Source organism: Haliotis rufescens, unplaced genomic scaffold, assembly GCF_023055435.1.
Source record: "Haliotis rufescens isolate VD_foot unplaced genomic scaffold, xgHalRufe1.0.p SCAF_12, whole genome shotgun sequence".
Lineage (NCBI taxonomy): Eukaryota > Metazoa > Mollusca > Gastropoda > Lepetellida > Haliotidae > Haliotis > Haliotis rufescens.
In genome coordinates this window covers 30,228,873-30,373,051 of record NW_025963802.1, presented here as the reverse complement: position 1 = coordinate 30,373,051, position 144,179 = coordinate 30,228,873, and the positions used below count along the sequence as shown (strand labels likewise).

Sequence of the window (144,179 nt, the reverse complement as noted above, 5' to 3'; positions counted from 1 at the left end):
ATATCATCAAGATTAGTATTTTTTATGCATAGGTCCACTGAAGTAGTTACAAGACGTATCTCTGGTAACAGTATAAAACGCATCTCGGAATACATCACGAATCACATAGCTCTCAAACGCACCATGGCTTTTCCCACAACGAATAACAGCATGCATGTTACCTTAAATACCTCGTGTTTATTATGTCCTATGCATAGTTCCACTGACGTTACTATATGACGAACCTCTGGTAACAGTACAAAAACGCATCGCGGTAAAATAGCTCTCAAACGCACCTTGGGTTTTCCCAAAACGGGTAACACCTGATTACTGTCATCAAAGTTCCGCATATATATGACGTCGGTCCGTAAATAATTCAATCTGCGCGCACTCCACAGATATGAATGTCACGAACAAGCATTAAGTGTTCCTTACAACAGGATCTGTTGCTAGTTGCTAGGCAGTGTGTCATTGTGTTGAGAGGTAGTGCTGTGGACTATTAGATATGATAATATTCATTCTACAGGTCAATATTAGAATACACATACAAGTACCATCAATGTACTATCAAACACACATACATGTATTTATGGAGTGCGAAAGTGAACATCAGTCGCTAGTGTATTAGAAATTAATTCATCTAGTAACATTGTCATTTCATAATGTAATCACATTATTTAGTGATTTGGTAATATTACTTGATAAAATATGAACAATTTGTTATATTGCTACTTCAGTTAGTAATATTAATAACGAATCAATTAACTTGTATTATTAAATCGTTTCGATTCAGTAAACTTACAAAATGAATGAATGATAACGTCACTACATCAATTAAAATAATTATTAAATGAATTACCAGTATAATTAAATGAACTAGTAATAGTATAAAATCGTATCGATGTTACTAAATTATTTAACAGCATTAATAATAATATGAGTAATATTCATAAAAAACAATTACAGTCCACTTCCGCACCATACATACGTACACGGTATTCACATCTTAGTGAACAGCATTAACCTGGGACCGTCTTATCTGTCATCTATTCATAGGTACACATGTCCTGAATGCGTCATAGGCAATATTAACACATCAGATCTATTATTATAACATGACCATGTACAGAGGTTTCCTGTTACGCATAGACTAGTCTGCTATGGACGTCCGTGGTGCTGTGGGTGTTTCTCCTAACTTTTCAGGAAACCCACGTTCGCTTCAAACCGGTGTAAACTACAATAAAGTCAAGAACACGAAACAACCAGGCGATGCTACAACGGAAAGGGAGAACACACGGGAACGACTGGCCACATATCAACACTGGACTGGAGTTCCATCGCCTACTCAGTTGGCAGTGGCTGGTTTTACATTCACGGGAGAAAACGATAGAGTTGTGTGTACCTTCTGTGGATTAAAACTGTACAACTGGACAAGGAAGGAAATACCTCTTGAGGTCCACAAAAAATATTCTCCTGACTGTACTTTCTTGAACAAATGGTTCCCATTAGCCGGAGAAGCCAGTAGAGGATCGTCACCACCAACAGGAGGACGATCAGGATACGACGCAACTATAGCTAAACACAAGGTGTATATTTCCATTGCCCAGCGAGTGTCTTCATTCGTTGGATGGCCTCTTAAAGGTGAGGTCCATTCTGCACAAAACATGTCAATGGCTGGGTTTTTCTATATTGGATCTGCGGACAGAGTGAGATGTTTCTACTGTTCTCTTTCCCTCAGAGATTGGGACGAGAATGATGATCCTTTTTCTGCTCATAAACAATGGTCTCCTCGTTGTGACTACATCAACCATATTGCCAGCAATGCCGTCAATACAAGGCTAAGGTCATTGCGCACTTCTGAAAGTTCGGTCCAAGCATCACCTAATATAGTGCCAGCAGCATCAGCAGGGGATCCTGGAAAGATGGACTCGGTGGAACCTTCACTGAGTACAGGAGGGAGAGGGAGTTGGGAACATTCACCCTCTGTTCAAGCGTTGTTGGATTTTGGGTACACGATTGATGTTGTTCAGAAGGCAATGACGAGGCACAAAGAAAAACATGGATATGATTTCAAGACTTCTACAGATTTGTTCCGTCTCATTGAAGAAATGGATGATTGAAGTCCGAGGTATATAACTGAATTGTAATATCAAAGCTGCAACTTCCAGCCATGTCGAATCCAGATTGCTACACAAACATGCTGTGTTCTAGTATTATAGCGATCCCGTATATGCATAAACCTTTATTAATCAGTCGCGCGTCGTATCAATCAGCTAAATGTACAATATGTTTATCTTAGCTCTGTCGTTGCATTGATCATGCTAGTATGTGTTACTACATTTAAACTAAATATAATATTTATACTTTTGTTAGCCTACCTACGTTTTGAAATAGAGCTTTCATTTATACTTTAAACCACAATTATACACGCCCTTTGTGTCTAGTTTCCAAAAAAGCATAATATGTTAGGGCGCTCTTTTATGTATACTTCAGTGTAAAGGTGTTTGTTAAGAATGTATATGTTTTCATAGCTATAACTCTCCTTCATTATTCACTCACATTCTGTGATCTATGATTGGTAATCTACACACTGATGTATACCCTCAAAGATTATACATGCTCGAAATCAGTGTTTAGATCGTGTATAAAGGTGGACAAATGGTATGATATCGGCACTTGTCACACGGTCATGAATTGATGCAACAGCATATATTATGATCGTTATTGATATGATTTATTGACCATATATCTTATGTGGTTGCCCAAATACACATGCTCAAAATGGGGATCTGGTGGTCATAGCCCAAGTGTCCGGATAGTGGCTCATGCTATTAGCCACAAGTTGTTTGACGAAAATCTATTTATATGTACAGGCCTCCGTGAGTTGGCCGCTGTATTGATGACTGTGGCGTAAAACATTACTCAATCAAACATTTACAACACGTTTTCAGGAAATACACTGTATCTTGGTGTATGGTCACGTTACGTTCAACACTTATTCAAATGGAATAGGTCGCTATATAAGTGCAATAATCTTGAACGCGACGTTAAACCCAATTTCACCTCACCTCAAATGGAATAGACCGCCTCCGTTGTCTAGTGGTAGAGCGTCCGTCCGGAGAGCGGAAGGTCAGGGGTTCGATCCTGGACATACCATTTGACGTTGAAAAATGGTACTTGGTGTTACCCTGCCTGGAGCTCGGCATTAGGGGGCTAAAACAAGATCTGGTCGGCTCGGAGTCAGTACACTGTGTCTGAGTCGGGTAATCATGTTAAACTGCGGAATAGTATCTCAGTTGGCTTGCACTATAAAATCGGCATTAGTCCTGACTGGAACAAGCAGGTACACACACACGTGCATGCGCGTCGCTATATAAGTGCAATAATCTTCGACGCGACGTTAAACCCCATTTCACCTCACCTCAAATGGAATAGTTGCCACAAAGTAATACAGATAAATTTTGAAGAGGCTATTAGCCTCCTCAGATGCACAACATGGTCCTCTAGATCTGTCCTTTCTTTCTTCTCCATTTAACAAATCATCACACAAGGCTTTATGTTTATTTATTTCATCAACCGATACACAATCTATTTAACATGAATTTGGTTTTCGTGACACATATTGCTGAGTGGACGTATTTATACCACCCAAGGCACTGACGTAACCGTTAATACGGGACAGATGCACATTTCACTTCAGAACTCATGCTGCACCCAACTCTTACAGACGTATCGTTTGTGTGAATTGATCACGGTATTCAAGTTTGAGCACTACGCTTTAGACAGGTCAGGTCGGTACACTGTGTCCCGGTTATAAATAGAACCAGCACATGTTTATAATGATGACAAACAAATTGATAAAATATCATATCATGTGGCATATATATATATATCTGAACAAATCATTATCATCATAATCATGATTATGATTATGAATATTATATAATAATTATTATAAGTAGTAGTAATAGTAGTAGTAGTAGTAGAAGTAGTAGTAGTAGTAGTAAAACCCCTGCCAATGGATCAGTTTGTCTTGTCAGGCACCCATTCACTGTTGAGTTTTTGTTTGTTGTTCAGCACCGCAATCAGCAATATTCCAGTTATATGACGGTGGTCTCAAAATAATCGAGTCTGGACCAGACAACCCAGTGATTGACATCATGAGCATCAATCCACGCTATATGGATACGATGACATGTATCAACCAAGTCAGCGAGCCTGCCCACCCGATCCCGTTAGTCGCCTCTTACGACCAGCATAGTTGTTTTCATGCTACATGTAGTGTCACTATTACGAGACTCAAGACTGCGTCAGTCGTGTAACTGGCTTCGACCTCAGTGTTGACGTTGTGACCTATAGTACATACAGTTCAGTGCAACACTTGCTTATGTTTACGTTTTCTATAATCCAAACGTTTAGGATTGTATCATTGTTTCTTATGAAGTCAGGTAAAGCGCATAAGATATAATGTTACAAGGTGACTTCGCAATTGAAACGTAAAGGTTTCGGACAGAAATAGTTTTGTACAGAGCTAAATTCGCGGATTAACAACTTTTTTGTGTTAGTTTCGACTTTTCGCAAATTACATAATAGTGCATGCACACATATAGAATACTACATTTGCTTGTATGGCAATGTAAAAAATGACAAAAGTAATTTAACTTGCTGTGATGACGACAAAACTAAGCTCGGATAGATACAATGACTTTCTATTCATTTCTACATGTGCATGTCCACAGTTTCCATTATCATGAACATGCACTATGTAAAGCATAACCCGTGTTTCGTCGTCCCGTTTGGTCGAGCACACTGCCCATGTATATGCACACGTAAGTTAAAGTAACTACAACTGATTTAGCTCAATTACGTTAAACACCCTTTAGTTAATGAAAATGCACGAGAAAACTCCAAGAGAGACTAGGTGACTCAAGCTTTTGTTTGTTTGCTGTTTAAAGCCGCAATATTCCAGCTATATGACGACAGTCTGTACTAGACAGTCCAATGATTAATACTACAAGCAAGATATTCTTAAGATGACACGCAGGACAGCCAAGCCGGGAATACCTACTGGCTTGAACGGCTTAAACAGAGTATACACGAAAATAGTGAACATATTTTTGTCAACAGGGGAAGGTCATTTGGACAGAAATTGATTATAATGAATGTTCCGATAAAAATGCGTTAGGTCATGAATTGAAATGCTACAGGCTGATATCAATCACTAGTCAATCACATGTCAGTAACATGTCTAGATATGATATGCTTAAAGCGTTCTCTATATATGTATAAGTTCAATTAGGGCGCAGGAGATTAACCTACATGTATGTGTAAATATATTACATGGTAACCATCAAACTCTCCTGTTATCTTCAAATTTATAAAAAGAAAATACACTAAAAGTATTAAAATATATTCTCCATTCGCGACAACATCGCTTTAATATTACTACACATGTACATGTGCTCCATACACAGAATTAGAAACAGGTGTTTCTTGATCTTAGAAAAGATTTATACACGACGTATGAACTGGTCACACAGAAAGAATATTTTACAGCATTATAATTTCCCCACAATATTGTATACTGATTTAGACCTAGCTTTCACTGATTCAAGCATAAACATAATATGTAATAATATGTTCCATGTCATTAATAACACTTTGGAACATGTTCCAAATTATCAACCGTGTCACCTCCATGTACTTACATCAAACGTGTGACCCTTATCCACTATCCGACTATAAATGGAATTTTGTACAAGGAATACTAAACCACTAAATGAATAAATTATTTAAGAAATGTAAAACAAAACCATGCAAAATAGATTAGTGGATACTTTCAAATACTGAAACTCATGCATGAACGGAAATATTAAAGGTTAAATTGGTTTAACGACTTTATGCAAATTCACTTTCTAAAATGTTTTTCTCTAACGGGATGTTAAATATACCCATAGGATAATATGGATTACCGCCTACTAAAGCTTTCAGTACTAATCATTTTAGCATATTATTTTGAAATATTTCTTCGAAATGTATTTTTCCCTTTTATCAAAAGCGAGAAAAGGCTTACTTTAATCATAAATAATCACAAGGAATTGTACGATTCCGACAGTATCTTAAGCATGTGGTTATGACTCACTATGAAATCGTGATGATATCAGGTCTTACAAGAAGCACGAATCACTGTTCTAACTAACTACAGTTGTTAAATAAACCCTAGATCCCAATTTGCTTTCCCAAATTTATTTCCGAAAATACTCTAAGTAAGCTATATATTTGGAATAGTCAAATCCAATTTGCACTTTTGTTGGTTGCAATATCTATTATCATTGAATATTTTAAGAAAAAGGTTTTATCAGCATACATAAGCAGTTATTAAATATCTATAGTTTATATATGTTTAGAAGTACGGCTGTGACAATGAATCCATGTGACAAGCGATATGAGGTTGGATTCACCAAGGCAGGACAAAAGTGTTTTTTAGTTCAATGCTAATATAAAATATCCAACAATATTTAAAGCAGAAATTATTGAGTTGGGTTTAATGAACGCGACAAAACCCTTTCTATAATCGTAATAAATCTCTTCTAAAAGCGGCTTAATTGTACAATTCCGAGCATGTGTTTATGAATCAAATAGCGATGATACCAGGTGTTCGCAAAAAAGATTGAACGCATCGTGTCCATTGGTGGCACCCGTCACAAACACACATAAAGGCAAGTCATAAGTGTTCAGCTGAAAAAACACACGAATATCTGACATCAGTTTGGTAATTGATGCGTCCTTCAAATGTCTATTGACCTGAATGCTCATCGATCCCTTGAAGATCCGGGTTATAATTGAGCTTCAGCAACCCATTCTTGTCGTCAAAGGCTACTAACGGGATCGGGTGTTATGTGTGATATGTACATTAACAATGGGATTGTCTCCTTTGGGTTCATAGCTGTGAGATATGTACATTAACGATGGGATTGTCTCCTTTGGGTTCATAGCAGTAAGATATGTACATTAACAATGGGGTTTTGTGCTTTGGTTTATGTGCATTAAGACATGTACATTAACAATGGGATTGTCTCCTTTTGTTTCATAGCTGTGAGATATGTACATTAACAATGGGATTGTCTCCTTTGGGTTCATAGCAGTGAGATATGTACACTAACAATGGGGTTTTGTGCTTTGGTTTATGTGCATTAAGACATGTACATTAACAATGGGGTTTTCTCCTTTGGTTTCATAGCTGTGAGATATGTACATAAACAATGTGATTGTCTCCTTTAGGTTCATAGCTGTGAAATATGTACAATAACAATGGGATTGTCTCCTTTTGTTTCATAGCTGTGAGATATGTACATTAACAATGGGATTGTCTCCTTTGGGTTCATAGCAGTGAGATATGTACATTAACAATGGGATTTTCTCCGTTGGGTTCATAGCTTTGAGATATGTACATTAAGAATGGGATTGTCTCCTTTGGTTTCATAGCTGTGAGATATGTACATGAACAATGCGATTGTCTCCTTTGGGTTCATAGCTGTGAGATATGTACAATAACAATGGGATTGTCTCCTTTTGTTTCATAGCTGTGAGATATGTACATTAACAATGGGCTTTTCTCCTTTGGGTCCATAGCTTAGAGATATGTACATTAACAATGTGATTGTCTCCTTTTGCTTCATAGCTGTGAGATATGTACATTAACAATGGGATTGTCTCATTTGGGTTCAAAGCTGTGATATATATACATTAACAATGGGTTTTTCTCCTTTGGGTCCATAGCTGTGATATATATACATTAACAACGGGGTTTTCGCCTTTGGTTTCAAAGCTGTGAGAAATGTCATTAACAGTGGGTTTCCTCCTTTGGGTTCATAGCTGTGAGATATGTATATTAACAATGGGATTTTCTCCTTTGGGTTCATAGCTGTGAAATATGTACATTAACAATGGGATTGTCTCCTTTGGGTTCATGGAAGTGAGATATGTACATTAACAATGGGGTTTTCACCTTTGGGCTCATGGCTGTGAGATATGTAACTTAAAAATGTGATTGTCTCGTTTGGGCTCATAGCTGTGAGATATGTACATTAACAATGGGATTGTCTCGTGTGGGCTCATGGCTGTGACATGTGTACGTTAACAGAGGGATTTTCTTCCTTTGGGTTTCCAGCTGTGACATCTGTACATTAATAATGGGATTGTCTCATTTGGGTACCCAGCTGTGATATATGTACATTAAAAATGGGGCTTTGTCCTTTGGGTTCATAGCTGTGAGATATATACATTAATAATGGGATTGTCACATTAGGGTTTATAGCTGTGAGATATGTACATTAACAATGGGATTGTCTCGTTTGGGCTCATGAGTGTTAGATATGTACATTAACAATGGGGTTGTCTCGTTTGGGCTCATGGCTATGACATTTGTACGTTAACAATGGGATTGTCTCGTTTGGGCTCATGACTGTGACATTTGTACGTTAACAGAGGGATTTTCTTCCTTTGGGTTCATAGCTGTGAAATATATACATTAATAATGGGACTTTCTCATTTGGGTTTCCAGCTTTTCTAGTTTGGTGTCCTCCGGCAACCTATGAGCATGGATTCGAATCTCGGACTCGCCCTTGATATGAATCCTTGTTTGTCAGCACCGCCTACGTACCCCTGCTCATGCTGGGGATCATTTCACCAAATCGTCTGAGGCCTGACTCACACTGGGCGTTCCTCCCACATGAAGCTGACATGCCGTCATGTAAATGAAATATTCTTCAGAGCCGCGTTTACAGAAAGTATTTTAAGGATTTATACCTTGTGAATTCTGAAAATTCAAAGGATTTGCTTGATTTTTTTGCATTGATTGTTTTACTTTGTACATAGATTCAGAGTGACAAGAAACTACCCAAAAAGCACCGTGGCCGAAGGAATGACTTTAACGTTTCCAATGGTCACCTTCCCTGTATATGGAGCTATAGTCAAGCAGCTCCACCCTGTGGTGCCTCCATTTCACAACTTTTGAGGTACAATCGAAGATTGTAAGAGCGTCATAATCACGTCAGAGGTTGTCTGATCAGGGTTACAGCATTCGGGTACTTCGTAAAGCTTCCAAATTTTATTCAATAGACATTTGAAGGACGCATCAGTCACCAAACCGATATACCATACTGATTACCATATATTCGTGTGTTATTTCAGCTGAACACTTTTGACTTGCCTTTATGTGTGTTTGTGACGGGTGCCACCAGTGGGCACGATGCGTTCAACCTTTTTGCGAACATTTGGTATCATCACTATTTGATTCATAAACACATGCTCGGAATTGTACAATTAAGCCGCTTTTAGAAGAGATTTATTACGATTATAGAAAGGGTTTTGTCGCGTTAATTAAACCCAACTCAATAATTTCTGCTTTAAATATAGATAGTTTATAACATTGACGGAAAAAATCTTTTGTCCTGCCTTGGTGAATCCAACCTCATATCGCTTGTCACATGGATTCATCGACACAGCCGTAAAGTAAAAACATAAACTATAGATATTTAATTATTGCTTATGTATGCTAATATAACCTTTTTCTTAAAATATTCAATGATAATAGATATTGCAACCAACAAAAGTGCAAATTAGATTTGACTTTTCCAAACATATAGCTTACTTAGAATTTTTTCGGAAATAAATTTGGGAAAGCAAATTGGGATCTAGGGTTTATTTAACAACTGTAGTTAGTGAGAACAGTGATTCGTGCTTCTTGTAAGACCTGATATCATCACGATTTCATAGTGAGTCATAAACACATGCTTAAGATACTGTCGGAATCGTACAATTCCTTATGATTATTTATGACTAAAGTAAGCCTTTTCTCGCGTTTGATAAAGAGGAAATATTTCAAAATAATATGCTAAAATTATTAGTACTGAAAGCTTTAGTAGGCGGTAATCCATATTATCCTATGGGTTTATTTAACATCCCGTTAGAGAAAAACATTTTAGAAAGTGAATTTGCATAAAGTCGTTAAACCAATTTAACCTTTAATATTTCCGTTCATGCATGAGTTTCAGTATTTGAAAGTATCCACTAATCTATTTTGCAAGGTTTTGTTTTACATTTCTTAAATAATTTATTCATTTAGTGGTTCAGTAATCCTTGTACAAAATTCCATTTATAGTCGGATAGTGGATAAGGGTCACATTTATTTAACAACTGTAGTTAGTGAGAACAGTGATTCGTGCTTCTTGTGAGACCTGATATCATCACGACTTCATAGTGAGTCATAACCACATGCTGATGATACTGTCGGAATCGTACAATTCCTTATGATTATAAAAAGGGTTTTCTCGCTTTTGATAAAAGGAAAAAAAAACATTTCGAAGAATGTTTCAAGATAATAATGCTATAATTAATTATTACTGAAAGCTTTAGTAGGCGGTAATCCATATCCTATGGGGTTTATTTAACATCCCGTTAGAGAAAAACATTTTAGAAAGTGAATTTGCATAAAGTCGTTAAACCAATTTAACCTTTAATATTTCCGTTCATGCATGAGTTTCAGTATTTGAAAGTATCCACTAATCTATTTTGCAAGGTTTTGTTTTACATTTCTTAAATAATTTATTCATTTAGTGGTTCAGTAATCCTTGTACAAAATTCCATTTATAGTCGGATAGTGGATAAGGGTCACATTTATTTAACAACTGTAGTTAGTGAGAACAGTGATTCGTGCTTCTTGTGAGACCTGATATCATCACGATTTCATAGTGAGTCATAACCACATGCTAATGATACTGTCGGAATCGTACAATTCCTTATGATTATAAAAAGGGTTTTCTCGCTTTTGATAAAATATATAATAATGCTATAATTAATAATTACTGAAAGCTTTAGTAGGCGGTAATCCATATCCTATGGGGTTTATTTAACATCCCGTTAGAGAAAAACATTTTAGAAAGTGAATTTGCATAAAGTCGTATAACCAATTCAACCTTTAATATTTCCGTTTATGCATGAGTTCCAGTATTTGAAAGTATCTACTAATCAATCGGAAATCATGACGATAATGGCCTTCGTTTTCAGATGCCTTGGGATACACAATGTTGACTGTGACGGAGGGAGGCATCGGGCGGGGTGCCAAAGAGCAAGAAAGTGATTGATCTATTCAGTATGGGCGATCACACCATGTCCCGCAATGGAATAATAAAGGAAGCGGTCATCAATCATCAGAATTTTCACTTTTTTTCAATGTGTATAAATATAAGATATTTCTTTCATAGTCACTTCACACCTCATTCTTCCTGAGACCGTCAAGTGTAAGTATACTTCTTTTATATTATATTTTCTTTAAACGTTTAGTAGCAGTGTCACAAACACAAGAAAACATGGTATTCCTTTTGCAATGAACAGGGTCGCATTTTGTTCTGTTGACGTTTCACGTTCCTCTGCTACACAGGCTTTGGTATTTCAATGGCTACTCAAATCCCATGAGTGTATGTTTATTACAAACCTTATTGTTTGTTGTTAAACGTCGCAGTCAGAACTATTCCAGCCATATCACGGCGACCTGTCTCATGTAGGAGGCCAATAAACATAGCCTGATGACTCAATTAATGTTTTTGCCTCTTACGACAAGCATGTATTGCTGGGAACCCATTCTAAACTGGTACCCCAACACAGTTATGGGTCAAGGTACGTAAGTAAAACCGTCATGTACATACATACAACCTTGGAAAGGGTGAATAGTTGATTAAATGTGATGCATTCGTTATTCTCAAGACCGCCTCCATGGTCTCGTGGTAGAGGGTCGGCCCGGAGAGCGGAATGTCCGGGGTTCGATCCCCGGCCGCGTCATACCAAAAGACGTTAAAAGATGGTACATTTTGTTACCCTGTCCGGCGCTAGGTATTAAGGGGCTAAAACAAGGACTGGTCGTCTCGGAGTCAGTATGCTGTGCCTTAGTAGGGTATTCATGTTAAAATGCGGCATGGTATCGCCGTGAGCAAGCACTATACATCAGCATCAGTCCTGACTAATACAAGCAGGTACACACACAAACACGTGCATGCACGTCGCTACATAAGTGCAATAATCATGGACGCGACGGTAAACCCCATTTCACCTCACCTCTCCGTTATTCTCAATAAAATACAAATTAAATTTGTGTAGGGTTGACTCAGATTTTGCTGGAAAAGTGGCTATAACTTTAACTCAAATTTAAAGAAATGACTAAAGTCTAACTTTTCACAGGAATACATGTATGGACAAACTTCAAACACATAACGTGACAATAACTTAAGTTGGGATAAAGATATTAACCAATGCTAGAATCTCTAGAACGTATGTAAGTGTTTGCATGTCAGATATGTACTTACATATTACACAGTAAAAAAATGTCATCTATTAGGGCACATATTTTCATGAAGCTTACTCAGATTTGAACCCTCCTGAAAACCTGTGAATAATTACCTTGTCATGATAATGTGTTACATGGTGAAGAAAATGGCTAACTACCATGATTGGAACAAATTTATACCCGTTGCCCACTATTGTGACAATTATGCTCACCCAATCATATATGGTTGGACCTTAGGTTACATTAGCGAAGACCCGTGAAGATTCCGGGGTAGAATAGGTCTTCAGCAACCCATACTTGCCGTAAAAGGCGACTATGCTTTTCGTAAAAGGCGACTAACGGGATCGGGTGGTCAGGCTCGCTGACTTGGTTGATACATATCATCGATCCCAATTGCGTGGATCGCTGTTCATGATATTAATCACTGGATTTTCTGGTCCAGACTTGATTATTTACGGCCCGCCGTCATATAGCTGGAATATTGCTGAGTGCGGCGTTAAACAACAAACCAACCAACCAACATTAGCGAAACTGGAACAAAATAGGAACATCTAGGTTCTCTGTAAGGGCCAACATGTCTTTAGTTAGAAAATAAAGGCAGTATAATGTCATAGTGATGTGGAATGATAAGAACCTTTGTAGCTCGTTAAATCAACATAATTTAAGAAATTAGCTACCTTTTTGAAATTATCATGTTTGTCACCAAAATGTTTTGGTATTGATGAGAATTACAATCTGTATTTTTTCGGCTGAAAACTTATTTTTCTATATTTGGGAATTTTTATGTTCATGTGTACACATATTTCGTCCCCAGATTCCAGTCATCATGATGAATCTTATCACCATCGCTATCTTTGCCAGCCTAATGGTTGCTACTTTGGGTAAGCCAGCCTATGGTGGTATCGGTATTGGAGGATTTGGAGGCGGTCTGCATGGAGGCCTAGGAGGTCTTGGAGGCTTTGGGGGACTTGGAGGCGGTCTGTATGGAGGTCTTGGAGGCGGTCTGTATGGAGGCCTAGGAGGTCTTGGAGGCGGTCTGTATGGAGGCCTAAGAGGTCTTGGAGGTCTTGGAGGCGGTCTGTATGGAGGTCTAGGAGGTCTCGGAGGCGGTCTGTATGGAGGCCTAGGAGGTTTTGGACGCGGTCTGTATGGAGGCCTAGGAGGTCTTGGAGGTCTTGGAGGTCTTGGAGGTCTTGGAGGCGGTCTGTATGGTGGCTATGGAGGCTTTGGAGGGCATGGTTTCGGAGGCTTCGGTCGTAGTAAGAAATATTAAATACGTCGACTTAACAAAACACATTGAATAAAAAGGCGGAGATTGCACGGACAGCTAAGCTTCTCGGGAGCGCTTTAAGCCGCCTGCTTGTTCGAATCACTGTCGTACATTTCTAGAAAGTGGAAAACGCCTACGAGTTACTTGACCTTGGACCATTTTTACACATGACACATAACTCATAAACTGTTTGACTGAATGTTCCTAATTATCAAAAAAACTTTCATTCATTTTCTTACAAAAGCCACATATATTTGCCACTTTCATCAAGTGTTTTATCCTTTTCTTTGCAGGATATTAATCGGGGAGAAGAGATTTTATCTTGAGAAATCCGACCAACATTTTACAGAATTAAAATTTGCAAACTGCTCCTTTGTTATTTTCTGTTGTTTTAATTTTGGACCCCATGGACATTACGGGTTACAATAGGCCCCCACCAACCTAAGCTGGTCGTAAGATTGTTTGTTTGTATTCTCACGACGCACTCAGCAACATACACGCAATCAACCAAATCATCGAACCTCACAACCCGATAAAGTCGACCCTTACGTCCACCATAGGTTGCAGTTGACCTTTTCTAACCCGGAGTCCCCATGGGGTAACAGGCGACCAAATTGACCGGATGGTCGCCACTGACTATACCTGAGAGAGTGAATGTTAATTTACGCCGCAGTGACAATGACACACGATCTCATGTTAGTCGGTTCTGACGCATGCATGGACAGCTGGAACCTACTCTGCCTCGTGAAGGGGACCAGGGTCAGAAAACATCAATGTCTGGTTTATTGTCGGTAATATATACGTTTGTCAGCACCACACTCGTGCACGTTGGTTTTACGAAAGTAAAATGCGTCTGAGATCTACACCACTTCAGGTTTCCTCCCACCTCAATCTGACACGCCATGTACCGCAACGCACTTGTTTATATTCATAATTATTTGCAAGGTCTGTTTTGACAAGATCAAGTCGCCACAGAGACAAAACCCCTAAAAGAATAATGATATTTCTTCTGGGAGACAAAACGGAAACACGCAACCTGTAGGCATATTATATGGATACCCAAAATATAGTTATGTCAGTATCTCTTATCCAAAAGAGTAGAATGAGTCGTGTTCTACGCCGCTTTTCGTAATATTCCAGACATATCACGTTAAGAGACATGAGAAGGAGCTTCACAATTGTACCCATGTCGGGAAGCAAATGCGGGCTTTTGGTGTGACGAGCGAGTGAAAATATCTCCGTTCCCCCCCCCCCCCCCGTCACGAGATGAAAGGAACATGATATTTTCATTATATACTTCTTGTGTGGTTGTTTGCCGGAAAATTAAATTATTTCATTACAAATGTAAAACCTTGAAATGTAAATTCTCCCTACCTAACACACAGGACGGTTCACCACGCCTTGCACATGTGACTAAAAAAGTAGTTTCGTGTTTGCAAAATCTTAAAAGATATGAACAAAATTAACAAAAAATATTAAGGATCACGAAAAGTTCTGTATCATACATATAGATAATTATGATTATATATGCAATCAACTTAAACAAAAAATATTCTTGAAAACTACGAGACCGCTGTTGGAAGTGAAAGAATACACGCTGGTCAAGTAACCAAAATGGCGCTTTGCGAAACGAACACTCTCGATTGACGAGTTAAATGAGAAATTTACAGTTTATAATGAAACATTTTCAAGAGAATAACGAACATCATCAAGCGATATTAACTCCATAAATGATATAAATCAAGTGTTATGTTCACTGCAGTTAAATAAATATTAAGTGTTATGTTCACAATGAAAATATCACTTTTCTACATTTCGGAAAACTCAGACTTTCACACTGAAGTATATAATAAAAGATAGCTTAAGCGATAAATCGCAAAGAATAATGAAGAACGAAGCATTGTTTTTTTCACGATAAAACATTGTTCTATCATGATATGACATCATGCCTGGAGATTCTAACATGCGCTCGTCACTTAATGACGTCCTTAATTGGACGACGTTAATTTTGAGAGGGAAGTGTCTAGAGTGAGTTGTTCCCCAGAGATGTAGTCGAACAACGCAGATGAACGCAATGGCCGAACGATCGCACAAATATTAGGAGAGATATGACAATCGATAATGGGAGAAAATATACAGATAATCGACGTGAAAATTGTGAGAATACAAGACTTAACCCCCCTATACAAAAATGGAGTTGTCCGACATTGACGAGGTCGGATTGTATTCAGGGAGTCATCATTATTTAAATACGGGTAAATGTTTAATGTTTTACGATTTCTTGACATCCTCAAAAAGGCTGAACAAAATATTGATTTATCGTCTAAAACTGGCTCTCACAGGAGATAATGCTTGGGTGAGATCAAGCGATATCTATATTGTAGATATCACTGAAATGAGATTACATCATAATGCTTTGCAGACCATTGTAACGTCATTGTTACCATGACGTCACAATTAAATGACATCACTAATGATTCTGCTACTGAAGCTGTTAGCAGTACTCTTTACACTTGGACACTGCTTATTACTGTCTACAATTTGAAAAAGTTGGACGAATGATGTTGGGTGATAAATAAAACCTCACCCTTGCGTCTTTTCATATCAACACTTGTATAGATTCTCTATTTATTACTTGCCCGTGAAGAGATCACCCGTTTAATAAACATACAGCTGTATTACACATTGTGTAATACCAAAACGCGTGCTTGTGTACTCTCGGAACACGTTTCACGAACAAATATTGAAAGCTCTCAACATCTCTTGGCTTATTCAAAGACATTGCGTGTGGAGTTGATAGATCACTGAGAGGAGCTTATGCACACTCAATGACCCCAGCTACCTTGTTGCTAGGCTGACGTCAGATGTCATTGTTTCGCCGATGGGTCTTGCAACAAAATTCCACAAATTACGTCACCGGGTATTGTGACGTTATTGTAAAGTTTGAGGTACAAGGCCCGTTCCACAAGGCGATCGTATTGACCTTTTTCACACTTTGCTACTTCCGGTTTGAAAGCGAGGCTTGGAGAGCAGAAGGAGAAGGCTGGATAGCACCCGAAACACATGGAGATGTCAACAAGGCATGCAATCGGGACAAACTGTGACAATTTAACCACCCCGGTACATTTATCGTAAGTATTGAACATTATTCTTATTGACAAAGTATTCTACTGTTATCTGGTCTCCTTACCGATATAAATTTGAGTCTGGCCGTTTTGTTGTGATTTCAATTTAAAATATCCATGACCACCTGGTAACTCCCAGTGCAGTTTATGGTAGCTGGACAGACTTAATACAAATTCTACTGAAATCTTGTAAAAAATAATTCATTGTTTACACACCATTAAGCCAAACTATTTATTGTGAGTTTAAATAACTTTGCGGGTTGTATTTGAAGTCGAAATATTGACCTTTTGACCATATCTAGATATATGTCAGAAACTAACTAAATTGATATGTTGATATAATGTATCAAATTGTAACCTACTGAGAATTTACAATCGTAACAAATCAGAAGTTTGCATCAGTTGTGTATTTGATGTAAATTGTAATGGACTCAAATGCATTCCAATAAAATATTAGACCTCTAGATCTACTTGTGCTGTTGGGATTGTGAACAGTTGTAATTTTGATTGTCAATGTTGACAGATTAGATAAGCATGAGGTGTAATATTTCGACTGAATTATTACATAAAGGGTGTGTAAATATTTAAAGTAAAGTACAGTTTGATCTGCAATTTTGGTAACAATTAATATTTCTACCAAAATGATATTTACTTTACTGTACCAATTTAATCATGTCATGAAATGAACAAAAACCCAACTAATAATGTCCAGTAAATGTTCAATCTACATGTGATCTTTATATAATTTACAGAAACAGATAACTCTTTAACAGTTTGTATTCAAATATTTCAAATGCATAAATTGATATTAACATTACTAAAAACTTAAAGTATAAAAAGAATTATTTTTAATTCCCATGCGTATTGCAATCATAACTAATTTATTCCCTTTGTTTAATTGTGAAACCCATCTGGTTTTATGTCCACAAACATGTTTTGAAACTTTTAAAACAAAAAGATATTTTTGGGTGCAAGCAATTGCCATGTATTATCGTTTATTAATCATATCAATTTATATATAAGAATATAGTTGTGCTTACTGTGTCATTTTGCAATGATTATATTGTTATGATGTAATATTTTACTGTTGTTAACAATCTTTAGAACTTTAGTTTATTTCAATCACGTCAAGTGGTGTGATTATTTTGATATTTTTTTTATAATTCAATCAAAACGAGAATAATAAAAAAATATAAATGCATAGAAGAAATTTGTTTTCCTTGTCAAATAACGATGATAGCATGAATTTATCTCATGCTCCTTGTATAGCATGCTCCTTGTGAAAATTCATTCCATTTCTTCTTCGAATGTACCTTATATGATGATTTTAGGGAGACATTACTGACAGCTATCGATAATCTTGGAGGACAAAATACTCTACATAGTATTCTTTTTGGTGATTCAAACTTAGATGTTTTCCTGAATACAAAAATATTCTTGTCTGTACACAAATATATAGAAACGACTAACATATTCAGTAGCTAGCATATTATTGTTTCCAAACTGTTAATCATTAATATTGTTAAATCTATATTCAACACTAAAATGTATAATATAAGATATGTATGAGATGCACACTGTCTTCACTTTCCAGCACATTGTACAGATCCTTCATATGAGCACTGTATATATATTGCACACTATGTTTCCACAATGTGAAGCTTCAACTGTAAATTGTTCATTTTCATTATGCAATATTATGTATAACTGTATATAGGGAGAAGGTGGTAATAAGTGCTGCCCTTTATCTTTTTGGACAATAAAATATGTTTAATAATATTTCATCTTGTGATCTGACAAAGTTAATATTTTCAAGTCAAAATATCAACTTTAGTAGAAGAGATAAATATTGCATTTGACAAAATAAATTCAAGTCTTATATTTTCTTTGTGATCTTCATGACCTTACTCAGAAAACCATAGTGTCAATGAGGCAGACTGACTGTAGGTGTGACAAAACGTGATAATTCACCTGATTTTAATAAAAATCTTATTTTTTTCACTCTAGCGAAAGTATGTTTTCAGCATGGTCATGATTAAATACATACCGGTGTCAAAACGTGTTTTATTAAAACAAGAGTGAATTTCTGTGTGATATTGATATAAAGAGCTGTAGTACACTGTCATTAAATTGATGCATCTGTTGATTTTACCCTTTACACAGAATATACTGTTTGAGTTTTCGACATATCAGATGAATTGATGCCTTCAAGATTGTTCTAAAGTACATGTAGCATGTAATGTTACACACTGTGATTAATTTTCCTTAAACTTCTCTATTTCAGAAGAATGTTGTTTTCTAAATAAGCAATATTTTGAGAGAAGGTGAATATGCATTGTTTATAAAAAATGTTATTGAAGTAGGAATATTATTACAATATAATAGAATTATTCATTTCAGGCCAGCGAGTCAACACAATGAAGTACAAGTATCCGGTGACGGATGTCTGGAGGAGCTTTCCGTGACAGTAACACAATGGTTACAATGTGGTTCCTGTCACATTTCTCTTAAATAGGATGAGGAACTGAAAAGCCTTATTCACTCACAAATCAACATGGCCAATATTTATCGGACACTGAAAAAGCACATTGTACCATTTGTTTACAAGCAAGAAAATTATCTGGAATTTAATTAGGTGCTTTTGACTGACAAAGACACCCAGTCCATGTTAAGTTTTGAAAACTTATATTGTGAGAAATAAATATCTGAAAATTTTGGTTTGTTTTTCTTTGTCAAATATGAGAAATCCAGATTGTTCCATCAACATAATTTGTACCGATACATATATTTTATCTTGGCTTGATTACCAATTGAAGTTGATTCCTTTTTATCTTTTGTTATTTTATCTGTACTCATATCTGATTAAGACATTTTCAAACTATTCAGGATAAATGTATTAGTAGCTTCCTTTTGATATACAATTACCTTTCATCATACAGGATTAGGTGAGGGTGTTCAAGAAGTTTGTAGTTGTATCAATTCTTATATTTCTTCAATTTCATGCATTATATATATTTATCAATTTTTAGTTTCCTTTTAACTTATTTTAAACAGTTCACACATTATTACTTTTGTAGTGCACGGTGCAATCTCAATCGGCAATAATCAGTTAAGTAAGTGATGTTTGAAGAACAAGTAAAGTATCATCTGTCATTGTACACACTGAATAGGGTTATCGCCCCTTCTGAATATTTATTTTGACACACGAATTATTTTCATAATTAACATTGTAATATGTTAAAATGAAAATCATAGCAGAAAAAGTGTCTTTTGTCAACTGGACTCATGGCAAAACGATAGTGCGTTGTGCAGCAAACACCACGATAGTCTTAGCCCTACGATAATTTTGTGAATTCTAAAGGTGGACCGTTGTATTGTATTAAATTCATACCTTTCAACTTTTGACATGTTTGAAGTATTATTCTGTCAAACTCAATTGGACTATGCCGTGGATCGTGTAGGTGTCAGCTAGCCTATTCATACTCAACAGTATAATTCTAAAAATGTTGTAAATGGCAAGTAATAAATAAAATACATAACTCGCTCCCGTGTATAACCAATTTTATGAAATTCGTGAATAGTTGTGGTATCTGACTCGCTTTCGCTCGTCAGATACCAGAACTATTCACTCGTTTCATAAAATTGGTATTACACGGGAGCTCGTTTAGTATTCTATATATATCATTTAAGGATTCTCACAAAAGTTTGCACATCGGTTTTTCGATTCATACCTCAATGAACCGAAAAAAATACACAGTCAATGCTTATAATTAAATTCGACAGCGAAAACATGTTTTAATCTACAAAAGTTTAACCAAAAACAGTTGTATATATAAAAGCAGACAAAAATGACGAGATTGATAAACATTCCAGGTGTAGGAATGCATACTGTGACGTGACTTGAATCAGGTGATCGTTTAATTTATGCACATAACTTGACACGCTCACAAAGTCAGCAGCCAATTAACGGGGAATAAGATCAAAACAATGTTCAACAGTCAGACTGTAACGAACCGAAACAAATATGTCCAGGAGAAAGCGGTTCTTTCAAATGACATGGTCAGTTACCGCCAGATTCAAACATTAGTACCCTGAGAACGGGAAATCACAGTTGGAAAAATGCTAGTTAGAAATGAAACCCGAAGACATATAATTTGTGGAACCGAGGCGAGTGGGAAAAAAACAGGCGAGCGAGCCTGCACGTTTGCTGTAAGCAGTTTCATTCCTTCTCGGCCCTCGGTCTCAAAGGATTGTTTCGACAATTAATTTGCATGAGTTTCGCTAAATGTCCTGTGCATGACGATACATGCGAGAAGAAAGGGATTTCCCTCGACTGTAATACTTGGATTCCCCGACATTCCGTAGTAATAAAAGTAGTCCGCCTCGGTGGGCGCGGCTTAATTTTTTTACATTCATTGGGAAATGAATGCAATAACACGTGACCAATTCAGCTAATCAGAGTGCAGGAATTTCAATGAACACAACGAAAATTGAATTATATAAGAAATAAACGACGAGTGGGTGTTGTTTATTGTACCATAAAAGACTGCTGGGAGAATAAACCATGAGGGGCGCAACGACCATATAACAACGAGTCCTTTATTTTTTAAATACATAATTACTATAACTTACTTGAAACTCTGTCCCTCATGAATGAAAGTGTAAGTCCATTTCTAAAGGTTCCTGGCTTGTAACATTCACTGACGTTGGACATATTACCGTAAGTGTAGTGGATCTTTTTGTTCGAAGAATGAGTTTTATCAGAAACAGTGCTCTCTCTGGCTCGACAGTTTCATGTAGAAAATAGTGAAATGAAAAAAACAACATCCACTGTGACACTGAAACGTATATAAAAGTTCCGAAAGTGTTAGCTTTTGTACATTATGGTCATGCTGGTATTTGAACCCACAATTTTTGGTAATACCAGCGAAAACACAAATGCAACCTTTACATTCCAAGCAAACAGAGTTGTCCCCCTTGGGATGTCGACACGACAAGCTTCTTCCAAGTGTGACACCTTTGTTACACTGTCGGTAACATCGCTGCTTTCCCTCAGACTCTAAATGTAGTGACATTTATATTTTGTGTATGTCTTTGGAAAGCTATCATAGTGAATTTTGAAAAGGTGTACGACTGATTTATTATTTCACAGATGAATTTACGTTTTGTTTGTTTAATCAGATTGGTTCGAGATTGCAGGCTAACGGATAAGGACCCAATGTACCTATTATGTTCTTAGTATACCAATTACATAAAAGATGAAATGAAATTGAAATTGGCAAACGAAAAAACATAATTAAGCAGGAGCGTTTGGGGAAGTATTCGGCGTCACGACTGTCATCACTTGTTTGTAAACATAAGGGTAAGTCGGTTGCGAGTTAAACTCCAAGCATGGTGGTTGGTTGGTTGGTTGGTTGGTTGTTTAACGCCGCACTCAGCAATATTCAAGCTATATGACGGCGGTCTGTAAAAAATCGAGTCTGGACCAGACAATCCAGTGATTAATATCATGAACATCGATCCACCCAATTGGGATCGATGATATGTATCAACCAAGTCAGCGAGCCTGACCACCCGATCCCGTTAGTCGCCTTTTACGACAAGCATAGTCGCCTTTTACGGCATGCATGGGTTGCTGAAGACCTATTCTTCATGAATACCCTACTCAGACACAGTATACTGACTCCGAGACGACCAGTCCTTGTTTTAGCCCCTTAATACTGAGCGCCAGACAGGGTTACAACATGTACCATCTTTTAACGTCTTTTGGTATGACGCGGCCGGGGATCGAACCCCGGACATTCCGCTCTCCGGGCTGACCCTCTACCACGAGACCATGGAGGCGGTCTTGAGAATAACGAATGCATCACATTTAATCAACTATTCACCCTTTCCAAGGTTGTATGTATGTACATGACGGTTTTACTTACGTACCTTGACCCATAACTGTGTTGGGGTACCAGTTTAGAATAGGTTCCCAGCAATAAATGCTTGTCGTAAGAGGCGAAAACATTAATTGAGTCATCAGGCTATGTTTATTGGCCTCCTGCATGAGACAGGTCGCCGTGATATGGCTGGAATAGTTCGGACTGCGACGTTTAACAACAAACAATAAGGTTTGTAATAAACATACACTCATGGGATTTGAGTATCCATTGAAATACCAAAGCCTGTGTAGCAGAGGAACGTGAAACGTCAACAGAACAAAATGCGACCCTGTTCATTGAAAAAGGAATACCATGTTTTCTTGTGTTTGTGACACTGCTACTAAACGTTTAAAGAAAATATAATATAAAAGAAGTATACTTACACTTGACGGTCTCAGGAAGAATGAGGAGTGAAGTGACTATGTTCAGGAAAAGGGAAAAACTGTACTGTTTTACCGGCGGTCTGTAAATAATCGAGTCTGGACCAGACAATCCAGTGATTGACATCTTGAGAATCAGTCGACGCATTCGGGATCCGATGAATTGCATCAACCAAGTCAGTGAGCCTGACCAGCCGATCCCGTTAGTCGCCTCTTACGACAAGCATAGTCGCCTTTTACGACAAGCATTGGTTGTTGAAGACCTGTTCTACCCCGGTGTAGTAGGCTCAAACTACTCCCCCTAAACTTGACTCCAGAGTCATATGGGCCTAGGCTCACATGACTCCCTTAACCAGGCTCAAAACACTCCCTCTAGGCTCAGCTAACTCCCCAACTGAGTCCAAATGACTCCCCTCGTTTATAATTAAAATGATTACAGAAAAGATCAAACATGTCTTGTATTATATAGGTTTTCAACCCCTCTTCCTAATTTCTGTTCTGAAATGTTAGGTTAAGAACAATCCCTAATATTGTGTATCAGATGTTTTAGTACCAGTTATTATATTACAGTTTTATATTTAACTTTACTTGGAAAAACTCCAGGTGCCGCTCTTAAATCACTATACTTTTCTTAACCTATAATTTATTGTCCTGCATCCAATTCTTGAGTATCAGGCTCAAACTACTCCCCCTATTCTATATCCGATTCTTGAGTATCAGGCTCAAACTACTCCCCCTATTCTGTATCCGATTCTTGAGTATCAGGCTCAAACTACTCCCCATATTCTATATCCGATTCTTGAGTATCAGGCTCAAACTACTTCCCCTATTCTATATCCGATTTTTGAATACCAGGCTCAAACTACTCCCCCTGTTCTATATCCGATTCTTGAGGATCAGTCTCAAACTACTTCCCTTATTCTATATCAGATTCTTGAGGATCAGTCTCAAACTACTCCCCGTATTCGGTATCCGATTCTTTAATATCTCCCTCAAACTACTCCCCCAAGTCTATATCAGATTCTTGAGGATCAGGCTCAACTACTTCCCTTATTCTATATCAGATTCTTGAGGATCAGTCTCAAACTACTCCCCGTATTCGGTATCCGATTCTTTAATATCTCCCTCAAACTACTCCCCCAAGTCTATATCAGATTCTTGAGGATCAGTCTCAAACTACTCCCCCAAGTCTATATCAGATTCTTGAGGATCAGGCTCAACTACTCCCCCTTTCCTACATCCAAATGTTTTATTTGAAGGCTAAGACTACTACGCCTAAACAATATCCCATTAATTAGTGTCAGGCTCAGATTTCTCCCCCTACTTATATCCAGTGCTATACTTAAAACCTCAGACTACTTCACCTATCTTATATCTTATTCCTGATATCTTGATATAGCTTGATTTTCTGTCTATCAGTTGACCTGCAAACAAACCCGACAACAAAATTGCCCCTCCAGGTCAAAATTAGCAGGTTGTTTTAAGTTTGGGATCAGTAAATGCTCTCTCGTGTAGCTTGATGTTCTGTCTATCACTTGGCCTGTAAACAATCCGACAGACAAATTGCCTCTCCAGGTCAAAATTAGCATGTCGTTTTAAGTTTGGGATCAGTAAATGCTTTCTCGTGTAGCTTGATTTTCTGTCTATTTCTTAGCCTGTAAACAAACCCGACAACAAAATTGCCACTCCAGGTCAAAATTAGCATGTCGTTTTAAGTTTGGGATCAGTAAAGGCTCTCTCGAGTAGCTTGATGTTCTGTCTATCACTTGGCCTGTAAACAAACCCGACAGTCAATTGATGGACAGAAAATTGAGCTACACGAGAGCGCATTTACTCATCCTTATCTGAAAACGATATGCTAATTTTGAATTGGAGTGGCAATTTTACTATCTCTGACTAAACATTTCTTCAGTATTTTCTTCAGACTCAGTATAATAGTTAAATGGAACTCGGAGACTTCAGTACATCAACAGAAACATCGACACAGTTCAAGTAAATATAAAACGTCAATGCCAGATAATATCTAGCCCCCATTATCCGCCGATCCAGTTGGGCGTAACTGGCACGACAGGATTATATTCCCCACAGACACTTCATAAGTAAAGGTTTGAAGTAGATTCTAAAATAGCGGCATTTGCAAGTATGTAAACACTGAGTATAGCCTATCAAGTGTACAAACAAATATAATTTTCATCTTTTGTATCATATTCTTATTTTACTCGGGGTCCCGTCGTCTAAGGCAACTTGACTCGCCCTGGATATGATTCCTACTTTGAAAACACCTTCTACGTACCCGAGCTCATGATGGTGGCCGTTTCGCCAAATCGTCTGAGGCCTGACTCACATAAGGCTGATGTGCAGTGATGTAAATGAAATTTTTTTCAGAGCCGCGTTCCCAGAAAGTTTTTGAAAGACGTTGGAGTTATACCAAGTATATTCTAATAAATAAAAGTATTTGCTTGAATATTAATACTCTCACGGTGAAAGGACAAGTTCGATTATGTCAAAACATTTGATTTTTTAACTTTGTGCAGCATCCAGGTCCTTAGTAACGCTTCCAAAAGTTGTATAGTAGCCATGTAATGACATTTCTAAAGTTGTATAGTAGCCATGTAATGACATTTCTAAAGTTGTATAGTAGCCATGTAATGACATTTCTAAAGTTGTATAGGAGCCATGTAATGACATTTCTAAAGTTGTATAGTAGCCATGTAATGACATTTCTAAAGTTGTATAGTAGCGATGTAATGACATTTCTAAAGTCGACACATAAATGTCCGATGCGATATGTTCACTTTATCCCCAACAACTGGTATCACAATAACTTGATATCGACTCACAATCATGGACTTCGGAATATATAGTCGGAATCGTATAATGAACTCTGCATTTATCAGACATTTCTTATTTCGCGGATCGATGTTAATGATGTCAATCACTGGATTGTCTGGTCCAGACTCGATTATTTACAGACCGACACCATATAGCTGGAATATTGCTGAGTGCGGCGTTAAACAACATGAAAGTGAAACTGAAACAGACATCTCTTATGATTATGGCAAGGGATTTACCCCTTGTAATTACACGAGAAGACATTTCGGACAAATATTCCAGCGCAATACGCTAAATCTTAAAAGTAACGAAAGCTTAAAGTAATAATCTTATCCTATTTATTTTTTATCAACCCGTTAGAGAAAATGTTTCAGGAAGTAAAATTGCATAAATTCGTTAAACCTATTAATATGTCCGTGCATGGCTTTCAGTTATTAAAAGTAATCATTGGGAATTAGCTTGATCATAATCGTTTTGAGGTGCCTTGGGTGATTCGATGCTGACTCAGCCCACTTTGTGACGGAGGCAGGCATCGGGCGGGGTTCCAATGAGCAAAAAGTGATTGATCTATTCATTAAGGGCTATCACACCATATCGCGCAATGGAATACGAACGGAAGCAGTCATCAATCATCAGAATGACCACTTTTCCTCAATGTACATAAATACAGGATAGGGTTTTCGATTGCCACTTCACACCTCCTTCTTGTTGAAACCGTCAAGTGTAAGTATTTCTTCTTATATTTTCTTTAGTGTGTTTGCTTGTTTGTTTCACGCCGCACTCAGCAATATTCCAGCTATATGACGGCGGTCTGTAAATAATCGAGTCTGGATCAGGCAATCCAGTGATTGACAGCATGAGCATTGATCAACGCAATTGGGATCGATGACATGCATGAACCAAGTCAGCGAGCCTGACAACCCGATCCCGTTAGTTGCCTCTTAGGACAAGTATAGTCGTCTTTTACGGGAAGCATGGCCGCATGGGTTGCTGAAGACCTATTCTACCCCGGATTTCCACGGGTCTTTATTTCCTTTAAACATTGAGGCGCAGGATAAAGTGTCTCCAACAACCTTTTGCACAAATTTAGTATTTATGGAGCGATGCCTCTGGTTTTAGGGGAAAGCGACAATGACTTTAACACAATTTGAAAGAAATGACTACATCAAACATGTCGCAGGAATGGTGACAAACTCCAATCACATAACGTGACACAATAACACAATGTGGATAAAGAGCTTCACCAATGCTAGCTATAGACTCCAAAGACGTCAAATGTTTGCATGGCAGCTATGTACCAACATAGTACACATTAGACTAAACACTTTTCTATTACCTATTTATAACTTTTGCACATTTTAATTTCCCCGACTGTGAACCTTAAGTCGGGGTAGCCTTGAGGTTAGAGGGCTCGATTCCCGCAAAGGTACAATGTGTCCATTTCTCTTGGTCCCCGTCATGAAACTGCTTAAATGCGTACAATTATGCTCACTCGCTAATATATCACGCATGTGGTAGGGCATTAGGTTTCATCAGTGAAACTAGACAGGAACATGTAGGTTCTTTGTAAAGCTCAACATGTCTGCAGTCAGAAGAAAAAGAAACTATCTGGACATAAAAGTACGTGGAATGATAAGAACTCTTTTAGTTCGTTAAATGAACAATTAAAGAAATTAACTACCTTTTAGAAATTATATCTTTTGTCACCACCTCACCTTGATACGAATGAGAATTACACTCTGCATGTTTTTGGCCTATTACATTTTTATGAACGAATATTTCGTCCCCAGATTCCAGTCATCATGATGAATCTTATCACCATCGCTTTTTTTGCCAGCCTAATGGTTGCTACTTTGGGTAAGCCAGCCTATGGTGGTATCGGCGGCATTGGACATGGTATTGGAGGCCTAGGAGGTCTTGGAGGCGGTCTGCATGGAGGCGGTCTGCATGGAGGCCTAGGAGGAATTGGAGGTTATGGCGGCTACGGAGGCTTTGGAGGTCTGCATGGAGGCCTAGGAGGAATTGGAGGTTATGGCGGCTACGGAGGCTTGGGAGGTCTTGGGGGTTTGGGTGGATATGGTGGCCTAGGAGGTCTTGGAGGCCTTGGGGGTCTAGGGGGTTATGGCGGCTACGGAGGACTAGGAGGCGGCCTGTATGGAGGCCTTGGAGGTCACGGCGGCTATGGAGGTCTTGGGGGTTATGGAGGCTTTGGAGGTCTGCATGGAGGTCTTGGAGGCTTCGGCCGTGGTAAGAAATTATAAATACACTGATATAAAAAACAAACATACTGAATACAAAGGCGGTGAATGTACTCGAAGATCAGCTTCTAAGGCGCGTTTTAATCAGCTGGCCGCTGGTTCGAATTACTCTACCATACCACTGTCGTAAATTTCTACAAACTCGTAACTCATAAACTCTTTAACTGGAACTTCCTCATTATTGAGAACAATGATCGATTCATTCATTTTTATACAAAAGCCACATATATTTGCCAATTTCATCAAATGTTTTATCCTTTTCTTTGCAGGATATTAATCGGGGAGAAGCGGTTTTATCTTGAGAAATCCGACCAACATTTTATAGAAAATGTTATTATACAGAATTAAAATTTGCAAACTGTTCCTTTGTTATTTTCTGTTGTTTTAATGTTGAATCCCATGGACATTCGGGGTTTACAATAGGCCCCCAGCAACCTAAGCTGGTCGTAAGATTGTTTGTTTGTTTTCTCACGACGCACTCAGCAACATACACGCAATCAACCAAATCACTGAACCTGACAACCCGATAAAGTCGACCCTTACGTCCACCATAGGTTGCAGTTGACCTTTTCTAACCCGGAGTCCCCGTGGGGTAACAGGCGACTAAATGGATCGGGTGGTCGTCACTGACAATGCGTGAGTAAGTGAATGTTGATTGACGCTATAGTCACAATGACACACGATCTCATTTTAGTCGACTCTTACGCCAAACATGGGATACTAGAGACCTTCTGCTCCTGAAGGGGACCAGGGTAAAACAGAACCAAAGTTTATTGTCGGATATGTGTGTGTCGGTAATATACAGAACACGTCCCATTTTAATTCTGGAAACCCAATAGTCTAGAAACTCTAGGTCTTTGCACAGTGTCGGTCAAAGGTATTTACAAAATTAAACATGCTGTTTTCATGGGAACATACTAAGGAAGTAAAAATGAAAAGAAAAATTGTTCAAAAACTTAATATTTACACTATATGGCCCATGGGCGAGAATATGTTCCTTTACTCAAAACTCTTGGTTTTGTTTCGCAAAAGGTTTGTCACCGTAGTTCGTGTAGTTCGTGGGTTTGCCGCAAGTGGAAACCATTCAATATAACATCTACACCATTTTTCTGTCAAGCTGACACGCCGTGATACAACTGAGAAACTGCTCAGTGAGACAACGATGTACATATCTCTATTCATAATTATTTGTAAGGTCTGTTCTTTGACATAAATCTAGTCGATATTTGTAAGGTCTGTTCTCTAACAAAATCTAGTCTATATTTGTAAGGTCTGTTTTCTGACAAAATCTAGTCTATGTTTGTTAGGTCTGTTCTCTGACAAAATCTAGTCTATATTTGTTAGGTCTGTTCTCTGACAAAATCTAATCGATATTTGTCAAGTCTATTTTCTGACAAAATCTAGTCGATATTTGTAAAGTTTGTTTTCTGACAAAATCAAGTCGATATTTGTAAAGTTTGTTTTCTGACAAAATCAAGTCGCTACAGAACTAAACAGCGTAAAGTCGAGAACAATGATATTTCTTTGTGAAAGACCGTTTGAAGGTTCGAATTTTAATCATTAATAGTTTTACTTGTGACGTGAACAATCATAACATGTTTAAGAAAGTTTGTTTTTCATTCTGAACCTGATTTCTAATTTTACAATTCATGTTTTAACAATAATAGGAGCTTCAAGGACAAAAATTAATCAATAGTTTGCCAGTCACTTGACCTTCGTGTTATATGTATTATGATGAATTTGTGAAATGACGCGATTCAAGGAAACATGATCATGAGAATACCTTCGTTGGAAGAGTGAGTGAGTATGGTTTTACGCCGCTTTTATTCCATCAATATCACGGCAGGGGACACAAGAAATGGGCTTCAAACATTGTACCCATGTCGGGAATCGAACACGGGTCTTTGGCCTGAGGGGCGAACGCTTTAACCACTAGGCTAAACTACCACCCCCCTCGTTGGAAGATAAGCAATGGGTTCCTTACATATCTACACGTATAACCGATGTTATTCTGACGTTGGTATACACTAGGTTAAAACGGACAGGGCAATCGGACATTACAATCATATTATTCTTAAGTGAGTATTGATTTTTGCCGCTTTCAGTAATAATCAAGCAATAGCACATCGGGGTACACTAGAAATGGGCTTTACGCATTGTACCCATCTGGGACATCGAACCCGGGTCTTCGGCGTGACGAGTGAACGCTTTAACCGCTCGGCTTCCTCACCGCCGTATAGTTCTAAAGCTTCACGAATACCAGCAGTCATATTGTTGTACAAGGTGTACAAAGCAGACAAGGGAACGCGAACTGCGGACATATTGCCGGTATATGAACAAACTAAATATAGCAATGTAAATATATATTAACCTAAGGTGTAGAATTAGTCGAGTTTTACGCCGCTTTCCGCAATATTCCAAACATATAATGGTTGGAGACACAAGAAAAGGGCTTCGCAAGTGTATCCGTGTAGGGGGTCAAACGCGGGCAGATGGTGTGACTGGAATGATTTAACCAGTTGGCTACACCCACCAATCCACCCTGCCCCTGTTGAAGTAGAAAACACGTCTTTAAGAACCTTCCTATATATTCACATGTGCGTTTCAGCTCTTTATTGCTGGTTGATCAGTTGAAACGGTATGACGTCACATATACATTACTACAAGGCGTTGTTCACTGTTAATGATATCACAAATTGGTAACATTGCGACACCTTGTCGGGTTGAAATATCTTAATTTTCTTTCTTCACATTTCAATGGATGATACACAGAATAATATACTTGAAACTTTACCTCATGAATGAAAGTGTAGGTTCCATTTCCGAAAGGTGCCTGGGCCTAGATTTTCGAAACGATCTTAGCTAAGCTAAATCTTAACTTCTTATGTTCAAAGATAAGATATCTTAAGGCTAAGACAAGATAGATGTTCGAAACAATCGTAAACCTGTCGCAGATCGCTCAGAGCTACGATACCTATCGTAACTCTGACAGGGAACTCATTTGTGTTGGAGATAGAAAAGCGGGGTGTTTTCCCAATGACGTCATGGGGATTTCCCAGGCGCAGACGATAAACAACGAAATTCGAGGCCAACAAGCATCAGATGACGTAAAAAATAAGAAGGCCCGCAAGGCTAATTGGACCGCCTCTGAGATGGAGGTACTAGTCGTGGAGGTGACCACCCGATCCGTCGAATTTCTGAAATTAAAATGTTTCAGTTTGTAGAAAAAAAGTGTCTGGGTTTTTCCCGATCGGTCGAATATATGCTACCACTCAACCATGACTCCTCACTGGGCGCATCTACTTTCACTAATTAATTTATAAGGGTGAACGGATGGTAGCAACTAAGAGGCTTACAGTAAAAAGATGAGGAGATTAAGCTTATATGATTTAAAAATGAAAACCCAAAATATGTTTGTTTTATATTTATGAGTCAAACGTTACATGTTGAGCTCGGAGATTACTTATGACAACATTACTTCAAAAGTTGCGACCTTACAAGGAGCTTATAAAATAAATTGATGTTTTTATATAAAACAAAGGTGATCTTTGCCGCTTTTGTTTTATTTAGGTATATATATCACACTTTTCGATAACATTTCACTAAACTACATCCAGGACTTCCTAAACAATCGTAAAATAACCGTGGGTATAGACCAAACACTATCGGACCAATGTCCCCTAGAAAATGGCACTCCCATGGGCAGTATCCTCAGCCCCACCCTCTTCAATATAATGATAAACGATCTATTCGAGGGCCTATCCCCTAAAGTAAACACATCAAAATTCGCGGATGATGGAGCCCTCTGGATCCGCACTAAAAGCATTAAAATGGCCCAAAATTTACTCTAAAAATCTCTTAATAAAATACAACAATGGGCTGACAAATGGGGCTTCTCCCTTAACTCAGAAAAAACAACAGGAATAGTATTCAAACATAAAAACATGAAACCCGCCTCCCAATCCTCCAGCTAAACAACCAAACAATCAAATTTCAAAAACAAACCAAATTCTTAGGACTTATTTTCGATGAACATCTCACCTGGAATGCTCACATCCAAAACCTAACAACTAAATGCAGTAAAGACCTAAACACCCTAATGTAACCGATTTTAGTGTGGAGGCAACATCAAAAGTCCAAGACACTGGTTACGGGGTGAGAACGTTTTATTCCCGGTCAGTTAAACACACCCTGAAACTGCCTAACTGGCTCTAACTGGGGAGCCTCCAAAGATACCCTCCTCTCTCTCTACATATCACTAATTAGATCAAAACTAGACTACGGCTGCGCCATATACAACACCCTAAACAACTCTTTATCTAAAAAACTTGACTCAATACAATATCAGGCTCTCAAGCTAATTACACGCACCCAACATGGCACCTCCTACACTTCACTTCAGGCCTTAACAGGAGAAATGACACTAAGTCTACGCAGGGAACAGCTAAGCTTAAATTTCTGGGCCGCGTCCCAATCAAACCCTCTCATCCAAAACTTAATAAACCAAAATATCAGCCCCAAAAACCAAGCTCTAAATCGTAAACACCCCTTACTTACCCCAATATCCCAAAGAATAACAAACTACCTAAATGAACACCAAATTAAAAATCTTAAACAAAACTGCAAACAATCAAATATCTTCATCCCTAAACTTAAAATACCCAAAATTGACACAACACTAGCTAGCAAAATAAATAAACAAACCGACCCAAACATAGCTAAAACCACCAGACTAGCATACATACACGAAAATTGGCCAAATTGGTGTCACATTTACACGGACGGATCTTCAGATCCGACCTCCAAACACACAGGTTTCGGAGTCCATACCACACAACCAACCAAAACCACACAATCCTTCCGACTCCCAAACAACCAATCAATATTCACGGCAGAACTAATGGGCATGGCCTCAGCCCTCCATAATCAAGAATCCAAAAACCACAAAAAAAATCCTAATACTTACCGACTCCCTAAGTGGACTGCAAGCCCTCCAAAACAAAAATACCAAAAACCGACCTAAATTATTAAATCAAATACTTAAAAGCTCCAACGACCTAACTAAGGCAGGAAAACAAATAACCTTCTTGTGGATACCCGCCCACGTAGGAATATACGATAATGAAAACGCCGATAGGCATCCAAACTATCCCTCAAAATCCCAGAAATAAGCTTAAACTTACCCATCTCAAAATCAGAAATTAAATAGCCAAATCAAAAGAATACTCAGCAAACCACTAACCAAACCAAAAATTCTCCATCCATCAAAAAACATCGACAGAGTAATCACTAAAGTCCAAACAGGACACACCAACCTAAATAACCACCTAAATTTTTTTTTAAAAACACACTACATGTGGGTAACTGCCCACACTGCAAACAACTAGAAACCCCAGAACACGCACTCATCCACTGCACACACTACCTAACACATCGAACCGCATTACCAACCACCCTCAATCTAAACAAGGCTCTCACTCTAGAAGCAATACTAAACCAACAAAATAAACTAGAAAACTTCAAGGCCTTAGGCGTATTCTTAATAAAAACGGAACTAATAAAACGCATCTAAAAACACAATAACCTACCAAATCAAAATCACATAAACAAACAAACATCCACCATACCCAGCTCCCTTAGTTCTACTCCCCAACCCCATCGGCATCTATTCCAAATCTCAAAATTCCCAAATTCTATATAAGCAACCCCTAAAGCCCCCTCTTGGGTTGCACACACCACTTTCGCCCCTTTCGGAAACACATTAAATGGCCTGGCCGGGCCCGTGTACGAAATACGCATCAGTCGGAAAGCGCACGTTAAATCTCCAAAGTAAGTAAGTAATAACATTTCACTTATTTCAATTATGGCCAACGTTGCAGTTGAAGTCGGCTATCTTTCCAATGCTCGTGGCTCACTATTTGCTTATCATAGAGGGTTTAAGCTTAGCGTCAACAAGACCAAGAATGACACAAAATACTGGCGATGTGTTGATCGCAGTTGCAAAGGTAACATTATTATTAAAAAAAATTATATCGTTTTCTATGTTAACTGAATATTTTAATTTGATAATGTTCTATTTTGTTTGTTATAATGTTGTAATCATTTTGTTTTATGTTCATGTATTTTTTTAATTGAACAATTTGGTTAATAGTGTTGTATTTTGTGTTATAAGTGTGTAATCGTTTGGTTTTATGTTTAGGTACTTTGACAACAGAAAACGATGTCCTGATGAAAGCAACAGACCACTACCACCCGTCATTATCTCACAACTATGATGACGAGTTCCGAAAGGTAGCGACACGAAGCAAAGCCCTTGCCCTTGTTCCATTAGATTCAGTAGAAGATGTGTGGGTTGATGCTATCGCCGAGAGTCCCGGTGGGGAACATGTGACTAAATACATGGACTATGTGACGACGCAATGGATTGAAGGACCCTGGACTATGAGAATGATGGTCAACGTACCAACAACTGCCACCCCAACATATTCAGCTTCATATGCATCACACTCATCAAGAGAGAACAGTCAGTTACTGAGGTAAAGATTGCACAACTTGCCGGTCATCCCCGTGAACCACGACGCCGACGAAGGTACATTGAGATCGACGAGCAGATTCGACGGGGAAAGGACAGACTGAGACGTGGTGAGAGAGTCCTCATGGACTATGTTGATCATGTGGCAAACTTTCTTGGTGTGTGGTGACATTTGTGAATGAAATGTGAGACTGAAACTATGATGTATTTATTGAACATGAAGAACGAGTGTTTTAATTAATAAAGATCATTGATGAATGACGATTACTTGATAAATATTTTTATTTATGATTATTTATTTATGTTTGTGTATGTATGTTAACGTGGCTATTGTAAACGTTTTTATGAATAAAGATCACGAAAAGTGTTAGAATCATCAAGTTAAACTAAATGTTTGATAATATATATATTGATTTTTTATTACGCTGTTATTGCTGTATCTATGTGAAAATGTATCAATTTGTTATATCCTTGTTACAACAGAATAAAGAATATGAAATAACCGAGTCCTCGTGTCAGGTGTCATATACTGTCCCTAACAGCGTCAAGTTCCCTATCACCCCCATGAGAAAAAATAATGGAATACTCTAACTGACACGTTAAGTAAACACGAATATACTTTCCCGATCCGTAGAATTATTTTACCTACCTTAATTTCAGAAATTAGACGGATCGGGTGGACACCGTCGTGGAGGTCAGTCTCCGATCCTCACTTCTCTTTGGAAGTTTTGCAAACACCATCGCGACGGCAAAGATGAGGAAATGCTGGGAGGACATCACAAGTAATTTTAAGTGTCCAAATGACAATATCCCTTGGCTAAAGTGAGTGAGTGAGTGAGTTCGGTTTAACGCCGATTTTTACAATATTCCAGTTATATCGCGGCGTGTCAGCTTATTATGTGGGAGGAAAGCCCGAAGTGATGCAGGTCTCAGACGTTTACCACTTCGGTGAAACCCACGAGCACGGGTATGGTGCTGACAAACCTAGAAACATAATTGGGGCGAACCGGGATTCGAACCCACAATCATAGGTTTCTGGCGTGCCCAAGGGACGCAACTCTGCACAGCGAATCGCGGCGCCTTAGACGACTGGGCCACCCGTGCCCCCTTGGCTAAAGAGTATGATGGATATAATATTAGTAATCGTTCTCTAAACACTGTAAACACTGCGTATGTTTTGATTTGCTAAATAGTATAGATAATTGAAAAATATATAGACTCGTTAACTGTATTATTTGTTTAAAAATCATGGTCAATGAAAATGACTATGCTGACTCGTCATTATAACAAGTTTTTTTCTGTACAACATAGTTTCGGTATGAGCGGTAAGTGTTGTTTTATCAATGATTATTAACAGAGACATGCCCCGATAATGAAAAGTTTCAGGTTCATTGTCCTTTTATACCGTAAGTGCCAATTTAAGAGTTGTAATCATTGTTTATTTCAGAGAGTGATGGGTTCACACAATTATTATTTAATGATCAAGTGTGATGGATTCACACAATTATTATTTAATGATCAAGTGTGATGGGTTCACACAACTATCATTTAAATAGCATTCACCTCCTTTGGACGTATCACCCGTTTCTGCTTCTACAGTTATTTTTGTTAGACGACTGTCATTACTTGTTTGTAAACATAAAGATAAGTCGGTTGCGAGTTCAACTCCGAGCATGGTGGTTGGCTTTTTGGTTTGTTGTTTAACGCCTCAATCAGCAATATTCCACCTGTATTACGCGGTCTGTAAATAATCGAGTCTGGACTAGACAAACAAGTGATTGACATCAAGCGCATCGATCTACTCAATTGGGAGACGATGAAATGCGTCATCCAAGTCGGCGAGCCTGATTACCTCATCTCGTTAGTCGCCTCTTACGACAAGCACATTCGTCTCTTACGACAAGCATATTCGTCTCTTACGACAAGCATATTCGTCTTTTAGGACAAGCATATTCGCCTTTTACGACAAGCATATTCGTCTCTTACGGCAAGAATTGGTTGCTGAGTCCTATTCTACCCCGGATATTTAGGTTAATCCGGAAAGTACTGTTACCAATAAAATCATGCTTGGAAACGTATTTGTGACACATTATCTATACAACATTTTCCCCAAGATTGATCCATTCATACGGGTAACCTGACTAACAGTGTCCGGTCAAAAGAGGTTACACTGTACTACATTCCCAAGGTGTCACTCATGTATATTGAAAGAGAAAAGAAACTGATCCTATTCTAATCAATCATATCGTCATTTGGAGAAGCGAGTAAATCTTGGCGGATTCTGCATCTTAAGTTTGTTTGTTTGTTGTTTAGCGCCGCAGTGTTTCGGCTATATGACGGCGGACCAGACAATCGAGTGATTGACATCATGAGCATCGATCCACATAGAGAGTAGTTGTGAGTAATAAGTATCTAAATAGTCTCAATATATGATAAATAAGACTTTACCACGTGTTCAGTTACTTTGTCGCTGAGTATACACGTCTTGTATGAGCTGACTTGGTATCATTAATATTGTATACACTCGTATTTTTAATATTTGTTAAGTTGCGAAACTTCACAGCTTCCTATGTTCATTTCTTTGAATTAAAACGGATAGCCACAAGTTTATTTTTATAGCATTAATAAAAAAAACCCGCATCTTCACGGGTGGACAGTTAAAAAAAGACACTTTTCCACTTTGGCACTGACACTCATATAAAGTTGTTTTCAGTAAAAGCCCAAAAAAGTTTAGCCTTGCATGGTATGGTCATGCTGGTATTTGAACCCGCATTTTGCGTGATACCAGCGAAAACACAGATTCAACAATCTGAAGCACTTACCTCCCTTGAAATGTTGACGCGGAAGTAAATCAGTGAGGAAAAATTCAAAAGGAGTAAAAGTCAACAAGGAACGTTTTACAAGAGGAACATGTTAAGCGGTTACCCTACGTGTGACTAGCACATGCATATCTACGATCTGGGAATCTACCAAATCACTCCTTGGTATCTGGGGCAGGGTGACTTGAGCCAGATACCCAGATACTCGCTCGGTGAAAGGACGCGTGTCATTGTACAACAGTCCCACGCTCTGGGTTCACTGAAGTACTGATGCATATTTTAAGGGATGTAATGTCGACGTGTGTTAAGTCTAATTTCTGATAAATCAATTTTGCCGAAAATGGGAGAGCGGGTGGACGACCAGGGCAGCTATGTACCAGGTATAATCGGCAACTTACCCCTCCTCCTTGAACAAGACGACCACCAATGTGAGTATTGTGGATTTGTTTATAAGATTAAATAATAACCCATATTTACAACTGACTTTTAATTGACATAAAAATTTAGTGCTTAAGATGTTTATATTCATGTATGCATCAACGTTAAAGAAATGTTACTCGTCACCTTGCGAGTCAATAAAACCGTGCAGGTCAATAAAATCAATAATGTTTGGTTTTCATCTAAGTCCTGTGAATGTTAAGATTGTCCGGGTTTTAATCATGTTAATTGAGATGTTTCTAACTAAATTATTCATTAGCATATAATTGTAATGCCTGAGAAAACGCTTAGAAGTAGACTGTCATGCCAGTTTTGACTATGAATATCCTGTAACCTCTGTTTGAAAGAGCATAATAATAAATTTAATCCCTACATCTTGGGAAAACCAAACAAATTAATAACAATATGAAAATAATAATCATATTGACAGTAATATTATTATAGTACATATTTATAAAAAGTAACTATTCTTAAAGGGAAATTACTATATGTTCATTTCTCATTTTTTGGCAATGATACCCCCTTTTTCAATTACATTTGTTTTTCACAAATTAACTTCCAATCCCCATTTGTTGGAAAAAAAGTAATACATTTAATTATTCTGAAGACCATATTATAGACCATTTGTGGAAAATATTATAATATTATGAGCATATAGAAGTAACATTAAATCAATACTACTTTGTGCAACAAACACACCATGATGCCATTCATTATATAGTTCTGTGACGAGCCCATTAATGAAGAAACTAAACAAAACTGGACTCAATATGCACCCTCAATATGCGTACACAACTAGATGTTAAGAAGCACTGTGTTTTACCCGATTGTGATTTAATTAAAGCCTTGTTTAAAACTGTATAAATGAAATGGTTATGCCCATATATGTTTGATAAAGTTTGTTTTTAAATATAACCTTTCATTCATGACTCACTTGTGAACATATCAACTTGGCTGAAATAATGTTGATGCGACGTTAATTTTGAACTCACTCACTCTTAATGAATACATATCTTTTAGAACTAAAAACTATTTCCCATTGGTGAGAAGTAAACATATTTTATTTTCTACATAATAGTAAGCTTTCTTTAGATCTACAAACGCACAAAAAACGACCCCTAAGTATACATAAATATTTGGAACATGAAGCTTGCAATATAAATAAATTGCCAACCGTTGAATAGTTTTGGCGAAAACCAGCCTGACATTCAGATAGAAGATATTCACACCCAACCAAACTCTAAGACGCCTTTCTGCAATAAAAGTAAACAGCTTTGCCCTTATATTTAAAAAATATCCCTGTATTTGCTGGGACCGGACCTTTCATTATCAAAAGTGCATTATACCTGAAGATGGCTATATTTTCTGTTTATAATGTGTAATTATTAATATGTTTACTTTGATTATAATTGCAGTTTATACTACACATATAATAAAGTATTTTTCATTAAATTTTGTATTTTCAGTTAAAAGCAACACATACAGACAAAGCATCGATTCAGGTCACGGAAGTGTTCCTGATGAATTTACCATTGTCAAGCTTACAGTATTCGATATGAGAACACAGAGCAATGCGTATGTCAAAGGAGATCTCATTCGCTGTACAGGTATAGATGATGGCATCAAGAGTCATTTAGGAGAACAAAGTCATATTTGTCCCGGTAACACAGTTATCAGAGAGTTTCAAAATAAAAAGATTGCCATAGTCGTTTCCGTTGACCAGCTGCAAGAACTGCAAGTTGTATTTATGGTAATATCTGGCTGTGACCAGTATCCTGTATGCATTAGTATGAAACAGAATGAAAATATTTCGGACTTATTTGGCATACATTATGATGAAACCGGGCGTCGTGTTGACGCAGTGTATATACAAGGCGATGAGAAAACAACTTGCAAAGTTCTGAAAACTGGAGAGTTCGGCGAACTTGCTCTGCTTCAGTTCGATAGATTGAATTTGTTTCTTGACGAACAGTTAGAGATACGCATTCATAGATTTCTTGAAGAAAAGCGAGAAGAGATCTTGTATGTTAACTGTTTCAAAAGTGACACCATCAACCTATTAAGATCTAAGCTGAAAATAGAGTTCGCGGGCCTTTACCATAGAGGAGTCACGTTTCAGTTTAGTGATTCTGGAGATGTTCTCCAAGGAGACACATTAATAGGACAGATTGGCGGAAGGAATATTATCATGGACAAAAGTGAACCATATGATTTGACTCTATTTTCTACTCGTTCAGACACCATACTCGTGAACTTTAAGTTTGATGAACGACCTTATAGGACAATTATCAACAAGGATGATACGATTGAATGTCTAAAGCAATCTATTTCGAAGATCATTCATAAACCTGCCGTGGGTATGAAGCTCTCACTTGGTGAAAGGAATTTGACAGATTTGAGAAAGGTTTCAGATCTGCTAAAAGCAAGACCAAAAGGATTGTTTTTTGTTGAAATGAGGACACCACGGGAAGTGACTTTTATACATACGAGTAACAGCGGCGAAACTACCAGTCATAAAGTAACAGCTTTCAAACCAGAAACACTCGAAGACCTAAAAAGTAAACTTGCAGTTCGAATGGACATTGATCCATTCTTTCTTCAGTTGTACAGAAATGGATCTGTTTTGGGTGGCAGTGCAACCGTCCGGGACTTAACAAGTGACGAGGAAATAGAAGTTGTAGTTCATTCTCACCGTATACGTTTGTTTGTGAAGACCCCTGAAAATGCCAAGACATGTATTATTGATGACAGTCATACCTTCACCGTTCATCAGCTACAGCAGTTTCTCAGCGGTCTTTTTAACAAACACTTGGAAACAGTAGGTGTTGTTTATGATAGCAAAACACTTGATCTGTCCTTAACGTTGAATGCAGCTGGACTTAAGCACGAATGTGAGTTATCATTAACAAATCCTTTGAAAAATGAGACAGTATCAAACGTTGATTCCATGGTGGACACTAGAGATGGTGAAATGGAAGGACTGATGGATGTTACTGATCAAAGTCAGGACCAGCCTGGTATGTATGCCAGTATCTATTAGTTTTCCACTTCTTTCAATCTGGCTATGTATTTATTTTTATCCAAAATCGGTGCAATAGTATTTAGGCAGGTATTTTTTGTTTTTTCTTTCAATGCAACCTATGCAGTTGGTAAGGGGCGAGTAAAAGGAACAGACTGTGATTGAATGTCGTACTCCGATGGCGTTGATCCGTGAAGTTGCTTCCAATATCAATCACTGGTTTGTCTACCCGGGACATGACTCGCTACAGACTACCGTCATATTACCTGTATTTGCTGCGTGCGGCAAAAGAGAAACAATTCTTTTAAAAGTCTTATTTAATGTTTGTTTGTTTGTTTGTTTGTTTAACGCCGCACTCAGCAATGTTTCAGCTATATGACTGCGTTCTGTAAATAATCGCGTCTGGACAATTGTCCCATTATCTACTGAACGTTCCAAGGGTTAACGACCCGTGAAGATCCGGGGTAGAATAGGTCTTCAGCAGCTCATGCTTGCCATAAAAGGCGACTATGCTTGTCGTACGAGACGACTTACGGGAACGGGTGGTCAGGCACGCTGACTTGGTTGATGCATGTCATCGATCCCAATTACGTGGATCGATGCTCATGATATCAATCACTAGATTGTCTGGTCAAGATTCGATTATTTACAGACCGCCGTCATATAGCTGGAACATTACTGAGTGCGGCGTTTAACAACAAACAAACAAACTCAAAGATTTAAAGAGTAGTCTCCCTTTGACCACTGCGAAAAACACACCAGTCAGTGAAAACGTTTTGGTATAATAAATTCGTTAGGTGTCTTTAGTTGCCGTAAACGGTGTCATGTCATTTGTTTGTTGTCTGTAAATAATCGAGTCTTGACCAGACAATCCAGTGATTGACATCATAAGCATCGATCTACGCAATTGAGATCGATGACATGCATCAGCCAAGTCAGCGAGTCTGACCACCCGATCCCGTTAGTCGCCTCTTACGACAAGCATAGTCGCCTATTACGGCAAGTTTGGGTTGCTGAAGACATATGCTACCCCGGATCTTCACGGGTAGGTGTCATGTCAAGTTGTTAGAAAACGACCATTTCATAGTTATATTCGGGGTGGAGGTAGGGGCTGGGATTTTTTTATGGTAACAAGCTATCTTTTCAGCTACATATTTGTGGCTTATAAGTTATTGTTTTCGTCGAGGGGAGGGGAGGGGAGGGGAGTATTTCTCGATTTCTCAATAATGTTTAGACATTAACTGACGCCAGTATGGTCAAATTTATGTTAACACACGATGGGGGCAAGATTTCACACTATTGCTTTGTTCAAAAACAGTAGACCGCTTCCATGGTCTAGTGGTAGAGCGTCCGCCCGGATAACGGAAGGTCCAGGGTTCGATCACCGGCCGCGTCATATCGGAAGACATTAAAAGATGGTACTCGTTGTCACCTTGCGGCATTAAGGGGCTAAAACAAGGACTGGTCGGCTCGGTGTCAGTATACTAGGATACCATGCCGCAGTTATACTGGTATCTCAGTGGGCAAGCACTATAAAATCGGCATTAGTCCGGATTGGTACAAGCAACCACACACACACACACACACACACGTGCATGCACGTCGCTATAATAGTGCAATAATCTTAGACGCGACGTTAAACCTCTTTTCATCTCACCTCTAAAACAGTAGGCTCCACTTTATCGCGTTTAGAAGTCATAACATTTAAATTATCAATTAAAATATTTGCATTAAATGCCTTGGGAACTATGCATATAAAATGTCCATGATATTCCTTTCTGTGCAGTCTAGGTAGAAATTAGCGACCAGCAGTTATTTTGGTCACTGGCAACCTATGCTGGTCGTAGGATTCGACGAAATGGATCGTGTTGTCAGGTTTGGTTATTTGGTACATTGCGTACCATCGCATCCCGAGGACGGGGATCATGACTCATAACATCAAACACTGGATTGTTCGGTCCATCATAGATCTGGAATATTGCTGAGTGTGGCGTTAAACAACGAACAATTAGCTTACATAGTAGTACAGTAGTACATAGGTACCATTTCGCAGCAACACCGTAGTGTAATTATTCAATGATTTCCTTGTTTTCAGGAGACCTTATGCATGGTTCCAGACATAAAGCCATGCACACGAAAGCAACAGTTCATGGCATAAGGGAGGAAAAAACATCAATCGTATCACACACAGGGACATTGAAGAACCCAACTGAACGCACCATGATCACTACACCCCAACCGACAGCTTTGCCCGTACACATGACAACATATGACTTAATGTCTATTCCAACGCCGAGAGCAGAAACTGCAACATTTAAAACTCCAGGCAATCCCTGGACATTCCCAAAGTGTCCGCAAAATGAGAACCAACAATCAATTCGTGAATCACAAAACCCTGAAATGTCATCAGTTCATCAAAAAGCTCGGCCAATTACCTTTCAGATGCAGAGGGACAATGGTGGCAATACTGCGCAAACGGGGTATTTTGAAAGAGTTACTAGTACATCTGTGTACGAACGTTTTCCATCACAGCCTTCTGACACGCCATTGTCCTTGCCCGTTGACCTCAACCAACTATCATGCACGTCGCAATTGGTACGTCATCAAGGTTATGATATGCGCGACGCCATACCGTCTTCATCATCCTTGCCGTCATTACTACAAGATCCAACCGATGGTATGTATGATATATGTTGTGCATAATGTGTGGCTTTACGTTGCGTGTAGTGATATTCCAGAAATACCACGGCAGGGCCACCCCACGAATGGCCTTCCGAAGAACCGGAAAGGCTTTATTATTTACGTTGCTTAACGCCGCACTAAGCAATATTCCGGCTATATGACGGCGCTCTGTAAATAATCGAGTCTGGGCCAGACAATCCAGTGATTTATATCATTAGAATCGATCCACGCAATTGGGATCGATGACATGCATCAACCAAGTCAGCGAGTCTGACCACCCGATCCCGTTAGTCGCCTCTGACGACAAGCATAGTCGCTTTTTACCCACCTGAGCTAGAAATAAAAGAGTTGGTTGGTTGGTTGGTTGGTTTGTTGTTTAACGCCGCACTCAGCAATATTCCAGCTATATGACAGCGGTCTGTAAATAATCGAGTCTGGACCAGACAATCCAGTGATTTATATCATGAGCATCGATCCACACAATTGAGATACGATGACATGCATCAACCAAGTCACCGAACCCGTTAGTCGCCTCTTACGACAAGCATAGTCGCTTTTTACCCACCTGAGCTAGAAATAAAAGCGACCAGTGAAACCGCCTAATCTGTTTCATATTTTGATCTATGCACAAAGATTCGGAGTGACAAAAGACGAGCCACAAGGCTGTGTGACAATAGGGATCACTTGAACTTTCCCTTAATGTGGAGCAAACGTCCAGCAGCTACAGCCTTTGGTGTCCACATTTCACATCACTTGATGTGCAATCGAGCATGGTCATTTTGCGAAGATTTCAAGAGCGTCAAACTAGTCTTGCTCAAAAGTTGTTTTATAAGTGTTACAGCATTTAAGGCCTCAGTAAAACTTTTTAAAAGTTCTAAAAGATGACATTTCAAAAGTAGCCGCATCATTGACAACAAAAATGTCTGATGCAGTTCCCTATTTTGACATACCAGTGTTTTTCAGGTGAACAACTGTCGTTTTAATGTCTTTGTGACTGGTAATACCGGTTGGGCAAGGTATACTGGCCTTTTCAAGAACACCTGCTATGATCCGTGTTTTAATAGTGATTCTTAACACATGTTTATGAAATTGTCGGAATCGTACAATGGACTCTGTGTTTAGCAGAGAGTTCTACCATTATAAAAAGTGTTTTGTTTGTTTGTTGTTAAACGCTCAGCAATATTCCAGCTGTATGACGGCGTCTGTAAATACTCGAGTCTGGACAAGACAGTTCAGTGATTGACATCATGAGCATCGATCCACGGAATTGGAATACGATGACATGCATCAACCAAGTCACCGAGCCCGACCAGCCGATCCCGTTAGTCACCTTTCACGGCAGGCATGGGTGGCCGAAGACCTGTTCTACCCCGGATCGTCACGGGTCCTACACAAGTGGGATACGATGACATGCATCAACCAATTCAGCGAGTCTGACCACCCGATCCTCATAGTTGCCTGTTACCCCGGATCTTCAAGGGTATTATGAAAAGTGTAGGCCACTTTTATTTTCACGTTATCAAGAACGTCCCAGTAGACCCAACCACCACACCAACGCCCAGAATATGAAATGGTCGCTCCCTAGAAATTCTCCCGTGAAGATCCGGGTTAGAACTGGTCTTCAGCAACCCATGCTTGTCATAAAAGGCGACTATGCTTGTCGTAAGAGGCGACTAACGGGATCAGGTGGTCAGGCTCGCTGACTTGGTTGATACATGCAATCGTATTCCACTTGCGTGGATCGATGCTCATGACATCAATCACTGGATTTCACATCGCCGTCACATAGCTGTTATATTGCTGAGTGCGGCGTTAAACAAAACAAAACAATGTTGAAACAAGACACCTTTATAATCTTCATACATTACCAATTTATCAGGCAATGAACATATTTTACTGTATCTTTCTAGCTGTTCCGGGAAGTATCCTTAACGCTCTTGCTGGGAGGCTTGGAAATGACTGGTATACATTTGGACTGCATCTTGGACTTGAGACACACCAGCTGGACGCTATCAAACATAATCAGAGGGACGATCTGAGGAATCAAGCTTTCAGTATGCTTAACCAGTGGAAGTTAACTCAAGGGAGCAAAGCGACTCAGCAAAGGCTATGTGAATTGTTAAGAAAATGTGAACTCACAGCTCACGCAGAATCCATTGAGCAATGTTTGGAATAAATTCAATGAGACAAACCAGAAAATAAGTGTCCGTATGGGGAAACGAGAGGCCTGAAATATATGTATAAGGTGGTTCGAATATGGATCACAACGATAGAGCATGTATTTTTTATTCAACATTCCTAGTATGGCTGAAGCTGTCAATATCCTGAGATTCCGTGAATTTCCGAGATTTAAATATCTCGTAATTTCCAGATCATCTCATGGTTGTAGTTGTCGGGATTCCATGAGATTCCAAAGGTGAAATATCCCATAATGTCCTAAAAGTTCCCAGGGTTAACGACCCGTGAAGATCCGGGGAAGAATAGGTCTTCAGCAACCCATGCTTGCCCTAAAAGGCGACTAACGGGATCGGCTGGTCAGGCTCGCTGACTTGGTTGATGCATGTCATCGTATCCCAATTGCGTAGATCGATGCTCGTGATGTGAATCAATGGATTGTCTGGTCCAGACTCGATCATTACAGACCGCCGTCATATAGCTGAAATATTTCTGAGTGCGGCGTTCAACAACAATCAATCAATCAATCCAACGGTTAACTCTGCCATGATCTGAACATCATATGGTTAAAGCTGTCGAAGTTTCGTGGCCTTCTCATGGTAAAAGTTGTAAATATTTTCTCTATGGTTTTCTTTTTCTAATCCGCATAAAAAATGAGAGTTCATATAAATAATGAAGTTTAATAAAAGCACATTCATATTTTTTAACTGTAGTCTGTTCGTGAATGTATGGCTCTCCTTCTGCAATGATTTACAATAAGGGATATTGCTGAAGAGGAAAACTCAGGAGGCGACTGTGCTTGTGTTAAGAGGCGACTAAAGGGATCGGGTGGTCAGGCTCGCTGACTTGGTTGATGCATGTCATCGTATCCCAGTTTGCGTTGATCGATGTTAATCCCTGGATTGTCTGGTCCAGACTCGATTATTTACAGACCGCCATCATATAGATGGCATAGACAAGCATTGTTTGTTGGGACCTATATTCTTTTACCCGGAATCCTCACCGATCCACTCCATCGGGTTACACTGACACATCACCAACCAGGCAACCAAACCTGGACCCGTATCCATTACTCCCCTCGCTGAGGATTCAAACCTGGAATCCCGACGGAGTATTGTCATGGTAGAATAAGGAATGATGCACCTCCCTCAGTGAATACAAGTTTAATAACGGCACTGTTTACAGTTGTTAGATATTCCACAGCGTGTGATCATGAAAGAGAACAGTTGACAATAAAAGTGATCATACACTTAAGAAATCAATTAAATACTCAGTTTTCCACATGTAAAATACCTTGTCTGTGGTTACTTAATCCTCAATGTCTACAGGTCACGTGACTGCTCATTCTCGGGTTAGCGTGAAATATGGAGGAAGATTTCGAGTTTGTGGGAGGTCAGATTTCCTTATACTTGCCTTAAAAGGCGACCATGCTTGTCGTAAGAGGCGACTAACGGGATCGGGTGGTCAGGCTCGCTGACTTGGTTGATGCATGTCATCGTATCCAAGTTGCGTGGATCGATGCTCATCACATCAATGACTGGATTGTCTGGTCCAGACTCGATTATTCACAGACCGACGTCATATAGCTGGAATATTGCTGAGTGCGGCGTTAAACAACAAACAAACAAACTATACCTAATTGATTGCTAAAGGCGTGAAAGAGCAGACTCACTCGGCCACTTTACGACGGTCGATATTGTATCAAAATGATTAACAAATAAAACCAATTAAAGTATTTTTTCAACAATACATTATTAACCCATTTGTGTAATTTCTGTAACGGAATGTTGAATGAAACAGGACAATTATAGCTTTCATTTATGAGATGTTCGTAGTTAAAACGTTGCCTATGCACGTTGTAATCCCAGGTCAGATTCCCTCATGGATAAAATGTGTGAAGCTTATTCTTTCTAAACTCAGAAAAAATACGGGCAGCCTTCCATAAATACATTAGCTTTAACACATGGGTCGGGAACCCCAGCATAAAGCCGTGTTCACGGACGTTCAGGGGTATTTGCACACGTCGTGTTATGCCCTGTATACGTGTGTTTTCTACACCTGTATATCAGCATGTTTTCTTCTAATTGGTGACAACAAGACGTCCAAATGCGTATCTTTCTTTGCCCTTTAAAGATCCGGTTTTCCAAAGACAAAGGAAAATATTTCATCTTAACGCGCACACCTTGCGGATATTGACAAGACTTCAGTCAGTTGTCCAATGGATTCGCCGCTTTGTTGATTGCAAAATTTATGGCTCACCTGTAAACACCCATGTTCTGACAGGTACAGCCTGTCCGCGTAGGGATTAACACATTGTTATTGAGTGGGTGCGCGACTAAATACTAGTATATTGCTAAACAAGTAGGAATATTTACAAGAGTGCGAAATATCACAAGAGTGAAATATTGAGTGTGTACGCGGTAAATATTTAGCCATACTTCTGAAAATCACTCTCAACGATAAAGTAAATGACTCACTGATAAAGTAAATGACTCTTACTGATAAAGTAAATGACTCTCACCAATGAAGTAATTGACTCTTACTGATAAAGTACATTACTCTCATCGATAAAGTACATGACTCTCACTGATACCGTAAATCACTCACCGATAAAGTAAATGAATCTTACTGATAAAGTAAATGACTCTCACCAATGAAGTAATTGACTCTTACTGATAAAGTACATGACTCTCGCCGATAAAGTACATGACTCTTGCCGATAAAGTACATGACTCTCGCTGATAAAGTACATGACTCTCATCGATAAAATACATGACTCTCAACGATAAAGTACATGACTCTCATCGATAAGGTACATGACTCTCGCCGATAAAGTACATGACTCTCATCGATAAAGTACATGACTCTCGCCGATAAAGTACATGACTCTCATCGATAAAGTACATGACTCTCACCGATAAAGTACATGACTATCATCGATAAAGTACATGACTCGCCGATAAAGTACATGACTCTCGCCGATAAAGTACATGACTCTCGCCGATAAAGTACATGACTCTCGCCGATAAAGTACATGACTCTCATCGATAAAGTACATGACTCTCATCGATAAGGTACATGACTCTCGTCGATAAAGTACATGTCACTCGCCGATAAAGTACATGACTCGCCGATTAAGTACATGACTCTCACCGATAAAGTACATGACTCTCAACGATAAAGTACATGACTCTCATCGATAAAGTACATGACTCTCACCGATAAAGTACATGACTCTCATCGATAAAGTACATGACTCGCCAATAAAGTACATGACTCTCATCGATACAGTACATGACTCTCACCGATAAAGTACATGACTCTCGCCGATAAAGTACATGACTCTCGCCGATAAAGTACATGACTCTCGCCGATAAAGTACATGACTCTCAACGATAAAGTACATGACTCTCATCGATAAGGTACATGACTCTCACCGATAAAGTAGATGACTCGCCGATAAAGTACATGACTCTCACCGATAAAGTACATGACTCTCATCGATAAAGTACATGACTCTCATCGATAAAGTACATGACTCTCACCGATAAAGTAGATGACTCGCCAATAAAGTACATGACTCTCACCGATAAAGTACATGACTCTCACCGATAAAGTACATGACTCTCATCGATAAAGTACATGACTCGCCGATAAAGTACATGACTCTCACCGATAAAGTACATGACTCTCACCGATAAAGTACATGACTATCATCGATAAAGTACATGACTCGCCGATAAAGTACATGACTCTCGCCGATAAAGTACATGACTCTCGCCGATAAAGTACATGACTCTCGCCAATAAAGTACATGACTCTCATAGATAAAGTACATGACTCTCATCGATAAGGTACATGACTCTCATCGATAAAGTACATGTCACTCGCCGATAAAGTACATGACTCTCGCCGATAAAGTACATGACTCTCGCCGATAAAGTACATGACTCGCCGATTAAGTACATGACTCTCACCGATAAAGTACATGACTCTCAACGATAAAGTACATGACTCTCATCGATAAGGTACATGACTCTCAACGATAAAGTACATGACTCTCATCGATAAAGTACATGACTCTCACCGATAAAGTACATGACTCTCACCGATAAAGTACATGACTCTCGCCGATAAAGTACATGACTCTCGCCGATAAAGTACATGACTCGCCGAATAAGTATATGACTCTCACCGATAAAGTACATGACTCTCAACGATAAAGTACATGACTCTCATCGATAAGGTACATGACCCTCACCGATAAAGTACATGACTCTCATCGATAAAGTACATGACTCTCATCGATAAAGTACATGACTCTCACCGATAAAGTTCATGACTCTCACCGGCGTTAAACAACAAACCAACCAACCAATATACGAGTACATGAGTGACGCCTTGGGAATGTAGTACAGTGAAACCTCTTTTGACCGGACACTGTAAGTCAGGTCACCAGTATGAATGGATCAATCTTGGGGAAAGTGTTGTATAGATAATGTCTCACAAATACGTATCCAAGCAGGGTTTTATTGGTAACAGTACTTTCCGGATTAACCTGGTTTCACTGTGTAACATCGTCTTATTACTGTACTTACACAGTAGGTTTGTTTTGGTTTGGTTTGTTCGTTGTTTAACGCCGCACTCAGCAATATTCCAGCCATATGACGTCGGTCTGTAAATAATCGAGTCATGACCAGACAATCCAGTGATTGACATCATGAGCATCGATCCACCAAATTGTGATCGATGACATTCATCAACCAAGTCCGACCACCCGATCCCGTTAACTCGCCTCTTACGACAAGCATAGTCGCCTTTTACGGCAATCATAGGTTGCTGAAGACCTATTCTACCCCGGATCTTCACGGGTCTACACAGTTGGTCTGATGAGTGAATGAGTATGGTTTTTACGCCGCTTTTAGCAATATTCAAGCAATATCACGGCTGGGGACACCAGAAATGGGCTTCACACATTGTACCTCTGTCGGGAATCGACGGGTCTTCGGCGTGACGAGCGAACGTCTAAACCACTAGGCTACGTATACCGGACCGCCCCTGGTATGATGAACTGATATACTGAGATTAATAATGGTGTTTATACATAATATGATGATCATATGATTTAGTGATACCATAGCAAATGTCAGTTATTTACCCGACTCATCATTCGGTTTTTGCTTTCATAATCTAACTTGACTTAATGAAAAAAAAAACGATTTCCAAATGTATTGAAGAAATTTAATGATTTCATGGGTGTTTTTCTCTGAAGTGGGTTTGTAATGTATGGAGTCAATAATCTTAAAACTTAATGATAGATAATTATTTTTTATCTTCAGTAAGCTAAACCCTTGGCCCATAACAAACATCCAGCGTGCACTGGTGGAATTCAGAATAGAGACATGTCACGCAAAAGACATTTGTCATGCATTGAACACACAAACACATACACACTCACTCACTCACTCACTCACACAGTCGCATTAAACTTAGTCTATAATATCTCTTAAAGGTTATACACAATTTTATAAATATGTATCAAGACAAGTCAAATCAAGAAAGATGAGTTGGAAGGTGTAAATAAACATCACTTGCGGCGGTTTCATTACATTACTACACTCAGTTTCTCAGTTTCATCAATTCATGTATATGTAATGTACTTGAGCGTGCGTTTCACACACAGATACATGTTAATCCATTTGAACGACCCTTTGTATACCAAAACAGTGTGTACTCTCTCACTCCAAAAGCCCGTTTGTTACAACAGGAATATATTTAGGTCAGGCATTATAAGTATCTTTGATTATGTTAAACATTAATTTTTATTTATAACAAACGGCTGCAACTCCCCAGGCATCTTATCAACAGCGTCGTCGATAGTTTATACCCGGAACAAGGATGTCAACAGACACCTCAGTCGCCGATATGGGGTCATGTCGTGACACGACTGTGTTTGGGACGACGATGAGGAAAAGACGCATGTCTTCAAAGTACACATTTAGTTAAGGGGCGATTTTCCTTCCATTGTGACTGAACTGACAATGGCCGAGTACTATGTTGTGCTGATGCCGCAACACAACAGTAATACTATGTAAACTGAGACAACAATATTCATAATTACAAGTAGATCCGTGATGGAACTCGAACCATGGTGCCGTTGAACAAAGCGATCTTGGGGCTAAGGTGATCGTAACTCCCATAACTTAACATAGACCTCGACAGTCGTGCTGCTTAGGTTGTTTTGTACAGCGACACATAGGTCTAAAGTTAACAGCTTAAGCCACTCATCTCCAAATTGAAAGACATAATTGTTATACTCTATATCGAGTACCATAGATGCGTTTATAAGGGATTTGTGGGGTACCTGGATTTGTCTAATTCTGTAAATTGTTCAACATGAATGTACGGTCGAAATCAAACGTACATGCTGTCACCGATTATTATCGTTTACGTATTTGATATAGACTGCCTGGCAAAAATGTGAACACCAAAAGTTACAAACATTATCAAAACGTTACTGGGCTGAAACAGTCGCCTAAACACTGCAAACTTAAGGTCCGAAACGCAACCACGATACCCACATGAAATACATCACCATCGAATATCCATTTCTTGTTTGTTTCAGTTTTAGCCACCATCAAACATGGGTGTATACTATAAGTTGTAGCAGGATCACTCGGGTTACATAGGGTTTTATTCGTCCCGCGTTTGGTTTTATTCCGCGAGCCGGAGCCGGAGGCGAGTGGTATAAAACCTACCGAGGGACGCATAAAGCCCCATGCACCCCGAGTGATCCTGCTACAACGAATTTATCTCACCGACATGTTTTAATATGAAATTGTAAAAGAATTAAAACAAATTCAAAATTGATAGAAAACAGCTGTTCAATTGATATTAAGTTAACTTGTGCTATATCAAGTGACTTTCCTTGACTCGGAAAAAACGTGCGGCTATTTGTTTCGATGCGGGGTATAAGGGATTTACTCTGCCTCTCAGAAATTAACGTGCAGCCTGTCTTGCTCGTGGCGGGGTGTAAGGGATTTATTCTCCCGCTGAGAAGTCTGATTCCCTCCAAGGCGGGATAAACAGTATTTAATCAAGATCACGTGGACGAATTATCTCATCATTCTGACATGGAGGTATGATAATTTATTGGCACGGCAGTTTAGTTGTTCAATGGAACCTCACGAGGCATGAGTGCGGTATGTTCGTACATATATATACTTGCGGGGTTTCCGGGACAGAATGACCCCAGTTAATCATGCTGATCTTTAGAACCGACTATTGAAGATTTGATTGTTTTAATGCGTGACCTGGTTGATAGTGAATGAGTGAGTGAGTGAGTTTGGTTTAACGCCGCAGTATTTCAGTTATATCAAGGCGTGTCAGCTGGAATTTGGGAGGAAATCCAACAGAAGAGATCCGAGGTTTCACATTTTGGAGAAACCCACGAGCACGGACATTGTGTTGACAAACTGAGACACATATCTGGGATACGAACCATGATGAGAGGCGTCTTGTGCGCCTCCGGGACTCAGCTCAATGCCGGGTTTATAGTGCTAGCCCACTGAGATACCATGCCGCAGTTTAACATGAATACCCCACTCAGACACAGTATACTGACCGAGCCGACCAGTACATGTTTTAGCCCCTTAATGCCGTGCGCAAGGCAGGGTAACAACAAGTACCATCTTTTTACGTCTTTTGGTATTACTCCGGACCTTCCGCTCCCCTGGCAGAATCTCGCCAGGGAGAAGAGAATGCAACATTGAATGAACTACTGTCTAAACCGGACTTACATGACGATCTCACGCAAGTCCGGTTTAGACAGAATCCGTTGAGAATATAACTGGACATTCGATACAAATAATGTATGAAGCGATGCTCGCGAGTATCATTTTTTCTAATGAATATCCAGTTACGCCTACGTTATCGGACTGAAAATACAGCATCAATATAAAACATACGTTGTAATAAGATTTAAAATAAGCCTGAAAGTTGAAATATATCCATAAATAAATGAAATAAATACAACATAAATATGAATCACGGAATTTGCAGGCGGTACAATCGCAATACTTGAGAATCTCTAACTTTGTGAATTCGACATCCGTGCAACATTTGAACGTGCCCGCACATTCTACTGCCCGTGCATTTTGTGCGTTTTAATCGTTGTAGCCAATACATTCGTAATGCGCGAGCTTAGAATTACTGCATGAGCTTAAAATTTGTATCGCAGAAAGTTGGACAGTAAAGTTTCAATTCGTTACAGATGAACTGCAGTTGTTCACGAGAGTGGAAGAGAGAGAAGATAGCTTATGTTATGTTGTTCTACTTTAAAAGGAATTTTTATTATTGAGTATCAAACGGGGAAATTGCAGACTGTTCTCAAAGTATTGTTTATTAATTCCAGCCATAAAATTTTGGGTTGACAGGTTTTGTAATGATATAATTAATAAAACCTACCTCCGTTTGAAGGATCACATGCTGCAGCTCAAACGGAGCACAAAGCACACTGCTATTTTAGGGCAGTCACTTCTCCCGACCCGTCAAGATCCGGGATAGAATATGTCTTCAGCAACCCATGCTTGCCGTAAAAGGCGACTATGCATGTAAGAGACGACTAAAGGGATCGGGTGGTCAGGCTCGCTGACTCGGTTGATGCATGTCATCACAAATGCGTGGGTCGATGCTCATGATGTCAATCACTGGATTGTCTGGTCGAGACTCGATTATTTAAATACCGCCATCATATAGATGGCATAGACAAGCATAGTTTGTTGGCACCTATATTCGTTTACCCGGAATCCTGACCGATCCACTCAATCGGGTTACATTGACACATCACCAACCAAGCAACCAAACCTGGACCCCTGACCATTTACTCCCCTCGCTGAGGATTCAAACCTGGAATCCCGACGGAGTATTGTCATGGTAGAATAAGGAATGATGCACCTCCCTCAGTGAATACAAGTTTAATAACGGCACTGTTTACAGTTGTTAGATATTCCACAGCGTGTGATCATGAAAGAGAGCAGTTGACAATAAAAGTGACCATACAGTTCAGAAATCAATTAAATACTCAGTTTTCCACATGTAATATACCTTGTCTGTGGTTACTTAATCCTCAGTGTCTACAGGTCACGTGACTGCTCATTCTAGGGATAACCTGAATATGAAGGAATATTTCGGGTTTGTGGGAGGTCAGATTTCCTTATACTTAATTGATTGCTAATAGGAGTTACATGCTGTGACGGGATCGGGTGGTCAGGCTCGCTGACTTGGTTGATGCATTTCATCGTATCCTAATGGGGTGGATCGATGCACATAAGTGTCAATAAGTGGATTGTCTACTCCAGACTCGATCATTTACAGACCGCCGTCCAATATCTGGAGTATTGCTGAGTGCGGCGTTAAATAACAGCAACAAACAAACAAACGAACAAACATACTTCTCCCGCTTAGTAAGAGGCGCTTCACAGAGGGGGTTGGACAGTTTTGTGTTTAAGGCGTCCGCTCGTCCGGCCAGTTTCGTTTCCCCACATGGGTACATTGTATTAAGCCCAATTCAGGGGCCACACAAACCCCCACCTCACCCCTCCCTCTATGCCAAGTGATACAAGCTAAAAACTACAGTCCGTTTGGCTCAAAATAAGAAGAATGAATAGCAACATAACACAAAATCGGGATTAGTCTTTTAACTGTCAGTACGGTACACGGCAATGAATACCCTGTACCCAACAATATCTGCAGTTTGTTATTTTTATTCCCACCACGGAAAAAGTTGTTTAAGAAACAATCATGTTGTGTGCAGACGTTTACATCTTGAACGGAGGGGGCACAGCGGTCGGAGGAACAGCGCAAGCACGTACTGCACGTGCAACATACTCGTTGTTGACTCGACAAGATACGCGACTCAGCTGATGGGAAACCGTTTCAACCTGTTTGTCACCTAAAGGTCCACTTAGACCCACACAAAGCTAAAAATTAACTTACAATAACCCCAGCGCTAAATATAAATTATCTATGTGCAAACGGGTTCAGACTAAAAGCGGGGTACTAATTTCATGGAAATATTAATAACGCGTCATATAATAATACGAAATCACTGAACATATTGAGAAGTCTGGGTGAGTCATGATCAGTCACTCATGAAACAGTTCTCTCTCCTCCCTAGCATCTTTATGTATATCTCAATTGACTAACCTACTCACTAAAGTCAGCTGTGTGGTGTCGATATCATATAACGACATATGCTCGGTTGACATACATGGGGTATCCGGTTCAAGTCTATCACGTGTCGTTAGCTTAACCTATACGTTGCTGATGCATCGTTTGATTCAGAATATAACCCCGAGTTATGTATATGAATACAATATTCGCATAATTGTTACCCGATACAATTGCATTCCCAACTCTTTTTGATTTGTTTTTTAACTGTGTGTTACTGGATTTGGCTAGTGTCGGGTAGATGCTAGATCCTGTTCTTTGAAACTGTCCTCGTGAAACTTCCTGGTCTTACAGTAGTAAAGCTATGTTCTGTGTCGTCGTCTCAGCTGTCTCTTTGTGTGTCATCCTCATAATTATGCGTGTAGAGATTCCGTGTTGACAGAGGGCGTACTCAGCGTCGCTTTATCAAACTTCGCATGCGCCACGTATTTGTAGGAGGTCTTCATATATACGGGTAACCAAGTCGTCTAAAGCGCCACGATTCGCTGGCTGTATAGAGTTGCGTCCCTTAGGGTGGCAGGATCTTATGAGTATGGGATATAATCTCAGAGGGGCCTTGGGTTTTCAGCTATTTAACAACAGGCGTCTTGATTTATTATTCCCATAGAGATTTCGGATCAGAATCGTGACCATTTAATGTTAATTCGTGACAACTTTTTGTTTAGTTCTAAATATATAAGTGTCAGACACAACTTGGATAGTTACAAGGCTGCTAATATAATTACACGCCCTGTTTGTTACACACATGACTGTTATGTTAACAACTTATGATATGTAATTAGCATGCACCTGCCTGGCATCTTATAATACAATGAGCCATTGTACACGATTGCGACAGAGGAAATGCCACTTGTAGAACCCTGTATTTATTTACAGAAAAAATCGCTTTACTTTAATGTGGAAATAAATCTTAAATTACTATATTTTTTATGATTCAGCATTAGATTCAGCTAATTTAATGTTGAAAAATGCTCAATGTTTAAAATTCAGTTCAATGGGTTATTTTAAGTTGAAGTCGAATACCATAATATTATCCATTTTACATTTGCTGTTTTGAGATATGTCATTGAACCATTTTGGACAAATATATCAATTAGTCATTGCTCTTTAATGGAACAAAATGTATTTGTTTAAACAGGCTGTGGGTTTTATCAAATGTATCTAATGAATATCTATGCTATTTTTAAAAACAAGCATTTTAAGATTTGTAATAATTCAAACCAATATCTTATTATTCTGATATTTCTTATTATATGCATTGAATATCTACGTAGGTCGCCATATATATAGTCATGGTTTATCTTTATAATACGTTTACAAAATGTAAGCGTATTTAATATTCCCATATCATCATCATCATCATTATCATTATTATTATCATTATCATTATCATTATTATGTTTAAAGCTTACTTTGTTTCCTTGTTCCGCTTAATTTTCTAACTTTCAAACAGCCATGGTTTTTCCATGCTACAGGGAGTTATGCCTTATCGTCACATGTTTGCCTTGGGTCTCAATCAAGAAACGCCTCGGGTGGTATTTAAATATACACCTATATACGGTGGCGGAAATATGATCCAGCACAGGTATAAAAAGCCAATCAAAACTAAGACATCTAAATGGCTACCAGGACATGGACTTTTATAATCAACACGCATTTTATTTTAATATCAACACGCATTTCCAGGCTTTTCCTTGAAGGAGTAATACTAAAAAAAATTACAAATCACACAGTTACTTTTTATATTTTTCATTTTTCAAATTGAGCAATTTTTTTTAGTATTTAAGAAAATACAACACTTTAACACTCCGATTTTATCATTGTGGGTCCCTGTGAAGGTCCGGGGTAGAATAGATCTGCAGCAACCCATGCTTGCCGTAAAAGGCGACTATGCTTGTCGTAAAAGGCGACTAACGGGATCGGGTGGTCGGGCTCGCTGACTTGGTTGATGCATGTCATCGATCCCAATTGCGTGGATCGATGCTCATTATATTAATCATTGGATTGTCTGGTCCAGACTCGATTATTTACAGACCGCTGTCATATAGCTTGAATATTGCTGAGTGCGGCGTTAAACAACAAACCAACCAACCAACCCTGTACAACATGAGAGAAAGAGTTGTTAATGTATTCGTGAATAATATTCATATGTTTGTTCAGAGACAAGATGGATCGAGAGACATACCCATGGGTAGATATACAGAAAGAAGAAACGAGTCAATGAAAACAAATGATCAAGTAAATAAACAGTTTTACATGTATTACTGATATTCCGGTAAATGATATTTACTTAAAGAGTAAAATAGATAAGAATATTTATATTAATGATACTATATTATATTACAAATATGTTAGGTAATTGTATAATAAAAGTGCATTAAGATACTTTCTTAAATAAAGGGTGAACGAATTAATAAGAAGAGTGAATGAATAAAAATTGTCATATAAACATATGCATCGACATAAAACGATACTTATTACTGATATTCGATAACAAAGAGATTTAGGGTCGCAGAGTAAAATATAAACGAATACTTATATTATTGATATTTCTTATAGTTAGGTAAATATATTATGGAACCTATTTTAATAAAGGGTAAACGAATTAATAGGAGGAATTAATAAAAATGATCAAAAATAAAACAAAACAAATGGCTTTGTTAAACAATATGCATAGCCACACTAAGATTCATGATGAGATAAATCGACATAGTTATAAGGGTGGACAAATAAAACTGTTACAAGAAAGGGAGAGGGTAAATGTATAAATTGATCTCACAAATAGAGACCTGAATCAATAAAAAACAATATCAAATAAACCAAGTATGAATTCATATGAAACGATTCTAATAGTCACACCTATTGTAACGATAATATTAAGCACCGCAGAATAAAAGCTGCCTTTATGTTGTTTGTATGAGGAACCCGCGTATATCAGGTTCACTGAGTAACCTCTTGCGGACGTGACTGAACACAGGTGGGAGCTAAAGCTAAATACTGTGTCGCAATCTACAGGTGAAAACTTTAAAGTTGTTCCTAAATTTAGTTACATATCCGACTATTCTGGAAAGTCCAATACCAACCTCCTTATCACGGATCTGTCCACGCCTTCCTGGTACGTCAACAGTACACGTCAATGCCATTCATGTGCCTCATCCGGTTTGGAAAAGCTATAAAATGGACAAACGTTAAGCTTCGGAACACAACGGGCATCGAATCACTGAAAGCTGGTATATAGTTTTAGTTCGGTGATATATTTTTGACATTGCAAGAAAATTGCAATTTGAATTCCTTTCAGATTGAGATTTTATTTTTTCATGAAATGAAGTTTTTCGTTTTGTTTTGCGTATTGACTCTATTTAATTTAGCGAATGCTCGAATGCGCGAGTACTGCATTGGCGCTGTTGAAATTAACTGGAACTATGCGCCCAATGGAAACATGGTGAATAACAACAGGTAGGTATTTTTCGAATGTAAAATATTTAATATTTAATACATGTTCTGTCGCTTGTACCTAAGGATATTATTTTTTAATTGTCCTTGTTTTGTTGCTTTCGAACTTTATTGTGTTGCTAGATTTACATATAACATGCTGGACAAAAGAAAAAACACAATCGGGTTTAACGGTGGCAAAAAATTAACGAACAAAAAATGGTTATTTTATCGCGATGATTTGATACGGGTTTTATAGTTCTGTTTTGAACAGTTAGTAGTGCTTCGGTGACTGTTTCAAGCTTAGTAACGTTTTATTATGTTTGTAATATTTGGGTAAAAGGCGACTAACGGGATCGGGTGGTCAGGCTTGGTCAGGCTTGGTTGATGCATGTCATCGATCCCAAGTGCGTGGATCGATGCTCATGATATCAATCACTGGATTTGCTGGTCCAGACTCGATTATTTACAGACCGCCGCCATAAAGCTGGAATATTGCTGAGTGCGGCGCTAAACAACAAACCAACAATGTAATATGTTGGTAAAATCCAATTTTCAAGTGTATATTTTCTTCTGCTCGGCAGTTTATATTACCGAATAAAACGTGGAAAATTAAATTATTGTTTTTTCTCTCAAGGCAGATATTTGATTTGTGTAATCCCTCGTTGAACTTGCACATCGTGTCATGTGTATCGTGTGTTCTCAGAAACTTTCCTTAAAGAGGGGAATCCTTTTTTTCAGTTCAAAATTTATTGAACGTAGTGTATACAAAACCTACATTATGAAGTATTGACGTTGGTCGTAAGCTTGAACACCCCCTTTGCAGATAATTTGTTTGTTTGTTGTTTAACGCTGCACTAAGCATTATTCCAGCCATATGACGGCGGTCTGTAAATACAATACAATATCGACCGTCGTAACGTGGCCGAGTGAGTCTACTATTTAACTCCTATTAGCAATCAATTAGGTATAAGGAAATCTGACCTCCCACAAACCCGAAATCTTCCTTCATGTTTCACGTTATCCCGAGAATGAGCAGTCACGTGACCTGTAGACATTGAGGATTAAGTAACCACAGACAAGGTATATTACATGTGGAAAACTGAGTATTTAATTGATTTCTGAACTGTATGATCACTTTTATTGTCAACTGCTCTCTTTCATGATCACACGCTGTGGAATATCTAACAACTGTAAACAGTGCCGTTATTAAACTTGTATTCACTGAGGGAGGTGCATCATTCCCTATTCTACCATGACATTACTCCGTCGGGATTCCAGGTTTGAATCCTCAGCGAGGGGAGTAAATGGTCAGGGGTCCAGGTTTGGTGGCTTGGTTGGTGATGTGTAAATGTAACCCGATTGAGTGGATCGGTGAGGATTCCGGGTAAACGAATATAGGTGCCAACAAACTATGCTTGTCTATGCCATCAGTATGATGGCGGTATTTAAATAATCGAGTCTCGACCAGCGATCCAGTGATTGACATCATGAGCATCGACCCACGCATTTGGGATGACATGCATCAACCGAGTCAGCGAGCCTGATCACCCGATCCCTTTAGTCGCCTCTTACATGCATAGTCGCCTTTTACGGCAAGCATGGGTTGCTGAAGACCTATTCTACCATGGAACCTTTTGGGATATACCTGGTATATACCAGTATCAAATCTATTTATTCTTTTTCCCAGTGATTTTGACACGTATCTCAAGCCGGGACAGGACCGTATAGGAAGTGTGTATAGGAAAATAGTATATCGGGAATTCACGGATGGGAGTTTCACGAAGCAGCGTCCCCATGCAGCAAGTCTGGGATACGTTGGCCCAATCCTGAGGGCCGAGGTTGGAGACACTATCAAAGTCTACTTCAAGAATATGGCGATGACTGCAGGGCGAAATTTTAGTGTCCATCCACACGGAGTCCAGTACAACAAAGATGCCGAAGGTTAGTTTTATTGTTGAAGCTATGATCGTTTTCCTTGTCACAGAGATGATGTTTTTTTCAGATGTAGTAGTATGTTGTCATTGATGTAGTGATGGCAGTGCTGCCTTGTTTGTTTCTTTGTATATCCCCGCTGTCATCAATATTGCGGTTACCTCACGGCTTATGGAAAGTAATTTGGTGTGGACTGGAAAATCCAGTGGTTGATAGTATGAGCAACGTCTCTCGGTGTCAGGGTTCGGTGACACGCAACGAGTCTGACCACCGGATCCAATTAAGTTGCCACTCGAAAGCAATGGAATACTGCATACTTAGTCTAACCAGGGTCTCAGCGGGAGAGTAAGCCAAGTGGTTATATATCTTAAAAACTTATTATGGTGATAATGATGATGATAAATACCAATACTACTAATTATGATTATTATACAGATTAAAATGAATAAATGGAGCAAGGAGAGTTTGGGTGATCCTGGCACAGTCAGGCATTATTATTATTATTATTATTTTTATGTTTGTGTTTTGTTAATTTGTTTTTGTCATTTTAAGGTGCACTTTACGTGGACGCGACGACAGGTTCAGACAAGGCCGATGACGGTGTAGCTCCCGGGGAGACGTTCACATATGTCTGGCGGGTGACGTCCAACTTCGCCCCAACAAGCGACGACTCGCGGTGTCTGGCCTGGGCCTATCACTCCCACGTGTTCCCGGTCCAGGATGTAGACAGCGGATTGGTCGGCGTTCTCATGACCTGCAAGAAAGGTGAGTACGCATGATCGCAGCAACAGAGTCTTATATAACGCCACCAAAAACAGTGTTTCATTTACATATTATGGAGAATGAGCTTACTGTTTTGGGGAAGGCTGACACTGCCTGACACATGCATATGTCTGGATATTGGGAAACGAACACACGATCAGCTGACCCTGGCACTACTAAGGGGCAAAACTCTTTACAAAATCTTTACCCAAACTCATGCAAAAGGGTTTAATACTCATATTGCTGCAGTTCTACTTCATCAATATCAAATGATATACAAAATATTGTATAATTATTAACTACACTTCTCTAATTTGAATTATTCCAGGCTCATAATTATTAACAGTATTTATATTCATCCCCAATTCCTGCCTAATCTAGCATGTATCACGGGGTTTCAACATATATATGAATTTACGTATGTTTGTCTCGGGATTTCAACATACATGTATATACCATAACAAATAGTCGGTCCCCAGCGGCTTTAACGTCTCTTGTTAAACACTAGACGCTGGACAAAACGTCAGTATATGTCTTTATATATTAAAGGAACGCTTCGTTTTGGCAACACACGCCGTGACATTGACAAAGAATTTGTGCTGTACATGGACCAGACGAACGAAGGACAGAGTTGGCTCCTCTCCCAAAACCTTGACAAATGTGGCAATCCTTCCGCATGCTTGTCCCTCAGCAACAATAACGATGGCTCCTTCCAAACGTCCAACTTGCTGTTCCACGTTAACGGCTATATGTACGGAAACCTGCCTGGCCTCGATGTGAGACAGCGTGATGACGTCGTCTTCCACTTCCTCTCACTGAACACCGGGATTCAGAGTGCCCACTTCAGCGGACAAGTCCTGACGTTCAGAAACCACAGGTACGTGGTATGACTAAAAAATGATGGAAGTCGATAAGATAAGACTAAAGACTATATTCTACTGTCTATTCAATACCAGTCTTGGACTAAACGTTGTGTTTCGTGCCTTGTGATAGACCCAGACACTGTGGTCAAGCTCCGTGACTTGACTGGTGCATGTCATCGTATCCCACTTGCGTAGGTTGATGCTCATAATATCAATCACTGGATTGACTGGTCCAGTCTCGATTATTTACAGAACGCCGTTATATAGCTGGAATAGTGCTGAGTGCGGCGTTAAACAAACAAACAAACAAACAAACAAACATTACATAAGACTTTAAAAAAGTGTTTCTCTCTCTGCGGCACCAATCAACAAACAAACGAACTTAGACACTGTCTATATGTTAGCTGTGGATTATTAACAGCTCCAATTTATATACATCTTAAAGATTGCGTGAGCAAACAAAGTGCTGTAGCAACATTTACAAAAATTGATCAAATTGTCAATGTGCTCGAGCAAACTGCCCTTAAGGTGGTTTCAGGAAGCTACCAAAACGAAAACGGTAAGGGGTGAGAATTCCCCATCCAGTGACAAAGCTTTCCTTTAGATATATTCTAAGGTTTAGTCTTTCTCTTGTGACGTGTTGATCTGATTCTGACGAGGTTCAGTTCCATACCGTAGTATTATGAGTAAAACCCAGAATATTGGCCTTACATTGACCATCTGTACTCATAATTACCTATGTTCTGGGTCTGCTACAGAGTGGACACGGTCACCTTCTACCCAGCTACGTTTGTATCAGCTCGTATGACGCCCATCAACACAGGCACGTGGCTGCTGTCCAGTAGGATCGCCGAGGCATTCGACGGTAGGTGGAATTCTTGTTACAATACCTTCCTTACTGTGTCGATTCGCATCAGCCAATACTTAGATGTTAATCAAGGAAAAAATGTGGAAATATGGATTTTATCCCCCAGTAAATAAATGTTATAAATTAAGGGGCGGTGAGGTAGCCTTGTGGTCAAAGCATTCGATCGTCATGACGAAGTCTCGGGTTCGATTCCCCACATGGGTACAATGTGTGAAGCCAATTTCTGGTGTCCGCAGTGATATTGCTGGAATATTGCTCAAAGCGGCGTAAAACCATACTCACTCACTAACTATAAGGTTAGACTATAAGATAGGTATGAACACACAGGAAGAAAAGGTCCGTAGGTTTACAAACGTTCGACTGGTTCGAATCCTTACTATTTCTAGTGTCCCCCGATGTGTGATCTCCGCCGTTATAATGCTGGAATACTGTGGTGTGAAACCATTTTGAATCATTCACTTTCTGAAGATAGTTTACAATGTACGTGTATTTTAACATGTCAGTCGCTTCGACATATACGTAAGGACGTTTGCAATTGTTTATTTCCAATTAGAAAAAGGATATATTTCTCACTATCCTCAGGTGGCATGCACGCATTCCTGAATGTCAACCCTCGCAGAGGCTGGCGTGGGAAGAGACATGTTAGTTTGTTCGAATCCCCGAGGCTTCCATGGGGCTACGGCAGATCCAGGAACAGGAAATACTATCTTGCTGCGGAGCTCATCGAGTGGGATTATGGTCCTTCCGGTAAAGATTTGTTCAATGGAGGAAATCTCACTGATGATTCTGTAGGGTAAGCACTTTCATGTTATTAACGTCAAGAAGAGAACATGTTTTTAACACACGTATAATGACGGCCTAAAAGGTGTCTGCACTCAACGGTTTGTCACCAAATTTAAGTCTGGGTCTTGATCTTGTAATTCGTGACATGAAACTGAGGCATTTCTCTGCTCAGTTTTTCTAATATTAACCACACGATGGATATGCATCATAAATAAGTTGAGTGTATGATATAGTATTTAACGGATATTGGCATTTTACCTTGGCCTAGCTATATCCCTCCCTAAAATCACATATATTTCAAGTTTGAATGTTCAATGTTTCAGCACCGCGAGCCAGTATTTTACCCGAGGACCAGACCGCATAGGGGGAGTGTATCAGAAAGCTGTGTATGTGGAATATACTGATGATAGTTTCCGGACGAAGAAACAACGGGAGGATAACGAGAAACACTTGGGATTCATGGGACCTGTCATTGCAGCCGAGGAAGGGGAGACAATCGAGATCGTGTTCCGCAATAACGCCGATAGGCAGTACTCAGTATATCCACACGGCGTTATGTTTACAAAAGAAAATGAAGGTTTCCTTTACAAAAACCCCAAGAGTAAGTATAGAGCTTTTGTCGCTAAAACATCCGACATTGTTCAAGCAGTTTTAATTTGCATCATTCAAAATCAGTGTCCATGTTGTTCAACGCGTAGTTCATTGTATAGAGTTGCGTCCCTTAGTTGCTAAGATCCGTTGCTCTTTGGTTTAGTGGTGGCCGGTCACAACCATGCCTTGCTCGTAAGTTTCATCGAAGCGGTACCATCTACAAACCGTGCTATTCGAACTTTGCTCCAACTTAAAGTGAACACGCCACGAGCTTACACAGATGTGATCCCAAGTTATATATTTATTCGCTAAATAATACCTAAAAACGTACTTGAATTATATAACCCGATTGTCCGAGAAACAAAAGGCATTGTGTATTCAAAAGAGACATCGCCACACATTGGACAAAAACTAACTAAAATATCGCTGAAATGATGCGGCGTGAAACAAAATTCACTTTCTCACGTCGGAATCTGTATAACAATACGGTATACATTTTACATGTTTTCGTTTCAGGCAATCAGACGACGGGGAAAGTAGCACAGCCAGGGGAGACAATCACCTACAAGTTCCGGGTCCCCCAGATTATGGGACCTACACGAGATGACCTCGAGTGTTTGACGCACACGTATCACTCCGCGGTTGACCCAATCAGAGACGTGCACTCAGGCCTCCTTGGTCCTCTCCTCGTCTGCAATAGAGGCCAACTTAAAAAACAATCGGTGAGCCGGTTACTGACATTTTCATACCAGACCACTAATTTCTTCATATTTCTATCAACATAATTTCTTTACTAACTGAGACTGACATAACATATTGAAACAAATCCTTTTACAACTGGCCGTATATACTTTTTATCCAAATTGAGTAAATTGTTGTTGCCCAACGGGCACCAGAAAACATGATGGGTGACATGTACTGCAAATGTCTTTTGGGAAAGGGAGGGTAGTCAGTTGGTTGAAGCTTGATGAGTCAACAAGGAGACCATGTTCCATTCCCCCCAAAATTACAATTATATGTAAAACCCATGGTCATTCTTGGTGCCCGCGAAGTGATATGGTTGTGAGTGTTGCTAAAAACGGTTCAGAACCACACCTGCTCACTCACAAACGCCTTTTCCTTTCAGTCTGGGTTCTTGTTCAGAAGGAGACGACCCACCTGGTTCAGTCGTCTGACCCACCTGTACCTTTTGTTCATGACAGTGGACGAGAACAGGTCATGGTATATTGACCACAACATCCAGACCTTCACAACGGACCCAGCGTCCGTCAACAAGGATGACCCTGCCTTCTTCGGCTCAAACCGAAAACATGGTAGGTGACAAAAAGCAGTGTCAGTCCTCGTAGAGCTGTAATCGACGAATGAGTGTTTAAAATGATATATGACATACTAGTTCGGTCTAATGTCTAAACCAGACGACAGTTGTGGTATAGGTAGTAGTAGCTGCATGTTCCCGAGGCAAGAGAGTTAACTGACTTTAAAAGTCCAGTTTCCTGCCTTGCCGAGCTAGCTATAGGCTGGTATTGTGGACTAACGAGTCTATGCATAGTCCAATCAAAATCTCGCAACGAAATCGAATCGAAATCCGGTTCGTAAACTGTCGGTCGATTGCAGGATTTGCAAAGCATGTGCCCCGCCAACTCGTTGTCTACAGATATTTTCCAAACTTTTTCACGTTTTTAATCAAGGTGCTCGCGTGATTTGATGCGCGATGTAAGACCCGTTTTATCACAATATAGACCTTGATTATCGATCAGATCGTCTTGTCTGGGCGGCGCCATTTTGTTCGAAACAAATGCAAGTGATTGAATCGGATTGGTCCACAGGAGAAACTCAGAAGGGACATAACTCATAGCATCCACTGGTGGCGCCAAGATCGAGCCCAGGAATTCCAGCCTATTTCGGCAAGGGTGGAAACTGGTCTTTATAGTCAGTTAACTCTCTTGCGTCGGGAAGATGTAGTTACTGTTGTAAAAATGCATTATTTTCGACATATTGATTCCATTACACACAAGTAAATATTTGTATATATCTATTGATATGAACGGTTATCGTTTACCTGTGCCATCGTTGAATATGTTTGATAATTTTATGTATCAGAAGGACGTTAATTTGTCAGAGCAGAGATGTATATATGTTGTTCATGTGTGGAAGTCATAAATAAAAAAATCTATCGTGATACTAGGAAAGTTGTGTTCGATTTATGCCTATTGCATATTCCTTTCTTCATGACAGCCATCAATGGGCGAATGTTTGGCAACCTGGAGGGTCTGGAGATGTGCCAGGGGAATGAAGTTGCCTGGCACATCATCGGCTTTGGGGGATGGTTTGACATGCACGGGGTGAACTTCAACGGACAAACGCTGGATTATCTGGGGACAAAAGTGGAGGGCAAAGAAATCATCCCTGGCTCAGCGGTTACTCTGTTGTCAACACCGGATAAAGTTGGTCAGTGGCTCGTTTGTCAGTGTCAGTCACGGGTTTATTGGGAGCTGGTTATATTAACAATGTGATATACTTAACTAAGTTGTCATCCCAATTAAAAGATTGCAAATTCCAACAAAGTTCATGTGATATCATTTTAAAAAATAATTACGTAATGAAAAATTACAGCAATGAGACCATCTCCAATAATGTAGTGCTAAACCAAAAGAGTGCGCCTGATGAAAGCCGAGAGGCCGAAAGCTTGGGACCTTGTATATTTATGTATTTATTTGTATTCCCCTATGGTAAGGAACACGAAAGAAAATCGATAATTACTGTATCAATCAAGTCTAGAAGATTGGTCCATGCCATTGACATGAATTTATATGCCTGGAATCATAAGGCACACCATTCAAATACAGATTCATTTGTTGATATATTTGGCAATATTGATGAAAATAAGACTTGATGAGATTATCATGTCATATCCTCTCAGAATCAACATGGTTGCAGCCAGTTGCGTTTGTTACAAGCAAATATATTTCAGCAATGTTTGACCCTGTTATATCTCATTCCTAGGTAAATGGGCACTTGTATGCCGGACTAACTTCCATTTGAAGACAGGGATGGTTGCTCTGTATGACGTCAAATCGTGTGGGGCCCAGCAGAAGCCTTTCGTAGGCAGCAAAACTCGGAAGTACTTCATTGCTGCAGAGGAGGTAGACTGGGACTACGCTCCGATCCTGCGAGATCTCGTGACAGGGGAGAACTTGACAGATCCTTCTTTGTAAGTGTAACTGAAACCATATGATTAGTTTAAACATATTTTTTTTAATGGGTTGGGAATATCTATAATATGTACATATATATTAGAATTTATCACTGGAATCATATTGTATTTGAAATGTGCATCTTTTATCTTTAGAAATATGCACCTATATTGCGATATAAAAGATGTTGATCTACTGTTCACGATTAAAATCTAATCATCATACCCCAACGGCGTGGTACGTTGCTCATGATATCAATCACTGATTTGCCTGGTCCAGACTCGATTATTTACAGGACAACGTTGTATATCTTGAATATTGTTTGAGTGAGGTGTAAATTCTTACCTGCCTTGGATTAGAAGTGTTTCACTGTACACACACAAGCACAAGCAAGCTGTGTGATTTAACGTCCGCTTCTAGAACCGTCTCCCAAATGCTTTTCACTTATTTTTCAGGCCAGGAAACTTGTTCGTCAAGGAAGATGACTTTTTCATTGGTAGTACCTACAAGAAGGCTGTTTATCGGGAGTACACAGATGCAACATTTAATACTTGCAAAACCCGCACAACCAATCAGGAACACCTGGGGGTTCTCGGACCCGTCATCAGAGGTGAGGTCGGGGATGTCATAGAGGTAGTTTTCAAAAATAAGGCCACCAGACCGTACTCTATTCATCCTCAGGGGGTCCGGTACGACAAGGCCAATGAGGGATCGCTTTACAACGACGGAACCAGTCAGAAAGGTGACGACGGAGTACTTCCGGGTCAAACATTCACCTACCGTTGGGAGGTGCCCAGTAGAGCCGGTCCTGGAAAAAATGACCCTGACTGTATATCCTGGATGTATTTTTCGTCCGTGGACTCTGTCAAGGACATGAACAGCGGTTTGGTTGGTCCGTTGATCATCTGCAGCACCGGGACTCTGGATTACGATGATACAAGACGCGACGTTGATCGAGAATTCGCCATCCTCTTCTTTGTGTTTGATGAGAACGACAGCTGGTATCTCCAAGACAATGTCAACAGATTCGCACCGCAAAGAACGGATCTTGGTGATGCTGAGTTCCGAGCAAGCAATTCCATGAATTCCATCAACGGTCGTATCTATGGTAACCTGGATGGTCTGGTCATGGATGAAGGGGACTGTGTTGACTGGTTTATTCTTGGACTTGGATCAACATTTGACTATCATCCCGTTCATTTCCACGGACAGACGTTCCTGTTTAGAACGGACAAAGTTCACAGAGGTGACGTTATTGAGGTATTCCCGTCGACGACACAGGTGGTGACGATGCTGACGGACAACCCCGGCACGTGGATCCTGCATTGTCACTTCAGTGAGCATGTGAAGAGCGGCATGGAAGTAACGTACACCGTTCGCCCATCGCCACAGTACGCCGGTAGTTACACAGCGTGAGTGAGTTGGGCTTAGCGCCGCATTTTGTCGTGTCTATTTAATGGGGGAGGAAAGTCCGAAGAGACAATTAATGTGGCGCCGGATTTGGCATCCCATAATATTTCTTACCATGTGATGTTTACATGAAGTGCTAGTTTAGCTGTGAACTAAAAAATCGTTTTCATCATGTTATCAAGTGTCCCATACGACAGTATTCATAATTTAATGTTCTTTCATGAGCATAAAAGTGTATGCGTTTTCAGTATCTCTCAAATGCGGGCAAATGGTCTTTGTTGAGCATGTTAGAATAACGAAACCCATTACATTTATTGAGAGAAAAGTAAGTGAGTGAGTTTCAAGCCGTAGTATTATGGTATTACATCATCACTGTGGTTTTCAGAATCTCTCAAATATGGGCAAATGGTCTTTGTTGAGCGTGTAAGAATTTCGAAATCCTTTAATTTATTAGAGAAAAGTGAGTGAGTGAGTTTCAAGCCGTAGTTTAGTGGTATTTCATCATCACTGTGGTTTTCAGAATCTCTGAAAAATGGGCTAAAGGGTCTTTGTTGAGCGTGTAAGAATTACAAAATCCTTTAATTTATTAGAGAAAAGTGAGTGAGTGAGTGAGTTTCAAGCCGTAGTTTAGTGGTATTACATCATCACTGTTGTTTGATATTTCATTAAAGACAGGTTGTAGAAGATCTTAATATATGTACATTGGTTCCCAGTATAATAGAATCACAAGACGATTGAATGGAAAACATCTTCAAGTTACAAGTCAGCTTCTATCATTTTCTCATGAGCTTTCATTTTAAATTTTGAAGATTATGTTGTCAACAGTTTTATTACATAAATCATGCTTACTTACTGTTGAGATAAAAAAAACCTCGATCTCCCATAATCAGATTTTGATAAATTTTATGATTATTATTTCATACGTATTTCTTTATGAAATGGACGATTTAATCGAATTTTATATATTATTATTGGTGTGATTGCTTGTCAAGTGTCGTGAATATACATATCCGTATTTTGCAATATTTTCGATTTGTGTAATATTTATATGATCGAAGAAAATTCTGTGATAATGTTGCATATAGATATTTCTTTGTTACGAATGTGTCATAATATATGTCATGTAGTTTATTATATGTCTCATTCCAAATGTGTTTACAAGATATCAGATACACTGATATCTTTTTCTCATAATATTTTATTTTAACGTTTTTTGCAATAAAGAATATTTCCTAGTATGTTGATGGTTGTTATTGAATGAGGTGAACATTTATTGCATTCGCAAACTTAAGCAAGGGGAAACGAAGTTTGCTGCTATGTTTGATGGTGCCTGAAAATGAAACAAGAAATGGTTATTCAATGGTGATGTACTTGATACAAGTATCGTAGTTGTTGTTTTTACCTAACGTATGCAGTGATTCGGAGAGTGTTTTCAGCCAAGCAAGTAAACGTTTGTACTTGTTTTGGTCAAATACAAGTTTCAAGTGTATACTTTCTTTTGCCCGGCAAGATAACTACGATTTTGTCCCGGCGATATCACGAATGGATTAGAGCAACAGAGCCTGAGGGTATAAATACTCTGACGTTCTCCAATCCAGATGAGAAGCGCATGGGTGCGCATCCATCCCTCTACATTCCAACCCTGTGTGAGCATTCTAAGCATTCATAGATTTGGAAGATTTATCGGTGAATTTTATTATCATTAACGTATTGGAACTCTTCAACAATATAGTTTATAGATATAGTTTTGCTCTTTCTACCAAGATTCCAAAGAGCATCATACGACTCTTGCTTAGAAGTTGTTTGATCAAGGTTACAACATTCAAGGCATCACTAAAGCTTTCAAAACGTTTTATGGTGTGGGGGGCATTTCCAAATTTGACACATCAGTGACAAAAATTACGTCCGATGCAATTCCCTAGTTTAACATATACCATTTGTTTCAGGTGAACAATTGACTTGCCTTTTGATATGTTTGTGACACGGGTGCCACCGGTGGGGCAGGATACGCTCACCTTTTAGCGAACACCTGGTATCATCACTATTTGATAGTGATTCATAAACACATGCTTATGATGAAGTCGAAATCGAACAATCGACTCTGCTTTTAGCAGATATTTCTTATGAATATGAGAAGGGTTTTGTCGCTTTTGTATTTATAGAATATAATACAACGGGTATTTCAAACCGAGCGACGTGTATACACGTGTATGAGTGTGTACTGGTCCGGTCTATTGTTGGTTTTATATATAGTGCTATCCAACTGGGATACCATGCGCAGTGTAACATGATACCCCTCTCAGACACAGTACATTGACTCAGGGCCGACCATGCCAGTCCTTGTTTTACCCCTTAAAGACGAAACAACAAGAACTATTTGTAACTAGTCTGTCTCACAGTCCCTGAACCTTATTATTTTTCCTTCTCCAAAACCATTTCTGAAATACAAAATCCCCAAATGAAACATGTCTTGATTAATCTCCTGGCTCACTGGGGCTCCTCTTCAATTTAAATGGAGTTATTTGTTTCCTTCCAAATTATATATTTTCAGGGACTAAACGTTATTCTATCGTTTATCGTATTTTGTTTTAAGGCAGTAAACCCTCTGCTCTGCGGTAAGACGCTCTATCCACTAGACCACGCAGGCGGACCTTAGTCTGTGATGAAATACGAGATCACTGCGTGAGACTCGACAGCGTGATGTATGTGGATATGCTAGAATATGTTGGAATATTGAAATATAGCAAACCAAAATACCTGTCTGTGAGATGCAATCACTGTACAGAAATGTAATTAAAACAAAGCACTTTCCCCACACTACAGTCGGGAATGTTAAACTGCAACATGTGCTGTAAATGTAGTGGTTATATAACTTCTATATTTAGCTTTTTTGAAGAGGATGGTGAAATAGTCATAGAGAAAGAGCGATTGGAAGTAACTCCAATATTTATGTCTGGGCCAGGCAATCCAATGACTGATAACACAAAGAACGAACCACACTGTACATAAGGGTGCTAGAACACAAATCAACCAGGTCTCATTGTGTCCTCCCAAAATGCAGGCCACATTAGATTGACACATAAAATATGAAACAAATGGCATATACTGCTACTGACTTTGCAGTCATAATACATTGGATTGACACAAAATACATGGAACAAATGGCATATACTGCTACTGACTTTGCAGTCATAATTCATTGGATTGACACAAAATACATGAAACAAATGGCATATACTGCTACTGACTTTGCAGTCATAATACATTGGATTGACACAAAATACATGGAACAAATGACATATACTGCTACTGACTTTGCAGTCATAATACATTGGATTGACACAAAATACATGAAACAAATGGCATATACTGCTACTGATTTTGCAGTCATAATACATTGGATTGACACAAAATACATGAAACAAATGGCATATACTGCTACTGACTTTGCAGTCATAATACATTGGATTGACACAAAATACATGAAACAAATGGCATATACTGCTACTGACTTTGCAGTCATAATACATTGGATTGACACAAAATACATGAAACAAATGGCATATACTGCTACTGACTTTGCAGTCATAATACATTGGATTGACACAAAATACATGAAACAAATGGCATATACTGCTACTGACTTTGCAGTCATAATATATTGGATTGACACCAAATACATGAAACAAATGGCATAAACTGCTACTGACTTTGCAGTCATAATACATTTGATTGACACCAAAAACATGAAACAAATGGCATATACTGCTACTGACTTTGCAGTCATAATACATTGGATTGACACAAAATACATGAAACAAATGACCTATACTGCTACTGAATGGTCATTGTGTTGACACATAGTTAACATCCTCTAGAATTTTGACAGCATTGGTCACTGAACTATTCAACTTAATTTAATTAAATGTCCCACAACATCTAGAAACTCAGCAGGAGTTTTCTGACCGTTTCTCAACTGTTAATTGAGTTGGAACATTCTGCTGATGTTAGCATGATACTCTTTAAACGTAAGAGTGGGTAGAAAATGAGAAGCTAGAAGGTGTCTTAATCCCATATATGTTGATAACAATTATATAGAGATACTGGAAAATCATAGTTTCTTTCAGGTTTTACAATAGTGTTTTCAACTTATAATAATATACAAGATAAGTCGCCATTCAAAGTTCAACAGAATGTTCTTATGGATGAACAGAAAAGAGACGCCAGGGTATGATTTATTACAATGTTTGGGAGGTCTATTAAATAACTGGGGTTGACTCTCATCTGTTATATATTTAACTTTACTACTCGGTCTGCCTTTTGGAAGGTCTTCGTTACATGGTGACCCATCCTCATTTTAAATACGACAAGCATGCATGGAGTATTGGTGACCTATTCTCTATCTGATCTGTAATCTCCGCGGGCTCACCAGGGAGTGAGTGAGGTTGGGTTTGATTTCAATGTTAGTTACATCCCAGTGTGCTGTCTGTTTATTCCGTTTCATCCGTAAGGAATTCAAAGAGAATCGGTCTTATATTTTTTTTGAAAATCGGTCATTTGTTTAAAAATACCCATGAGATCTAGACTGGACCAGTGAGTATACTATATATGGAATACCCAAAGAAAACTTTTAATACCCAAAGAAAACTTTTAATACCCAAAGTGTATCAGACGAGAGTAAATACTCAATGGCTCCAATAATTACCAACAGCCCTGAAATTGTATATGAAGGTAATAATTGTTCAGAGTAGGTATACATATCAGCTGTGTACAGTTTGCATACAACACCTGTCCCGATATGGGTTAATATCAACTTAATGTATCATGGATTCTTTACTCATATATATAGAATGTAATATAAGAAATTGCAGTGTACTGTGCTTGCATGTATGTAAAATAAAATGTTCTTTACAGCATATACAGAAAGAAGAGTTTACTTCATGAAGGTCGCGAGAAACGGATATAGTGGATGGAAGAAGCGTCGAACATATATATCTGTGGAAGATGTATATATTATCTACTAGTATCACAAGTATAGTTCACACACACACACACACACACACACGCACACACGCACGCACGCACGCACGCACGCACACACATATATATATATATATGCAATGTATATATATATATATATATATATATATATATATATATATATATATTGTATTAGTATTGATGCACTTTGAGAACAGTAAAACAGATGCTTGTGACAATGGGTTATTGAATACATTGCAAGATCATGTGTACTGCGAATTTATTTCTCCCCACAATTATCTATTGATAAGGTTTACCAGACACTAAATACAAATAAACCAACGGCACAGAAATCGTCCAATTGCACGCCCCGCAAGTAAAAGCGTCATCCCGCGTTACCAGATTCAGATTCAGCCATTTAATGATATGGTTAACCGCAGCAGGCGTCTTGTCTGACATTACATCTAATGGCAATCAAAATAGTTACAGGTTTCCTACAAAGAGAGCAAAGTAAGCCAGAGGATTCAAGTGTCCTTTCATTTACTTCAACATGGAGTATTACACTCTCGTAAACATCAATCACGCTTAACCCTTGTTATAAATGCTGCTGCATGCGCAGAACCGTGAATGTAGGAAGGCTGTAATAATGATCCACCATTGCGATGTTTTCAATGAAACGGAATATCAATGAATCACGTATCCATTCTGCGCACTGTTTAAGCCAACAGATAACGAAACATCCCAATTGCGGCTATTATAACGAATTCAATGTCTGTCCGACTGTGCATAAATCTCATTGACAAATACCCATGTGAAGAATATTAATGTCAAGGTTATAGGACAGGCTTCTCTATACATTAAACGCATAATGCAATAGCGGTGGACATTATTGAGATTTAAGGTATGGCTATTCTATTTCATTGAACCGTCCTACACCTGTTAGTTATTCAATGAATCGTGGAAATAGAATGTGGTATATTTTATTACTTTTCTATTGTCCTATTGCAATATATAAGGAGCTGGGAATATTGAACACCAAGCTCTACCACCCTACTTCCTCGCGCGCATCATGTTGTAAGTACTTATACACAGATCTTTGCGATTTGGTTTGTTTCGGACAAACAATTTAGTTTTGTCGAGTCTCAGTTGACAGTCAATATGTGGGTAGTGTTAGTACTGTATTCACTATTTCACCTCAGCTATGGACATCCTATTCACACTAGTAAAACTATTGGAAGAACCCGAGTAATCAACATAGCAGCTGTCGACATTGATTGGGATTATGCGCCTCTTGGTAACCTTGTCAACGATGACCCGTGAGTATGATTCAGCAGCTTGTTGATCTCTTTAAGTGTTTTGAGATTGTTTGTTTGTTTGTTGTTTAAAGCTGAACTCTACAATATTTAAGCTATATGACGGCAGTCTGTAAACGATGACATACATCAACCAAGAAAGCGAGCCTGACCACCAAATCCCGTTAGTCGCCTGTCCGACAAGAATGTGTTGCTGAAGGCCTGCTCTAACCCGTATCTTCACATATTCCTTGAGACTGTCCTGTCCACATCTAGTTAATCATTCGTATCACCAGTATATGTAGTAGAATATATACTACCCATAAGAAGTGAAACAACACCCGATTTTTCATATGACTATGGTTAACCTGGCATGGCCCTATAACTTCACATACAACTGTAAGCATCTCCGTTGGAAAACCCATAAATGTACGATGTCTTTATTGCTTCTAAAATGAAAATGAAGTTTGATTTTAATCGGTCGCGTGGTAATTATTCTATTCATCGACTATGCTTGTCGTAAGAGGCGACTAACGGGATCGGGTGGTAAGGCTCGCTGACTTGGTTTGATGCATGTCATCGTATCCCAATTGCGTGGATCAATGCTCATGATGTCAATCGCCGGATTGTCTGTTCCAGACTCGATTATTTACATACAGTTCACGGTCATATAGCTGGAATATTGTTGAATGCGGCGTTAAACAACAAACAAACAATAAACAAACAAACATTACTCCTTGGAGTATTGAGGTGCACGTAACTTTAGGCTAAACTGGTTTTACCTGAAGGAAATATATTCTTTTGACTATATTGGTGTCTATCTGAATGTTATAAAAAAGTGAAAGTTGAACAAAATTAACATTTGCATGAAGATAAGTAGCTGTTATTTGAAAGCTGACCTACACACTTCGGTCGAAGGGAGCACACGAACATTCAGCTTGTAGAGTCCCCTACACCCCGTTATGACATTCATATTACAATACAAAATTAAGTGCTTATGTTATTAATATAAGCACTTAATTTTGTATTGATTAACTGACAAGGGGTGAGGACGTTCTCGAAATTTACAACAATTTAAACAAGAACATGACAGCATGACAGGAAAGCCTTATCATTATCAAATTTATGCCCATCAATTAAATTGAATACATCTTTATTATGAAATGGACTTTAAACTGTAAAATCATATTTAATAAACAGGACAGATGTAGCTTATACATTACTGATGTCGGTATTGCAATATAAAATACAATAATATAGCGAAATAGAAGATTATCATTCAGAATTTGTATTCTGTACCTAACCATACATCCGATCGATGGCATCATTGTATGGACAACGCTCTGTGCGGTATTATATACATGTATACCATATAATGCATTAGCTACAATTCGAAATAACGACCCATACACTGTCCTTCGGTCTTATAGTTATGCAATTACACTTTAATGATTATTATTATTAAATATAGACTAAGTATAGTTTACAGGATATATATGGATGTAATTATATAAAAGGTTTACCGTTACAGTAAGTGTTAATATTGGATTCGGTGAATGCATACATTTTTGCAAAATATTTATTTGATTCATAACTATTTGAACTTAATCTTTGTTAAACATATCCTTTAATAAGATATAGTTTATGTATATTGTCAAATATGAAACCGTCAGTTTAAAAAAGGCATGCTCATTTCTTTATACGTTTTTTTGTAATTGTTCTTTTTTAATTTTTAATTTGTGAGTTCACTCGGTGATGCTCTATTCCAGTGTCGCAAATAACTTCATCCAACAAGGTCCGAATCGTATAGGCAGCAAATACAAGAAGGTTGTATACAGAGAGTATACAGACAACAGCTTCTTGTATCAAGCTCCTAGGCCTGCCTGGTTGGGCTACCTTGGTCCAGTGTTCAGAGCTGAGGTCGGAGATACCATCCTCATCAGATTCGCCAACCTGGCCTTCAGATGCAACCAATCCTTTACACTACACTCCCATGGAATCTTCTATTTGAAGAATGCTGAAGGTGGGTGAAACACACTTTCCACGTTAAGTAGCCTGGCGTCCATGATGAAAGGGAGATCTGTGGTAGTCGAGTCACTGAAGGAATCTCCGAAGACCCGGGTTCGATTCCTCACGTAGTTACACTGTGTATAACTTAAAGGGCCTGGTTATAGGTTTAGTTTTATTTCAATCACTCAAAGTTTGAAAGAAAATCCGCAAACCAATCAAGAAAAAGCCTGAGGGTACGATAACAAGATACCCTGAAGTTAATGAATTATTAAGATTTAAATACAAATTTCAATATGAGGTCGTTGATGGGTTACTGTAATAGCTGTTGTTGTAAAAGGTTAAAATATGTTTGCAGTATACGAAATAATATGATGAAGAAATGCTAAATAGATTTTCGGAAGTGAAACAAATTATTTAACTTTTATGTGTGGGTAACATTTGTACTATGTATATGCACCTCACACACACGCACGCACGCACGCACACATACACGCACACACACACATACACGCACACACACACATACATACACACATACACACACACATACATGCACACGCACACACACATACACACACACATACATACACACACACACACACACATACAAACATACATATATGCATGACTTCCTGTTACAGTTGGAACGGTTTATATATACAAGTGACTACAGGGACAATGACACGTTACCTTGAATAGCTCAATCGGAATATCAATCTTTGTACAGCCTTAGGGATATCATGATTTGTTATTCAGGACAATTTCAAAAGTACACCGTCCGGATTAACGGGGCTTCACTGTGTGTAGGTAGGACATTAACAGACAGACAGGCAGATGAAGAATGATAAAATACATATACATGTGCCACTCCATACGGAGTAAAGAGACTCTTCTAAAACGTATTCACATATTTACTATACAGAATAAAAATAAAAGCTGACTAGCAACTGTATAAAACACGTTTCATTTTTGGGTAAAATACCATTGCAGGATATAAAATATTATCGGACAAAATATAAGCTGTTTTCTGAACATCACACAGGTTGATAAAATTTGAGTCTAACTCGTGTCACTTGTTTGTGAGACAATGTCGCTTAACATTATACACTGGACAATTTAAAATAACGTCTACGTTTTCGTCTACAACAACATAAAGACACTGAAAGATGCCCTGTCGTCTGAAGGCGTGTTAATATACCGCCCTGATTCAATTTGGATTAACATCTCACCACAGGTGCCGGATATGAGGACAACACAAGCGGCAGCGACAAGCTGGATGATGCCGTGGCGCCTGGCCAGGTGTATGTATATGAGTGGGTTGTTCGAGAAACGTTTGCCCCGACTGCCGAGGATGAGAACTGTCTACCCTGGGCCTACCACTCACATCGTGTATCTACCAGGGATGTCGACACCGGCCTCGTCGGCATGTTCCTCACGTGCAAGAGGGGTACGTGTGTGTGTGTGCGTGCGTGCGTGCGTGCGTGTGTGCGTGCGTGCGTGTGTGCGTGCGTTTGTGTGTGTGTGTGTGTGTATGGGTGGGTGGGTGTGATGTGATGGAAACATACCTCCTCCGTAAAAATCAAACGTGTTTGGCCATCATGTAAGGCTACCACAGGGGATCGACGCGAATACCTGGTGTCATCACTAATTTTCAGTGATCCATTCATATGTCTTTCACCGCTGTTTTGCTGTTTTCACCCAATGGAATCTGTTGCGTCGTATAATCGTGAGAGGTTGTTCACTGGCTGGACTTTTTATATTTAAATTCTCAGTCAGTCACTTACATGGCCCATTAAAGAAAATATTTTTCAAATTTCCTGCGCCATATGAAGCATAACCTGTTCTCCTTAAAATGCCTTTCTTGACAACTGACTACAGAGCACTTTTCGATTTGTGTTGATATTCTTGGTGTGAAAGCCATAAAATCTCTCATTACTTCTGTTTGTTTTTTAAAAATAATTAAAAACCTACCTTCTCACTTGTAAGAGAAACGTGTCCGAGAAACATTTAATTTATTTTAGGCAGCCTAAAAAAAACCTAAATCACAAACATGTGTTAAGATATTAGTGTCTATCAGGTTTAAGTGGTTACTTTCCAGGAACACTTGACTCCAGTGGAAAACGGCGTGACGTCGACAAGGAGTTCATTATATACCAGGACGTCGTTGAGGAACAGAACAGTTGGTGTATCAGATCCAGCCTCAACAACTGCCTCAACGTCACCGAGTGTACGCGACTTCTCGACAACGAGGACGCCGCCTTCGCTGCCTCAAACACCATGGCTCACATGAACGGCTGCATGTACGGCAACCTCCCTGGTCTCGTGGTGAACGTCGGCGAGAAAGTTGTGTGGCATTTCTTCTCTCTCAACGCTGGCTTACAGAGCGCTCACATCAACGGACAAGTTTTGTTGGTTCAAAATCATAGGTAAAATCGCAAATAGTAAATGTCAGGTTTTTAACACCGAAGAACCGGGTCGATTCGCCATGTGTGCATTGTGTTGGGTCAAGTTGATATAAGCGGCGTAAAATCTGAGATTTTGTTCACAAATATCTTACATGTGGCGTGTAAATTCACTTCAAACATCAAGCAAGTGATGCAGGGTTAAATATAGACTGACATTTAGTCCCAGAAATAAAGTTATCTTAATTAAACATATATATCCACAATATAAAAAAACCCCATTAAAATCCAAATCCAATCCATAATTTCAGAGCAGCTGAGGCAATCTGAATTTGCCAAATCATTCTAGACTGGACTCTCTTTTTTAATTTATTCTCTAGGGTCTGGGTGACACACAAGGTTAAATACACCTTGCGTCGTAGCAGTATATTAGTCTAACCATGGGCGTTCGTAATGAAAGAGCCCCGGGGGATTCTGGGGTAAAGTAGGCCGCAAACTCCATGCTTGTTCAAGAGAGGACTAAATAGGATCGTGTTGCCAGGCTCTATGTCACGGCTAATTGCATGTCTTCGTATCCCGACTACGTGGATCGTTGTTCTTGCGCTTGTTCTGTTATTTCCAAATCGCCGATATATAACTGGAATATTGCTGACAGTGCAAGTAAACAACAGATTCATTCACTCACGAAATCAAAGAACATGATTTTTATCATGATAGGCGAAACATCATTCTAATCAGCAGTAAAGTGATGATAATAATAATAATGATGATAATAATAATGATAACAATAATCATCATCATCATTATCGTCGTCGTCATCATCGTCGTCGTCTGCGTCTTTGTCATCTCTAAATGAGGGAATAGGGATTTACGCTGCTCTTAACAGTATCACGATTGGTACGCCAAGAATGGGTTTCACATGAACCCAAGTTTAATATGTTATACTGAAGTATTTAAATGTGCGCAGCACCTTCCCTGAGGCCCAACAACAATGAGAATCACAGCCCCTTGTTGAGTGTTCAACACAACAGTAACGATCAGTTTACACCATAAACAGCCCCAGCTTGTAATATGACCGAGGTGACCCTCCGTCTAGAGTGTCTGTCCAGGAGATGTATGTGGGCGCCCACTGTTTCACTGTTTCAGGGTGTGTCACATAAGCCGTGGCATTTATGACCATGCTGTGACCAGTGGTCAGAATACGAACTTAGACACAATTGACAGGGTTGAATTATGTCTGTCATTATTTATATTGCCCTTAAAATACATATAAAATAGTGCACTGCACACATAGAATTACGCTGTCATAAAATGTTCTGTTCACAAATACATATAAATTCAAATTGGTATAAAATATATTTGGTATCATACTTGGATCTGATAAGAACTAGTAACTTTAACTATTACTCACGTGGAAACGAATGTTGCATCGAACTTGGAGATCTTTAAAATATTTTAATTACAAACATTACATCATTTCAATTTTAATTTTAATTAATTTAATCTAAATTTAGATATTCCATAATTTTAGGTACCCCAAATCAAATGCTCCCATGACCCTTTCTGACAGCCCAAACTATAAAAGGGATAGTAATATTATATGATATTCCTAGTAAGGTGGTGGGTAAGCCAATATGTGAAGCCCATTTCTTGTGGCCACCCGACCTCTGTAATATTACTTAAGTATAACTGAAAGCGGCGTACAGCCGCACACACTCACTCACTCGATATTTGTATCATTGTTAATGAAAATGACTATATGTCGCATTTTTTCGACAGTATTTTTGCTTTATTTATTTTTGTCTATGTCAGATATCGATGTACATGTATTTGCCTGTACGATCACTTCACAATCTACGTCATGAGTATTGAATATTTCTACTATTGTATGACGTGTTTCAGAATGAACACAATCACGTTTTATCCCGCCACGTTCCGGTCAGCGCTGATGATACCCGAAAATCCAGGTGTCTGGCTCTTTGCGTCCAGAATCTCGACCTGGTACAGGAGTGAGTAATTCGCCCAGGCGATACCTAATATTATTTTTTAATTCTTAGTGTAAGTTAGTTCATTTTAATACTTGTCCCTCCACACCTTACATACAACGTATATCTTGCACAGACGTTGATAACAGCATCACCAACAGCATCAGTGTATTGATATATAAGGAGATTCACAACCTGGTGGAGGGATATACAGTGTGTCCTCCCTATTCCAGACACCGTTAATCAGGGAACCCGTCTTCCGAACGATTCTTATTGGGAACGTCTGTCAGTAGTAATAGGACAGACTTTATTATAGTCTACATACCACTGATTTGTTAATTTGACAATTCATGTACCTGGCGATTTCACCGGGAACGGTGCCATCCGGATAAATGAGGTTTCACTTAATGAGATGGACATATGCAGATATGATGGGAAATCTCCACATGATATACATGACCGTTTCGATATTTAATGTCACAAACATTAATTACATACACTAAAACCCAGTTAATCCACACCGTGGGTACATTAAACTATCCCTTTCAGTATATGTGGACTCATCTTCCCGAGGCAAGGGAGTTAAGTGACTATAACAGTCCTAACTGGAGCTTTACAGTCAGTTAACTCCATTGCCTCGGGGAGATGATGTGGACCTCAAAATCAGTAATTGTCTAAAATGTTTAGTTTCTGATATAACGGAGTCTGGACTAACAGGGTCTTATTATGGATGCGATATATTGTAGAAAATTATACATTATATGATATTTAAAGGATTAAATGACGGAAAGATTCCTGAACCCTTGCTGTAAGAACGGACTAATGGGGATCGATGGGTTACGATGTGACGTCATACGTTGCTCATGCTGTCAACCACTGGTTCCCGTTGTTACAGGATGTAATACTATAGCTATAATTTTGCTGCCTTCAGCCAAACAAAACCATTCACCCTCTCTTCATATATGTATGATTGAATACATGTAAAGATCTCTAAGCTGTTTACTTGACCGGAATGACGTTCAGAATGAGCCACTGTGTAATCAGACTAAGACCCAGGTACTATTGTTATAGATGGCATGCAAGCATACGTCCTCATTAAACCACGACAGAAAGGCGGTTACGGTTCTCTGTCGCCTTACTATTCCGCCAGTGACTTCCTGTCACGTGACCATTTGCCTGGATTATCTATTCATGATGGACATTCCGGGAGTTTCCTCCCTTACCACGATGACATCCGGCCAGTCAAGCGGTACTTCATCGCAGCAGAGAAGGTGGTGTGGGATTACGGTCCGTCTGGCCAGGACCTGTACTTTGGAGGGTCGCTGACGAACCCCAACAGGTGAGGCAGGAGATGGAATATATCTTTTTCTAAGACTTATAAGAAGGTGCTGAGGTGTGGTGAAATGGAGTTTAACACCGCGTCCAAGATTTTGCACTTATATAGCGATGTGTGTGTGTGTGTGTGTGTGTGTGTGTGTGTGGCTGCTTGTTTACGTCTGCACTGATGCCGATTTTATAGTGCTGGCCCACTGAGATACCATGCCTCAGTTTAACATGAATACCCCACTCAGACACAGTATACTGACTCCGAACCGACCAGTCCTTGTTTGAGCGCATTATATCCGCGCGACAGGCAGGGTAACAACAAGTACCATCTTTAAACGTCTTTTCGTATGATGCGACTTTCCGCTCTCCGGAAATCTAGTTAGAAGGAGTCTGGTATAAGTGTAGAGGCATGAAACTGAAGTGAGAAATACGACAGTACATGTTAATATGTAAACAATTATCTGAATAACAAATATGATATGAAAGGGGTGTAGATGTGTGCCCTTCAGTGAAATCAGTGTGAACGGGTATGGTGATGAAATTTATGCCGGCGATCATCGTTTCGAACAACAATTAGCTGATTCTGATGCGACTTAGGGACGATACTTCGCAAACAGCAAACTTCGGTGCCAGTGTATTTACCAAAGCGTGAGCATGAGTTGGAATTTTTATACACGGAACAACATGCAAAATCACATTCACTTTCTACTCGACAGCACGGCATCGACCTACTTCACCCGCGGCAACAGCACCATCGGCGGTCAGTACGTGAAGGCTCTGTACATAGAATATACCGACGCCACCTTCACGCAGAAGAAGTTCCGGACTCCAGACAAGGTACGTCACGTCAACACTCTGTATTTCTTGTAGTTGGGTGGTTTCCAGGATATCGCCGTGGAACTCAACATTTCGTTGATTCATTGATATGTCAGTTGATAAGTGTGAGTGAGTGAGTTGGGTTTAACGCCGCTTTTAACAGTATTCCAGTTATATCGCGGCGTGTCAGCTTAATGTGGGAGGAAAGCCCGAAGTGATGCAGGTCTCAGACGTTTACCACTTCAGTGAACCCATGAGCACGGGTATGGTGCTGACAAACCTAGAAACATAATCGGGGCGAACCGGGATTCGGACCCACAATCATAGGTCTCTGGCGTGCCCAAGGGACGCAACTCTGCACAGCGAATCGCAGCGCCTTAGACGACTGGGCCACCCGTGCCCCCCAGTTGATAAGGATGCTTTATTAGGTGGGATGGCATGTACCTTGCAATTTGTGTACATGCCATTGGTTTAGTATTGTTCAAATGCATTGTCTCGTGATCCTAGTCATTCGTTTCTCAGATACATCTTGGGCTGCTGGGTCCTGTTATCAAGGCCGAGGTCGGTGAAACAGTGGAGATAGTCTTTCTCAACAGAGCCGACCGCAACTACTCCGTGTACGTCCACGGAGTCACCTTCCCCAAGGAACAGGAGGGATTCGTCACAAAAGACCCTTACAGTGAGTCATGAAATCAGGATAGACAGTTGTGCTCTCATTATTCATCATGCAAAGGACGGACCCAGGTTATTCTTGCAATGTATACCTTTTGGGTACCGGTCTTCAGCAACCCATGCTTGTCGTAAGAGGCGACTAACGGGATGGGGTGGTCAGGCTGGCTGACTTTGTTGAATCATGTGAACGTATCCCAATTGCATAGATCGATGCTCATACTGTCAATCACTGGATTGTCTGTCCCAGACTCGATTATTCACCGACCGCCGTCATATTGCTAGAATAATGCTGTGTGCGGCGGTTCAATAACCCACAAACAAACTGACATACTCCCTGGATCGGCTTTATGTTAAAACCAGACTTAACTGATTGCACCCAAAGGAACATTAAATGTAGCAATGTTCCTTCCACATAACATTGTCCTTTGGAACTGAAATGTTTCTTTTTCTTTATTAACAACATAATGTTGAAGATATAAAGATTGAATGTAAATTGTGTTTGGAGACGTGTTTGGATGCGTTTGATGTGGCTCATTTAAATCTCAACTATAGCATTGGTGTTCACATGTAGATATATAAGATATACCAGTCATCCATTTATCAATATATTGAGATTGAGAGTCCTATTCTGTCTTTTTCCCAGGTATCCCATGCTTGTCATTGGATCCGAGTAATAAGGATCGAGTGGATCGTTGTTCATGCTCTCGACAAATGTTTGTCTGACCCATATTCAGACCTTTACGATATAGTTGTCTATATGGCGGTAAAGAACCTCATTCTCTATAATTATGTGTCTGTGTAGGCAACGGGACAGTGGGTAAGTTCGCACGACCTGGTGAGACAGTGGTGTACAGGTTCGAGGTGACCGACAGCGTGGCCCCCACCGAGGATGACCCACCTTGTCTCACGTACACGTATCACTCCGCCGTGGACGTTGTCAAGGACGTGTACACCGGACTCATCGGACCAGTGGTCATCTGTAGGAAGGGACATAGCTTTGACTGGAAGTCCGAGGTATGTATCTGAACGTTTCTTTGTGAATGGGTAGTACAACAGTGCCAGTGATAAGACGTTGATAACAGTTTAAAGTTTCTTTTTAAGTTTCGTAAGTAATTAAGTGAGCGAGTAATTGATTGAGTGGGTGCGTGAGTGAGTGAGTAATTAATTGTGTGGGTGCGTGAGTGAGCTAGGGAGTAAGTAGTGTGTGTAAATATTTCACTGTTATGAAATAATAAATCATGTTTATTTCAACATGTTCATGTACGGTTAAAACACGTCGATCCAATTGCACTAATATATTTATAATTAAATCGATTAAAAAAATCATGTTTGGTCAAAAATGGTGTAGTCGCGCCGTGGTTTCCGTCTCATGCAGTGCAGCGCAGTGCAGCGCAGTGCAGCGCAGTGCAGCGCAGTGCAGTGTCTACGTGACTGGTCGGTGACTCAGTGGACTTGCCAGTATCCGCTAATAACGGGTTCACATTCAGATTGGTCTGTCACCTCAGACTTCAGCAAACGTACCCCACCTGCGTCCCTTTTAACTTTTTGCCATCAACACACTGACAACGTTTAAAACAATGGAATACTGGGGATATTTCTGCCCCTATGAGCTAAACCATATCTTGCTGTGGTCAAATGGGGGTACCCCAGCGACCCCAGGCTTGTTGTAATATAAGAGCCATCTGCAATGGATGGTCAGACTCTGAAGGCGTCTGCCCTCATTGCGTGCCATCGTGTTCCGATGTCGTAGATTTTTTATCGCGTTTTCCGTCACTGGTTTTGCTGGTACAAACGTTTTATAGGCAATTGTGATGTAGCTGGAATGTAAGTGCTTTCGCCGTTCAACACTATTGACTCACCCACTCATGTTGACCTCCAACCCCTGCAGGGTGGACCAGGACACTGGAGCAGCACTGGGTCCCCCACAGACCGGGAGTTCTTCCTCCTAATCCTCACCCTGAACGAGAACGAGTCCTGGTACATTGACGAGAACATACAGAGATTTGCTCTGAATCCCTCAATCGTCGACAAGACCAATTCTGGGTTTATACTCTCAAACACCATGTTCTGTGAGTTAAGATAAGAGCATAACTATTCTTATAAAAGCTATCATGTATGTAAGATTCCCTTCTATTATCGGACTCAGATGAGTGTGATATATGTCTTAAAAATAAATTACAATAATGATTCATGAAGAAGTGAGATTCTGTATGGATGTCACTGACCAACGCATAAATCTGACAACAAGAATAGAAAGGTGCCAAAGATATTGAAGGGAGAAGAAAGGGCGCCGAGAGTGAAGGGCGCAGAAAGGGCGCAGATAGTAAAGGGAGGAGAAAGGGCGCAGAGAGTGAAGGGAAAAGACAGGGCGCAGATAGTGGAGGGAGAGGAAAGGGCGCAGATAGTGAAGGGCGAAGAAAGGGCGCAGATAGTGAAGGGCGAAGAAAGGGCGCAGATAGTGAAGGGAAAAGAAAGGGCGCAGAGAGTGAAGGGAAAAGAAAGGGCGCAGAGAGTGAAGGGAAAAGAAAGGGCGCAGGAACTGACGGGAGAAGAACGGGCGCAGATAGTAAAGGGAGGAGAAAGGGCGCAGATAGTGAAGGGAAAAGAAAGGGCGCAGAGAGTGAAGGGAAAAGAAAGGGCGCAGATAGTGAAGGGAAAAGAAAGGGCGCAGATAGTGAAGGGAGAAGAAAGGGCGCAGATAACGAAGGGAGAAGGAAGGGTGCAAATAGTGAAGGGAAGAGAAAGGGCGCAGAGAGTGAAGGGCGGAGAAAGGGCGCAGATAGTGAAGGGAAAAGAAAGGGTGCAGATAGTGAAGGGCGAAGAAAGGGCGCAGAGAGTGAAGGGAAAAGAAAGGGCGCAGGTACTGACGGGAGAAGAACGGGCGCAGATAGTAAAGGGAGGAGAAAGGGCGCAGATAGTGAAGGGAGAAGAAAGTGCGCGGATAACGAAGGGAGAAGGAAGGGTGCAAATAGTGAAGGGAAAAGAAAGGGCGCAGATAGTGAAGGGCGGAGAAAGGGCGCAGATAGTGGAGGGAGAACAAAGGGCGCAGATAGTGAAGGGCGAAGAAAGGGCGCAGATAGTGAAGCGAAAAGAAAGGGCGCAGAGAGTAAAGGGAGAAGAAAGGGCGCAGATACTGACGAGAGAAGAACGGGCGCAGATAGTAAAGGGAGGAGAAAGGGCGCAGATAGTGAAGGGAGAAGAAAGGGCGCAGATAACGAAGGGAGAAGGAAGGGTGCAAATAGTGAAGGGAAGAGAAAGGGCGCAGAGAGTGAAGGGCGGAGAAAGGGTGCAGAGAGTGAAGCGAGAAGAAAGGGCGCAGAGAGTGAAGGGAGAAGAAAGGGCGCAGAGAGTGAAGGGAGAAGAAAGGGCGCAGAGAGTGAAGGGAAAAGAAACGGCGCAGAGAGTGAAGGGAGAAGAAAGGGCGCAGATAGTGAAGGGAGAAGAAAGGGCGCAGATAGTGAAGGGTATCCAAGAGCTCAGATAGTACAGATCGCCTAACGGCACAGATAGTAAATATCGTCATGGGCGCGAATAATTAAGGGAGTTGAAGAGCGCATTTAGTGAAGGGTTCTGAGGACCCAGATTGTAAAGGGTACGCAAGGGCGCGGAACGAAAAGCGTGTCCAGGGGCGCAGATAGTTAAGGGGTATTCGGTCGCAGAGAGTAAATGGTGTCAAATGCACAGAAAGTAAAGCGCGTTCAATGTCGCGGATTGTAAAGGGTGTCCAATGGCGCAGGTAGTGAATAGAGTCAAATGCCGCAGAAAGTAAGGGATGTCAAATGTCGCAGATTGTAAAGAGTGTCAAATGGCGATGATATCCAAACATTCAGATGGTAAAGTAAATCACCACAACAATAGAACGGGCAGCATCCATTGTGTATCACCATGACGACAATTGGCTTCTGTAACGAATATGCGAAATGGGTCATAAGTCCTTTCCAGACGAACAACATCTAACAGACACATGGCCTCCAGAAGAGGGTCTGAATTACCCCTAAAATACATCAGCGCAGCTACTGTTGAACATACAGCACATTAAATCCATTTGTTTAACACGATTCCTTAATACTTCAGCCATAAATGGCCGAACATTCGCCAACCTGCAAGGACTAGATATGTGCGTTGGTGATCACGTGACATGGCACCTGTTTGGCCTGGGGGCTTTCCGGGACAACCACGGCGTCAACTTCAACGGTCAAACACTGGAGGTGGACGGCAACCACGTGGAGGGGAAGGTCATCATCCCCGGGTCCGGGGTCACTCTCCATTCCATTCCGGACAGTGTTGGTCAGTATGTCGGAAACTCGGTATGCCACCGAGTCTTGTGTAAAAAATATAGAGCTGAGACGGGCGTAGAAGTAATTCGACTGTTTGTGTAATGGCAAAGTCAATTTATCTGCAGACGTATAAATATCGATAAATATGATGAAATAACAGCATATACAACCGGATGAAGGCACAACAACAACATATTTGTTGTTATTGATAAATCGATCACATGACATTTGTCAAAAATGTGCGAAGAAATGTGGGTCGTTGTGTCTTAAGGCCACATCATGTTTATTACTTGTGCTTGTTATCTAATATTGCAGGGAGCAAGAAACACATTTTGAAAAATGCTTTTTCTTGATCTTTCATATTGAAAAGAATTTATTTTCATCCTGAATTGTTGTTTTGTAAATCTTACCTCCCGCCCATGTTCATGTTCACCAAGAAAATCCGTTGAAGCCAGAACAAGCATTTTGTCACATTTGTATTATGTTCTTCAGGTCGCTGGTCAGTCCACTGCCGCACCAACTTCCACTTTACCAACGGCATGGTCGCTCTGTACGACGTCTTCTCTTGCGGTGCACACCACTCCAAGCAGTGGGGGCATCAGCGACGTCATGTGCGACGTTACTACATTGCCGCTGTTGAAGTTGTGTGGGACTACGCCCCAGTCCTGGTTGACCTGGTCACTGGACTGCCCCTGACCAACACCTCACTGTGAGTATCGTGCTTCTGTACTAGTAATATGGATCCCGATCTTCAAAGCGTTTGTAGCGATACGACAGGCATACGTCCATGCTAATACATTGGCCGTAGTCGTATTGCTACGAGTGCCTTGTTAACCGTGGCCAAGGCTCATTGCACAAAGCCTTCATCAACAAAGCGGTAACGAAACGACAGCCGTAAGTCTAATATAACTTTAAACATCTGCTGTAATCACTGATTTTCACAACTAGTTTTTCCCTTTACGCCAAATAAAATCTGTTTCGGCCTTTAATCAAGACTGGTTATTCTCTTGCATTGACGTTTTATATTTACTACAGTCGTAGCGCTACAAAGGTTTTGTGGATCTGGACCAAGTTTGGGCGAAAGGAAATTGTTACTAAGTATTTCTTCTTAAATTAAATTGCGAATGTCCTAAATGACTTCCTTTTGTATCGCAGGGACGGATACAAGTTCATAAAAGGCGGCCCAAATTTCATTGGCAGTAAATATAAGAAGGCCTTGTACCGTCAATACACAGACAGCACCTTCACAACACAAATACCACGCGGGCCGGAAACAGAACATCTAGGAACCCTTGGGCCGTTTATCCGAGCGGAAGTAGGGGACATCGTTGAGGTTGTCTTCAGGAACCTGGCCACTAGAGCCTACTCGATTACACCCGAGGGATTATTTTACAACAAGGCCAACGAAGGAGCACAGTATCAAGATGGCAGTACCTTCACTGGAGACAATGCGGTGCCACCAGGTCAGACATACGTGTACCATTGGGAGGTACCAAAGAGGTCCGGTCCTGGCAAAAATGACCCCAACTGCATCAGCTGGTTGTATCATTCGTCCGTTGATTCGACCAAGGATATTAATAGTGGACTGGTCGGACCCCTCGTTATCTGTAGACGGGGGCAGTTGAATGCTTATGGTAAACGCACCGACAAGATAAATCGCGAATTTGCTCTTCTTTTTGTAATATTCAACGAAAACGATAGCCATTATTTGCAGGAAAATGCTGCGACGTTCGCACCAAATAGAACTAACGTTGGCGATGCCGATTTTAGAGACAGCAATCAGATGCATTCCATCAATGGACTTATATACGGGAATGTTCGTGGATTAACCATGAAGGAAGGAGAGTCTGTTGCCTGGCACATTCTTGGTCTCGGCAGTTCTGCTGACATTCATCCTGTCCACTTTCACGGTCAGACGTTTATACACCGCACGGACAAGGCTCACCGCAATGACGTCATAGAGGTATTTCCTTCCACAACCGAGACGGTGGAGATGTTCACTGATAACCCCGGCACGTGGCTGGTGCACTGTCACCTCGGGGATCACGTGAAGTTTGGAATGGAGGCTGTCTATACAATCAAACCAAAAAATAGTATTGTCGGCCCACACCATCTCAATCACTATTTATTTCGACAAAATCATTATTAATTGAACCGTAGCTTAATCATTTATCATACGTCATATTAGACATCATTGCATCTTCAATTGATAATGAATTATATTTGAATTGGAATACATTTCAATGAATCTACATATATGGACATCTTTGTTGAGAATTTAATATTGCATTTGCTTGACTTGGATGTAATGAAACAATAGAATTTCAATTGAAAATGTCTTAAGTTAACGATATTATATCCAAAACATGAACTGTACTGGCGCTTAATCAGCACTCAAAGAATACTTCTAGGTGTATTTTTTAAAATATAATTTGTTTTAAAACTTTCAAAAATAAAATAATAATGGACAAAATATTGCTGATGGCTTTTTTTGACATAATTTGGAACATCTGAAACATGGTGGAAGTCATGTAGTTGCAGATTCCTTTCTCAACCCAGACTTAATTGAAACAGTACACATCTACACAAAATTACCCAGCCACAGATTGCCGTTCACAAATCTCTACAGAGCGGTGCACTTTGGATCTCCATCTCCTCCGTTAATAAACGTGTACATGTAAAGTAAATACGAACTGTACAATATAATCCTCTCTAAAGTACAACTCCATGCCAGTGTAGCTAGTTACTTTGAGTGTATATAAAACTTAATTACATATAACACCCGGTACTTAATACAGTTGCTTCCTATAATATTGTGATTAACTTTGTCTACATGTACAATGACATGTTGCTTTTCAGGTTACGTCATTGTTACTCCCTGTAAATAAAGACCTGCCAAATATGCCCACACAACTGGATATGTTTTCATTATTTATTCCTTGACATCTGGACTGCATTACCTCATATATGGACCATTTACTTAAAGGTCATAACTCTGGGTTCGAATCCCAGTTCGCTCCGATTATGTTTCTGGTTCTCTCAGTCGTGAACGTGGGTTTAACAAGGTGGTTAACGTCTAAGACCTGCACCACTTCAGGCTTTCCTCCAACATTAAGCTGAGACGCCGTGATATAACTGGAATATTGTTCAAAGCAGCGTGAAACCCAACTCACTCACTCACTCACTACTATGACCTTCTGGAATACACCTGCTAATGTGTTTACGTGGTGATTAACGCGTTTTCACTGCACGAACCATGTTTGTCACATTGATGAATTGTGAGAATAGTTGGATTATTGTGGAGTGCTGCGTTAAACAACAAACAATATTAAGCAAGGTTTCGTATTTCTCTGTCTTCTGTTGTTGTGGCTGGAATGATGCTGAAAACGGTGCAAAATCTCATTCAATATGGAATCGAGATTTCAATCAATACACAAGCGTACGTCATTGATTAATATAATACATATGACTGACTGGCGCATTACCGGGTATGGATACAGATTTTTGTTTCCTATTTCTCACTAAATTTTCGCTTTTAAAGAAGAAAAAATACCAACTCCTTTTAAAACAGTTCTGTTATTGTTTACATTCGGCCCCACCAAACGGATTACGATGTACACACAACTATGAATGTAAGTACATTGCCATCTGGTCACACTCAAGAACTTCATGTTAAGCACGTGCATCACCAATACACGTATACGACATAGTAAGCATGCTTCCAACAATATTTTGTTTGTCTTGTTTGTTTGTATAAGTATATAGATCCATAAATGTAAACTTGATTCTATTGTGTCACCTCTTTTGATAACGTCCCCTGGAATGATCTCATTTCAATCAGAACCAAAATTTTACTCGGATACGATATCACTGATGTACTGACCAACAATCAATATACTGATGTACTGACCAACAATCAATATACTGATGTACTGACCAACAATCAATATACTGATGGACTGACCAACAATCAATATCCTCATGTACTGACCAACAATCAATGTACTGATGTACTGACCAACAATCAATATACTGATGTACTGACATAGCCAGTCTACACGCTTCACTCACTATGGTTTTATCTAGGTTTTATCCCGTCCCTCTCGCTTATAGGTATGTCAATAATATGACTATAGCACATAGACATGTAAACTTAAGTTTATCAGTAATGGTAACAGTATCATCGGCATAGAATACAACTAAAAGACGCATATTGTCATCAATCTGGCAACGAAGTTACAGATATCCAGAATTTGGCAACTGGACTGAAAACAAATATCGATACCTTCGTCCTACGTAATAAAAACTGTTTAACACGGATATTGTTGGAATTACTTTTTGTATTTGCACCTCCGAAAACAAAAACTTTCAAACTACAGAAACCAAACTTCTACCATGTTTAACAATTATGGCTGCACCAAAATATATTATTGTTTTAGGAAATCTCCTCGATTTGACGTTAAACAAAATAGTACTGACGTTAAATTCCGAAGATAATTAAAATATTAGTTGGGACAAAAAGAATATATTCAAAACAAACATATTGTAAATGAACTACGTCATTTTTGTTTTTCAGTTTTCTTGTACGTTTCGACATTTAGAGCATGTTCATCGATAACCCAAGACAGATATTGGTCTGGGCTTTTGCTTGCCTGAATGTTCATCTCCCGAGAGAAGAACCAGCAAGTATTGAAACCTAATCCTCCCTGGCTGATCTAATCCTCCCCATTCCTGTGTGATTATTCTGCATCTCATTCGTCCATCCAGGCGACCTATTACATGTGTCAGTTTTGAGCTATGTTCAAGCTCACATCGATCAGCACAACCACCGGACGCCATCCCGTCCATGCGCTCATTCATCATTGCTTAACGTTATGGCAGTATCAGTGAGTGAGTGAGTGAGTACGGTTTTACGCCGCTTTTAGCAATAGTCCAGCAATATCACGGCGGGGGACACAAGAAATGGGCTTCACACATTGTACCCATGTCGGGAATCGAACCCGGGTCTTTGGCGTGACGAGCCAACGTTTTAACCACTAGGCTACCCGACCGCCCAATGGCAGTATCAATGCTGGCACTGTCCAAGGACTCTTTATTCACAAGACTTTTAGCGTTCTGACAGTGTGTCTGGTGTGTATAAAGTTTGAAATGCGCAAGTTTTATCATTCCAGCATTAATGCAGCTTACTTGATCCATGTACTTCCGTGAACACTTGACACACTTACAGAAACCGCCCTTCCTAAAAGCCACGTATAATGAATTTTAATTTATGCGCGATCTTCTTTTTCTTACCTTCTTTGATAAAATCTGAAATGCAATATAGAATATGATAATAACTTAGACATTTATAATCTTATATTATCCAGCTATCCAGATATATTCCTGGCTTAAAAGATCTCCTGACATCGACACTAATTGGATTATTCATGGTAAATTTGATGGTATAATGATTACAGAATATTGTTATATATTGTCTACTGTACATGTACATGCATTCAGAAAATATCGAAGTATTAAGTTCTTTGAGAGGCATTAAGAAGTTGGAGTATTAAATAATGATAAGATTAAAGATGAACTACTTTATTACAATTAGGAGCAACATATCGGTGGAGTCTCTTATCCAGCTGTGATAAAGCCTGAATAATGCTGGAAGTTGCGTTAAAGAACACTCACTCACTCATTCGACATTGAGTGATATTATAACCTTCTAAAGCATATCTGACTTGAATGTGAAAAACTAACTCCAATATTTGAATTTATAATAAACAAAACCAAATCCTATTTTACTCTATCAACGAAATTCTGGAATTTTAAAGTTACGCGATAAAATGACAATATGGAACGTGTGGTAGTTTTTTTTAGTAAATTATCTTTGTTATTCATAGCTCTGTTATCGGATTAAACCACCGTCATCATGACGATTAGGAAAAGATCCAGATGGAGGGTGGAAAAGCCTAACGATGATAATGACCATGACCTCTGTGCAAAACATACCTGATTATTTACTTGTTGACATATAGTTAAATATATTTTTAGTAATTTCACTGCCGTTCATATTATCCACTTTGGCACGCTATTAATGTGTGTGAAGTGTAATTCAGATACTGTCCGTCATCATTTCAACTTAAATATTCCGTTTATGTCAGACAATATCCTTTTTTATTAATGGTGAACACACCAAATATGTCCGGTTCATGAAACTATCATAATTTTGCATAATTTGTAGTTCAGTAAAACCAAATGAAAGGACATATAACTTTCACAAAATCGAATACCGATCCTCACTTGGACACGTCATGTCCCACTGACCTTCACCCTAAAACAAGCACTCAATGACGTTTACGTGAATCTTAAGGAGGCATTAATAGAAAGGATTGGGTTGAGGAAGACAGTATACATTATCCCATATATTATTTATTTCATTGGAGCATTCCTTCAACCATGCCTGGAAGTTCAAATGTTTAAAACCTCTTGATGACGTCATTTATGGTAACCAATCAAAACGAGTCATGCAATTAAGGTGGATATAAAAGAAAGGGATCGCTTGTTGCCTTTCTATTGCGGTTCATCAATTGACAGTTCAGGTAGGTTGATATTGTAGTGTGTGTGTGTGTGTGTGTGTGTGTGTGTGTGTGTGTGTGTGTGTGCAGGCACGTGGTTATGTTCAGTTGTTGTGGTTCGTTGTTTAACGCCGCACTCAGCAATATTCCAGTTATTTGACAGCTGTCTGTAGATAATCGAGTCTGGACCTGCCTGGACTATGCGGGTGGTCCAGTCGTCCAAGGTGCCGCAACCCCGGGGGAAACAAACGCGATTTATTCCCGAGCCGAGGTCGCCAATGGTTTTGTTGATTATGGATCACGAACTTTGGATATCACCAAATGGTTGTCATATCTGTAGCTGGAAATTAATACAGTGACTTTAAGATACCATGTATATCAAATTTGTCTGATTTTCCTGGCCATGACTCAACTATGTCCAAGCCGCCTTGATGTAATTGAATTATTTCTGACTGCCGCGTTAAATAACAAACAACGAGCAGATACGTTATGTATCAACCAGTGACTGAGTTGCATTATCTCTTTCCAGGACTAGCTGGTGATCACAATGGCAGACACATGCATCGCCGCTATATTCACACTCTATCTATCCTTCTGTGTATCTGCCTTCCCGTTCAATGCCAACGACGAGGACTCTTACAATCTCGATTTTATTTTCGGCGACCCACAGTCCCCTTCACCGAAAGGCGATGACACCACCGACGAAAACTCCATATTTCCCAGTCGTGGTGATCTAGAATGGCCCTTGAGTCTGTTTCCTAGCGACGATTTCTTCAACGACATCGACCTTGACAACGGCTTTAACGACGACGAAAACGACCTTGCCAACCAAAACACAGACAGTAAAATTGGAGGGTTGGGTGGTGGCAAGGATTACCATGACAACGGCAATCCTTACGGCGGTGACAGTCAGAGTTATGATACTTCTCCTGTTAAGCTGGGTTACTATGACAACAGCCAGACGCAGTCAAGCCCTTACCCACACCTTGCGTCCCCCCGTGTATTACTCAAGGAGCATGTAGGTAAGTATATATATATTTTAGTAGTCATCAAAATTTGTAAATAGACAAAATTTCTTACCAAATTTCACACCCACCTCGGATTGTTGACGTCATTCATACCTCAGTGTGGACCTTATTTTGTGTTCATAACGCCACATGGAAAAAGATATTGAAATCAATTCTTATAAATAAATAAGTCAACAATAATAACACAGACTTTATATTTTATCATTAACACAAAACAAAAATTCTGTAGAAAAACAATAAAAAATCAGTGACATCGTCCAGTACAATAATGCAACCCAAGCTCCACCCACACTATTATCAGCCAATTAAAGTAGTCCATTTGTGGGCGTGGCCTGATTTTTCGATTTATGGAAAAAACTCAAAAACAGTTGCTGGCTAAGCCAATCAAATCAAAAGCCATTCATGCAACGGTGTACCAGGTTGGTGTGAAGTGAGTGAGTTTGGTTTAACGCCGCTTTTTACAGTATTCCAGTTGTATCACGGCGTGTCAGCTTAATGAGGAAAGGAAAGGAAAGCCCGAAATGAATCAGGTCGTAACAATGTACGTGTATGGAGAAACTCACTGGCATTGTGCTGACACACCTAAGCTAATACGCGTTGCTAACATGTAGCATTGGAACCCACGATCAACAATTTTGGCAACTGAGACACGCAACTCCTGCAAAGCAAAGTACGAGGACTTAGATAGCTGGAACACCCATGCGTCAGTTCCCTTGGTCAGTTAGATAAAGCAAATGCGTAAATTCACAATATTGGGTAATAAGATTTTATTTTTGTAAATTTGTCCATTCGTCAACTTTAGATGTTGACATGACTCTTAATTAAACTTCTTTTTTTCAGCAAAGAAGTGTCAACCGGAATTCTCTTTTGACTTCGAAGGAAACCGCCCGTTTACTGAGCGTTACAACAGGATATGGATGGGGAGGGAAGGAAATGTGTTTACTCATGACGGAGCTGCAGCCTTTCAGGGGGGACATCTTTTCATTCCATTCTTCACCGGAAATGACCTCCGACCTGCATACCGCCTCACTCTACTGGTGAAAGCAAAGTCTTCAGGGTCATCAAACCAAGCTATCGTCAGCAACAGCTTCTCTCGGACATCAAGTACCTTCAGTCTGGCTTTGATTGGGAACAAAATACAACTGGTTATAATACCACGATACGGGAAGGAATATAGATATAAACAGACTAGGAAACCTGTGGTTTTATCTCTCCCGATCAATCAGGTAAGTTCATGAAATGGCAGAATCACAATACCATTTGGACCATCTTATACTAATAATCGTGTGGGTCATTTCAAAAGTGTAAAGGATTTCAGTACGGTCAATAGTTGGTTCTGTCCGGTAAACAGTCCGGTATTAACAACAGTTCGGTTTGTCCGGATCTTTACCAAAGAGTTATCTTTCCTTGCCTTAATTATTTGCGGTGCATGATTGCTGAAGAATTTATCGCTTGAAATAGTTTTTTTGTTCCCATTCATAGAGAGAAAGTCCGGTGATCTGAGATCCTTCCACAAAGCTACGTGCATAATTACGACTATACGCGCTAAAACGGTACACACTGCGGGCTTATTCATAACATTGAATTCGAGGGGATGAGCGAGGGTTGGAAGTCATGACCTCTGACCTCAGTAGTTGCTTGATTGCACTGTGAAGGCAGTGAGAAAAAAACGTGTCGAGAAACAGCAATAAAGATTGAAAGTTACGCTCGTCATAGAGCTAAGACGCCTCATGAAACAGGGCCCAGGTTATTTGAACATAAGCTCCCGGTGAGAAAGAGTCAAGGTAAGGTGTCTACATAATACATGGCCTTAGTTGAAGCGACAAAATACAGTGCAACCTATGCACCTAACTGCAACCCTTTTAGAGCCATATCAATATTCACCGAGAGCCAGCAATCAATAAAAGTGGAGCTGTAATGGTTGCGTCATTATTCCGAAAGGGACTATCAATCGATCTCGGCGATGTCTGGATGTTACAATGCATTTGATTGCTGGTTACATTTCTACAGCAACATTAGCCCAGCACTATAACGCAAGTCTTACCCCATGTTAACATGTTTTCACCAACAAATGTGCATTTACGTTACCCCGAGATTCTTGTAAATCGACAATGTAGTAGTTGTTCAAAGCATTAAACGATCGGCGACAGCTGTGATATTTTATGTACATATATTACAGGGATCGTTTACGTACGTCTCGGTGGAGCAAGACGATGTCACGGTGAAGCTGACGGTCGGAGATAGGGCGGTGTACGGTGAGAGTGCCTCGGGCTGTAAGGTGGAAGGCTTTTGAAGAGGGTTTGGGCTGCACGGAGACCTTCACATTTAAATTCACAACCCTCATGAATTATGCAGTTTTATTGTAAATCAAGAAGTGTCAAATAGCAATGAATTTTTAATTAAGTCCCTAGAAATTATTTTTCTGGTGAATAGAAAAATAATATTATGCTGGAATATATTATTTTTTAACATGCGTCCTGGAAATAATATATATTTTGTTTACCCCAAAACATTGTCCTGAAATGTATATTTTGACATTATTATCAGTATGCATTAATTTTTTTATAGATTTGTTGTATTATCGTGAGTTTAATATAATTTTTGTTGTTCATCAAATGGAACATGACTTTGAGTGAGTGAGTATTCTTCTACGCCACTTTAGCACTATTCCAGCAATATGGGGGACACCAGAAAATGGGCTTCACTGATTGTACCCACGTGGGGAATCGAACCCGGGTATTTGGCGTGACAAGCGAATACTTTAACCACTAGGCTACCCCACCGCCCCAACATTACTTTAAACACATTGATTGCTATTCCACAGCCTATGGGCGGATACCTGCAGTGAGCAATGAACCCCTCTACATTGGGGCCGGAGCAAGTGCACTTGGCTACCTGGATGATTACTATGGGGAAATTGATTCGGTAATAACTGACACAAAATAATGAAAACTATTCACCTAAAACCATGTTACCACGGACCTTGCATGCTACTCAGTAACCCTCAGCTTTGAGGAGTTAGTGAGTGAGTGTTGTTTTACGCCACTACCAGCAACGTTTCAGCTGTAACAAGGCGACAAATCAAGTCAGACAAACCAATTCTCGATATCATGTCAACGTCCCACATCGTCGCGGTACAATGATGCACTATCAGCTACGTCTCAGAGCCTGGTCAGTCAGGCAAACCAGCTGCCCCGGGCCCCTCATAATACACGGTATATAGTGTAACCACTCGATCCTTGTCAGTACGACAAACATTCTGTGCGTATTTCTTCACAGAATCCGCAACGACTGCTGTTGGAGATTGTACGAGTGCTTCCAGTTAAATTTCATTTCACACTCGTCAAACCAGACGAGTGTTATGGTGTTTATTTTAACAGAACTGTGGTGAACAACGAAGCTATACTTATGTGATGAATGTTATATCTTTAACATGCAGTTATTAATGTTTTAATATAATGTTGATTATGATTCGTTTAAATAAGAAGTTTAGTGTGTATATAAATTTATTTAACGTTTTTACTTGTTAGACTTTTATTTAACGTTTAACCACAAGTTATAAAAAAGAATACCCGCATCACCATCTGACGTAGGCAAAGTAATGACATTGTGGTGTTGTATTGTTTCATCATTCACTCCTAAACGTACATGTACATACATCTATTCTTCAGCTGGTCTTCGACAGGTGTCCGAGGAAGATAACGAAAGGGTACTGAGGCGACATCCGTCAACGTGTTGATGTAAACATGATACAAGAAATGAAGAGATATTTTTTTATATAAAAATAAATTATATTCGCGCGCCGACATATTGTAAGGAAATAAAAAATCTGGATGTGTGACTCTTGTTTTATTTAATTGGATTGAGTTTATGCCATATTCAAGCCACGTGTCGATGAAATCAAGAATGGGCTTTAGACATTGTATCCATGTTGGGATTCGAACCCGGGTATTCGGCATGACGAGCTAATACTTTAACCAATATCTATCCCATGGCCCTTGAACCTTTCAGTAATGTATCAGAAAGAGAGCAGCACATTGTCATACTGAGTTGGCTAACTGGAACATTATGTGAAATTATTGTTTTGGATGTTTTAGTTAATTCCGCACTCAGCAATTGCAACTTAGCAACTACGTGTCTCTTTTAAGAGACGAGAAACACGATCTTTATCTATGTGGCCTTACATAACTTAGAATCTTCACCTTGTGCTAAACACGCGTCTTTACACCATGAAGGTGCGGAGCATCTATGAACACACAGGATGTAATATGAAAAAAAACCACTCGACACTTGGATTTAGGGATGAATCCCTCTTGAAAATAACCTTGTACGTTTATGTCAGCGGGACATATATTCCGTAATTCCCCGTGGTGTAGGTTGTTCTCCAAAACATGTACACTCACAACATAATCAGTAATGTCGCTCGATTAGCGGTTGTGGTGCCTGACAACTTTACAACATGACCATGTCTCTCCAAATACATTCTGCCGTGACATGAACACGTTCGTGCAACAACAGGAACCTCATGGGAGGTCGTGTTTCGTGTACACAATTACCAAAAGTAAATAGTTTACAGTAAATACACCAACTGTAATCAGTAACGTCACATTCATCACTCGTACATATCAAGTACTTGTTTAAAGGTTACACGAGTCACTGCTGTAACGAGCAGGATTTAATGACGTCAACATTACTGTGTCCAGCCAATATGGGGTATACACGCATGACTGTATCAGTCCTCACAATTATCTCGTCACATGTCAATCAAGCAATATGATTAACCAATCAGAAAGTCCAAAGTGATACCGAATCCGCCATTTTGTCCAACAATTTTGACCTGACGGACCTTGATAGATAGATAGTGATAAATGTTTTTGTCATGCATTCAACACTGTCACTCAGTAACATCGATATCTCTAACATGATTCATTATTAGAGTGAGTGAGTATGATTTGACGCCGCTTTTAGCCATATTCCAGCAATGTCAGAGCGGGGGACACCAGAAATGGGCTTTGCACATTGTACCCATGTGGGGAATCGAACCCGGGTCATTATTAGAAGTATACAGGTTTTTTTTAAGATACCCATACATGTTGATGACAAAGGATGACTTAGTCATCTTCATCACGTTGGATGCGAGGTGAACTCCACTCGGCTGATAGATTACATTAACCTACCGCCAGTCTGAGTTTCCCCTGTTCCCAGTACGCCAGTACGTAGAATGGGGATCGGGTGGACTGGCACCATGTTTTGGCGGATTGCTGTGTAGTCATATTGCGACGGCCTGTACATAATCGAGTCTGGACCAGACAATCCCGTGATTTGATATTGTGAGCAACGCCCGGCGTCGTGATGCACGATGACACGCACACCACCAAGTCACCAAGTCTGACCACCTCCTATGACCAGCATAGGTTGCTGGTGACTTATTGAGCGATACAGGAACCACAAGCATAATGGTTATTCTTACACAGAAACCGGAGACTCGTATTTCTTGTTTCGTTTTATTCTCATAATAGCAAAATCGATGTCTGACCATTCGCGCCATTAAGTCGCCTTCCAGTTGATGTTGCTGGGAATCTATTCGGAACCCCCATCGGGTCATTTTAACCTGAGTGTGTTTTCGAGACACGTGTACCTGCACAGATAAATTGACAGTAAAATTCACGTGTTCTATTTAAGAAATAAACGACGAGTGGGAATTGTTTATCGTACAATAAAACACTGCAGGGAGAATAAACCATGAGGGGCGCAGACCCGATTTGTTTATTCTCCCTACAGTGTTTTATTGTGCGATAAACAACGACCACGAGTTGTTTATTTCTTATATGAGATATCAACATTTTGTTCAGCTTTTTTAGGTTGTCAATAAATTGTACAAGCTTTACAAACATTTACCCAAATTTAAATAATAATGACTCCCTGAATACAATCCGACCTCGGCAATGTCGGACAACTGCATTAATGTACGTTTGTGGTAGTCTCACAATTTTCAGATCGACTATCTGCACCTTTTCTCCCATTACCAGTTGTCAGATCTCTTCCACTTTTGGGTACGATCGTTCGGTCATTGCGTTCATCTGCGCTGTCCAGCTACATCTATGCGGAACAACTCACTAGACGCTTCTCTCTCAAACATATCGTCGTCCAATTTATCAAGTTGCGAGGGCATGTTCGAATCTCCAGAAATGACGTCATGATATAACAATGGTTTATCGTGAAATAAACAACGCTTCGTTCTTCATTGTTCTTTGCGATTTATCGCGAAGCTATCTCATACTTGTGCACATATGTTGCAGGCAAATCTACATACACGGTGTATCCGTTCTGATAAAGTGAGTGAGTCGGTTTCAACGCCGCTTTGAACATTATTTTTTACGGTGTGTCACGTTTATTTGAGAGGAAGGAAAAAGGGATGCAAGTAGCAGACATCTGCCATTTTGGTAAAAATCCAGGGTGAACGGATATGATGCTGACAAACTAAGGACCATATTCATTGTGAATCTCAGAGATTCTGACATAACTTAGTGAACTGCGGACCACGAGGTCACTCGTTCCCTGTGTAAAGTTTAAAATATAAACCTTCAGATACTTAACACCCGAAAAGGACTGAGCGAGCGAATTAAGTTTTTCGACGCTTTTACCATAATTCAGCAATGTCAGTGCGAAGGACACAAGAAATGGGCATCACATATTTGGGGAATCGCCCCCGGGCGCCTGACTGAGTGAGAAAGTGGGATGTGTCAAAAGTACAAAAAAATATTTTTTGGCCAAACGAAAAAGTAAGTCAAACAGTATACCCATGTTGAAACATACACCTTAGAATATATACCCCATTCAATTCAAAGTCAATCCTTAGTGATATTAGACATCGAATGAGTGAGTGAGTCTGGTTTAACGCCGCTTTTAACAATATTCCAGTTATATCACGGTGTGTCGGCATAATGTCGGATGAAAGCCTGAAGTGATGCAGTGAAACCCACTGGCGTCAGTATGGCGCTGACAGGCCTAGAAACATAGTCGGGGCGAACCGGGAATCGAACCCACAATCGTAGGTTTCTGGCGTGCCCAAGGGGGACTTCACAGCGAATTGCAGCGTCTTGGACGATTGGGCAACCCGTGAGCCCCAACGTTGTCATCGACCTCGCGTAACCCAGGGTCAGCGTAACGCCTTTTGCCACTTAACTCAAGATTTATTGAACACGCTGTTGACAGATGAAAAGTGTGTCTATGAATCACCCGCTAACACAGTTTCAATTTACATGTCGGATAACAATAAAACAGACAGGCGCAACAACCATACAATGTACTCAGTATTTATAGGAGATACTGGAAACAGTGGTGATGCCAACAACTAAACAACAGACCCGTAGTCACCCAATGCAACACAGACGTAGACATGGTCGGAAGGTTCATCTTCGTTCTATTTGTAGGCTGTAGCAGCAGTATTGAAACGTGTCGCACGTGTAAGATGACGCAGATACCTGGCTTTGAAAATATGAGACCAAAACATCAGAAGGGAGTCACGTTAACGCCACAGTCCACAGTCAACCGAATTGAATGTGCCATAGCCTGCGCTCCCTCTGCTGGTGAGTGTCCGGATATGGAATCCCTGAGCGTCGCTCCCTGCACTCTGAACGAGCGTCAGTATTTTGGATACCAGAGCGTCACAGGGGAATGTACTTGTATGGCAGGTTCTCTTCAGCTTTCCTTTGCATCTGCCAACTCTGCATCTGCCAAAGTTATTTCCAATGCTGCAGTTTATGAGTGGGGGTACAACGTGTACGAGATATTCTGTAAAACAGGTAATAGCGAGTGAATGATTTTTTTAACAGTATTTCTTTGTTTGTTTGTTGTTTAATGCCGCACTCAGCAATATTCCAGCAATATGATGGCGGGCTGTAAATATTCGAGTCTGGACCTGACAATTCCAGTAATTGACATCATCAGCATCGATCCACGCAATTGGGATACCATGACATGCATCATCAACCAAGTCAGCGAGCTTGACCACCCGATCCCGTTAGTCGCCTCTTACGACAAGAATTATATAGTCGCCAGTTACGGCAAGCATGGGTTGCTGAAGACCTATTCTACCTGAGATCTTCACAGGTGTTTTGAATAGTATTACATGTATGACGACTGTCAGTATTGATGACGAAAGCCCGAGATGATGCAGGTCTGAGACGTATACCGCTTCGGTGAAACCCACGAGCAAGGGTGTGGTTCTAAAAGCCGAAAACATAATCAGGACGAATCTGAGATTTGGTCCCACGAACATTTATTTCTGGCACAGCAATGCAATGGAGGTGTCTTTGATGACTGGGCCACCCGTGCACCAAAACGGATCATAATTGTTGGTACTTTGTCGGATGTTCGGGGGATAAATTAGAGGTAGGTCTGTCTCCATGACAACAATGCTTTAAAAGGTACTCTTTTGGCATACTAAGTCCAACATCAGTCCGTTTTTTTGCAAAATCGTACCGATGAAATTCAAAATCGATATAAATCCGAAAGCAGCAATTCGTCTTAAATGACATGAAAGTGGTTTATTTGTTTATACCAACTCCTCGTCATAATTACAGTGAGTGAGTATGGTTTTACGCCGCTTTTAGCAATATTCCAGCAATATGACGGCGGGGGACACCAGAAATGGGCTTCACACATTGTACCCATGTCGGGAACGCTTTAACCAATAGGCTACCCGACCGCCCCCATAATTACAGACATCGTAATGAAGAAGAGAAAACGTTTAACAAACTCTCATGTATTTGGTTGTGCCAAATATAAATGCCTGTTATTACAAGGGGTTCTGCACTAAAAACTGAACAGACCTACATGCGCGCGTGTAAGGCCAACCCACTCCTGTCTTTTCTAAAACAAAATCATATTAAATGACGCATAAAACAACGGTCGTAGTGTGAATTCAATCTCAGGCTTCCATCACTTTGACGTTTTCCCCACATTAAGTTGACACGTCGTGATATGACTGAACTGTTTTGCTTGGGGTTCATGCTCTATATATTATGACATATTGGCGAACGCCTTCTTACTGGTACGTTTCCTTTCAGATGCCTAACAACAGCTGTGTTCATCTAAACCAATCACTGACAAGGTGAACGAATAATGGACACCAAAGAGGCGACAACATGCAATTTTCAAGCACCTAAAGAACCTGAAGAAATATGTTTGACAGAATAATCAATTAGAATCAGAACGATGAACTTTGTGTTCTGAAGTTTACAATAATTTCTGATAACATCCCATAACTACTAGTCTGCATATATCCCAAAATTATCGGCAGAAACAGTATTACGTTGGCCACGCTGTGACCAGCGAACCAGAATCGTCACGAAAATGCGTAATTGCAAATGCATCATCATTGAGATTTAAATTAATTTTTTTGAATGCCGCTCCCTTTACCGATTGACGTGTACTGCTCTACCCTCATTGCTTTTTCCTAAAGGCTTTTGTGTTTATTTGTTTTTACAAATGTCTTTTGGACTCCAAATGCAAGTTTATCATAAGAGCCGCCAAACATTAGGATCTGATGCCTGATTATGGTTTTGTTGTTTGCATATACGCAACATGAGACATACAGGTATTATGTTGAAGTGAATTAAGATCTTCAAAATATATTGAGCCCAAGTTGTTTGAAAGAGGGCACCGTGTAGAAAGGAAGGGATATATACACTTGACTACTGACGAAATTAAATCTTAATAACCAGTGACATATTTTGTTCGTTAATATGTTCAGCGTGCAATATATGATGGCTGGTTGATGTTTTGTTTGTGTGATGTTTAACAACAACATATTGTGTGAAGCACAGTCTCCGTTTCCCCTGTCTAGATGTGGCTGAATTATTGGAAGAAGCGGTGTTAAATCACATTCACTCCGTAAGCCTCTATGGACTGTTTGTTGTTTAACGCCGCACTCAACAATTTTCCAGCTATATGACGGCGGTCTGCAAATAATCGAGTCCGGACTAAACAATCCAGTGATTGACATCCGGAGCATCCTGCAATTGGGATACGATGGCATCAACCAAGTCAGCGAGCCTGACCACCCGATCCCGTTAATTGCCTCTTACGACAAGCATGGGTTATTTGTGGCTGATTGAACCTAGAAAGCATGGCCTTGCTTTGTCTGTCGTCGAGGCTCTGGAGTCACCAGTAGCTTTTCTTTGCCTGTTTCCCCGGTGATTGCGCTCGGGGATATGTCTCCAGAAACCTATGCTTGTAAGAGGCGACTGAAAAGGACTGGGTGACTTTGTTGATTACACGCCTTTGTTCCCTGAAGTTGCTCATTATTTCAACCACTGGTTTATGTGGATTGTATATAGGCTACCGTGATATATATTTGTAGGTAGAATAGTGTCAATTACGATCTAAAACAACAAACCAAACAAAAAGAGACATCAGCTTTTGCTATATGCGTTGACCTGTAGTAGATTGTGTATTGCACCCATGAAGATCCGGGGTAGAATAGGTCTTCAGCAACCCATGCTTGCTGTAAAAGGCGACTATTCTTTTCGTAAAAGGCGACTAACGGGATCGGGTGGTCAGACTCGCTGACTTGGTTTATGCATGTCATCGTATCCCAACTGCGTGGATCGATGCTCATGATATCAATCACTGGATTGTCTGGTCCAGACTCGATTATTTACAGACCGCTGTCATATAGCTGGAACATTGCTGAGTGCGGCATTTAACAACTAACCAACCAACCATACAAGATTGTGTATTGAGTACATTAATAGTACTTCTGTTATAAGTAGAGGAGCATATTACAAACATCTAGCTACACTTTAAACTTACCAGGTATCTGAACTATGCGGTTAAGATCACACAGTAAGTAAATGAATGAGTCTGGTTTCCGCCGCTTTTAGCAGCATTCGCGTTATATCATGGCGTGTCAGCTTGATGTGGAAGGAAAGCCCGAAGTGATGCAGGCCTAAGTCGTTTGCCACCTTGACGAAACCCACGACCCCGGATGTGGTGCTGACAAACCCAGAAACATCATTTAGGCCCAGCGTCTCTGCACAACGGATTACGGCACCTCAGACGACATGGTCTCCCGTGCCCCCATTTAGAAAGTGAGTCGGTTTCACATCGTTTTTAAGCAACATTCGAACAATTTCACGCCAGGGACAAGTAAAAGCAATAAGCTGCACATATTGTACCATGAGTGAAATCAAACCTGGTTGTTAGTGTGATGAGCGAACACGTTAACCACTGTGCTGCTACACCCTACCTTTAACCATGAAGCGTGTAGCCGGATTAAAAACGACAGAACCGCCCGTAAAATATTCCCCTTTCTTTCCGAGGACGTTTACGGTTGACTCCAAACATGCCAATCAATATTTTTTTCTTTCAGCACGACTGTAAGTCAATATTAGGACACATATCGTATGAGAACAGTCCATGAATAATCTTTATCAAGAGCTGAAATCAAAGTAAACAAATCCCACTCTATCCGTGTCAATACAACAGCGAGCCCTGTGTTCAGGGTCAGACCTAGCGACTATGATGGAGCCAACAATCTGCCACCAGTATCTCAAGCCCGGGAGCTTTCATATTCACACAGCACAATGACGACGACATTTATGTTATTTCATTCGAGCAAAATTATTTTCCAAAGCTTTTCTCTATATTCAAATTGTCTTAAATTGACATTGACATCGAGAAAATATCAATACAAATGTCATGAAAATACTTCCCAGCATTTGATTGATGTCTCTCATACATACCATGCAACCCAAATGTCAGAAAATTCAAAAGTCAAAATGTCAACAGTTTCAGGAAGAGCTAACTTATCAGGGCTCCTTTCTATTAAACATTAAAATACAATTTAACAAAAGAAAATCCTAAAATATTTTCTTTCACAGATTCAATTTTATTTGACATGTGTAACGTATTCGAGGTCTACTTTACCGGCGGGCATTATTTCCTTCTATATTATCATACAGCGGCGTGTGCTGATTTTCACCAACATAAACAGTTTTTAAAAAGGGAGAACTCATGACATGTTGTAATCATACTGTGTTTTAGATTTGACACCCACTCATATGCCCCGAGGATAATACGTCTAGAAATATCGACGTAACATGTTTGTTAGTTGCAATCAGACAAACATAGAAGGTTATGGGTTTCAGTGTGCTGTGGAATGCAGTGAGACGTCGTTAGAACGGACCCGATTAATCCGAAAACATCCTTTCTGGTAATTACTGTTGGGAACGTCTCTATTCGTTAAAGGAACTAAATTCGTTAATCCGTATGAATTTACTTGGAGCTTACCGTCCGGTTTAACAGGGTCTCACTTTACTTAAGGACGGGGGAAAACGGTTTATCGTCACAAAGAAAATAAGAATTAAAGTCGGAAAGTGGTCTAAGTTTGATGTTATCCTAATGCGGGCAGACACTATATTACAGTAAACATTAGTGTTTGAGTGAGTGAGGGAGTTGGGTGTAACGCCGCTTTTAACAGTATTCCAGTTATATCACGGCGTGTCAGCTGAACGTGGGAGGAAAGCCCGAAGTGATGCAGGTCTCAGACATTTACCCACGAGCACGGGTGTGGTGCTCACAAACCTAGAAACATAATCGGAGCGAACCGGCATTCAAACCCACAATCATAGGTTTCGGGCGTGCCCAAGGGACGCAACTCTGCACAGCGAATCGCGGCGCCTTAGACGACTGGGCCACCCCTGCCCCCCAGTAAACATTATACACGATGAACCGTCGGTAGGAGTGAGTGAGTGCTTTACGTCACATCGGCAATATTTCAGCCACATCGTGACCGCCGGTAGGTGTGAGTGAGTGCTTTACGTCACATCGGCAATATTTCAGCCACATCGTGACCGTCAGTAGGAGTGAGTGAGTGCTTTACGTCACATCGGCAATATTTCAGCCACATCGTGACCGCCGGTAGGAGTGAGTGAGTGCTTTACGTCACATCGGCAGTATTTCAGCCACATCGTGACCGCCGGTAGGAGTGAGTGAGTGCTTTACGTCACATCGGCAGTATTTCAGCCACATCGTGACCGCCGGTAGGAGTGAGTGAGTGCTTTACGTCACATCGGCAGTATTTCAGCCACATCGTGACCGTCAGTAGGAGTGAGTGAGTGCTTTACGTCACATCGGCAGTATTTCAGCCACATCGTGACCGTCAGTAGGAGTGAGTGAGTGCTTTACGTCACATCGGCAGTATTTCAGCCACATCGTGACCGCCGGTAGGAGTGAGTGAGTGCATTACGTCACATCGGCAATATTTCAGCCACATCGTGACCGCCGGTAGGAATGTAAAACCAGCAAACGGACGTTGATTTAGAAAGTCGTGATGCAAATTAGCATGACATGAATAACAATAAACAAGGAACTATAAACCAAGTTTAAAACAGAAACATAACATTGATAGTATGGATATAATAAATGTTTAGAAACGAAATCAAAGAGAAAATTGATTTTGTGTCAACATTTTCTCGGAAGTCCTTTCTGAGGTATCAATCATGGGAAGGCTGTCAAATGGTTGTGGTATCGAATACTCACAATGTGATTATTCTATTCTCATTAAAACTTCTCCACACCTGGAGACAACACTATGTGTTTGTGTTCATGCCACTTACAGATCGTTAAAACGGGTAACTATACATCCATACCTCGTTATAAGACAAACGCTATTTCGCTGAATTAATCCAGCCATAAAAGTAAATGGAGTGATTTTTGCTGTTATGTTATTCTCATGAACCTGTTTTTTACAGCAATCTCCATGGGATTAAACGGCCGTGTAGAGAGAAGTTTAGCCCTATATATGGTATGCTGTATATCAGACCACCCACTGCCACAGCCGAGTTCGGGAGCGGTCATTTGTTGTAGGAATGTATGGGCCGGAGTCATAAGGGAGGGTCGCATAAGTTCAAATGTGGGTGACAAAATATATCAACTATTGTTTACCCTTTTATAGTTGAGGGAATGATTTCGATATTTTGGAAGTTGTAGGTAGCAAAGGGGGTCACCAACTATTAGTAACACAGGCCCCGGGGGACCGAGAGTTGCGCCACCCCCCGCCACCTCACCCCAGGGACCATATAATAGATTATATGGTCCCTGCTCACCCCAAACACCACACAATACCATATGGTACACACTAGCGGATCCAGAGGCGGGAGTGGTTACAATTCCTATCCCCCTACCCACTCCCCTAAATCCTCCGGCCGAGACCCAACCACCCAACACCCTCTTTTTTCATTACCCGGGACCTGCCTCTTGACACCGCACAGTGCCTTACACAACAACTAGCTAGGTCCCTTAAGTCTCTAGCATTGACGAAGCAGGAATGACGTATTGATTTCAACTGCATTTCTCCGTTCAAGTCCTTTTGTGCTCTGTATTGAAACACGAGACGTTTTATAAGTTTTCAATATCCCTACAATAGTTCAAAGAAATTCTGCTGGTGTGGTGAATTCACCTCTCACTACTGTTTCCTATTTATAAACAGTTAGGTCGATAACACCTCTCTTTATGAATACATGATCAATATGTCCCCTCTCATGCATACATGCGCCTCTCAAGCCTAGGTTCAACTCTCACAATCCACACAGAGAATGCACTAATGCATTTACAAAAATGCAATCAAATATTTTCAATGAAATCCATACTTCCAATTAAATCTAAATATTTGGTTAAGAAAATATCAAATTAAACGTGAATTAAAAGGGAAATTGTTCTGTTGCATTGCGAACGGGAATAATTTCCACTTTTAAAAAATCAATATTTCGTCACAGTGTAAACTCAATCAAGGTAAAAGCAACATGCCAACGAGAAATAGAGGATGTTTCTATATTTCTCTCACAATACGACCCCAAATATTTCGCCCCTGTCAACGAAAGCTCTAGAAAAACGGCAAAGCATTTCCCGCATAGCGATCACTTCGCTCGCCAAACGGTAGCCTAGCTACTTAACGATGCGGAACGACCGGACCAAAGGGAGATTATCCACTTCGACGAGAGCAACCCGGAAATGATAAGGGACCGAATATCAACAATGATTTGGAGTGAATATACGCGAATTTGATGGTATGGCAATGTATCAACATCGTCGTCAAACCGCAGCAGAGCTATAGAGGACTCCTATCTCCATTAGGTAAGTGTATAGGATAGAATTCAACCGTATTCCGATAATCACTTGGCGACGGATCATGCGTGCATATAATGCCTAATGGCACACAAGCAGCTGAAGCGAGTGCGAGGGGACCACACGTGGTTGCACCTAACAAAATGATAGCTGTTATTCAATGAAAGGGATATGGTATGACACCTTTCATTTGTAGCATTCGGCGCCAGTGTTTAAAACTGCGGCCCATGCTGTATAGGCAGTGTTAGGAGCGAGTAGAGCGGTACACGGCAATTACTGTGGCCAAGTCTCGTCCTTATCATAAGATCGGGACCCATGATTCATTGTTGTGAAGGCATTAAAGACACACTGTCGGATTTTTTAGAAAATGCGTACATACATTCAAATTGTATTTTATGTTATAATACGATTAAAATATCAATTGTCAGTGTAATATTTTAGATTAATATCACGATTGTATACACCTATATGTTAATATAACTTCCTATATTTCGACTGTAACGTGTTAAATTTGCGATTCTTGTTATATCGACTATTGTTATTCAATTAGTTCGTGATGTATAGCTAGCGCTGACAGGTATTTATATTTAATAATGAGACATTGAATGCACATTGACAGTTGAGTTTGTTGTTCATGTAGTATAATAATTGCTGCTACATTTGTATAGCGAGTGTTTATGTATATGATATCCGTGAGGACCCGGGGTAGAATAGGTCTTCAGCAACCCATGCTTGCCGTTAAAGGCGACTATGCTTGTCGTACATAAGAGGCGACTAACGGGATCGGGTGGCCAGTCTCGCTGACTTAGATGATGCATGTCATCGCATCCCAATTGCGTGGATCGATGCTCATGATGTCAATCACTGGAATGTATGGTCCAGACTCGGTTATTTACAGACCACCGTCATATAGCTGAAATATTACTAAGTGCGGCGTTAAACAACAAACAAACATGAATGTGGATATTTCAATGTTGAGTGTTTTTATATGTAAGTATAGCCATACGCAGTGTACACAGCGTGAAGAAAATCTGCTGATTTACGTCAGAAAAGGACCGCCGCATATAGATGGAATATTTGCTGAGTGCGGCGTTAAACAAAAAACAAACCAAACCAAAGCGTCAGAAAAGAGATGTAAAAATAGTTGTTGTTTTTTATAATTTCTATTATATAGCTCTGACATCTTTAAATAACGGCCCATTCGTTGAGATTATTTCGGAAATAACTCAACAGAAGTCAAGCATGTATTCAGGCAAACTAACAGAAGTCGTGCATGTATTGAGGCAACTATTTGGCAAGAATGCAGCTACTAATGCGTGCTCAATCACACAGTGTGTGTGTGCCACAACCCCGCACCTAGTATACCCTGGAGCTAGGGGATGAGCTGAAGTCATTTACTTCGTACTTATACATCAGATCATTGAATGTCACACGTTCCTGTCGATTCCTGGTGACTTTAATTCATTATTTAATTTCCTGCCTGGTGGCATTTATCGGAAACGGAATTTGGGACAATGTCCACAATAGGATGAAATGTAATTAATTTGGACATCACACTCATGGACGAGCTGCAGAGAACCTTAGCTTTCTAATATTGTACACTAGTGTTATAGTACATACGATAAATAATTGGCCGACCATTTAAGCCAGGGATTTTATCGGGAAATATTTCTTTTCCAGAACATGCTTGAAAATAATTTGTTTCAGAATGTGTTTTTTTTTAAAAACATATAGACACATAGCTTTAATTAAGAACATATAGAAGAAATATATTGTCTCCATACAAAATCCAAAGCCCCCCCCCCCCCCCCCCCCCTTTTTTTAGATCTAGAAAAGCGCTAGTATATAGTCAGAACATGGTGCTGTGTAAAAAGTATATTCAAAACTAATTGAGTGATAATTTAAGAGATGCTTTTCCGCTTAATAAAGCAAAAAGTAGGTTTCGTTGGACTGTAGTATCAGTTGTAACTGTTTTCGATCGGCAACCCATGCCTGCCGACGAATGAGGAATGTTTGGTTTCAAAATGTGACCTTGCTGATGGTTGCTGATGGTTGCTGATGGTATGAACCACTGGTTGATGACTTACATTCAGCGATGAAACAACGGAAATAGTGGTGACGACATGAACTCAGTCTCTAGCTCATTAGATATGATTTTGTTTCTTGTTTATCGCCGCACTCAGCAGTATTCCAACTATATGACGGCGGTCTGTAGGTAATCGAGTCTGGACCAGACAATCCAGTCATTGACATCATGAGCATCGATCCACGCAATAGAGATGCAATGACATGCATCAACCAAGTCTGACCACCCAATGGCGATAGTCGCATCTAACGACAAGCATAGTCGCCTTTTACGGCAGGAATGGCTTGCCGCAGACCTCTACCCCGGATTTTCACGGGTCCATCATATATGAGTTTGGGTTTGAAACGCCACGAGTTAATGTCTGTTCATAATAATCCTCAATTAATCTTCTTGGGGCGTCCGAGGGGCCGTATTTTACTGTGCAGAGTGCCTTCACTTAGTCATGCCAGGATCCTCTGATCTTGGATTCAAAATCCCAGATTCGCCCCGATTATGGCCCTTGATCTGTCAGCACCATAATTGGTAATGGGTCTCCCTAACAGTTGTAAACGCCTGGCCCTGTTTTCCCTTTCACATAATTTATCACCTTGCGCCAAGTTATATTACATTTTGTTATTTTCTCAGAAGCCACTTCAAATTCGATGTCGGTCATTGAACTGTCCGTCCGTTTATTTAAAATTATTTGAAATTTATCTAATGTTAGTAACACATGTCTTTCTCTGAAGGTGATCTACACGACCTCATTCCTGTGTGTTTAAGTGTCATAATTATTATTTATTATTAATTATCAGCGCTTCTCTTTAGCACCCTGTTGTGTTGGCAAATCTGGCAGCAACGGCATCCATATTGCTTTATACTGAATCACTTTCAGGGGGTATGACAATTGATCGAATACAATCGAGGCATTTTCATTTTTATTCAGTATATGGAAATACGGTGATTACAATTTCAGTAGTTGATAACAGTATAACGCTGGGCTTTCTACGTTAACATGCTGTTTATGCATTGCATTTGTTGTTTTACGCCGCACTTAACAATATGCCAGCTGTATGAGGGCGGCTTTAAATAATCATGTGTGAACCAGACAATCTAATGACTGATATTAAGAGCAGTGATCCACGCCGTCGGGGTAGGAAGGCACACAATCCACGATGTCACCGAGTCTGACCACCTGATTTGTCTGGTCCCCTCTTACGGCCAGCGTAGGTTACTGTAAACTTTGGGGGCGGTGGGGTAGCCTCGTGGTTAAAGTGTTGGGTCTTCATGCGGAAGACCTGGTTTATATTCCCCACACGAGTACAATGTGTGAAGCCTATTTCTACTGTCCACTGCCGTGGTATTGCTGGAATATTGCTAAAAGCGGCGTAAAACCACACTCACTCTGTACTGTGAACATTGGGGTTTTTTTATCAGTAGGGTGACTACAGCATTCTACCTACAAAACATAAGGGGACCATTGATTTAAATGTAACAATCGCTGGGGTGGACATTTGCAATACCGTGGGACCCGTGAAGATCCGGGGTAGAATAGATCTTCAGCAACCCATGCTTACCGTCATGCTCATGATAACCGCCGTCATATAGCTGGCATATTGCTGAGTGCGGCTTTAAACAACAAACAAACTGAAGAAACAAATAGAAATAAAAAATAAATTAAAGATACCCTCTGACAATATTTATTAAGCAACGCCAGTGAAAAATGTTCGTTCGCAAAAGTAATCAGGAGAAACACATAAAAAATGACCATAGTACATAATGAACGTGTACAATACACATTAAGATTCACAAAAGCTTGGAATTCAAATATGTAAAAGGTGTTATCCTTGTCAACGAAGAGAAACGTACTTACTTTCTACATTACAAATGCTTATTATGACGCTGGAAATGACATTCACCCAGTTTGAAGATGATGGTTCCAGGAAACAGGGTAAATTGACTTTCGTGACCTGTGACCCAAACAATTGTAACAGAATATTGATCTCAAGAATACAAGACAAAGATTTCGAATCGCATATTGTTTAATGTATGAAGATATTCTTCATGTCGGCACTATTTAATTCCAAAGGCATGCCTAAACAGCCCCATGAGTTTCCCGAACTTGAAAAAAGAAACATTTCGAAAATGTGATGGGTACCCCGTACTTTCCTTAATGAAGATGTTTCCACATTATTGGACATATTATTATGTCAAAATATTTTAGTGTTTGAGGAACGTCCAATATTTTATAGATTGCTGGGGAGATACCGGCAGTACCTCTGAATGTCGCTGGATATCTTAACACTCTGAAGGAATACCCACATATCTTCAAACAGAATTTTAATAAAATTAAATGGACATATAATGGAGTCATCCAACTGTACAACTTAGGACCTAACCATCATCTTGTACACAGATGTACCCAGACATATTAAATTTATTTAAAAAGTATAGTCTGTCTGTTTTAATAAAACTGAATGGACATATAATGGAGTGATCCAACTGTGCAACTTAGGACCTAACCATCATCTTGTACACAGATGTACCAAGACATATGACATTTCTTAAAAGAGTATAGTCAAGTCTAGAATGATATGGCAAGTCCAGATTGCCTCTGCTGAAATTAAGTTTTGTGCTGGACTCTATTTGGATTTTTATTTTTATTATGATTTTGGGGATATATATATTTTATTTTCCCGGATGGGACCCAACCCTAAAATGTACCAGAATTAGTACTTTACTAAGAAAGTGTTATCCCAAATATAACATTTGTTACATTTTACCACTTTCTAAGTGGCATTGTGTTTTCATATATTTTATTATAAGAACTTCATTTATGTGGCTAAATGTTAGTCTTAAAATAGTAGTGCAGTAATGTTTGTCACCCGCTCCCTGGAAGTTTCTCCTAGCCACGTTCAGATTCCCACGTGAACATTGTGTGATGTACATTATAGTTATCTCAGTTAGACATTTATTACCACAAATTGATATATGACATTTGGCTTTGATTTATTATCCAAGGCTGCTGTTTTCTATTTGCTTCCTTTGACCACGAAATGCCTTATGCCTCAAGTCGACAGGATAATCCATAAGGCCACCACGTCAGCTGATTTGTTTTAGAAACCTTTCTTGTTCAAAGCTCCAGAGTATTTGCGTTAAATATACAGAGACGTTCACCATTACCCAATTAATGTTGAGTTACTTGACACATTGCGTAATTACCCATTGCAGGTATTCAGTGCATGAACGCTACTGCAGTGAATAATGCACATCTCGTTTATTGTAACTTAGATATGCACCGTACATCGCTTTTGTGCCACACTGGCGGAACATGAACAGATGCACATTAGAAATCACATGCAGCTGAAAAGCATTTATTTTTATAACAAGAATTATTTCCCACTCAGTGGTTTAAAATTCCATCAAAGACAGGATCCAATCATGGGATAATGAATACTACTCAAAAGAAGATAAAGGCCACTCGACTAGTTCATGGCAAGGCCGATTGACCATTCTATGAAAGAATCGGGTGTTCCTTAATTTCTTTTGAGAAGTATATTTTGAGTACCTAAAGAAAGTTCGAGTAATTGCCAAACTTAAAGGCTCAAAAATATATTAAGCGTTGTATTAGTTATGTCTCTTTCTCTATTTACAGGCAATAATGTGATATGAGTTCACACAATGTTGTTTTCATCAAACCATGGAATCAACATTGTGTTGAGCGAGAACAACTCTGTAGCATCATGGCTCCTGAAGCAACACCAGGGACTGTGCATTACCAACAAACCCATGCTGAAGGAAGATATTGTAAATCTAACTGTACAAGGAAGTGGCCACCTTGCTATCGGCCTCCTGCAAACTCTGCCACATGATCTGATCAGTACTGGCGATGGTGGCTCGCTGCAAGAAGGCGTCCACTGGCATCGTTTCCGGTTCAAGAAGGACCACCTAGTTATCTCCCTTCAACGCGCCAGTGCCCAGACGGTGACCGTGCACCAAGGGAAGGAACTCGTGGATACAGTTGAGCATCGCCATCTGAGCAAAGGGGCTGGGCTATGGGTATGCCTGGATGTTCAATCAGGCGATATGAAAATCAAGATAGATTCTGGTAAGCATTCGTTTATTATTTTATTTATCTATTTTATTATTTATCATGTTTTTTATACATATTTGGACACGAGTATGTACATATGAACACACGCTTTGCAGACTTGCGCCCATTAAGCGTGCATGAACCTATCATAGTGGGTTCGAATCCAAGAAACGCTCGAAATATGTTTCATGGTTTGTCAGCACCAAAGTGGTAATGGTCTAAGACCTATTTACTTTGGACTTTTCCTCCCACATCAAACTTGCCCGCCTTAATATGACTGAAATACTGGAAGTTCAAAGCGGCGTTAAAACAAACCAATTCACACTGCAGGTACACACGTATTGTTATTTAGACTGGTACATTTGCGATTCTATAAGAAGGGTACCAATGTGTAGTGTGTGGCATGCAGCATCTCATATCGGCGACATAGACGTATCTCCACAGATCATGCTGACACGCCGTGACATAACTTAAATATTGCTTACTCACGGTAGTACCTAATATGTATATTTAGTGAGTGGGTTAAAATGTCACGTCACATCGACAATATTCCATCCTCTATATCTCCAGTATCGCGTTTCGTTAAACCTAAACTAACCCCTTGACTCATTCACGTGGTTGCGATCTCAAATTTACCCGCCCTTGATTTTTATTAACATTTTACCGACCAATAATACGCCGAAATGAGGGGGAAATTGTAAGGGTGGTAACTCCTATGGCCTAGAAAGCAAAAACACCGCCAGATTTAATGGACCCTTTAAGACGCCCTTTTTAACAAAAACATTGATGGGGGCTTTTTTTGCGTTTCAGTCAGTTTTTCAATGTCAGAATTTGTCGCAGACTCGTAGCGTAATCAATGGGCCTGACCGTAATGTGGTTGATGTCGCCAAACCTACATTGAGGCTGGTTTGTAACTCGCTTTCCGATTGGTCCGTTGGCTAATGCATTTCAAGGGCATGTCACTCGAGATCGCGAGATTCACGGGAATGGATCCAGCGGAAAGTGTAGGTTTACCGAAATGCGAGTCCTAGAGAATATAGAGGATGGCCACATCGTGACGTGTATATTTATTAAGACTTGAGATGTTTGATACTTCAGACGGGGTACTACAAGTGCTTGATATAAAAATAATGTCAAGCTGCCATCAGGACCCACAGACCCCAGCGGCAGACCCTGACTAAACTCTTCAGGCCCTTATTTAGAAGAACTGTAGCTTATTGTGACAAATAAATTGACACGCAAATGCATTGCAGGCCATAAGGGCCTATATAAATTTGAAACTTCGGGTTCATTTCGAGCTCTGTCTTTCACGGTCCTGCTTATTTCGAACGCTGGGTACCACCCGTCCACGACTTGCATCACTTTCCTCCCACATTGGGCTTACTCGCTCTGATACAACTAAAATAATTATCAACGCGGCGTTAAACGCAACTCTGTCACTCAATTTTCTTCAACCATTAGATGACACAGATGTTATATTGGTTCCTTGCAATGATGCATATCCTAATAGGCGACTAAATTATTAGAACTCGGTTTAGTTAATTGTGTGTCATGGTACACCGACAGCTTGGGACTTTGCTCCTGTTATCAACCACTTGTTTGTCTCGCCGGGATTCGGGTATTTACAGGCCGCCGTGCTATAACTGGAATATGATTAGCGCAAACTACCAATATTCGTGAAGACGTTTTACCTGCAGCTTGTTTCATGTTTAATATGTATGATGACACTCACCGTAATAGCCTTACATTGTTGAGAGAAATTATTACAGGAATGATTTAGTCTGATACGTTTTTAGTTTGTGATCAGTCACTTTCGAACGGTTCTTAGACAAGTTTACTATTTCTTTTTTTCAGAAACTAGCCAGAACCAAGGTTGTGGCTTCTTAATGAATGCTCCACGTACTATTGCCTTCAGCGAGACCTCGGGACCAAACATTGTAATCTCTAACGGCGCGACATGCGCAGGTCTCGTCAAGCCTTACGGTGGCGCCCTCTGTGTAATAGATCATCCGCTCAAGAAGGGGGAGGCAATCCACTTCAGCATTGCTCAAATGAATTTCACCTCGGTCGCCTATGTGAAAGTGTTTCTGACAAATATAATACCGGTTCTGTTGACATTGAACAGCAGTGTGGACACCACGGGCCGGCTCTTCCCGCTGTTCAGTATTGACGTCGATGCCGACCTCGACGTAAAGCTGCAGATCAAGGGCGACGGACGCGTGACCTACAGGGTCATGACTGTTAAGAAGAGTGCCACTGTACACGGCCTTGACCTGGCAAGGCCAGTATTTGTCTGTATTCAGCTATATCAGGTCAAGGTCAAGTTGACGCCACCGCCAGACACTAACAACATGGTCACGGATTATGGTGAGTAATAGAAAAGAAATGTCACCCGAAATTGTTTTGACTCACTTGACTTTAACACGTTGCCCTGACACAGATGGAATATTGATGAAAGGGGCTTTGAACAACATTTTCTCTATCTTGATTGATTCATGTTTTGATACAATTATGGTGCTGACACAGCATTAAATCACTACAATTTTGTTTGTTGAATCAAAACTTGCCTCTTGAATCTTGCTCGAAAACTTTACATGTTGTACTCTCAAGACATGTATCGTGAGTGCATGATTGATAGTTTTTCAGTTACTATGTCATGTGACGACACATTGTCAAGTGTGTCAAAAGTAAAATTGTAATTTATTAATACAATTAAAAAATACATACTACACAACCCCTATATTTTGTTTGTAAACTGTTGTTAAAGTTGCTCTGAATATTGTTTTGTTAATTTGAAAATGATGAGTCATTCACCAATCAAAACCTACATGTACAGGTTTTGTGCCATCGACACCATTGGCTCTGCGACCAAGTAAGTGCATGCTACCACTGCATTAGATAAAGCTCGTATATAACTCTGTGGGGCCGATGATTTGATAGGCTGGTGGTGGTGGTGGTGGGGGGGGGGGTCGGATGTCGGGGTTTCAATTACAGACCGCCGTCATATAGCTGGAATATTGCTGAGTGCGGCGTTAAACAACAAACAAGCAAACAAGCATATCTGATGAAATTGTCGGCCCCAATATGTACGAACATATACGCTCTGTGAAAATATGCATCCATAAACTTTAGAATGTGCCCCATAAGGATATTATATACGATAGGTTAACATATTTTAAGGTGAATTTTATTTGACTCTCGATATGGAGACATTACTCGCTTTTCGGGGACGGACGCTTCTATGTCCCGTCAGAGGGTGGGTTTGTAGGTGCTTGCTCGCTATTTGCAATGTGTTCGAACGCTATTCTTATTGGGCTAACAGGCTCATTTTTCGCAATGTGTTCATACACTATTCTAGTGTACCGGAGAGCTATGTAGGTCCCCAGCAACCTTTGCTGAACGATTCGTCTGAATGGATCGGGTGGTCAGGCTCGGTGAATTGGTTGGCGGCATGTCATCGTATCCCATTTGCGTGAATCGATGCTCATGATGTCAATCACTGGTTTGTCTGCTCCAATATTGAATATTGCAGATTGCGGCGTTAAACACCAAACAAACTATTCTCGTTTTAATGTACGATACTTATTGCGTGACTACGATGTTATCATTGTGTTACTACGCTCTTCTCATTGTGTTAATACACTGTTGTCGCTGTGTTATCTTTTTATACTTTCCTATTCAGACAGACAATTCGTAAACGCTTATCCCTTAGAACCAATGAAGTGTGAGGCAGCGCAAATAACTTAGAGATGCGAATTGAATAGTTGAAATACTGTTAGTTACATCCTAGCTTATCCAGTGCATTATATGTCCATTTTATTAAATATTATGAGAAATACCCTGAATCCATTCTCCAAATTCTCGTTTCGGAAATGGCATCATCCATCTTTATTGCCCCGTTCCACAAAGCGATCATAGCGCTAAGACGGTCGTAACTCCCACCCTTTAACATAAAATAATAATAATGTTTTATTAAAATGTCACGTTTTCTACGCTAAATACCACAGAAAGTACGCATATGGTGTGCAACACCCGGACAAACAGGCCTATGAGACACCAATTCCATAAACATAGTCATGGTTAAAATATATGCCAAGTGATTTCACTAATACAAGCATAAATTTACGACAGTCATAGAGCTGCGATTGCTTTGTGAAACTGGGCCATGTATTCTCTCGCAAATGAGAGTAACTTATTGAATGGCTATGTTAAATTTAGTTTCGCGTCGTTGGTAAACGAATGTAGGGTGGCGAATAGGCGCAGGGTATTTATCATGATAGTATCGAGATATGATACACTTGTGGTTGAATTGTGTTCGTAGCGGCGATACTCCTCACTCACTCAACCTCTATTCATAGAAGTCACGTAAACTCTACTCTCATTCTGACCATAACATGTTATAAATAAATAATTGATTAATTGATGTTACGAATAATTAACTGATTAATTGGTGTTGTATAATAATGTGTAAATAATGAATTTTAACACATACTTTGCATAGTTATTAGATTTGTTGAACTTAATTTAGCGTTCTTGGGATATGGGTACAGAGTTGTGGTTAAAGTGTATATGTGGTCTCCGGTGCTAAGGCAGATTGTCTATTAGCTGCATGCATGCATACATCATTCCACGCACGTTGCCTCTCAGCATTAGCCGAATTTTGTATACATCTTTCTGCATACCTATCTATGACTAACATATTTTTAGACCCGTGAAGATCCGGGATAGAATAGGTCTTAATCAACCCATTCTTGCCGTAAAAGGCGACTATGCTTGTCGTAAAAGGCGACTAACGGGATCGGGTGGTCAGACTCGCTGACTTGGTTGATGAATGTCATTGTATCCCAATTGCGTGGATCGATGGTCATGATGTCAGTCACTGGATTCAGACTCGATTATTTACAGACCGCCGTCATACAGACCAACCAACCAACCACTAACATATTTTCATGGCAAGATCTACACAGTCGCTTCCTGCATCCCATCTTGCCTTCCTGTGCGTCATGTTATTTTGCAGGATGTTTTAACAGCAATGATATTTCACATTATTTTGTGCCTTTAAACACTGAATTCTACTTGTCATGTTATTTTGCAGGATGTTTTAACAGCAATGATATTTGACATTATTTTTGTGCCTTTTAAACATTAAATTCTACTTCGCTATGAAACATCGAGTTCATGAAACAAGAAATTCGAGTCTCCGGTTTCTGTGTAAAAATAACTATTGTTTGTATTTCCTGCAGTCCCGAATTTTAAGGTTAAATTTCGCTTAGAAAAAGTCACCTATGCTGGTCGTAACAGGCGACCAAATGGATCGGTGGTCTGACTCGATGACTTGGTTGATTGCGTCTTCACAATATCATTGTTAACAATATACATCACTGGATTACCTGGTCCAGACTCGATTATGTACAGGCCGCCGTCATATACATGTAGCTGGATATAGCTGAGTGCGGCGTTATACAACAAACAAACAAACGTCCCATTAACGTTCGACATGCACTCCCTCAGGTTTTCTCCTACACAGCGGCGTTAAACTGAACTCACTGTTACGATAACAATGTAATAATAATAATTACAAAACCGATTAAAAGCAACACTGTCCTTACTTGATGGCTAAATTTAAGCCCTGCTCACTCCAATTGTACCTGATGAACTAATTGTGACTTGGCGCTATTAATAAGAAATGCGATGGAAGGACGGGCCCTTTGGGGAAAAAATGATTTTCAATAAGAATGATATTAAAATCCATAAATATCCTGGTAGCGCAGTGGCGTAGACACAGACGTCACCATTTCCAAGATAATCTCAGTTCTTTGCATTGATATTGTTCTTTTCAGGAAACCCAGTCATGTGTCATATTCTTCTCGCGGCGTGAAATTCATGCCTAGGCGATTTGAAACCCGGAAATTATAAACGTCGCGGGCTTGATTTAGCTTGGCGGTTATGAGTTATTGTCTATGAACGAGACATCTGATTCAGCTCATTTACATAGAGCACACGAGGTCGTAAAAACCTTCTAAAATATTGTACAGTATTTCAATAATACTACGGCTCTTCCTGCTTTGGTGGTGTAGTGGTAGAGCGTCTGCCCTGAGAGCGGAAGGTCGGGGCCCAGGCCGCGTAATACCAAACAACTTTAAATGATAGGACTTGTTGTTACCCTGCCTGGTGCTCGGCATTAAGGGGCTAAAACAAGGACTGGTCGGCTCGGAGACAGTAGGTTGTGTCTGAGTGGGGTTTTCATGTTAAACTGCGGCATGGTATCTCAGTGGGCCAGCACTATAACATCAAGAGCAGTATAAGAATATACCTCGAGAATTACAACAGGGAATCAACTATAGTCGCACACAGTGTCTGGACTCAAACTCGGACCTTCACCTTCCCACTTCCTTTAATATATAGATCTGAACTGTTCTTCAGTAAGACGACCGCCTCCTCCGTGGTGTGGTGAAGAGAGCGTTTGCCCGAATATCGGGTATCAATGTCAAACGGCGGCACTATAAAACAAGTACAAGCAGCCAAGCACACACGCACGCACGCACCTACCCACCCATGCACGTGCGCACGCACGCACACGCCTGTGCATGCACATCGTTGTGAGACTGAGGTTTTAAACGCGACGATATATTCAATTTCTCCTCATCTCTGATGTCGGGGCTTTCCTCCCACTTTAAGCTGACACGCCGTGATATAAATGGAATACTGTTAAAATCGGCGTTACAACAAACTCACTCACTCATCTCACATGTAATGTTATGTTTAAGACAAAGAACGGGTGCTTGTTGGTTAAATGTTTAAGGTCTGTCCGCGAACAGTTCTCTTCCAGGGCTGGTTGTATTTAATGTAAGTTCAAACCAATTGTTTCGATTGTCCACAAAAAATGTACTCGTTGGTAATTCCGGGGCAGAATAGGCTGATGGTGACTGTGTAATCCTACCTGGACGGAATGGGTCATCATCACTCATGCTATCGACCACTTGTTTGCCCAGCAGACATTCGATTATGAAGAGGTCGCCGTGATATGGCTGAAATATTGCTGACTACGCAGTTTTGTTTGTTTGTTGTTTAACGCCGCACTCAGCAATATTCCAGCTACATGACGGCAGTCTGTAAGTAATCGAGTCTGGACCAGACAATCCAGTGATTGACATCATAAGCATCGATCCACGCAATTGAGATACGATGACATGCATCAACCAAGTCAGCGAGCCTGACCACCCGATCCTGTTAGTCGCCTCTTACCACAAACATAGTCGCCTTTTACGACAAGCATGGGTTGCTGCTGCCCAATTCTACCCCGGATCCTCACGCGTGACTGCGCAGTAAAACAACAATACACACTCATGCATGATGTTTTCTTAACGAAATTATTATTATTATTTCAATTTCAGGCAACTAAATTCCATATTCGTAAAAGAATTGCCAATATTGTGAACATTTTTTTTCATGTTTATCATTAATATATACCCCTGAAAATAGCATGTTGAATTTTGTAAATACCTTTGTCCGAGACTGGCCAAAGCGCGGAGAGCTTTTGAACAAATTAGATTCAAGAATTAAAATGGGAAGTGTTGTTTTCTCTTCAGTTATGATGACCCTTTTTCTGTTGTGGTACTGTACCGATGCCCACCTCGGGGGTACGGTTGGCCCAGTCGAGAAGGCGAAGCAATTCGCTGTGCAGAGTTGCGTCCCGTAGTTTTACTAGAAACACATGATCGTAGTTCTAACCACGCTTAGTCGTGATTATGTTTCTTGGTTTGTCAGCATCAAACTTGTGGGTTTCACTGGTGGCTTCCACCACAGTATAAATTGATTAAGATTATTACCGCTTCGGGCTTTCCTCCCAAGCTAACACGTCGTGATATAATTGGAATAACGTTCATATTCGTGAAGATCCGGGGTAGAATAGGTCTTCAGCAACCCATGCTTGCCGTAAAAGGCGACCATTCTTGTCGTAAGAGGCGACTAACGTGATCGGGTGGACAGACTCGCTTACTTTGTTGATGCATGTCATCGATCCCAATTGCGTGGATCGATGCTCATGTTATTAATCACTGGATTGTCTGGTTTACAGACCGCCGTCATATAGCTGGAATATTGCGGAGTGCGGTGTTAATGCATGATGTTTATCACTTTGGTGAAACCCACGAACAAGGGTATAGTCCTGACAAACCTTGAATCTGAACTAACTAGGATTTGAACCCAGTCAACTATGCAAAGCTGATTACGGCGCCACATACGACTGAGCCACCCGTGCCCCCCTGAAATGAACGCCTGACTTGTATGTTCGACGCGGTCTGAAACGACGCTTGTATTTCAATGTCTTTTTAAAAAATAAAATGTTTATCGGTTTCAGTTCACTCTTCTCCGCCTTCAATCGGAAGACCCCCTCGAGACACGCTTGTCAAGAAGCCATGAAGACGTCATATGTGTTATCTATGGTATTTGTGTGTTGCATGAACGCTGATTTGTGTATTTGGAATATCTATGATCAGTTACAAACAAGCACGATCTGTGTACAATCATAAAGGAGGTTCGTGAAACAGCTATCTCCCTTAGTAGAATGGCGGAGCTTGACAAATATTCTGTGAAAATCGAAGTCTCATTTCGGGACGTCACTTGTCATGTAATAATCTTGGAGGTGTATTATGTTATATTTTCGTCATATTTTAATCTCTTTCCTCTTGTCAAATTTTTATCTATTACTCTTTTTGAATAAACTATGTACATGTATTTAGTGTTTTCATGTCCCCTGGTCCTGATGGATATCAGTTTGTGTTTCACGATGCAAACCTAATATTGTTAAACCTTTTGATGAGACAAAAGAGTACCTTGATTTCATTATTTTGTTGCTTCAAATAATATTTACCAGGATACAAGACGTACAAATTTGGAATAAATTCAAACTACATAATTATCATGAAACACAATCATAATCGAATACGAATGAAATCCTATTTTATAAAACGGGTTGCTTTGAAACGTGTTTGAGGCGACAAGAAACTGGTTAGTTTGTCAGAATCGTCGCCTCTTTCCATCGAAAAGAACTGCATTAGGGAAGAAAATTATATGGATGTCTACTTCTTTATTATGAGGAACACAAGGTTTCGGAGTATATCCTTAGTCCTTCATCAGTTTAATAATTCTCTTCCTTATGTGTATCACTTCTAAATGCCTTCCAAAGGCTTGAACTGAATTTAGGATGTTATTATCTCCATCCACGAAGTTCGGGGTGGATACAGGTTAGGATTCCGCCCGTCCTACTTCAATGGGGACAGGCTTCTTAGGGAACCGTTAGGGATGGTGTGCGGCGTCAAACAACAAACCAACCAACCAACCATCGAATAACCATTTCTTGTTTCATTTTTATCCACGATCAAACATGGTTGTATACTTTCTTTTGCCTGGCAGTATATATTTTCTTACTCTGACAATTTCTGAACAGTATTTCTTGCTCGGGGTTCGTGACTAAAATCGACATGTTAGGGGTTCCTAAGGGAAACATATTTGCACCAGTAACATGGATAGTGTTGAGCTACAGAAACCAAAGAAAATGGTCTCTAAATTATTCAGTTTGCACGTCATTGGGACATTAGCACTGACGACACACAGGCTAGGTGATGCGAAATGAGGTTTAACGTCTCGGTAAAGAGAGAAAGTTCATTAGTCACAGGCAATTTTTACAATTCTAATTTTATCCTCGAATTTTATCATTTTTGGACATATTAAATATCTTCTTGCTTAAGACTCAACAGTTTAGAATGAGAGTGTTTTTAACTCCAACCGCGCAGTTAACATCAACATATAAAGACGGACACGGACACCAGTGTTTTAAAATTTGTGCCACAAACAATGTCATTATATAGTACCACGTGTCTTTGTAAGGTAGACAAATAAACAAGAGTAGACAGTATGTTTTTATTTTTCTGTTTTGTTTTAAACAGAATTGTAACACCTTTAACACTTCTTTTTAACACCTCTGATGTGTATCATTTATTCTGGTACATTTACCATTCTTTAACCGGATACTTTTTTTTTCTTTTTTTTTAGGAAAACACCTTGAGAAAATGTAATTTTTGTGGCAGGCAATCTTATTTTCAAAGGTCTGAAGCATTTCTTTTTACGAATTTTCAGGAACAATTTGGTTTTTTCTCTCGATAAATTTCAGACAGGTCCCTTTTTGTTTATTAACGATGCACTCACAATAGTCCAGCTTTATGACGGCGGTGTGTAAATAATCGACTGTGGACCAGGCAATCAAGTGATTCACATCTACGAAAACGCAGCGAAAAGGCGCACGGTTGCTCTGAACTGTTCCTCAGTTACATCACTGAGTGCCGGCTGATTGTAGGAGTGAACGAGTAAGAGAGTTGGTTAAACGCCACTTTGAACAATATTCCAGTTATAAGCCGTGGGACAAAAGTATACCGAGTTTGTTTTTTATGTAACTGAAAACAGAAAGAACTGTTGTTGAAACTATTTAACCACCACTCATTTCTGCAACAGTTTGTAAAATCTGTTGCTGCGTAATTTTGTGTAAATATACAATGGTTCAATGAAGTCTGGGGTAAGAAATCAATTTTAAACAACATGACCCCTACCACGTTTCAAATGTTTTAAATTTGTGCCGAAAATTTGTTTTTTTATTGATTTTCAAAGATAAGATGCCAGTTGTGTATTATGAAAAAGAAAAACCTTAGTTATTTAGTATTTTTAACGAATTTCTAAATCAAGTTATATTTTTAAAAATAAAACCAGATCTGATTGGTCGCTACTTGGGTGAAATAATGCCGATGCGACGTTACAGTTAAACTCGCTAACTAGTATTCTTTGAGTGCTGACTAAGCGCCAGATATAACATCGGTAACTTGAGATTTGCAGACCATTGCAGACCATTGTGACATCATCGGTTACCACGACACCACAATCATATGACATCACTAATCTCCCTGGTGCGGATGCTGGTGAGCTCTTTTCACACCAAGACACTGGTTATTAACGGTTACTGATGACACATTTGGAAGGATGATATTGGATAAGGAGAATCTCACTCTCGTGTCTTTTAATATCAAACATGTCAACTCGTGTTGATATATTTAATATCTATAATGACACTTTGCCGAGATTCTCTATATATTTTGTATCATGCTCTTCCAATACAACACTTGTGCCTCCCCGGGCCCAGTCGATCGAACAGATTAGGCCGGGCATTGTGTATGATAATGGCAATTGTATTGGCTGTTTTGGTTGTAATTGACCCAAATGTTGAGACAAGACGGATTACTCGGATGAATCAAATGACCAGTATCGATTTTTCGTTTACTAATGTCCACTCATATACATAATTATACTTGCACTTATACAGCACGGGGTTTGATGGTTCTGGTTTATGCGTAACATAACACGGTAGCCGTTATCTTTGCTTATGAATGTGAAGTGTCCAGTATTAATGAAAGGGCTATTTGTGACTGTGGTTTCATATACCTCATAGCCAAGCTTGCTTTCTTTCTTTCTTGTTTAACGCCGCACTCAGCAATATTCCAGCTATATGACGGCGGTCTGTAAATGATCGAGTCTGGACCAGGCAATCCAGTGATTGACATAATGAATATCGATCCACGCAATTGGGACACGATGACATGCGTCAACCAAGTCGGCGAGCCTGACCATCCGATCCCGTTAGTCGCCTCTTACGACAAGCATAGTCGCCTTTTACGGCAATCATGGGTTGCCAAAGACCTATTCTACCCCGGATCTTCATGGGTCTCATAGCAAAGCATTGACGAATGATCCCAATATTGTTCATTTGTTAAATTTAACAATTTTTGTTTGTGTTAACCGTCAGGATGGGTCATTTGTTCGACCCCTTCCAGAGAAATGCCTGGAAACGCGACCTACGTATTTTTTGTCTTCTCGGTCCCTCACGAATATAATAGTATGCAAACATTTAAGGACTGTTTATAATATTTTGATATAAAAGACACATATGTAGTTGCAGATTACATAATTATATAAAATATTCATTGTGCCTTTTAAAAATGCAAAATAGCACGCTATCTGCTTGTTATTGCAAATTTTGAACTGACGTGGTTATACCAGGCATTGGGCCGCGATATATAATCAGTGTTGCTATGATGTTAATTACGTTCCTCGTCCATAGGCGCGTCTCTTTAAAACCCGCACATTGGAACTTTTTCATTTTTTTCAAAATATGTTTTTTTTTCTGCATGATTCATTCTGTATTTCCTTCATTTGTTTACAAACACTACATCTCACAAGTCAGCTCAGCTCAGCTCAGTGCGTCAGTGCAGCTCAGTGTGTCAGTGCAGCTCAGTGCGTCAGCTCAGCTCAGTGCAGCTCAGTGCGTCAGTGCAGCTCAGTGCGTCAGTGCAGCTCAACGCGTCAGCTCGGCTCAGTGCGCCAGTTCATCTCAGTGCGCCTGTTCCCTCCAGTGTGTGTAGGTGTGTGTTTTTCCCCCTGCGTTCCTGGTGTTGGTGAAGAAGACCAAAGGACACACTGTCCCGACTTTGGACACGGTACCGACAACATGGCACCACTACAGATCACATCAAGGAGACCGTGCATCACCATAACATCACCACATCACCAGAATCGCTACATCCGGGTCCTCCACCTTCAACACAAGACACTCACTGCAACGTAAACTGCAACACATATTCTCGGTTTACGTGCCACATCTGCACACACAGTCCGTATCCGTTACGAGCTGCCTGACTCCGAGCAAGAAGGCTCTCCTCTGATGTTATTTTACCACAACGTCATCGACTTCAGCGGGTGCAGTTGAGTCGATTACATCATCAGTTAACACTTTAGAGTCTGTGTGCATGAACACACATGAACATACATCGGAAATTTAAACTGAAACAGAGACATACTTCCCGCTCATCACACCTAAACAAGTAAACCGACATATCCGGTGATCTAACGTTTTGTGATAGTTTCGGATTAGGCCACCACCAACTGATAACTTCTTTGGTGGAATAACCGTACCGCTTTGGGCTCGTTGCTGAGGAGGTTAATGTTTTAGAATTCCCTGATTGGATAATAATCAAAATCATATGCGTTCAGGTGAGATACCCTCTGGGAACATTGCCCGCTAGGACGTTTAATCTCATTTTTTATTTCAGAATATATAAGAAATACTGTCCAAAGCGGCGTTGACTCTCTCTCACTCACTCACTCACTCACTCACTCACTCACTCACTCACTCACTTACTGATAGATCTATATACGTCTTTGGATTAACAGAGTGGTGTGTGTGAGTTTTTGCTTAACGCCGCTCTGAACAGTATTCCAGCTATATTAGCTTTATGTGGGAGGAAAGCCCGAAGTGATGCGGGACTTACCGCTTTGGTGAAACCCACGAACGCGGCTATTTGTGCTGACATACCTTGAACCATACATACACGGGGCGAACCGGGATTTTGACCCACGCATTGGCGTGCTCAAGGGACGCAACTCTGCACATGGAATTGTGGCGAATTAAGCGACTGGTCCATCCGTGCCCCGGGCTAACGGAGGAGATGCGACGAATGTTTCAATGCAGCTGCCAACATGAGTGATATTGATTACAGGACACCGTGAATATAGAAGGTGATTGTCGTGTTTTGTTGCGATGATGACTCGAGGCATCTGAATTAGTTTAATTACAACCACCTGCAATCCGCGCTCACTTCCGGGACGTCCGTCTCAATTTGCTTTAGGCATTTTACGTCCTAATCATCGTACTGATTCGTCAGCGTTTAAGAAGATGTGCTGAAACGACTATACATGTTGTCGACTGGGCAACTACGGTTTGTAAGAGGTGAGGTAAAATGGGGTTTAAAGCCGCGTTCAAGGTTTTTAGAGGCTTATATAACAACGTTTATTCAAGTGTGCACACGTCTAAGTTAAGGTATGGAAGTTACGATCACCTTAGCGTTAGAATTGCTTTGTACAACGGCACCCAGACCACGGAGGCGGTCACGATTTGTGAGACTATGGTTTGCTTTTTGTATTAACTCTCGATTCCATACTGATACCAAGTCGTGATGGACCCCGAGTACGACATGTATAGTTACGACTAACTAATTGTAAATCGTGTTACTATAGTGTGTGACATTGCTGAGTGCAGGTCATCGCATTCTGACGGCATAGATCGTTGCTCATGCCGTCAACCACACGTTTGACTTGCTCAATTGAGAATATTTACAGGCCCTGGTGATGTAGATGGAATTGTGTTGACTACAGCATAAAACAACTTTAACAACACAAGGCGACCTTAGTGATGCGACCATGTAAACCCCTTAACCCTTAAACAACTTAACAACTACAAGTTGTCGGACTTTCATTTTTGTGGAAGTATCGGTGGCTGAGCGGGTAAGATCGCTGACTTTGTGTGCTGGTGATTATGTGCTTCACTCTGGCAGTGTGAGTTCGAATCCCGGATGGGACTGAACCCCAAAAAGTATAGAATCTGTACTTTACTCAGAAAGTGTTATCCCAAATATAACATTTGTTAAACTTCAACAACACAAGGCGATGTTAGTGATGCGACATTCGTCGACGCAGTGAGTGAAAATCCCTGATCCAAGTATTGGATTAATGAATAGATCACATCTAATTTGTTTAGCCTTTGCATGGACTGAGAGTGTTACTGTGTCAGAGTCATTGTGTTATCGTAGTTTGGATAAAATTATGTTTGAATTATTCCACAGCTGGTTATACTTCGCGCGTAGGTTATCTTAAAGCGTCCATAAAATTCTCTGGTTGTGCCTTGTAAAACGACATTGGACGGTACGCTATCACATAATGCTTGTTGGAGCAATTATTGTGTACTGACACACCAGGAAAACTTATAGTGGAACTTGGAAGATAATGTTCAGCGAACCGACAACAAACAAAAAAATTGGTATGAGATAGCGCGGCCTGATGGCTGGCAACATTCAATAATGTTGTCTGTGTTTGAATCCTCATTCACGTTGTCAAACCTGGCCATACGCTTCCAGTCGCTTGTTACTTAGCAAAAGTCAAAATCTGTTATGCGTTTTCAAAGTGTTTTGTCAAAGACAAGCTTTTGTATGAGTTGTCGATCGTTCAATTTTTCGTACCCGTTCCACATTAACATAAGTTAGCCGTGAAATGGTGACCGTATCTGACCGGTGTTGAATTTGTTTAGCGTTTGCAATATAATACAAGGGGAGGTGAAGTGGGGTTTAACGTCGCGTTCAAGATTATTGCACTTTAATAGCGACGTGCATGTACGTGTGTGTGTCGGGGGGATGGAAAATGACCTGTTACATCCTATCACTCCTTATGCTTGTATATGTCAATGATTTGACGGTACATGTACGTGATATCCAACAGATGGTTGATGAGGCCGGTTGCTTTAAATTTGAAATAAATGAAACTGAAACAAACTGTCCAAAGCAATGTGTGTGTGTGTGTGTGTGTGTGTGTGTGTGTGTGTGTGTGTGTGTGTGTGTGTGTGTGTGTGTGTGTGTGTGTGTGTGTGGATGTGTGTCCGCTTGTACAAGTCCGGACTAATGCCAATTTGATAGTGCTGGCCCACTGACACAGTTTAACATAAATACTCCACAATATACTGACTCCGTGCCGACCATTCCTTGTTTTAGCACCTTAATACCGAGCATCAGGCAGGGTTACAACAAGTACCGTCTTTTAACGTATTTTGGTATGAGGCGACCTCAACCCCCCACATACGCTCTAGACCACGGAGGCGGTCGCTGTAAGCAAATGTAATGAGGCAATTTGTAATCAATTGCGTAGACAGCTAAACACGCTAAGTTAAATGACAACTAGACTCCTTGTTAAGGTCTGAGGACACAGTCGAAACTGTTGACAATTCCCATTGGAAGAGAGGCTTCCAAAAGGTAATACAACCAGTTTTCATGATTTCTGTGACGAGTTGAACTACAACATTAGACCTCCTCCAGAAGGTTGGTTGGTTTGTTTGTTTTCTTTCTGCTTCTCAATTGATACCAAAACAGCACGAAGAGAGCGCAAAAAATGCCGCACTTAGTTATATCCCAACTATATGACAACGGTCTGTACATAATCGAGTCTGGACCAGACAATCCAGTGATTGACATCATGAGCATCGATCCCCGCAATTGGGATCGATGACATCGATGACCCGATCCCGTTAGTCGCCTCTTACGACAAGCATAGTCGCCTTTTGCGGCAAGCATAGGTTGCTGAAGACCTGTTCTACCCCGGATCTTCACGGGTCACAGAAAGAAAGGCTTTGCCAGGTGTCGGGTGCGGGAATTAAAGTAACACAAACTTCCTGCTTCATGTATCTATACGCTTCATGAGAGATGGTATATTGCAAACAGGACAACAGGAGACAAGTATCTAAAGACATAATGCTGAAAATGGCACAGGTCAAGGTAATGAGAACTCAATATCTCATGTGTCCACCAGTTGCACCAAGTACTGCCTGGCGGCACCTCTTGTAATCTTATGGTATCCGGCATACCACTTAATTTGTCTTGGCAGTTAATTTCAGAACTCTTGAGTCATATCAGTGTACACAGCGGTACAAGTAAATAAGACTGGAATTACACATTGATGTGCTTGAGCACGCGTGCTCATAAGCTTAGAGCTCAGTATTTGATTGATTTGCAAGAAAAGGAATAGACGAAAAATAAATATATCGGTACCCCAAATGTCTGTTAGCAATCGTTCAACTGCAAAGATGAGGCTTTGGTAGGACTGAAGTTATCATAAATGACTTCATTTTCATGCACTTCATATCGCTTATGCATTAATGTCTTTTACTCATGTATATTATTATCTCACATGCTTTTCGTTTTTAAGGCGTATATGCCAATACAGATGTAACTTTGCGATGCAAATATGCATGAGTATTCTTTGCTTTTCAATAACAGACATTTATTTGGATTCAGGTATTGGATAGAGATGAGCCTTCGGCTGAAGACCTTGAATAATCTTCCAAAGAAGAGGATTTGAAACTTCGATCAACCTGGACCCTCGGCGAATGTATCCCCCGCTAGTAGAATCAATATTCTCACTCCAGCATTCCTGCACCATTTAAAATGCATTGGGGATTTCTTATAGGCCAGATATCCACAGTGTGTCCCCTTTCTCTAAAGTTTGCAAAGCATTTGCAAGAATGCTCCCTATAAGTCTGTGACTTCAGAAGGTCCTTCATTGTCACACTGATAGTTTAAAAAAAATACATTGTTTAAACGGTTGTGTAATTTACAGTGATGAAGTAAAAGCGACTGTCAATAGGAGCTTCTTTGAATATTTTTTTCAGTTGTGTCTAGCATGTCATCTTAATGTGAGAGGAAAGCCCGAGGTGCTGCACATCTTGTACATTTACCACGACGGTGAAACCCACGAGCTCGCGTGTGGTCTTGATCTGACCTGATCTTAGTTCCTTACACGCCAGAAGACAACTCTCCACACCGTCTTGTGGCGCCTCAGACGACAGGGCCACCTGTGCCCAATGTTGATGCGAATGACGTGTTATTAAACACTGACAGTGTAAAAAAAACCCTTTCCATATTCATCAGAAGGGTCTGCCAAAACGATTGTACGATTCCGACTATACCATGATATACCAGGTACTTAAGGTGAGCGTATCCAGCCCATCGGTGGCACCCGTCACAAACACATGCAAAGGCAAGTCAGAAGTTGTTTTGTTAGTATTTGTCTTTAAATCGGGATACTGTTCAGTAGTGTTGGATACAACGGCCAAATCGTATAACAAAAATGTACCACCTACCTAACGCTTTTGTGATGAAGTCCTAGACTAACATCTTGTCTCTGAAATTGACTATTACACACAAATAAACAGATGTTAAATTATAGATATAACATATAATGAAAATGAAGACAATCTCTCGGCTCCTTTTTATTATATGTTATAACTATAACGCTTTTGTGATGAAGTCCTAGGCTTACATCTAGTCTCTGGAAATAACTATTTTACACAAATATACAGTTGTTAAATTGTAGTTCTAACATTTGATAAAGGGGCCCCGAGACTTTCGTCGTTTTCAGCCTGATACTGCAGTAATCCAGACTTGCCAAATATTATAGACTTGCATGGGCTGTATAGGATATATTTGTTTCAGGGTCTTAATGGCAGACTTTCAAAACGTTCTTTCAGACCACCGTGAAAGTCGCAATACATATGAGTGAGGTGTTCAACCGTATTCACTCATACACTCAATCACTGATGCAAGTGTACAATTGAACTAAACATTTGTTTAAACGAAAAAAACACTGTTAGTGTGTTATGACAAAAGTTTATGATTGTATAGAATGAAAACGAATTCCAAATCGATATATTTAATAACAGACATAAACCAAAAGTTAAGCCCTTATTACTCTTCGATTGTCAGAGTGCACAACAACACGTCGAACTCATATGCATCATCTCTCAACGGCTGTTTGAGTAAGAATTCGTTACTTGAAATCAAGCGTTGCTGATATCACGGGTGTTCCCTGCACTACATACAAAAGTAGGAGGTGCGTTTCGGAGAATGTTCAATGACTGAATGTTTGTGTTTGGGCGAATGTTCTGTCCTCTCTTGACAACATCTGTCAGTTCTCGTGGTCGATCTGTCCTCGTGCTGGAAGACATCACATACATTAATGAATCACCTTGATGTGAAAACGGTGATGAGGTATATCAATGAAACAGATGGAAACGCATTCAGTGCATTGGTCCTGGCATATACAACAAATGTCATGTCGATCAATGGATGGACACAACTAATCGTTTCCCCACTCCATCCCGTGGGCGTACTAACTGTTTTGGTGAAACTAGCTATTGATCCAGCGGACAGATTTAATCCATCAGTAGGACTTAGACAATCTGTTTAAAAGGTTACGTTATTTAAATGAGGAAACATATAGATCTCTTGACATTTGATGGAAATGTCTACAAGAAGAACCCACAGTTCGCCTTTTTTTCCTGAGGTCGATGATTCAGTTCATTTGGATTTCAGTTAATCAACGTTAGGTTTGTTGTTAAGTAAATATGTTGAGGTAGTACTTGACATATCTTCGATGCGTAGTCTCTGTTGACAATACCAGTTTATATTCAGCGTAAGTACTAGATATAGTGACCCACTCTCCCCGCCGCCTCGTGTAATTATGCCAATGAAACTCATTTAGCGGCGCATGACTAATGATCCAGTGTGGGACCGGCATGCAGCATGTACACAAATGTATAAGTTCCTGGACGCCGACATTTCCCTGAGGACTGGGTAGCAGGATCTGTGCACGGATGATGAGTCAAATTACGAATGTTTACCTCACCTGAAAGATGGTTCATTTTGGGCAATATTATACAAATTGAGAGTGTTTTGACTTTTGTGTTTGACCATGCTCTTAAATTCTCTCCAAATGCATTGTGGCTCTGTAAACATCTCTGCAATTGCCAGAATGAGGAAGCTGTTTATTCTTTCGATGATGTCGTATTTCGTTTATGTTTGACATTTTAAACCTTTAACGTCATATCAAGGTGAGCTACAGTGACTTATTTGTTTGTTTGTTTGTTCGTTCATTATCCGGAAGCTTCATGTCGCTTGTGCTCCCGTATTAAACAGTGTTCTCATTTATTGTTTTGTGACTTGTTTTTTGTGTCTATCGGTTCCCGGACGCAAATGAATAAAACTATGCTAAGACGAGGACCCGTATGCATATGACGCACACGAGTGTCCCAAGGTTATCCTCCCATTTGTCACACACCTTAATGACACCACAGGACAGGGCTGACTGCAGGGCTCGTTCCCTTCCCCTTACCTGAACGATTCAGGCAGAACAACTCAACACCAGATTGTTTAGAGCATCTTCATATGTGTACAAATGCGTCACTCCTCAGCACTTTATTATATTAATTTTCTGTACTTTCGCGAACACTTGGTTTCAACACTATTTTACAGTGATTCATAAACACATGCTAATACATAATAGGAATCGTAGTATCGACTCGCCTTTAATGGATATGCGATATGGAAAGGGTTTTGTTGATTTTATTTATTTTAACTTTATATGATTTGATATGAGCTTCACAGTACGACATCCGCCGTGCTAAAATTGCTTTCTTCAACGGGAACCCGATCATTTCTTCCCTCTCTTTGATTTTCTTTGCATGGGTTTTTTTCTTTCTGTTTCTCAGTTAATACCAAAACAGCACGAAGAGACCGTAAAAAAGATTGATAGCACTGGCAGGTTAAAAAAATCGTCTTTGTCGTCAATCCAACAAAAACGTGATCCATGTCATTGATATTTGCCAATCTTTACTCACCATCAGAAGGATAAATAACTTTTAAAACCAGCAACAAGACAAAACAGACAAAACAATAACAACCAATACAGCATTAGGAGGAAGCATTTACCGCTTTACCTTTTCAACAACAAACAAAATATGGATCTCAGTTCGTACGATGATTAAAACCTTGTATTATTTCTCGTAAAAGCTTTGTTGAAACTGTTTTCAAGTTTCATACATACTGTGTAGGTCATTTATTTGTGAACCATTTCACACAATGTTTAACTCTCTCGTTCATTTAGAATTTAGGCATCTATCTTTCCCCACGTGACATGTTTTCGAGCTCCTAAACAATAGGTAACTAAGCGCTGAGTGAAGTAATCACAGCAGCCGGTTCCAAGCCCAGTGAACACATCAACGTGTTCGTCACTTGTCGCTAAAGTTATGTTACGAGTGAGGTGAAGTGAAATTGGGTTTAACGTCGCGTCCAAGATTATTGCACTTATATAGCACGTGTGTGTGTGTGTGTGTGTGTGTGTGTGTGTGTGTGTGTGTGTGTGTGTGTGTGTGTGTGTGGGTGTGTGTGGGTGTGTGGGTGGGTGTGGCTGCTTGTACTAGTCCGGACTGTTGCCGACTAGAGATACCATGCCGTAGTTTAACATGAATACCCCACTCAGACACAGTATACTGACTCCGAGCTTGCTTTAGCCCCTTAATGCCGAGCGTGAGACAGGGTAACAACAAGCACCATCTTTAAACGTCTTTTGGTATGACGCGGCCGGGGGTCGAACCACGGACCTTCCGCTCTCCGGGCGGACCCTCTACCTCTAGACCACGGAGGCGGTCTTGTTACAAATTAAGCTCTACGAGGTAAGATATTTACAAAGTAATGAAAACATAGTACCTTAAAACATACTTATTCACTAAAGCTCATTTTTATCAATTTTGTTCTGATGACAATTTTGCTTTAGAACAATTGTATACACTAATAATGTATCGGCTGCTGTTTGTAAACTTCCTGTTTTTTTGTTTCTGGTTGTTTTTTTGTTTAACGCCGCTTCAGGAATATTCAATCTATATGACGGCGGTCAGTAAATAATCGCGCCTGGACCAGATAATCCAGTGATTGACATCATGAGCATCGATCTACGCAATTGTAGTATGATGACATGCATCAACCCAGTCAGCGAGCCTGACCACCCGAGTAAACTTCCTGTGTGTGATGTCGTGTGACTGATCACGTTGTGCATCTATTTCTACCCTGACTGTGATGAACGGGCTTGAAATCATGTGAGGGAAACAAGGTGGCGCCTGATCGACTCGTCTCGCTCGACGAGGCATTATCACTATAGAATTAACAAGACATGCTTATTTTACCATCCAACTGCTAACGATAATAAATGTTCTCGAAGGTAAGACCTAATTTTAGTGTATGGGGATTATTATAAGGCATGTAATCATAAATACTTCTTTGAGGATTGAAAACCCATTACATGAGGATATATCAAATAGCAAAAAAAGTTCTTTTTTCAGATTATGAAGTTATGTTTTATATGTTTATAAGTGCAGTTACCTGGATGAGTGTTACGTAATTTCCAAATTCCAAGTTTATTGTAGTCGAATATTTCCACAACACAGTGACTGATACATGTTAGGTTTCTGGTTGGCAACATCTAAAAAACCTATAAAATATGAAGTGAATGGGTATCACCTTGACTGTTTATGATATGCATTTGTTGTTTTGAAGGGTGGACATTAATATTTTCTTTATACTTCACATACACCGAATGTGGAATGTGGACTCGGCATAAGCAGGAGAATAGTGAGGGGATCCGGATATTTCAGGTGGACTTTAGTTCCATGCAACGACAACGTTTTGGAAAGCATACAAAAGCTTCCAGGAAATGAGAATGCTATCATTCGTGCCGTGACAGTCTCAAAGGCTCCATCCTATTGTGCCTACATCCTATTGTGCCTACAGAAATAACTGTAGGCACATTGGGAACTCAGTTTCATCCCCATTTAAGTAAATGAACTGAACCACTATTGTTTGATAGATTCATGTAAAAATATGTAAGTAACTAATAAAACTGAGAAGAGGAACTAAAGACTTTTTACTGTGTAAATACTAACAACAAAATAATACATTTGACTGAATAAACTTTATTTTCTTTAAGAGATCAATGCAATTAACATTAGACTGAGTATATACTTATTACTGTACAAACAACAACTTCCTATCACTTCCTTTATTTTAATCCCATCACATTGAAACGTATAAAACTAGATTTTGGCTAGTCACAATATCACATCAGCGAGCAGAGTATCTTACATCTGGCGGCCAGCAAGTGTTCCATCGAGGTTACCGTCACTGAGACGCGAGGCTGCAACACTGGAAGTGTGACTGTGCATTCATGGTGCAAAGGTCGATCGTCGGTGCACCACTGTTGGAGATTTCATCAGATCAGCATCAGAACATAACTTTCCCCCGGTGGAGTCAGAAGAGCAGCTACGTCTCCTCAGCAGACTCAGCGTGTGCAAGCAGATGTTACACCCAGCCATATGAAGATGCACTGTCCAGGTTGATGAGACTGTAGGACCTTCTCGACTCCGGAAGAAAGACACCCTTGCAGTTCCTAGATTCCGCTTGTCACGTTTTCAAATTAGGACAATGATTGATTGATCGTTAATTGAATGAATGTATTGCCCAAAACTATTGTTATTGTCTTCTTCTGTGTTATATCAGAAATATAATACATCCGTGTCATGGTTTTATTTCATTTCACAAGTGTTTCCCGTTCTGCCTACATTGCTGTAGGCTATGCTTCACGGTCCTTTTCTCTTTTTCAGTCTAAGATTTGATGTAATTAGTGTCTTGTATGGTATCTGAGAACATCTCTCTGTAATTTGGGTATAACTAACTGTTACATTCCTGCACAGTATAATTGTACCACTGCTCGGTCTGCAAATCCTCTTAAACTAATTTGGCAGTTTTCTATCCTTGGGCGTCGTGAATGTCAACCTTCGCCTTCAAACACACTAACTTCACAACTTCACAGTTGTAAACCTCTTGTACAGTCAATACAGCATCAAAATTCAGCATAGACGCAATAAGGCCATTTGAATGAATAGTCAAACAATCCTTTCTCTCATGTACTCAAATCACGCCGAAGGCCCGGGTTCGATTCCCCACGTGGATGCAATGTGTGAAGCCCATTTCTGGTGTCGCCCAGCCTGATATTGCTGGAATAGTGCTAAAATATTGCTAAAAGCGGCGTAAAACCATACTCACTCACTCAACCGCATCCATGGTGCAGTGGTAGAGCGTATGTACCTTAGAGTTGAATATCGGTGGTTAGATCTCCTGGCCACGTCATACCAAAAGACCCGAACATATGGTAATTGTTGTTTCCCTGCCTGGCACTCGTCATTTGGGGATAAAGCAGGGACATGCCGTCACGGAGTCAGTATAATCTGTCTGAGTTGGTTATCCTTGTTCAACTGGGGAATGGTATCTCAGCGGACCAGCATAAAAAGCCGGCATACGTTCGGACTAGTACAAGCAGCCACACACAGGTGCACCTGCATGCATTTCGCACTGTCAGTGAAACAGTCTTGATCGACGTTAAACCCCATTCACCATCACATCTACGAATGGTGCCCTGACAGTTCAAGCTTTCTCCTTTTATCGCTGTGCCAAGTTTCTCCATTAATCCAGACATGCGGCCATTTGTGTGGCTTTACATTCTCGATGTTACTTCTCGAATGGGCTGTGATGCACTTGTAAGAATGTTCACAAGAAAAAGATAAATATATTCATTTCTGATGTACGTATTGCTCAAAAATCGTAAAAATAGTTACGTCGAAAGTTTGCATGAAGGTTTGGACAACTTTTCATCTCCGTTGAACAAGTCAAATGCATTAAGTTTACTGTATGAAGGATCAGTTTAGTGTGTGTGCGGCATATATGTTTGAATGATTGTCATACGAATCTGTTAACTGTAAAACGTGTTGAGTAAGTAAGGTTTACCGCCGCTTTTAGCAATATTTTGATGATACCACATTGTACCACATTGATGATACCCACGATCATGTGTATGGTGCTGACATATCAAGGATCCTAAATCATTGCAAATCTGACATTCCAACCCATAGGATTCGGACACGCCTAAGGGACGCAACTCTCCGCAGAGAAAGCCTTTAGGGTTTATCGTTTCATTTGTTTTAATAGGCTGTGTTATTGGGTGTCGTGATTGAATTATATATCTTTCCTGTTTTCACAGAAGAATTATCAGAAATCCATAGTTTCTTCGCTTTAAAGAATCAATGAAGTAGGCGTCTCGGGCTGTAAAGGAATGATAGTGTCAGAGAGAGTTTCATTTTCAGTTTGAGAAAAGACGCGACCAAACGAGAGAAACGTCTTTTCAAGCGTGCATCGTGAAAGGTTACACTTCGTTGATAAGCTAATGTCCTGTACCGATGGGTTTTAAAAAGTTGATGAAGTAAAAGAAAGTAATGTACAATGTTCTTGGCTGTTTTCAGTGGAATAATTGAATCATTTTGAACGAGCCACAAAATCTACATCATGATTAATTCAATATGACGGTTTTCGTTTGAATGAATCAAAGTATTTGATAAGATACACAATACACCACTTCCTACATTCCGAATCAATCACACGATGAATTAAAGTTTTTTAAAGTTAAACTATTGATATTATGCAGAGTGGCGACATAAGATGTGCCATGTAAATAATGTATGACCCCATGGGGTTCTAAGTCCCAGTGTTTTTAGCACCAAAGCATTGGTCATTCAATCTCGGAAATGAAGTTTCGAAACTGAAGACTACATTTGCATTGTATTCAACAGATTCGTTTGTCACCCCGAGAGGTGCTCGGCTGAACTAATTAAAAGCAGTCTATCGAGAGATCTTTAGATTAAAACTACTGCGAGTATTTACAGTGAGACCTCGTTAATTCAGTTTTTTTATGGTCCCTGCTGAATCCGCTTTATTTATTAGTATCGTAACGGTAAAAGAAATCTTTTCTCTAACAATCTGAGGAGATCCACCTAACTTATTCAATCACACCCACGTTCCCTTATGTGAGGCCGCCTCCGTTGTGTAACGGATATAACGTCTGCCCGAAGAGCGGAAGGTCGGTGGCCCGATCGGGCCACGCCATACCAAAAGACGTGTAAATAAATAACTTGTTGTTACTCTGCCTTGAGCTCGGCCGAAAACCGAGTCTGAGTGGGGTATCCATGTTAAACTGGGGCAAGGTATTTCATTGGGTCAGCACCGTAAAACCGTCATTAGCGCGGACAAGTAGCAGCAGTACACACGTGCGTGCACGTCGCTATAAAACTGAAATCATCCCATTTCACATATTACCTCATGTTATCACATTATAGCAAATGTCAT

General features: G+C 40.0%; 8 protein-coding genes across 11 annotated transcripts; all 8 read left to right on the top strand.

Moving 5' to 3' along the window:
* Positions 1-11,158: 11,158 nt before the first annotated feature.
* On the top strand, positions 11,159-13,957 carry LOC124117037 (glycine-rich protein 5-like). The gene is made up of 3 exons (XM_046478722.2): positions 11,159-11,279; positions 13,134-13,578; positions 13,883-13,957. Exons 2-3 carry the CDS (start codon positions 13,146-13,148, stop codon positions 13,888-13,890), a joined length of 441 nt encoding a protein of 146 aa, XP_046334678.2. The 5' UTR covers positions 11,159-11,279; positions 13,134-13,145; the 3' UTR covers positions 13,891-13,957.
* Positions 13,958-26,462: 12,505 nt separating this feature from the next.
* LOC124118097 (glycine-rich protein 23-like) lies at positions 26,463-28,474 on the top strand. Its single transcript, XM_046480166.1, has 3 exons — positions 26,463-26,576; positions 27,644-28,100; positions 28,381-28,474. Exons 2-3 carry the CDS (start codon positions 27,656-27,658, stop codon positions 28,386-28,388), a joined length of 453 nt encoding a protein of 150 aa, XP_046336122.1. The 5' UTR covers positions 26,463-26,576; positions 27,644-27,655; the 3' UTR covers positions 28,389-28,474.
* A 9,014-nt stretch (positions 28,475-37,488) lies between these two features.
* On the top strand, positions 37,489-46,181 carry LOC124117023. 3 transcript variants are annotated; one of them, XM_046478708.2, is made up of 4 exons: positions 37,489-37,890; positions 39,367-40,917; positions 43,018-43,596; positions 45,512-46,181. In XM_046478708.2, exons 1-4 carry the CDS (start codon positions 37,803-37,805, stop codon positions 45,775-45,777), a joined length of 2,484 nt encoding a protein of 827 aa, XP_046334664.2. In that variant the 5' UTR covers positions 37,489-37,802; the 3' UTR covers positions 45,778-46,181. The 3 variants fall into 3 exon arrangements, with proteins under 3 accessions (XP_046334664.2, XP_046334656.2, XP_048249481.1); XM_046478700.2 differs by having other exon boundaries at positions 43,015-43,596; XM_048393524.1 differs by lacking the exon at positions 43,018-43,596.
* A 13,044-nt stretch (positions 46,182-59,225) lies between these two features.
* On the top strand, positions 59,226-71,010 carry LOC125378242 (hephaestin-like protein). The gene is made up of 12 exons (XM_048393523.1): positions 59,226-59,462; positions 61,129-61,382; positions 61,926-62,138; positions 62,685-63,012; positions 63,757-63,863; positions 64,449-64,659; positions 64,973-65,250; positions 65,757-65,962; positions 66,367-66,553; positions 67,476-67,688; positions 68,244-68,451; positions 68,890-71,010. Exons 1-12 carry the CDS (start codon positions 59,329-59,331, stop codon positions 69,848-69,850), a joined length of 3,300 nt encoding a protein of 1,099 aa, XP_048249480.1. The 5' UTR covers positions 59,226-59,328; the 3' UTR covers positions 69,851-71,010.
* A 4,869-nt stretch (positions 71,011-75,879) lies between these two features.
* Positions 75,880-92,505, top strand: LOC124117850 (hephaestin-like protein). The gene is made up of 13 exons (XM_048393739.1): positions 75,880-76,140; positions 77,886-78,139; positions 79,361-79,573; positions 80,225-80,552; positions 82,431-82,537; positions 83,585-83,852; positions 84,556-84,676; positions 85,178-85,334; positions 86,130-86,341; positions 87,216-87,396; positions 89,402-89,614; positions 90,097-90,313; positions 90,760-92,505. Exons 1-13 carry the CDS (start codon positions 75,983-75,985, stop codon positions 91,751-91,753), a joined length of 3,423 nt encoding a protein of 1,140 aa, XP_048249696.1. The 5' UTR covers positions 75,880-75,982; the 3' UTR covers positions 91,754-92,505.
* A 3,616-nt stretch (positions 92,506-96,121) lies between these two features.
* Positions 96,122-101,007, top strand: LOC124118091. The gene is made up of 6 exons (XM_048393805.1): positions 96,122-96,188; positions 96,694-97,186; positions 98,033-98,418; positions 99,372-99,447; positions 100,017-100,117; positions 100,864-101,007. Exons 2-6 carry the CDS (start codon positions 96,712-96,714, stop codon positions 100,906-100,908), a joined length of 1,083 nt encoding a protein of 360 aa, XP_048249762.1. The 5' UTR covers positions 96,122-96,188; positions 96,694-96,711; the 3' UTR covers positions 100,909-101,007.
* Positions 101,008-104,597: 3,590 nt separating this feature from the next.
* On the top strand, positions 104,598-106,676 carry LOC125378362. The gene is made up of 2 exons (XM_048393804.1): positions 104,598-104,997; positions 106,264-106,676. The coding sequence occupies exons 1-2, from the start codon at positions 104,664-104,666 to the stop codon at positions 106,269-106,271; spliced, it is 342 nt and encodes a 113-aa protein (XP_048249761.1). The 5' UTR covers positions 104,598-104,663; the 3' UTR covers positions 106,272-106,676.
* Positions 106,677-112,165: 5,489 nt separating this feature from the next.
* On the top strand, positions 112,166-127,215 carry LOC124117011. 2 transcript variants are annotated; one of them, XM_046478680.2, is made up of 5 exons: positions 112,166-112,333; positions 118,042-118,494; positions 120,334-120,846; positions 121,316-121,351; positions 126,839-127,215. In XM_046478680.2, exons 2-5 carry the CDS (start codon positions 118,068-118,070, stop codon positions 126,898-126,900), a joined length of 1,038 nt encoding a protein of 345 aa, XP_046334636.1. In that variant the 5' UTR covers positions 112,166-112,333; positions 118,042-118,067; the 3' UTR covers positions 126,901-127,215. The 2 variants fall into 2 exon arrangements, with proteins under 2 accessions (XP_046334636.1, XP_046334643.1); XM_046478687.2 differs by lacking the exon at positions 121,316-121,351.
* Positions 127,216-144,179: the final 16,964 nt, after the last annotated feature.

Coding starts and splice junctions, on each gene's coding strand:
- LOC124117037 (XM_046478722.2), top strand. CDS start 13,146: ATGATGAATCTTATCACCATCGCTATCTTTGCCAGCCTAATGGTTGCT.
- LOC124118097 (XM_046480166.1), top strand. CDS start 27,656: ATGATGAATCTTATCACCATCGCTTTTTTTGCCAGCCTAATGGTTGCT.
- LOC124117023 (XM_046478700.2), top strand. CDS start 37,803: ATGGGAGAGCGGGTGGACGACCAGGGCAGCTATGTACCAGGTATAATC. Junction 40,918..43,014: donor TCAAAGTCAGGACCAGCCTG/GTATGTATGCCA, acceptor CCTTGTTTTCAG/GAGACCTTATGCATGGTTCC. Junction 43,597..45,511: donor ACTACAAGATCCAACCGATG/GTATGTATGATA, acceptor GTATCTTTCTAG/CTGTTCCGGGAAGTATCCTT.
- LOC125378242 (XM_048393523.1), top strand. CDS start 59,329: ATGAAGTTTTTCGTTTTGTTTTGCGTATTGACTCTATTTAATTTAGCG. Junction 63,013..63,756: donor CTGACGTTCAGAAACCACAG/GTACGTGGTATG, acceptor GGTCTGCTACAG/AGTGGACACGGTCACCTTCT. Junction 65,963..66,366: donor GCCAACTTAAAAAACAATCG/GTGAGCCGGTTA, acceptor TTTTCCTTTCAG/TCTGGGTTCTTGTTCAGAAG.
- LOC124117850 (XM_048393739.1), top strand. CDS start 75,983: ATGTGGGTAGTGTTAGTACTGTATTCACTATTTCACCTCAGCTATGGA. Junction 84,677..85,177: donor AGTTCCGGACTCCAGACAAG/GTACGTCACGTC, acceptor TTCGTTTCTCAG/ATACATCTTGGGCTGCTGGG. Junction 87,397..89,401: donor ACTCTCAAACACCATGTTCT/GTGAGTTAAGAT, acceptor TTAATACTTCAG/CCATAAATGGCCGAACATTC.
- LOC124118091 (XM_048393805.1), top strand. CDS start 96,712: ATGGCAGACACATGCATCGCCGCTATATTCACACTCTATCTATCCTTC. Junction 97,187..98,032: donor ATTACTCAAGGAGCATGTAG/GTAAGTATATAT, acceptor TCTTTTTTTCAG/CAAAGAAGTGTCAACCGGAA. Junction 99,448..100,016: donor CGGAGATAGGGCGGTGTACG/GTGAGAGTGCCT, acceptor GCTATTCCACAG/CCTATGGGCGGATACCTGCA.
- LOC125378362 (XM_048393804.1), top strand. CDS start 104,664: ATGACGCAGATACCTGGCTTTGAAAATATGAGACCAAAACATCAGAAG.
- LOC124117011 (XM_046478680.2), top strand. CDS start 118,068: ATGTTGTTTTCATCAAACCATGGAATCAACATTGTGTTGAGCGAGAAC. Junction 118,495..120,333: donor GAAAATCAAGATAGATTCTG/GTAAGCATTCGT, acceptor TCTTTTTTTCAG/AAACTAGCCAGAACCAAGGT. Junction 121,352..126,838: donor ACCATTGGCTCTGCGACCAA/GTAAGTGCATGC, acceptor TATCGGTTTCAG/TTCACTCTTCTCCGCCTTCA.